The sequence below is a fragment of the Tenrec ecaudatus genome, chromosome 2 (genome assembly GCF_050624435.1).
Source record: "Tenrec ecaudatus isolate mTenEca1 chromosome 2, mTenEca1.hap1, whole genome shotgun sequence".
In the NCBI taxonomy this organism is placed as follows: domain Eukaryota; kingdom Metazoa; phylum Chordata; class Mammalia; order Afrosoricida; family Tenrecidae; genus Tenrec; species Tenrec ecaudatus.
Window position 1 is genome coordinate 228,148,352 of NC_134531.1, and position 122,966 is coordinate 228,271,317.

A 122,966-nucleotide genomic window follows, 5' to 3' on the forward strand; every position below is an offset into this window, starting at 1 on the left:
CGCAGGAAATGAAAATGGAAGAGGAACTGTATCACATTCATTGTCAAATGAACATTAAAGTCTATCCTGAAGTACACAGCTGTCAATGAGAGGATAATAAGCGCGTGTCTAGAAGGAAGGCTAGTTAGTACAATTATTTAAATCAAGGTGCCAATGGTGGGGAAATGAAGATTTGCACCAACTCCAGCTCTCTGAAATTGATCAAACATGCAATCAAGATGCATTGATTATATTTGTGGCTTTTCCCCAGGTTGTCCCCAAATGCATGCCAAACCTAGGACACTGCTTGCATCACATGGTAAATGACTATACAGGGAGGTCAACGCAAGCTGCTTAGAGTTTAATCTCCCTGAGGGTTATCAGCCATCTAGAGCAATCAGACTCTGTAATCTGTCCTACCCTATGCATGGCCCATGCCCTTCTGATAAGGATAGTGGATTGTTTCCCTGAAGGAGAGCCCAGAAACAGGACTGCGCCTACTCAAGGACGACCAAGGTTAGGCTGCCAACTTGAAACTAGGATCCACCCATGTGATCACATGTGTACCCCTAGTTCTTCCCCTTTCTATAGTGTACACCCCTAAGTCATCCCCTCTCCCTATTGCTTGTATTGCCTATGGTACAACCCCTTCTGTGACATATGTGGTTACCTGGAATCAGAGGGGCTTGCATGCCCTTAAGTATGCATAAGCCTTAGTTAGAATTATGTTCCTCTTGCTCTCCTCCTCTCGTCTTCCACCTCCACGTGGACCACCAAGAGGGGCTGAGGTAAGCATGCTATCATACAATGTGTCTGAATGTTTTATGTCCACTCTTACCTTTCCTATCTTCTATGACTTTATTATAATCTTTCTATATTATTGCCGTACAATTGCACCTGCAGACCCCATGATTGTTTGAGGCTGGTTTACTCTAACAGAAATTAGTGACTGGAATCTAAGAGTTGGAAAGAAGAACATCAGTAATTGGGAAATATGGCCTACGTGATAGAAACAATGCTGGAAACCGCATGATGCAATTTTTCAATACCAATGATGTGTCCATAGCAAATAACTTTTATCAACAACATACATGGTGATGATACCCGTGGACATGAGCCACTGGGATGTGGTTGTTAGGTGCCGTCCAGTTGGTTCCAATTCACAGCAACCTTATGAAGAACAAAAAAACACCTTGTTTTGCACTATCCCCACAATTGTCTCTGTTTTAGCATAGTGTTGCAGCCACTGAGTCAACCCATCTTGTTTGGGGGATTTTTTTAAAAATCATTTTGTTGGGGATCATACAACTCTTATTACAATCTATACATAAATCTATTTATTTTTTTCATACATCAATTTATAAAGCACATTTGTATATTCATTACCCTCATCATTTTCTTTTTTTAAAAAACACTATTAGAGGCTCATAAAACTCTTATCACAATCCATACATACATCAATTATAAAGCACATTTGTATATTCATTACCCTCATCATTTTCAAAATATTTGCTCTCCACTTAAGTCCCGGGCATCAGCTCCTCATTCCCCCCCACCTCCCTCCCCACTCTCCCATGAACCCTTGATAATTTATAAATTAATATGTTGTCATATCTTTTTAAAATTTTGTCATATGTATGTATATGTATGGATTGTGGTAAGAGTTGTATGAGTCCCTAATAAAATGTAAAAGAAGAAAAGAGAAAAAAATGATTAGGGCAAAGACTGTACAGGTGTGCTTTATACAATTGATGTATGTATATGTATGAACTGTGAAAAGAATTGTATGAGCCCCAATAAATTGTTAAAATAAAAAAATTTTTTTTTAATTTTGTCATATCTTACACTGTCTGACGGCTCCCTTCACCCACTTTTCTGTTGCCCATCCACCAGGAAGGAGGTTATATGTAGATCCCTGTAATCGGTTCCCTTTCTACCCCACCCTCCCTCTACCCTCCAGGTATGGCTACTCTAACCACTGGTCCTGAAGTGATCATCCATCCTGGATTCCCGGTGTTTCTAGTTCTTATCTGTACCAGTGTACATCCTCTGGTCTAGCCAGATTTGTAAGGTAGAATTGGGATCATGATAGTAGGGGGCAAGGGGAAAGCATTTAGGAACCAGAGGAAAGTTGTATGTTTCATCATTGCTACACTGCACCCAGATTGGCTTGTCTCCTCCCTGTGACCCTTCTGTAATGGGATGTCCAGTTGCCTATAGATGAGTTTTGGGTCCCCAATCTACACTTTCCCTCATTCATAATGATATTATTTTTTGTTCTTTGATGCCTGATACCTGATCTCTTCTACACCTCGTGATCGCTCAGGCTGGTGTGCTTCTTCCATGTGGGCTTTGCTTCTTCTGAACTTGTTTAATTCAAGCCTTTAAGACCTCAGATGCTATAGCTTTTGATATCTGGACAACATCAGCTTTCTTACCCACATTTGCTTATGTACCCATTTGTCTTCAGCGATCATATCAGGGAGGTGAGCACACAATGATATGATTTTTTGTTCTTTGATGCCAGATGACTGATCCCTTCAGCACCTGTCAATCCATCTTGTTTAAGGCTTTCCTCTCCTTTGCTGTTCCTCCATTTCACCAAGCATGGTGTCTTTCCCGACAATATGTTCAAAGCACATGAGACACAGTCTCACCGGTGATCCTTGCCTCTAAAGAGCATTCTAGCTTTACTTCCTCCAAGACAGAAAGAACTCTTTGTTCTTTTGGCAGTCCATATTTCCGGTATTCTTCAACAGCACCAAATTCAAATACTTTGATTCTTCTTCAGTCTTCCGTATTCAATGTCAACTTTCACATGCATATGAGGTGATCGAAAATACCGTGGTTTAGGTGAGGCATAAATAGTTATAAACCTTAGGTGAGTTCTCAGGAGTTTATAAGATCCCTATTGCTACTTACCAAAGTGGGATGCAGAACATTGTCTTTGTGAACTATATTGAGGCAATTGTCCTTGGTGTCTCCCACGACTATGGTCCTGAGCCCCTCGGCCCAGTGCCTCATTTTCTCAAGGTGTCTGGCTAGTGACAGTTTTCTTCCATCTCTAGGAACTATTTAGGTGACTGCATGACTTTGAATCCATATGGTCTAGCCAGATTTGTAAGGTAGAATTGGGATTATGATAGTGGGGAGAGGAAGCCTTTGGAACTAGAGGAAAGCTGTATGTTTCATCGTTGCTACCCTGCACCCTGACTGGCTCGTCTCCTCCCTGTGACCCTTCTGTAAGGGGGTGTCCGTTGCCTACAGATGAGCTTTGGTTCTCCACTCTGCACTCACCCTCATTTACAAGGATATGATTTTTTTTGTTCTTTAATGCCTGATACCTGATCCCTTTGACACCTTGTGGTCACACAGGTTGGTGTGCTTCTTCCATGTGGGCTTTGTTGCTTCAGAGCTAGATGGCCGCTTGTTTAATTCAAGGCTTTAAGACCCCAGACGCTATATCTTTTGATATCTGGGCACCATCAGCTTTCTTCACCACATTTGCTTATGCATACATTTTGTCTTCAGCAATCTTGTTGGGAAGGTGTGCATCATGGAATGCCAATTTAATAGAACAAAGTGGTTTGGCATTGAATAAGTACTTCAGTGGGGGTCCAATGTCCTTCTGCTGGCTTAATACTAAACATAAATGTATCCACATAGATCTATTTCCCCACCATCCTGTATAAATATATTTATATACATACATGGCTGTCTATTAGACGTCTGTAAATGCCCTTTGCCTCCTAGTTCTTTCCTCTATTTCCTTTTACTTTTCTCTTGTCCCACTATCATGCTCAGCCTTCATTTAGGTTTCAGTAATTTCTCTCAGTTACATTTTCCTTGCTGAATCCCTACCAGGCCTCTCACACCCTCCTTGCCACTAATTTTGGATCACTTGTTGCTCCCTTGTCACTGGATTGGTCAACACCACCTCCTTTCCCCCGCCTGGCCCTTTCCCATGTCCTCCTGGAACCATTGGTCCCATTGTTGTTTTCTCCTCCAGACTGTTCATCCAGCCTATCTTCTCTAGATAGATCAGCAGATATAATGATATGCACCAAAAATCAAGGCATAGCAAGATAAAGCAACAAGAAAGAACACAACGATATCAACAAAAAAGACATCCATGACCCTGAAGAGAATAAATTAATTAAAAGAGAAAAAAATTTTAAATTTTTAAAGAGAAAGAAAAACCTATAAATAGTATCAAGGTCTGATTTTTGAAGTGCAGGCGTGTCCTCCAGTCAGGTCTGATTGGGTGCCACACTGGCACCAGAGTCTATCCTTTGCACTCCCTCAGGAGCTCCCTGCTGTGCTTCCCCTGTTGCTTTGCCCCATGTCTTTAGTGATTTGCCTCAGTGTCGCGGGGTTCTTTATATATATATATATATATATATATATATATATATATATATATATATATATATATATATATAACAAATTTCTTTTATAAGCAAAACTTTAACTGAAAAGTCACAGTAGATGGGGGATAAGGAAGAAGGATATTGCTTGGTAAATTCCTTTGACATCTACAATAGTTGTTGTATTTTTTTCATGGTAGCATGCTCACCTCAGCCCCGCTTGGTGGTCTTCATGGGGAGAGCCCGGGAGCAAGAGTAGGAAAGAGCAACTTTATAGCTAACCAAGGGTTATAACTATTTAGGGCGTCATTCAACATCTACAGTAGTTTTACAGCACATTTAAACATTCTGGGGTTTTATATCCTTACCTGCCTTCCATTTCTACATTTCTATCACCTGCTTCCTACATTTCTTCTTATATAACTCCAATTAAAAAGGTAGGTTCAACCAAAAACCTAGTTCTGTATTTTTATGCCAGGGGGAAAATTTGTGTCTTAATACTTCATAACCTTAATTTTATAATGTTTTGCTTAAAACACAATGCCCATTTAAGTGGAAAAAAATGAAAACCAAGTCTCAATACATAATTATACTTCATAGTTATTCATTATAGGAAAAACATTTTTTAGGATGATATCTAGAATATACTTGTTCTTTGAGCCTCTTCAATGATGAAACTGACTTGGACCAATACTACCAAAAGTCTGAGTATTATATAAAAGGCACAAGATTACAATACTGGTAGCCTTTTAAAGCGGTAAAGCAAAAGAAAAGACATCAAATAGTACATGTATATCTGACAGAGCGTTCACTGACTACCAATGGCTTCCATGCAGTGTGCCTCTTTTCAATTAACTGTAGTAAGAACTACCAAGAAAGGAAAGATGAGACTAAAATGAATGGTACTTAACAGAATTGTTTGAAGCCAGTGCCCACATGTGGGGAAAGTGCATTTAGATCAGCAGCAATACAGCACAGTGGGAAGATATTGTGCTTAGAAGCAGATATTCCAAAATTGAAAGTTGTTCAAGGCAAGTCAAGATATAAAATCAGAGTACACTGTTAAATAACCTTGAAACATACATAAATTTCAGTGTTCAAAGAAAGACATTCATTTTATTGTGAAAGGCTAGGGAGAAATCCTTAAAAGTTACCTATGAGGGGGTATCCCAAAACCTTGGAACTTGTTTTCATAGATATATATTTAGGGTTTTTTGTTTTTGTTTTTACAAAACAACCCTTTAACCTTCAACATACTCTCCATTGCACGTTTTTTCCCCTCTCCATTACACTTAACACATTTGTCAAATCAGCAATTCCATTCTTGGAAACATTTTTCAAACCCATCTGTTTGGATGGCTGACAGCATCTCCCTTGCTTTTTCTCTTCACCTCTTCTATATCTTCAAATCGCTGTCTTTTTTTTTTACATTTTATTAGGGGCTCATACAAACATATACATACATCAATTGTATAAAGCAAATTGCTGTCTTTTCATGTCCCTCTGCATTCCTGGAACAAAGGAAGTCACAGGAGGCAAAGTCAACTGAGTAAGGTGCATGGGGCGAGACAGTCATGCTGACTGTTTTATTGCCAAAAACTGGTGCACCGAGATGGTTGTGTGAGCAGGAGCATTGTCATGTTGGCAAAACCAGTCCCTGTCTGTCACAAACTAGGCCTTTTTGGTCACATACTGTTATATAATCTGTTCAGAACCTCTAAATAGAAAACTTGATTAACAGTCTGATGTAGTGGAATGAAGTTCAAATGCACTCTCCCCCTCATATCAGAAAAAAAATGAGCATTGGTTTCAGTGGGATACTCTGCATATACAATGCTATATATGTATACATATATACACATGTATACATACACAGAGACATGCATACATATGTGTATACATGTGTGTAATTTCCCCCTCAAATTGTTAGTTTATGTGGATCTGCAACTTACAAAAATGAAAACTTTTCACTAGATGTTTTTGTTCCCCTAAACCGAAGAAAAATGTATTTATACTAGAAATGGTCTCAGTACCCATCCTTCCCTCCACCCACCCTGAAGACTCACTTCAAAGAATTTTGCTTCACAACTGATCAATGGAAGGAATTCTGGAATTGTTAATTACATCTTTTCACTTTGTGAGCTGTTTTCCCAAACAAATAACTTTTGATATTTAAATAAGCTGATTCAAATTCTTCAGCAGGATATAAGTTCTAAACTTGATTGATTGGAATGGAGCAAATCAAAACATAACAAAATAATAATAATCCAGTGATTTACTGTGACTGCAAACAATACATAAAATTTAATTCTCAAATCTCGAAATAAGTTAAAGAAAAATTCTACCTCTGGTCCTCTAATACTATAAAGATCGTGACAATTGGAAAGTGTAAATGAAAAGCTGCAACAAAATTACCCATCATTTTTCACAAGAGAAAGTATAGTTAGCTGTACTATCTCTGTTCCTTAAATTTAATAACTTCCTAAATTTGTTGGCAAATGTCTTAAGAAAACTGCCATATCGAAGCAACAAAGCCCACATGGAAGAAGCACACCAGCCTGTGCGATCACGAGGTGTCGAAGGATCAGGTATAAGGCATCATCAGAAAAAAAAAAATCTTACCATAGTGAATGAGTGGGGGAGTGCGGAGTGGAGACCCAAAGCCCATTTGTCGGCCACTGGAGATCCCCACACAGAGGGGTCTAGGGAAGGAGATAAGTCAGTCGTGTGATGTAGCACCTATGAAGAATACAGCTTTCCTCTAGTTCCAAAATGCTTCCTCCTCCCCCCCACCCCAACTACCATGATCCGAATTCTACCTTGCAAGTCTGGATAAAGCAGAGGTTGTACACTGGTGCAGATAAGAGCTGGAGGCACAGGGAATCCAGGGCGGATGATCCCTTCAGGACCAGGGGTGTGAGGGGTGATAGGTAGAAGGTAGAGGGTGAGTGGGTTAGAAAGAGGGAACCGATTACAAGGATCTACATGTGCCCTCCTCCCTGCGGGACAGACAACAGAAAAGGGGGTGAAGAGAGACGCCGGACAAGGCAAGATATGACAAATTAATAATTTCTAAATTATCAAGGGCTCATGAGGAGGGGGAGCGGGGAAGGAGGGGAAAAAGAGGACTTGATGCAAAGGGCTTAAGTGGAGAGCAAATGCTTTGAGAATTATGAGGGCAAGGAATGTACACATGTGCTTTATACAATTGATGTATGTATGGATTGTGATGGGAGTTGTATGAGTCCCTAATAAAATGTTTAAAAAATAAATAAAACTGCCATATTAGATTACACAAGAGATAAAAGAAATCCATCGAGCTTGGCAAAGACTTATATAAGCTTTGTACCAAATTTTTTAAAATCTACATAGCTATGATTCCTCTATTAGCATTAACATATAATGCAGTCTTTATAAATCTGCCATATGTATCAATAGCTACATAAACAGATTCAGATAAACATATAAAACATTAATGACAATCTTTTAAAAAATCATTTAAAAAAATCATTTTATTGGAGTTTACAGCTTCTTATATCATTCCATACATGAATTGTTTCAAGCATATTTGTACTTACATTGCCATCATCATTTTCTAAACATCTACTTTGTATTTTAACCTTTGGGATCAGTTCCTCTTTTTTTCGTCCCTCCCCACTCCCACCCTTGTAACCCCTTGATAAATGATAAATTATTGTTTTCATGTTTTACACGGACTGCTGGCTCCCTTCACCCACATTTTGTTGTTCATCCCCATGAGGAGGGGGTGAGATTATGCGTCAATCATTGTGATCAGTTCCCCCTTCCTCCCCAACCTTCTCCCTACCCTCGTGGTATGTGGTATAGCTACTCCCATTTCTGTTCCTGAGGGTTTATCTTTGTTGGGAGCCCTTATCTGGACCAGTGTACCTACTATGGCCTAGCCAGAACTGAAACATGGGGGGGCGGGGTCAGATGCTTGCTTACAGACATCCTCCCTGAGGGCAGTTAGTCACTGGACTACAGGGTAGGCCTAGCTCCCTGCTGTGGGGGACAATAAACTATTTCTCCCTGAGGCCTGTGACCAAGTGTTCACATCCTACCAATAATGGTCTCTATCAGTTGAGCCAGGGAACAGGCCAAACTGGCTCTGTGACATCCAAAGTTAAGTTACCATCCTAAATCTAGGATCCACCCATCTTGTCACATGTATGCCCCCATCCCTTCTCTTCCTATTGCATGTATGTACCTAGACCACCCCTTCTCATTACTGTATTACCGATAGCACAACCCTTTACTGTGTTGTATGTCCTCACCTGTAATTAGGGGGCTTGTATGTCCCCAGAAAATATAAAAAGCCTGGGCTAGCATTAAAGAGCTCTCTCTTCCTCCTCGTGGACCACCAAGTGGGGCTGAGGTGAGCATGCTACTATGAAATGTGTCTGACTCCATTTATTTCAATACTTCACTTCTATCTCTCATACTCTCTATAACTTTACTATGATGTTTACTTATTATCGCTGTACAATTGCGCCTACCGGACCTGTAATGATGTGTTAGGGGCTGGCTTCCCCTGACAGAAACGCAGGACTGGGGGGCGGCAGTCTACTTTGAACAGTGGGTGGGACCAGTTCTTGGCATGATATGGACCCTGAATCCTTAGGAATTGGATGATGAAAGAAATCCCCCTAGCAACAATCTGAGGTGGAAGGTGACTGAGTGGACAGTTCTCAATGCTCATGATGGAAAGTGTGCTGCAGAGAGCCAGCTCAAAGGGAAGGCTATGCAGGTTAGGGTTACCATTCAAATGCATTCTAGGTTCTCCTGTGTACCACTATTCCCAGGCAGATGAGTAAGTAGATTTTCTCGAGGCCCAGATGCCTACGTTTGGTAAAGTGACCAAAGCCCCTAGGAAGAGTAGTCAACTGGTTGTGTGTCAAGACTAATTTCTATAAATCCTTAAGATAAGCAATTTCATTGGGCAAGGATTCCAATTTGTTCTCCTCTAGATCCAACTTCCTTAACTTCCTGTGGCTTACAAGACCATTGGGGAGCTTCTGCAGAAGATCGTTAGATAATATTAGATAATATTCTCAAGAGAAATGAGATCAGATACATGCTCAGGTGGCTGAGGTGTTTACATAATCTGGTGTCAATTTGGGATTTAGGATTAAGAGTGGAGGGGTGTCAATCAGGTGATAGCTAATGAGGTTTCTGTGTGGGCATGGCCTTCTCCTGAGAATTCTGGGAAGTCCTGATTTTTCTCCTTGGAGGCAAAAGACACTTTCTCTATTCACTCCCTGGGAGACATTGCAGCTGACAAGACACAGGGAACTATGCTGGTGCCCTGAGCTGGAGAAACCCCTTGGACCCATCCTCATGCGACCAGACCTCTGAAGCTGGAGAAGCCACGTAGAGTCCCCGGCCATCACTGAGATGCTTACAATGCCACTGGATCCAAAGACTTCCTACCCACTGGCCTGCGATAATCCTGCATTTGGTATCACGACACATTGCATGTGCTTCATGAGTCTGAAGAGGAATTTATAGACTGGTATTGGACATATGAGCTAATATCGGACTTATGAACTTGATCTGGACTGGGCTGAGATGTTTTCTGGATATTCAATTGCTCTTGTATATAAAATCCCTTTTTTCTTTTTTTTACAACTCTCACCAAACTACATTTACATAATGTTGGATGTATCAGTTAAAATATAAGACACAATAATGTAAACATTGATGTGCATTAGCTAAGTAATTCAGATAGCTGAACTTTTCTATTTCAGTAAAATTCTGTCTTATACACATATTTGTGTTTATGAATTTGTTTCTCTAGTCTACCCGGACTAACACAGTGGCTAAATTCAATTCTACCATGCTGGTACAGGTTCCAAAATCCAAGGGAAGAGATCTTAATTGATTGTCCTTCATATGCAGCTTGCTTAATGCTTTTGCTCTAGAGAAAATTCCAAATGGGATTTTATAGATGCGATTGTGTTCCGTGTTGAGAGAAGAAATGGTGGAAATTGAGAGGGCCATCCGTTGGATACAACTGAAAGCAATTTCTGGCTAGGATCAAACTCTTCAGTTTCACAAAACTGATAAGAGCGTCTCTCGTAGGGTAGAAATGTTATTGTTCTCTGAACTTAACTCCTCAAAGGGACGACATTTTGCCCATGATCTGGGTATTGCTGACAGACCTTGACAACTCAGACTGGACAAGTTTTCTCTAGTATCTGGGAAGGGTAGCAGTTCTTTGTGCGGCAAATCACGTTGTTAATCTGCGTGCAGTTTCCAATTTCCTTTGGAAGGTGCTCGAGATGATTGTGAGCCATATCCAGCATAATGAGGTGTTCATCATTCACCAGTTTCAGCAGGTAGTTCTTTAACTTTCTTCTTGAATGCAAACCATAGTGAGTTTTAACAGGCCTTTGAGGCCTTTTCCCACAACAGTTATACAAGTAAAGCGCAGGAAACTGTGGTGAGAGAATCTAGCCTGTGCCGAATCTAGCCGAAGGAATTTCTCTCAGTTTGTTATGCCCTAAATCCAGCATTCGCAGCTTCAAGTTATCAAGAAATTCAGGCAAACTCGTAAGTGAATTTTCACTTAGAGCCAGTGGTCACAGAATGACTAGACAGCCCATCTCTTCAGGGAGACACTGCAATGTGTTACTGTGTGAATCAAGTTCTGCTAATTGAGTCAGCCCTTTGATTGCTAATAGCAATATGGGTGATGGTACTATGTGGATAAGTCCAAAGGCATTGAGTTCTCTTCCTGGCATGTGTTGAGCTCGGATCACCTCTGCATTGCTGGACTGGGCCATTTGATGGGATTGTCCTCCGAAAAAGCCGCCCCTGGTCGGGCAGCAGTGGAGTCCTTCTTTCCGCCTTCGGCATCTCTGCCTTTGGTCTCAGCCCTCTTTTCTCTTCCTGGCACTTTGGGACATTTCTCGTTAGTCTTTTTCTTTTCCTAAACCACTCATGGTGACTCAGGCTTCAGCCAGAACGACAGGACATCCTTTTACTGGATTTGCCAGTGGTAGTATTGAAATTCAACGTTGAAGACACAAAGACCTACAAAATCAAAGAGGCGTTGGCCTGAAGCACTGAGCTGCATGGAGTAGCAACCACCGGTTACATGTGGGCTCTGAGGGCTCTACGCCCATTTCTGAGAACTGGCAAAATGGCACTTACCAGTCAGTCATCTGCCAGGAGCCCGGCTCTGCCAATCTCCTCCTCCTCCACCTCTTCTTGTTCTCACAAGAGAATGCTGTTGTCTAGATGATGTTTCTGAGCCGCAACACTGTCCTCTTTTGGACCAGGTAATTCTTTGTCCAGTGCATTGCAGAATTGCTCAGAAGCCCTGAATCTTACTTTCTAGATGTCAGTAGCACCCCTACAGCTGTGACAACCTAAAGTCCCCAGCCGCCGTCAAACGTCCCCTGGCAAATTGTCCTCTTCTCCCTGGAGAATTACTACTATACTACAAATTTATGGTAAAATTCTACTAACTTTGCTCTGTGCTTGAAACTTTACTTCATAATAAGTTGGAGAAATTATTTAATGATATTAGAAAATGCTCACAAAATACCATGTACTAAAAACCAAACCCAAGCCCAAAAAAGCTGAAGACCTTTATGCTATGGTACAATTTTTATAAAGAAAAAATTGATGTTATCTGTACCGCATGATATGTTTAAGAATGATTATATTTCTAAACCCTACATGTAACGTTGTAAGGAATGTATTGCATAGATTCGAATTGAGAAGGAAACATTACTAATTACTATGTGTTGGCATCTATTTCCTTTTATTATCCTGGGTAAACTTCTGTGCACCCCATCATGGTTCCTGGACAAGACAGGCTAAGACCATGATAACCCACCCCGCCCCGACCGCCCCATCTATTAGTTCCTAATGTGTTGCTACTTAGTGTGTTTGAAAATCTACCAGCAAAAAGTGGGAGGCTATTACAAACTCCGAATCCAAAGCCCCACCTTGTCCTCCCCAACTGGATATGCACTTTCATAAAACTCAACCCCAAACCTTATACAATATAGATTTTCCCAGGCTGTAATCTTTATGGAAGCACACAGCATCTTTCTCCAGTGGGGGTTGAGTTGCTGACCTTGAGGGTGAAAAATGTTACTTAAAAATGGAATCTTCCAGAAAAAAGGCGATTGCCTTTCTCCCTCCTCGGGGCAACAGCTGGGAAACACGGTCAGGGCGAAATGGAGAGGAGTGAGGATGGACGCAGCGTAAACGCACTAGGTGGCGTGCGTCTCGGCAGGCAGGGTGGCCAGGTCGCCGCCCCCTACAATTCCTGGCCACTCTGGGCGCCCGGTCGGTGACCAAACGCGCAGGCGCAAGCACTGCGCAGACCCGCGTCGTTTCCGAGAGGCTGCTCCCGAGCAAGTTTGCGGGCTTCCGGCCGCTGTGTTGGAATTCTGAGATTTCTCCTGGAGAGCCCTTCTTGCAAGCCGGCAATCCGGAGAGACAGCGCCGAGACTGCCGTAGGTGTGTGCTTCCTCCCGCTGGGCCTGAGTGGAACGGCGTCCCGTCCCGCGCGGCCCACTCGCTCCCCCGGGGGAACTTGCGACCCCTCGGGCCAGACCCCCTCGCGCGCGGCCGCTCCATTGCTGCCCCGCGCACAGCTGGAGCCGTTGCTGGGGGCTAGGGGAAACCCCGCTGGAGAGTGTGGTCGCTACAGACTCAGCGACCATGTGAAACAGTGCAAGAAACACCGCCAGGTTCTGCGTCCCTTCTCACAATTGTTTATGTTTGAGCCCATTGTTGCAGCTGCCGTGGCAATCCATCTTGTCGATCCATCTTGTCGATCCATCTTGTCGATCCATCTTGTCGATCCATCTTGTCGATCCATCTTGTCGATCCATCTTGTCGATCCATCTTGTCGATCCATCTTGTCGATCCATCTTGTCGATCCATCTTGTCGATCCATCTTGTCGAGGGTCTTGATCTTTTTCTCCTTCCGTCTCCCAAGCAGGAGGTCCGTTCCCAGGAATCGGGCTCTCCTGACGTGTCCAAAGTATGTGAGACGAAGTCTTGCCGTCCTTGCCTCTCAGGAGCATTCTGGCAGTACTTCTTCCTAGAAGAGTTCTTTTTTGGTCAGTCCATGGCACTTTTGGGTCCCAATAAATGCAGATTCTTCTTCAGTCTTCCTTATTCACTGCCAACTTTCACATGCATATGAGGCAACTGAAAATACCAGGGGTTATGTGCTTGGGCCAGACGATTCTTAGTCCTCAAAGTAACTTCCTTGCTTTACATCATATGAAGGAGGTTATGCAGCCAGATTTGCCCTGTGCAGTGCATCATTTGATCATGATTACTTCCACGAACATTGATGATGGATCCAAGCAAAACAAAATCCTTGACTTCAATCTTTTCTCCATTTATCATAATGTTGCCGATTGGCCTAGATGTGAGATTGCTGTTTTCTTCACATTGAGTTGTACTCCATTGTTAGGCTGCAATCCTGGATCTTCATCAGCGAGTGCTCCGGCAAGCAAGCTTGTATTATCTGATTATCCAAGGTTGTTATAAGCCGACCGCCAATCCTGCTGCCACACTCTTTTTCATATAAGCCAGCTTCTCTGATGATTTGCTCAGCACACAGATTGAGGAAACATACAACCCTGATGCACACCTTTCCTGTTCTTAAACCAGGCAGTATTCTTTTGTTCTGTTTGCACACCTGCCTTTTGTTCCATGTACAAATTTCGCATAGAATCTTTAATATTGCAATTGAGACTTGAAGTTTTTCTTTAGTTCTTTCAGATTAAGATATGCTGAACATGTTCTTAAGTTTTATTATTTAACTCAAGGCATTTGCATATTTCATTACAATATTTTACTGTGTCTTCTCAGGTTGCTCTTTAAAATTTTCTGTTCAGCTTTTTAAAAAAAATCATTTTATTGGGGGCTCATACAACTCTTACCATAATCCATACATACATCAATTGTATAAAGCACATTTGTACATTCCTTACCCTCATCATTCTCAAAACATTTGCTCTCCACGTAAGCCCCTGGCATCAGCTCCTCATTTCCCCTCCCTCCCGGCACCCCCCCCCCCATGAGCCCTTGATAATTCATAAATTATTTTTGTGTGTATTCAGCTCTTTTATTTCACCATTTCTTCCATGTACTTTAGCTACTTTCTGATGAAAAACAAGTTTCAGAACCTCTTCTTTAAAATTAAAACAAAGTCATTGTTATATATCTTGTCAGATTTCCATTACTGATCTTCAAATTAAATAGACCGTTCTGTGAAGCCATGAAATATGAAGCGCTACATAAGTAGTTGTTCCATAATATCTGCCAAAATGAGGAAGAATACAATGAAGACACCACTGAGCAAATAACTGAAATAACAGTGTTTGCTTTCAGAGTAAATTCTCTTTGAGAAGGTAAGCCATGTTTTCCTTTGCAGTGGAGGGATTGAGCTCAATTTTTATTCATCAAATGTTAAACTAGTCTTTATATTTTTCTGCTGATTATAAAGGAGCCAAATGCTGACCATAAAACTTCAAGCAATCTCTAACTGTATGAATTAGAAAATCCTTCCCTTCTTGCATTTACACACATTTAGGCAACAGGTGAGTTCTCCTTATTTTTTCATGGATGTACCATCATATAGGAATGAATAATAAAAAAGAATAAGATCTTATTAAGAATGAATAATAAATGACAAGATAACAATCTGGATTATCAAGGGCTCATGAGGGAGGGGGGAGCGGGGAAGAAGGGGAAAAAAAAAGAGGACCTGATGCGGTGGGCTTAAGTGGAGAGCAAATGCTTTGAGAGTGATTAGGGCAAAGAATGTACGGATGTGCTTTATACAACTGATGTATGTATATGTGTGAATTGTGATAAGAGTTGTATGAGCCCCTAATAAAATGCAAAAAAAAGAAAAGAAAAAAAAAGAAAATGATTAGGGCAAAGAATGTACAGATGTGCTTTATACAATTCATGTATGTATATGTATGGATTGTGATAAGAGTTGTATGAGCCCCTAATAAAATGTTTTTTAAAAAAAGAATGAATAATAAAATTGCCTTATTTTTCAGGTAACAGATATCAATGCTAATGTGCTTATTTTAATAACCTTATAAAATTTCACTGATTAAGACCACATATATTGCAAAAGCCTCTTTAAAGTGCTCAAAAGCAAAGATTTCATGTTAAGGTAAGGTGTGTCTGAGTCAACATGATTTTTTTTCAGCTGTCTCATAGACATGTGAACACTGAACAATGAATAAAGAAAAATGAAGAATTGATATCTTTGCATTATGGCAAATAATACTTAATTTATGGCAGACTGCCATAATAGCAAACAAATCTGTCTTGGAGAAGATAATGGACATCCAGGATGATCCTTAGAAGGGAGATGCCAAGACTTCGTCTTGCTTACTTTGGGCACATCATCAGGAGGGGCCTGTCTCTAGAAAAGGAAATCATGCTTGATAGAGGCCAATGAAAGAGAGAAACCCCTCAGTGAAATAAACTAACACAGTGGCTACACAAGTGAACTCAAACATAGTTAGTAATTGTGAGGGTGGCACAGGGCTGGGCAGTGCTTCATTCCGTTGTCCATGGGGGCACAAGAGTCAGTAAGAGTAGGAAGCAAGCAGAGAGGGATCTCAGTGCCATCTTTTCCCTCTTCTCACTTCTCCCGAGAATGGAGTTGAGTCCCCTGCGCCCCCTTTTCTATTTTTTGGGTTTTGTTTGGTCTTCTTTAACTGTGCACATTGCTCCACAGGATTGTTCAGCTGTGGGGCTGAGCCCCACAACTTCTGGTTTACTAAAAAGATAGGAAGGAAAGGACAGACTGTGACACTTGCTCTTGAAGTTGAATACTAAAGTGAGAGGAAAGTATCATGAATTTCACCAGTATTTCAAATAGTGGCTCCAGAAGACAAAGTGTTAAAATGACATGTGCTAAGACCTGGAGTTAAAAATTCAAAAGGAAAGAACACACTTGGCATTTCTCAAGCTGAGAGAGCTGAAGGAAAAATTCAAACTTGGAAATGGAATATTAAAGGCCCCGATGAGCAAAGCAGTTGAGTTCTACAGTGGCTGCAACAATGGGCTCAAACAGCAACTAATAATCAAGAGCTTAACCACTCAAACTATTCAGGGATGTACAGAACCTATAGGAAGAAGGGGGAAATATCTAGATTAATTGAGAATGGATTAAAAAAATGATTTTATTAGGGGCTCATTCTATTCTTATCACTATCCATACATACATCATTTGTATAAAGCACATTTGTACATTCATTGCCCTCATCATTCTCAAAACATTTGCTCTCCACTTAAGCCCCTGGCTTCAGCTCCTTATTTTTCCCCCTCCTCGAGAATGGGTTTTTTTAAAAAAGGGATACATATACATAATTAATCCATGCAATTCAGCAAAGGGAGTGAAACACTGATACATAAAGGGAGTGAAACACTGATACATAAGTACCATGAAAGAACTTCAAATTGTTTTATAAGTATTAGAGGCCAGATGCAAATGATTAGACATGGCATTCTGTTTATATGAACTAGAAAAAACCAAAAATGTCTAGTTTTAAAAAAATAGTAAATTAATGGTTGTCTAGGGTGAGGGGTTGGGGACAGGGAGCAACTGCAGGAAGTCATAGGGCTTCTTCTGAGGGTGATGGAAATATCTAAAATTAGGTTATAGTGATGATTGCAAAACAAAGTCCACGTTAGGACAGCCCCATGTGTTACAGAGTGGAACGCCTCTCTCTCGGGGTTTCTTGGCTCCTGGGGGGGAGCAGATGAGCAGATATCCACCACCAATTCTGATGTTAGCAGTCAGTGCAAACCATGTGCGCCCGACAGGCACTGTGCTAGTGGCGGCACAGCTCTCCAGGTACACTATAGGTCACTGAATCGGACACTTTCAAGTGAATCCATTTTACGGTATATAAATTGTATTTCAATAAACCTATTTAATGAAGAGACACTTATATTCTATCCCTTTACACCACATTAATCTTTAGTTTTGATGCAACTCCCCAATTATTTTTCTGGAACTTGACTGGAAAATGATTCTAATCTTTACATGGAAAATTGAGCTTGTGAGAATAACCTGACTGAGCAAACTTCTGGAAGAGGACTGTCTGTAGAGAAAATGGAGTATAAGCGATTTACCAGCCCATCACCAAGCTCTAGTGACTTAGACAGCTGCGTATGGGAAAGTGGCATGACAGATCAATGAAACAGAATAGAAAATTCTGGGGGTGCATACAGGAATGTAACATATGTTGAAAGAGGTATTTTAAATGGATTATAAATATATATAGGTGTGAATGGTGAGCCAACTTAAAAAAAAGCAAATTGCACATGGATCAAATATTTGCATGTAAAAATTGAAAACATAAATGTTCCATGCATGATTTCAAAAAGCAATATTGCTATAGGCAGATCTTTTCTAAGAATGAAAACCCAAAGCCCATAAAAGAAAAAAAAAAGTAAACTCAAACTCACTGCCATCGAGTCAGTTCCGACACATAGTGACCCCAAAAGACAGGGTAGAACTGCCCCTGGGGGGTTCTGAGTGTGTAACTCTTTACAGGGGGTAGAAAGCTTCATCTTCCTTCCACAGAAGGACTGGTGGTTTGAACTGCCAGCCTTGCAGCTTGTAGCCCAACTCATAAAAGACTCTATGTCAGGGAGGGGGGAGCGGGGAGGGAGGGGAAAAAAAAGAGGACCTGATGCAAAGGGCTTAAGTGGAGAGCAAATGCTTTGAGAATGATTGGGGTGGGGAATGTATGGATGAGCTTTATACAATTGATGTATGTATATGTATGGATTGTGATAAGAGTTGTATGAGTCCCTAATAAAATGTAAAAAAAGAAAAGGGAAGAAAAAAAAAGAAAGAAAAGAAAATGATTAGGGCAAAGAATGTACAGATGTGCTTTATACAATTGATGTATGTATATGTATGGACTGTGATAAGAGTTGTATGAGCCCCTAATAAAACGTTAAAAAAAAAAGACTCTATGTCAGCACTTTTAATCAGCATCTCTTGCATTCTCTCAGGATTGTATATATAAGTTGTCTCTTGTATTTTTTCCTCCTTAAACACTTTTTCAGGTATCCCAAAATGAGCTCGATTGAGCAGGCAGAGGCCCAGCTCTCCGAGTTAGAGCTGCTGGCCAGTATGTTCCCCAGCGAGGAGGAGTTCATGGTGAATGACCAGCTGGCTTTAGCGGAACTGAAAGACTGTATTGCAAAGAAGACCATGCAAGGGCGGTCCTCGAAAGTTTACTTTACTCTCAATCTCAACCTGGATGTCTCTGAGGAAGCAACGGTAATCCACTTTTGCTTCTTTTAGAACAGAAACATGTCCCTGCTTAAAACAGCACTAAGGGCGCTTTACTTTCTCTCTTTTTAACCAGGTAATGTTCTCACTGGCCTGCGTCCTTCCTTTCAAATACCCTGCCGTTCTACCTGAAATTACTGTCAGGTGTGTTACAGACACTCTCGCTGAGTTTCGATCTGAAAAATCAATCTGAGACTAAAAGCGATTCTTGTGTGGCTTTTTGCTCCAAGAAAATTGATTTAATTCTTTTCCCCATGTCTTTTCCATCAGGTCAACCTTCTTAAATAGATCCCAGCAGACTCAGCTGAATACAGATCTGAATGCATACTTGCAAAAAAACTACTGCGGAGATGTGTGTATATTGAATGCCACAGAGTGGGTCAGAGAACATGCCTCTGGGTATATCAGCCGAGATGCCACATCTTCTGCCACCACAGGAAGTACAGCCCAGTCACTCGATCCTATTCTCACACGGCTCTGGATCTACAGCCATCACATCTACAACAAATACAAAAGGAAGGATATTCTAGAATGGGCCAAGGAACTTTCTCTGTCTGGGTTTAGCATGCCAGGGAAGCCTGGTGTGGTTTGTGTGGAAGGCCCACAAAGTGCCTGTGAAGAATTCTGGTCAAGGTTTGCATGCATATCTTTTATATACTGAGTCATTACTTTCAGTACTAAACAAGACAGTAGAAATATGAACCAGGTACATCCAGAGGGTTGCATTTTCATGGGGATTCAGTCTCAAAGTTAGTGGATAAAGTAGACATCTTAGATAGTATTCTTGCCTACAGTTGACATGGTATACATAGGAGACTCTCCATAAATGTACAGAATAAATTGAGCCTTAGAATAATAATGCTATCTATATTCCTATGTTTTCATGGGTCTGATCCGTCCTTTATCTTAGAAATGCTGTCAGCTGTGTAATTGTAAAATAGGGGCCTTTCTACAGACAATAGAATTTCTAGTAGTCTTCCTGTTTCCTTACTGATTAACAACCCTAAATGAATTTTTTTTAACAATTTATTGGGGCTCATACAATTCTTAACACAGTTCATACATATACATACATCAATTGTATAAAGCACATCTGTACATTCTTTGCCCTAATCATTTTCTTTTCTTTCTTTCTTTTTTTTTCTTCCCTTTTCTTTTTTTACATTTTATTAGGGACTCATACAACTCTTATCACAATCCATACATATACATACATCAATTGTATAAAAGCACATCCATACATTCCCTGCCCCAATCATTCTCAAAGCATTTGCTCTCCACTTAAGCCCCTTGCATCAGATCCTTTTTTTTTTTTTCCCCTCCCTCCCCTTTCCCCCCTCCCTCATGTGCCCTTGGTAGTTTATACATCATTATTTTGTCCTATCTTTCCCTATCCGGAGTCTCCCTTCCCCCTCTTCTCTGCTGTCCCTCTCCCAGGGAAGAGGTCACATGTGGAACCTTGTAATCAGTTCCCCCTTTCCAACCCAATCACCCTCCACTCTCCCAGCATCGTCCCTCACACCCTTGGTCCTGAAGGTATCATCCACCCTGGATTCCCTGTACCTCCAGCCCTCATGTGTACCAGTGTACAGCCTCTGTCCTATCCAGGCCTGCAAGGTAGAATTCGGATCATGGTAGTTGGGGGGAGGAAGCATCCAGGATCTGAGGGAAAGCTGTGTTCTTCATCGGTACTACCTCGCACCCTAATTAACCCATCTCTTCTCCTAAACCCCTCTATGAGGGGATCTCCATTGGCCGACACTTGGGCCTTGGGTCTCCACTCTGCACTTCCCCCTTCATTTAATATGGTATATATATACATATACACACATATACACATATATACACACACTTATATCTTTTTTTTTTGTTGCATGATGCCTTATACCTGGTCCCTTGGCACCTCGTGATCGCACTGGCCGGTGTGCTTCTTCCATGTGGGCTTTTTTGCTTCTGAGCTAGATGGCCGCTTGTTCACTTTCAAGCCTTTAAGACCCCAGACACTATCTCTTTTGATAGCCAGGCACCATCAGCTTTCTTCACCACATTTGCTTATGCACCCATTTGTCTTCAGCGATCCTATCATGGAGGTGTGCAGTCAATGATATGATTTTTTGTTCTTTGATGCCTGGTAACTGATCCCTTTGGGACCACTCGATCACACAGGCTGGTGTGTTCTTCCATGTGGACTTTGTTGCTTCTGAGCTAGATGGCCACTTGTTTATCTTCAAGCCTTTAAGACCCCAGTCACTATCTCTTTTGATAGCCGGGCACCATCAGCTTTCTTCGCCACATTTACTTGTTCACCCACTTTGGCTCCAGCCGTTGTTCGGGAGAGTGAGCATCATAGAGTTCCAATTTAATAAAAGAAGGTATTCATGCATTGAGGGAGTGTTTGAGTAGAGGCCCAAGGTCCTTCTGCCACCTTAATACTTAACCTATAAATATAGACACATAGATCTATTTCCCCATCTTCCTATATATATTTGCATGTACATGTCTTTGTCTAGACCTCCATGAATGCCCTTTGACTCCTAGCTCTTTCCTCCATCTCCCTTGACTTTCCTCCTGCCCTACTACCATGCTTCGTGGCCACCTGGGCTAGAGTATACCTCTTCTCTAAGCAACCTTACCCTTGATCATTTCCCACCAGGCCTGCCACTCCCCCCTCTCTACCATTTGGGGTCCCATGTTTTTCCCTTGTCCCTGTGTTTGTTAACACCACTTCCTTACCTCCCCTACCCCCCCCCCCCCAATCCCAAGTCCCCCGGAACTGTCGGTCCCGTTGTTTTTCCTCCAGATAGTTCATCCAGCCTGTCCTATTCAGACAGACCTGTGGAGACACTAACATGCACAAAAACAAGACAGAGGAAAACAAAGCAACAGTATACAACCAGACAACAAAACAACAAAAAGAAACCACTGACAAAGAACAGAACAAAACAGTTCACAAGAGAAAAGCTTGTAGTGAATTCAGGGATCGTTTGCTGGCCCTTAGGAGCATTTTCCAGTCCAGTCTGTTGGGGCACCACGCCCTGGCCCCAAAGTCCACTTTCAGCATTCCCTGGGGACCTTGTCACTCCATTCCCTTGCTGTTCTGCTGCACTCCCCCAGTGCTTTGCCTCGGTGTGGTGGGATCAGTTCAGGTGCAATTCCCACACTGTGTCTCCGGTGCAGTCCCCTGTATCGCCCTTAGTCACTGAGGGGCATCATTTCTCCCCTAAATGAATTTTTCTGAGAAGTCATGTCAATAGTTTCAGAACCAACAGTTTCTGCATTTCAAAGGTGGGGGTACAAGTCAGTAAGTTTTCCTTGGATCATGTCTTTTCAGACTCAAAAAATTAAACTGGAAACGCATTCTCATTCGCCATCGGGAAGACATTCCTTTTGATGGCACAAGTGACGAACTGGAAAGACAAAAAAAGTTCCCAAGTTTCGAAGAAAAAGTGTTCACTACTCATGGAGCCAGAGGCAATCACATGGACTTTGGCCAGCTGTATCAGTTTTTAAATGCCAGAGGATGTGGAGATGTTTTCCAGATGTTCTTTGGCGTGGAAGGACAATAACTGATAATGTTTTGTCACTGATCATCTTTTGATTTTCTCATTCTTTCTCAAAAGGTTAATCCTTTTATTTAGTCCCATCCTAGAGAGTTCTGGAGAAGAAAGTTTAAAAGCTAGAACAAAGAAGATCTGAAATATATCTGCTAGATAAAATGTGTGATAGTTACCATCTCTCGTGTAACATGTGTGATACGAGAAAGCCTAATAATGATGAGAAATAGAAATGAGTTTCAAATTATAATCCTGCAAGTGTTGAAGAAATGTCTTGACATATAAAGTCTCTGTTTTAAAAGAGAAATAACCGTCTCGGAGGACGGTATGGATGGTTTAACTCATCCCCTGACCCTACTCACAACCCCTATTTTCTTTCACCTCATCGCCAATAGAGAGTCAGGAAAAGTTCAAGACTCACTCTCCAGCCTCTGTGACCATACAGGCGACCTCACACACAGTTTTGGCTAGGGGACTTCTGGGAAAGCTTTTGCTTCCCTGGGTAACAGTGACCAGGGCAGCAAGGCCACCGCTTCCTCTCTTTCTGCTATAAACACCAACGTGATGGCTGGAGCTACAGTCTTTATTTTAGCACTCGGGAAGGCTGCTGAGATGCCAGTTCCTGAACTGCTGAACTTCTGATCCAATAGTGTAGCTTTGGCCCAGCTCCAGATATCTTAGCATAAAACAAATTTTGTTTAAATGGCTGTGCTCATTAAAATTAAACAAAAAATTCTCACGATCATCAAGTCAGGTCTTGCTGTCCAAATTGAAAGGCAGAATTAAAAAAAATTATTTTATTGAGATCTTATCACAATCCATACATATATCCATTGTTTCAAGACTATTTGTGCACGTGTATCTTCAAGCCTATAAGACCCCAGATGCTGTATCTTTTGATAGCTGAGCACCATCAGCATTCTTCACATTGCTATGCACCCATTTTGTCTTCAGCATTTGTGTTGGGAAGGTGAGCATCACAGAATGCCAGGTTAATAGAACAAAGTGGTATTGTGTTGAGGGAGCACTTGAGTAGAGGACCAATGTTCACCTGTCTAAAATTTTTAAGTTTCTTTTAAAAACTCTTCTGCCAGGGCCCAATTTTATGTTTGTTAATTTGTCTCCTCCCAGCAATTTAGTCTCACCTCCTGCATGCAGATTCACAAAGAGAATTCTAGCGAGTGACATTTAGTGAGGCAGTGTGTGAACTAAGACTTGAATTCGTACCTATTTTAGCTATAATGCTATTTACAGGCTCTAACTTCACAGAATATTATCAGTCCCTCTCCTGTCTTCCTGCTGACCAAGGGGCCTTCCCTGGAGTCAGCTGTATAAATATTCTTAAGGAGCACCAAGCAATTCTGTAGCCAGATTAGAAATCCACCTTTGCCTTTTCTGTTTCCTGAGTAATAAATCTTTTGACAAAAACACTGAATTGTTTCTCTAGAAAAATAAAGATTAAAAGTTTATTTTAATTCAAAATGGAGTATTTTTTATTTAGGTCACCCAATTCAGACATTCCAGTATCTAGATTTTTCAAAGATTTACCTTTCCACAGCAGTGTTATCTAAGTGAGGCATCATTAACAACTTGAAAGGGATGAAATAATGAGTTTTAAGAGACTAGGCAGAATAAGGAAGCAGTAAGCCACTAACGGTCAAGGTAATTACTGCTGCTCTTTTCCCGGAGGCAGTATTTCTCTGATCAGTCGATACTGAATCCTGCTCAATTCTTGGCTGTCCTTTCCACAGACCATGTCCATCTTTGCTGCCCTGTCACTGTCCCTTTTTAGCCCTTGACTGCTGTGTTCTTTTCATTTCTCCTCTAGCCGGTCCAAGCTTTGGGCTCAAGGCACTCATGAAACTTTTCTGATGTGAAACCCTCTTCTTGCAGCATTTTTGATAGGTGAGACCCAAATTATCAATGAATTCCATATTATTTAATTGTATTTCCTAATTCTTTTGTCTTCAGCTGCTTCCCAACTGCAGGGAATACCTTGAGAATAAGCTATAATTTATGTAACCAATGCTGTCAGATATTTCATAGAAACAAATGATTAGGTCTATCTAGATAAGATAGGCGGGATAAAAAATCTAGAGGAGAAAACAATGGGACCAACAGTTCTGGGGGGACATGGGAGAGGTGGAGGTGGGGGAAAGGAATTGGTGCTAACAAACCCAGGGACAAGGGAACAACAAGCAATCCAAAATCAGTGGCGAGGAGGGTATAAGAGGCCTGGTAGGGCTTGATTCAGGGCAATGTAACGGGAATTAGTGAAACCCAAACGAACGCTGAGCATGATAGTGGGACAAGAGGAAAGTAAAAGGAAATAAGAGGAAAGAACTAGGAGGCAAAAGGCATGTATAGAGGTCTAAATACAGGCATGTACATATGTAAATATATTTATATATGATGATGAGGAAATAGATCTATGTGCATATATGTATAGGTTTAGTATTAAGGTAGCAGATGGACATTGAGCCTCCATTCGAGTACTCCCTCAGTGCATGAACACTTTGTTCTATTAAACTGGCATTCCAGGATGCTCACATTCCCAACACAATCGCTAAAGACAAAGCAGGTATATAAGCGAGTGTGAAGAAAGCTGATGGTGTCCAGCTATAAAAAAATATAGCATCTGGGGTCTTAAAGGCTTGAAGATAAACAAGCGGCCATCTAGCTCAGAAGCAACAAAATCCACATGGAAGAATCACACCAGCATTTGTGATCATGAGGTATTGATCAGGTACCAGACATCAGAAGAACAAAAAATTATATCATTATTAATGAGGGTAAGAGTGGAGTGGGGACCTAAAGCCCATTTGTAGGCAACTGGACATACCCTTACAGAAGGGGATATCCTCTTACAGAAGGGTCGTGGGGAGATGAGCCAGTCAGGGTGCAGTGTAGCAATGATGAAACACAACTTTCCTCTAATTCTTTAATGCTTCATCCCCCCACTATTTTATCCCAATTCCACCTTACAAATCTGGCTAGACCAGAGGATGTACGCTGGTACAGATAGGAACTGGAAACACAGGGAATCCAGAACATATGGACCCTTCAGGACCAGTGGTGAGAGTGGTGACATCGGGAGGGCGGAGGGAAGGTGGGGTAGAAAGGGGGAACTGGGTACAAGGATCTACATATAACCCCCTCCCTTGGGGACAGAACAGAAAAGTAGGTGAAGGGAGACATCGGATAGTGTAAGACATGAAAAAATAATAATTTATAAATTATCAAGAGTTCATGAGGGAGGAGAGAGTGGGAAAACTAAGGAGCTGATATTAAGGGCTGAAGTAGAAGGCAAATGTTTTGAGAAAAATGATGGTAACAAATGTACTAATGTTCTTGACACATGGATGGATGCATGGATTGTGATAAGAGTTGTACGAGCCCCCAATAAAATGATTTAAAAAAGAACTCCATTACTTACTGATTTTATTTTTTATTTTAAAAATAATTTATAGGCATATAATCACCTATCATACAATTTAATAGTTCCATAATATTAAGAAGGGTTGTGTAATCATCACCACAATCAATTTCAGAACATTTTCTTCTACTTTTTGTTAGCTCCCTGTTTGCCCCAACCTTCCCCTTTATTTCCCTAGGTAATAATTAATCCTATTATTGTCACTATAGATTCACCTATCTGGAATTTCTCTAAAAAAGAAAACCATAGAAAACAAATAAACAACAATGACAAAGCTGAGAGAAACCTTAAATAAAAAGCGGAAAATAATAACAAATGAAACAACCTTAAAATGGGTCAAAGGGAGATCAATGATAATTGCTTCATTTTAACCTACGCATGTCCCAGTTGACTTTTTAAGGCTCTCTGACCACAAGGCTATGCACACCCCTGGACTAAGGTTGGAGGAATTCACTGGAGTCTTAATCCAGGTGCCAATTTATTCTGACAATTTATTCTGGGCTTCCACTTTCATCCATAGCCTTCTGCAAACTGGGTGTTAAGATTTTAAGCTCGGATACCATTCCTTCCTTTGGATTTTATTACCTACTACAATCTTTTGATTACAAAGGTTGGTGTGGTTCTTCCATGTGGATTTAGTTTGATAGCCTCACTTAGATGACTTTGATTTGCTTTAATTACACAATACATGAATATATTCCTCTTGTAAAAGTCTTACAGAGAAGGCTCCTTCCTTTTACTGTCCCTCCTGCCCACTATCTCTTTGTGCTCCCGATTTCCCCAAGATGTGATTGCAATGTTCAGCTTGGTATGTAATCTTGCCGATTTCACTTTCCTTGTAACTATATAATACACATCTACTCATATAAAATACCTAAGCGTTGTGAATTTTAAAAACATCAGAATCATACTGCGAATATTATTCTATTTTTTATTTAAGGATGTCTTTTTGTGTAGGTACAGATAAGCTTCACTCTTCTCAACTGCTGCCTAATAGCCTATTGAAAAGATACGATTTATGTAGCTGTTTCCAAATGGGCAAGCATTGGGTATTTTGGGCCCATCTTGCAGTTACAATGTTTTAGTAAACATCTTAGAATGTGTTTCTCTATTGGCATCTTTCAGTTAGAGTGCATGGGAGTGGGGGGAATCAGAAACATTTTAACAGAATTTATTATATGGAATTGTTTAACAGGGATGATAAAAATATAGTAACAATACTGAGGCAACAGAGTTAATGCTTCAGGTCACAGCTACAATCCCTGGGGATCTGGAAGGAAGTTGAGGTGAAAACCTTGAAGCTTAGAGAGGGCTCTGGAGAAAGCTAGAGCTTGGCTCACGTCTCTGAGGGGCATCTTGGTGTTGGGCTCAGACTTCTGAGGAGGACATCATTGGCTGTCTCAAGACTCGGGAACCGAGGGAGGGGCCACAAGTAGGACTTCTATCTCTGAAAAGAAGGGTGCTATCTGGCCTCTGCATACCCCTGAGGAGTAAAAGACTGATCTGTGAGGGCTGAAAAACAAGATGAAGACTGAACGCAGCTGTTGTCTACCATCAATTATTGCTGGGGGAAGTAAAAGGTTGCTGCTGGCACGGCACCAGCAGAATGGAGCAAGTCATGTTTCTTGTCTTTTAGTTTCCTGATAGTGCTCCACTGATGGATCCTAACAGGAAGCCTGCTGAATCAAGGAGAAATGGTGTCTGTGGTCATCAAAAGGCAACCAAACAAACCCCCACAAACCTCCTTCATGGCTCCGAAGAAAAAGGAACAGTATGAAATTACTAAAAACAGGAGACTTTTAAAGACAGCAGGTTGTAGTCTGAAATTGGTGTTGATATTTAATAAGAAGTGGTGTATATGGGGGGTGACAAGGATCAAGATTTTCTCACGCTAAGTTTATAGGTAGAATAGTGAGAGACTGGCAATCTGACTTTAAGAGCCAGGACAGCAAGGTGAGATCTGGTGATTATACAGAAGCATTACCGCGACTGTGATGGAAAAGAAAAGGAGAAAATATTTGCAGAGATCCAGCATCATGGAGTCGAGTGTAAAATGGTATATCTGGACAGGAGCCAATAGCTTAACAATAAGGCATATTTGTTTCTCTAGAGTGGATTCTGAGAACCCAAACCCCCAAATTATAGGGTCTGTGCACTTCAACTTTTCATATAGACTACCACGTTACTCTCTTTCATTAGAACTGGACATACCTTTGATGTTGGAAAAGGAACATCACCTAGATCCAAACTAACCCCAAACCACTGCCAGCAAATCAATGCTGACTCATGGCAGCCCACTGAGTTTGGAGGCTATGGGAGCCGAGTCTTATCTTTTTCTTTGAAGAAGCTAGTGGGTTCGAACCACTCGCCTTGTTGTGGGAAGCCCAACACCGCTAATGCCACTTTACCAGGGTTCCTTATCGCCTAAACAAGCACTTCTCAATTTTCATGAGACCTGTGGGTCCTGTTAAAATGCAGTCCCTGACTCCCTATTTCAGAATGAGCCTGAGATTTGCATTTCCAACAGGCTCCCAGGTAATGCTGCTGATGGCATCACTTGAAGAGGTTCAAGAAAGCCCTACTGCTTGTTGTGCCTTCAGGGCTCCTTATCTTGCACTGCATAACCAACATTTTGCTAGTTGAAAATTGGCAGTCATAGTTGGCACAAAGTCTATTTTTTGTACTTTTTAGAATTTGTTATAATGCACTTTTCAATTTTCTTTGATTATTGATGTTTTTATTATTTTCCCCTGGGGAAGTAACGAATATGGTATTTTAAATAATTATCTGATTATTTAATCAATGACATATTTGTATTAGCTATCTAATATTGCATGACAAATCACCTGGAAATTAGTGGCGAACACAGCCCAAAACATTTCTTATCTCTCACAATTTCTATCGGTAAGAAATTGTCGGGTGTCCCATGAGAGTAGCTCTGGCTGCTGTCACATCTTGGTTTGAGCTATAGTCATATGAAAGCTGATTGGGGCTGCAGGATCTAATTCCAAGGTGGCCCCTGCACATGGCTGAGAGGTTGGTGCTGGAAAGTTGAGTCCTCTAGGGCAGTGGTTCTCAACCTTCCTAATGCTGCAACCCTTTAATACAGTTCCTTGTGTTGTGCTTACCCTCCAACCATAAAATTATTTTGGTTGCTACTTCATGACTATATCTTTGCTACAGTTATGAATCGGGCAACGCCCAAAGGAGTCACAACCCACAGGTTGAGAATCGCTGGAGGGTTGAGTGTCCCCTGGCATGACAGCTGGCATCGTTCAGAGCAAGCAATCCCACAGACTGTTGGGAGCTACAGTGCCTTTATGACCTAGCCTTAGTAGTCAGATACCATCCCAGGCTCCTTGGTAGCCTGGTTGAAGATTGATTATGATAAAACTATAGCTGATGTGCATAGAAATAGCAATTTAATCTCTGAAGAAGGCTCGTTAATGAGACTATTTTGTGTTAGTTCAAAAAATTAATGATCAGGTTCTCCTTCAAAAATGAGCCTGAGGAGATTGAAATCTATTATTTAAATGAAGATCAATTAAGACCCATTCAACCCCAAACCAAACCCATTGCCACCTAGTCAATTAAGACCCTCGAGTGGGAGAAAGGCAAGGCTATTCACTATTCTACACCAGCCTATGTGTGACCCACAATGTAGCCCTTTAATACTGTTTTTCTTTGTCACACTTGGAATTTTACCTTTTTCTAAAATCAAACTATTTAATTATGTAAATTGCCCCAAGTTACTTTCGGAAACATAAATAGGTAAACGTTAGTATCTTCTTGTAGATGTTACAATCTCCAGAAGGCTTATCTAAGATTCTGACATTTGCTGATTGACTATCCAACCTAACCTCAGCAACAATTGGATGTCATGGTCCGACAATGAGAACTTAAGCGTGTCGAAGTGCAGGTCTTTGGTTGTGCAGCCGTCTTCCATGTCATGGGAGCATTTCCATAAGGGGAACTCCTTGTCCACTGGCCATAGTTCTGTTCACCTGTCTTGTTTGCCACACGAAGGTCAGCTACCTGCTTGCTCCTCGGCTTTGCACAGTACCCCAGTGATTTCCTAATCTGTAAATCTCTCACCCTGCCACATAGGATTTTAGCGTCACTTAAAGCCTTTCTAGAAGGCTTTGAAAGCCTGAAACCTTCAAGCTTTCCTGAGCTATTCCTGGTGCTTGTGGGGTCAGCGTCAGATGGTAGCCGCGAGGTTGACAGTTCTTTCCTTGGGGAAAAAAGCTAGGGTGGATAGCCTTGGAAACCCCAAGAGGGGTCACTATCAGTCGGACTCGCTTCCTGGAAGCGGGTCTGGTGTGCGCGCGTGCGTGTGTGCGTTTTCTCAGTGTAACTCGTCACGCTTTGAGTTAGCGGAGCTGTGGACTGCGTGCTCTAGTAAAGCACTGTGCAAACCCACCTCCGCACTCTCCTCTGTTGTGTGCACTCCTGTGCCTGCCCCTCGGCCGCCGAGCTCCTCTGGTGCAGGGCTCATGGCCGTCTCGTTCATCGCGGGATGCTCGGAACTTACACAGTGCCCAGCACACACGCACAGTATTCCTTTCTCCTGCCAGCAGTTAGCCACTGCGTGCCAACCCCGTGCCACTCATCTTTCGAGGAGCCGCGATGCGGCGGTGAATGAAAACAAGAGCTGGGGAAGTAGAGCTATAGATGCATACACGAATTTCAAGTGGGCGTCGGAGCTCCGGAGAAAGACGGGGCAAATTAGGGGCGAGGGAACGACAGGGTAAGCGAGTGCCACGTCCCGGGCGGAGCCCACGGCGCCACGCCCCACCTGCCCACGCCGACCACTCCGCAAGGTACACATGCTGTTTCCGGAAAGCGCAGCCGGCGGGCTTTGGCGTCATGACGTCACTCGGGGGCGTTGCTCTCACTGTGACGTCTTGGGAGGCGGAGGGCTGCGGACGCGGCGGAGGCGGGCACGGAAGTCGCGCTCCGGTGGGCGGGGTTGGGGAGTTGATTCCGGGGGGCCTGCTTCCGGCTCGCGCGAGGGCCCGGAAGTTAGCCCCGCCGCGTCAACCAGGGGGACTGCGGGGGTGGGAGCGGGCTGCGACCGAGACCGCAACCATGGGCGGGAAGAACAAACAGCGCACTAAGGGGAACCTGAGGGTGAGTGCGGGACGGCCCAGGCGACCGGGACGTCCTCCCCTGCAGCCAGCCTCTGGCCGTGCCCCGCGCGCCGCGGGGTGGTCCGTGGAGCCCGGCTGCGGGGAAGCGTGTGTGTGCGTTTCGGGTGTGACCTCTGTCTGCTGGGTGCGTCCTGGCGGCGAGTGTCATCTCTGAGCAGAATGGGAAGTGGCGAGAGAGAAGCTGTTGCACTTCATGCCTTGGTCCCACCCGATCAGTGTTCGTTAAGACGTAGTTCATGTGAGCTGTCAGCTCCAACTGCAGGTTACCTGGCCTAAGTGGAAGGAGGGGAATTGGGTGGGAGAGAGTTTAGGAGAGCACGGTGTGCAAGATAACTCGGATCCTGTCGCTCCTTTGTTTGGTAGCATGCAGTGGCTGTTCCTATTGCTCGGGGTAAAGGTCATAGACCTCCTGGTGGTATGCAAGGTGTACATTTATGTGGTCAACTCAGCGCCCGCTTCCAGCTTCAGCTCCCTCCTCAGTTTCCCCATCCAGACACATTGGCCGCCACAGCCAGCCTTGACCTTGCTTGGCGTGCTCCCTAACGTTTTTTTCTCTGATGCCTTCACGTCCCGTTCTAGACCCCTCACTGAGCCCCCCGTGATTGCCTAGGTTTAATTGCATACCTGCCTTCCTGCTGCCCCTCATGCTCGGTTGCATTTATGACGTCTAGCCTGCCATGTAATACACTGCCTTGCTTTCCACTAGGGTGAAAGCAGGTGTTTTCTTTCACTTGCTGCAGTGTCCTCAGAGCATATACTTTCCCCATATCTACCGTCACTGAGTGGATTCCAACTCTTAGCCGCTCTGTAGGTCAGAATAGAACTGCTTCCCTTGGGTTTCCAAGGCTGCAAGTCTTTAGGGGAGCAGGATGCTTCATCTCTCTCCCGAGGAGGAGCGGTAGCTGCCTGGAACTGACAACCTTGGGGCTAGCAGTTAAAAGTTTACCTGAATTCGCCACCTGGGCTCCTAAGATTCATTTGAACCCCTCATTTTGTATAGCATTTTCCCTCTCTGATGGAGACCATTTCCTAATATATATTTAGTATTCTGTAAACTAAGAAGTATTAAGCGTTTTGGACAGTTGTTTGGGTTAATTTACATTAGTTCAGGTTAAACATTTATTGACAGGAATGCCTCTCAGTGAATCACCAGGGGAGACATACTCAGTCCCTGTTTTTTTCCATTATTGGTGACATTTATTTAGTAATTATTTCATTCAGGTGAAATTCACTATAAATTTATGGTTTTTCGCTGGCTAGTCAACAAATTATATGTGGATAGTTTGAGGATATACATATCCTACTGTTCCACAAATTTGAGCACATTTGATGATTCTCAGTGATAGTAATTATTATGATGCTATTACAGCTTACATGCATTCCTGACAACAAGCCTAGTAATGAGCTTATTTACAGGCATCTCATTTTCATGGTGATGGAAATGAAGCTTGGAGAAATGAATTAACTTGCCTAAGCTCATCTCTAGAAACCTTTGTGGTGCAGTGGTTAGGTGCTGGGCTGTTAACCAAAAAGTTAGCACGTGGAGCCGCTAGCTGCTCTGCAGAAGTCTCTGCCTATGTGTAAAGACCCACTTACACGGTCGAGAGTCAGCACTCACTCCATGGCCGTGAGTTCTTTTTAAAATGTTCATTTGCCCCTGTGGGGTGGTTCTACTCCAGTGTTTCTCAAGGGAGTGATACCACCCCCTGGAGGGCGCTAGAATGATCCAGAAAGGCTGCAAACTCACATACCTACATTGGATACCTGGATTATGGGCTATCAGCACAAAAGTTTCAATTGCCAAGGGGCACTGAGCAGTCTTTTCTGAAAAGGGCAATTGGCCAAAGAAGTCTGGGAACCTATGTCCTAATCTGTTATATAGGTTGATGTGAGTTGTAATCAACTCCATGGCAGTGGGCTTTTTTAATTTTAAGAAATTGTAAACTTGGGATTTGAACTTCGGGGTATCAGTCATTCAGCAGACATCTTTGGATACTGGATCCATGTATTCAAAAATAATAGATCCATCCTGTTATTAAGGAAGCATTAATTTGATGATAGAGACAAATAGGAAGGAAATCAAGAATTGTGACTCAGGCTGTGGGAAAACAAACAAAAGGTTGTGGGAACTGACTAGGGAAAGGCGGGTTTGAAACATGAGTACATCTTGTAGGATGAGTAGGAGTGTGTCTGACACTGAAAAGGAAAAAATGGTTTTCAGGTGTAGAAAAAAATTCTTTCAAGGCCAGTTTGTGAAAAGTCATAGCATTTTCGGAGGAATGTGGATTCAGTTTGGGACTGGAATATGAATGGTAGCAGCAAAGGGAAGGGAAGAGTGAAAGGAGATAAGAATAGGGAGCTTGAGGCCATATTGTGAACAATATTGCCATTCCTCCTGAGTTTGATTTTTAAGCCATAGACTCTAGATTACCACCTCACATACCTCTGCAAGCCAGGTACAAATGAATGAATAAGGTGGAACATAAGAAAAATTAACTGCCAGCAATAAGTAGAAGCAACATTTTAACTTATATTCCACAGTGGGTATAAGTAACATACAAAATGATGACAATAACTATTATTTTTAACCGAAAGTTTGTCTTTGTACATGTTGTGAAGTTGATTGTGAGTCAGTGACCCTCAATGACTGAGTAGAACTGCCCTACGGGGCTTCCCACACTGTAATCTTTTGGGGAAGGAGACAAGCATTGGGCTGAGAACTGCAAGGTCAGTGACTCAAACCCACTAGCTGCCCTACTACAGGAAAAAGATGAGGTGGTTTTCTCCAGCTCCGGGGTTGTTATGCATTGGAATCAACTAAATAACAGTATATTTCTGGATTAGGACCACCATCCTCCCCAAGTGTAGCCCCACACTTAACCCATCATACCACTAAAAGTAACAACTGATGGAAACGTGTACTAATTCTCTCCTTTATTCAGCATCTACTTTGAATGTAAGGAGGCCTGTTTGTGCCACCATGGGGGGAAAGTGGTGATAGGCAGCAAACTCAAACCCAAGCCTTAGCTTCTGCCCAGCAGCTACTGGTTCAGATTTTTGATCAGCCCAACCACACCAGGGTTTCTAACTCCAGGTAGACATGAAAAGAAGATACAATTAGAACAACTTTTCATAAATTGTTACTTTTAAATTTGAAGCTGGCAATCTGATACTTTGTTTTACATATGTTTATCACTATTAACTCAGTTATTCTAGGTCAGTTAAAAATTCACTCATAACACCTTTAGCTTTTAGTAACAATGTTGAATCATGGTAATTCATATTAATAAACATTTAAAATAAAGAAAATTAAAAATTAGCCTTTATTGCTGCAAATTTGAGAAAACATAATTCAGGCCATCATTTTACTTTCTGGTCACTCATTTAAATTTGTAAACAAGGTCAGCTAATTCTTGCCAAATGAATTTTCTAAACACAATTTTGCTAGATAAGAGCAAATTGAGGCACATACTTGGGACATCCTTATAAGAAATAGGAAATAGATGAGTTTAGGTGGATTCCAAGGACCCCTGGTAATGCACACATTGAATGCTTGGCTGCTAACGGCAAGGTTGGTGTGTTAGTCTGGGTAGACTAGAGAAGCAAATTCATAAACAGTCTTATGGGTGTAAGAAAAAGCTTTATATACAAGAGCAATTGAATATTGAGAAAACATCCCAGCTCAGTCCAGATCAAGTCCATAAGTCCGATATGTCAATTAGCCCATGTGTCCGATACCAATCTATAAAGTCCTCTTTGGACTGACGAAATGCATGCAATGAGGTTGAATGCAGGAAGATCACACAGGCCAGTTGGTGGGAAGTCTTGTGGATCCAGTGGTGTTGTAAGCATCTCAGTGCTGGCAGGGGTCTCCACATGGTTTCTCCAGTTCCAGAGGTCTGGCTCCATCAGCCTTTCTCCATATGTCTTCTTCACAGGGATGTCTCGCAGGGAGTGAACAAAGAGGAATGTCTCACACCTCCACGGAGTTCCCAGAATCCTCAGGAGAAGGCCATGCCCACACAGAGGCCTCATTGGCTACATCCTGATTGACAGTCTAGATTCCACCTCTACACTCTTTTTTAAAAAAAAACATTTTATTAGGGGCTCATACAACTCTTATCACAATCCATACATATACATACATCAATTGTATAAAGCACATCCATACATTCTTTGCCTTAATCATTTTCAAAGCATTTGCTCTCCACTTAAACCCTTTGCATCAGGTCCTCTTTTTTTCCCCTCCCTCCCCGCTCCCCCCTCCCTCATGAGCCCTTGATAATTTATAGATTGTTATTTTGTCATATCTTGCCCTATCCGGAGTCTCCCTTCCCCCCTTTCTCTGCCATCCATCTTCCAGGGAGGAGGTAACATGTGGATCCTTGTAATCAGTTTCCCCTTTCCAACCCACTCACCCTCCACTCTCCCAGCATCGCCCCTCACACCCCTGGTCCTGAAGGTATCGTCCACCCTGGATTCCCTGTGCCTCCAGCTCCCATATGCACCAGTGTACAACCTTTGCCCTATCCAGTCCTGCAAGGTAGAATTCGGATCATGGTAGTTGGGGGGAGGAAGCATCCAGGATCTGGGGGAAAGCTGTGTTCTTCATCGGTACTACATTGCACCCTGACTGACCCATCTCCTCTCCTAAACCCCTCTATGAGGGGATCTCCAGTGGCCGACAAATGGGCCTTGGGTCTCCACTCTGAACTTCCCCCTTCATTCACTATGGTGTGTGTGTGTATATATATATATATATATATATATATATATATATATATATATATATATATATATATATATATATTTTGCATGATGCCTTATACCTGGTCCCTTTGGCATCTTGTGATCGCACAGGCTGGTGTGCTTCTTCCATGTGGGCTTTTTTGCTTCTGAGCTAGATGGCCGCTTGTTCACCTTCAAGCCTTTAAGACCCCAGACACTATCTCTTTTGATAGCCGGGCACCATCAGCTTTCTTCGCCACATTTGCTTATGCACTCGTTTGTCTTCAGCGATTGTATCATGGAGGTGTGTAGCCAGTGATATGGGTTTTTGTTCTTTGATGCCTGATAACTGATCCCTTCGGGACCATGTGATCACACAGGCTGGTGTGTTCTTCCATGTGGGCTTTGTTGCTTCTGAGCTAGATGCCCGCTTGTTTATCTTCAAGCCTTTAAGACCCCAGGCACTATCTCTTTTGATAGCCGGGCACCATCAGCTTTCTTCACCACATTTACTTGTTCACCCACGTTGGCTTCAGCAGTTGTGTCGGGTGAGTGAGCATCATAGAGTGCAAATTTAATAAAAGAAAGTACTCATGCATTGAGGGAGTGCTTGAGAGTAGAGGCCCAAGGTCCTTCCGCCACCTTAATACTTAACCTATATAGACACATAGATCTATTTCCCCATCCTCCTATATATATTTGCATGTACATGTCTTTGTCTAGACCTCCATGAATGCCCTTTGACTCCTAGCTCTTTCTTCCATCTCCCTTGACTTTCCTCCTGCCCTACTACCACGCTCCGTCCCCACCTGGGCTACAGCTCTACCTCTTCTCTACGCAACCTTACCCTTGATCATTCCCCACCAGGCCTGCCACTATCTCCCCACTACCATTTTGGGTCCCATGTTGTTCCCTTGTCTCTGTGTTTGTTGACACCACTTCCTTACCCCCCTAGCAATTGCCCCCCCCCCCAACTGTCGCTCCCATTGTTTTTCCTCCCATTGTTTTTCCAGCCATGTCCTATTCGGACAGACCTGTGGAGACACTAACATGCACGAAAACAAGACAGGAAAACAAAGCAACAGTATACAACCAGACAACGAAGCAACAAAAACAAACCACTGACAAAGAACAAAACAAAACACTTCACAAAAGAAAAGCTTGTAGTTTGATCAAGGATCGTTTGTTGGCCCTTAGGAGTGTTTTCTAGTCCAGTCTGTTGGGCACCATGCCCTGGCCCCAAAGTCCACTTTCAGCATTCCCTGGGGACCTTGCCACTCCATTCCCTTGCTGTTCCGCTACACTCCCCCAGTGCTTTGCCTCGGTGTGGTGGGATCAGGTCAGGTGCAATTCCCACACTGTGTCTCTAGTGCTGTCCCCTGTATCGCCCTTAGCCACTGAGGGGCATCATTTCTCATAGTGGGGCGAGCCATGTTGTTCTCTCTGTGGACTGGCTGCTCTACTCAGGAACATCATCCTCACGGCCTGGTGGGCCAGGCTGTGCTCCACTCTCTCCTCCTGCCCCTTCATCTGCTCCTGTGTGCTCTGATCAGATATGTCCATCTCCCGGAACTGCAGAATCAATGTCGTCCTTGAAACAAATTCCTTTGGGGGGAGGGGCAGGAATCCACTTAATTTTGGGTGCTGGGTCCAGCCTCCCAGACCTCTCCACTGGTTCCCTACTCCACGCCGGGATATTGCATTCATACCTTGCGGCACTGGGTTGAAGTCTGGTCCCACTTTCCCTGTGGAGATATAAACAATACCCTCCCCTTGGGTGGATTAGTGCCCCATGCCCGCACTCCCCTTTTCCATCATTGACTTTTATGTTGATAATTCCCCCCCCCACAATTAATTTTACTCTCTGTAGCTTACATAAGTTGAACTAGACTGTGGATATACAGAGAGCAGTAAGATGTGCCTGCTAACAAGGGGTTCCCTAGAGGCACCTGCCCATTGGACTTGCACCATGGTTATATAAGTGATGAACAGGAGCACCTGGGTGGTACAAACGGCTGGCTACCCAGTAGCTCCTTGGGACAGGCTTGGCAATCTGCTTCTGCAAAGTCATACCCTTGAAAACCCTTTGGAACAATTCTACATATGGGGTTGCTATGAGTGGCAATGAACCGGGTGGCAACGAACAACATGAATGAACAAAGGAAAACATGTGATCTATTTTTAAAGCTAATTTTATTTTTACATCATTACAGAGGACACATGTTTGTGTGTGTGTGTATAAAATCTAGTGGCATCTAATTGATTTCTACTTTGGGACCCTATATAAGATTCACAAAACTAAAATTTTATGAAATCATATCCCTCCTCTTTTTCTTGCAGAGTAGCTGGTGGATTCGAAGCACTGCCTTTGTTGGTAGCAGCTCCACACTCAACCCATAGCACTACCAGGGCTTCATGTGTGTATATGTCTCTGATGAGTGTCTGTGTTGTTGAGTGCCATCAAGTCGGTTCTGACCCATGGCGACGCTATTCACAGCAGAAGGCAGCACTGCCGGCCCTGAGCCGTCCTCATCACTGCTCACACCCCCGAGCCCACCTTTGTAGCCACGGTGTCAATCCATCTTCCTGAAGACCTTCCTCTTTTTCCGTGCCCCCCAGGCCTGGTCTCGCCTAACAGTGTGCCCAAAGTATGCGAGACAAAGTCTTGCCACCCTTGCTTCTGAGAAGCATCTGGCCAGACTTCGTCCAAGACAGGTTTGCTTGTGCTTTTAGCAGTCCAGGGTACTTCCAGTACTCTTCCCCAGCACCACCATTCAAATGCATCCTCTTCTTTGGTCTCCCATGTTCAATGTCCCGCTTTCACATGCATGTGAGGCAAGTGAAAAATATCCTGGCTTGGATCAGGTGAACATCTTCATTTTCAATACTCCAAAGAGGTCTTGGGCAGATCTATCTAATAGAGTATGTCCTTTGATCTCTTGAGTGCTGCTTCCATGAACATTGAAGTTGTGATGTCACCTATTTTTCCAGTTGTGAGGAGGATTTTGGTCTTTATATTGAGATGTAATCAATAGTGAAGGCCGCCATTCTTGATATTTGTCAGCAAGTGCCTCAAGGCGCCTCACTTTCAGCAAGCACACTGCAGGTTGTTAATAAGCAATCCCCCAAACCTGACGCCACATTCTTCTTGTAATCCAGCTTCACTGCTTATCTGCCCTGCATACAGACTGAATAAGCATGGTAAGAGGACACAGCCTGGTCGCACTGTCCCGCATTCTAAGCTATGCAGCACTCCCCTGTTCTGTTTGAACAACTGCAACTGCCTCACAGTCCATGCACAAGTTCCACAGGAGCTCAGTGAAGTGTTCTGAAGTCCCATTTTTCTCAAGGTTATCCATAGTTTGTTACGATCCCCACAGTTAAATGTTTTGTCATAGTTACTAAAACTTAAGTATTTATTGATTTATATGAAAAATAATCATAAGCAGTGCCTTTCTTAACAAAATTCATAAGCAGTACTTTTTCTTACCACCTGGGATGTGTTCTGATTTTAAACATTTTTATTCAATGAGTATTTCTTTTAAGATGATGACTCAAATCAGTATTGGTGAGGAATATTGCAATAGATGAACTCTTAGGCTAGGGGTAAAAGTATACTAATTAAAAATATGGGACTAGTGAAGGATTTACTTACAAGAGCTTACATTTCTAACTGTCCTGCACTGTCCGTTTGTCCCTCCCCACCAGCCTTCCAACAGCGGCCGAGCTGCAGAACTCCTTGCCAAAGAACAGGGCACAGTGCCTGGATTTATTGGTTTCGGAACATCCCAAAGTGACTTAGGCTACGTTCCTGCGGTCCAAGGAGCTGAAGAAACGGACAATCTCGTAGATTCTGATTTCCGAATGGTGCTGCGGAAACTTTCCAAGAAGGATGTCACAACAAAATTAAAAGCAAGTTTCCATAAAAGCGATCCCCCTCTTATTAAAATACGACCGGCATGTTTTATGTAAAGAACCATCAGCAATAATTGGTCACTGATAAGGATCTCTGCAATAGTGCTTGCTTCTGAGGAGCACACATAACGCTTAGTTGTCATGTACCTTCTGGGTTATAAGTTAGTTTGTTGCTCAGCCCTCTTAAATAATTATGAAGTTTTGATTGTACAGTCTGTACTTTTTGGGAATCTGCTTTTGATCCTGTAATATTTTACAACTTTTATATGAGTTTTATTTTTTAAAAAATCAAGGGGGGAGCGGGGAGGGAGGGGGAAAATGAAGAGCTGATGGAAGGGGCTTAGGTAGAGAGCAAATGTTTTAAGAATGATGAGGGCAATGAATGTACAAATATGCTTCACACAATTGATGTATGTATTGATTGTGATAAGAATTGTATGAGCCCCTAATAAAATGATTAAAAAAAATTCATCCAAATGGAACATTTTTACCAAAGTGACCTGTGAAGGAATTCTTTAATTTAGTTCCACAGAAAACATACAGAAATGATGTATATTCCCGTTGCTTAAAATAGTCTTGAGTCTCCCAAACAGATAAGTATAATTAATAACAAATACTGTGTTGACTTTTAATCCTAAAATGTTAATAATCTTCTCTTAGGCTATGCAGGAATTTGGAACAATGTGTTCAGAGCGGGACACAGAAATCGTAAAAGGAGTTCTCCCATACTGGCCAAGGATATTTTGTAAAATTTCACTTGTAAGTTTTAAAACTTTACTAGTTTTTTTGGGGGGTCATGTATTTTTTTTTCTTAAGTCAATGTGTGGTGGGCGGGGAGGGGTGGTCTCAGAATGATTTAACTCATTTTTGGTAAGTGTTTTGAAGAATGGATTATACAGAGCATATGTGAGGGTCTATATTTTTAGACATGAGCTGATTATTTGGGAATTATTATTTGAGTATATGGTTTTTAATCATGACACATTTCTAGAATTACCTTTATTTCCTCATACATGTGCTGCAGAAGAATGAGAACAAATTGTTTTTCTCAAAGCGCAGGCCTGAATCTGTTACAGTAAGATTTTGTATAGTTAGGAGGGGTTTGTCAAAAAAATAACAAGAGTAAGTCAGAAGTACTGCTGCTCCATTTCTGATTCATACATGCACAAGTTTATTCCCAAGAAACCTTGCTGAAACTTGTTTCTGCAATCAAGGGATAGCTGCAGACAAGAGAACTAGTCTTACCAAATACTTGGTGAAAAAAAAAAAAGGATTATTTTACTTTCTGTGCCATGGGGAAACAAGATTTTACATTCAGAACTAGGAGCCAATTTTTAGTAAAATCAAAGTGGACATATTAAACCACTAAAGTTTTGCAACAAATTTACAGAAGGGTTTCCCCACATAAAATAAATTTTTAGATGGTTCAAATATTTTAAAGGAAGGTTAGAAAGACCATAAGAATGAACCAAGAATGGGAAGATTATCACCTTCAACAAATAAAGAAACCATGGCTGAAGTTCGGAAACTAGGGCATGAAGATCACAAAATTACTATTGATGCAATTAGCTACTGAAGTTGGGATCTCATTTGGTGTAACATTTTTAATTTTAAGCAAGCATCTTGGCCTGAATAAGCTGTTGGCTGATAGATGCCAGAAGCATGGCGTGAAGTTCAGCTAGTTCAAAGAGCTAATCTTACCATTAGTCTTTTTTTTTTAACAATTTATTGGGGCTCATACAATTACCATTAGTCTTTTAAACAAGATTAAAGCAAATGAACATGATTTTGTGGAAAAAAATTTACTGGGAACAAGTTACAATTGGTTGGATTTACCAATACAACTCAGAGAACAAGGTGCTATTAAAACAGTGGCTTCCCATTGGAGATCCCCTTGCAGAGGGGTCTTGGGGAGGAGACGAGCCAGTGAGGGTGCAATGTAGCAACGATGAAACATACAACTTTCCTCTAGTTCCTAAATGCTTCCCACCACCACCCTGCCCCACTATCATGGTCCCAATTCTACCTTACAAATCTGGCTAGGCCAGAGGATGTGCACTGGTACATATAGGAACTGGAAACACAGGGAATCCAGGGAGGATGATCCCTTCAGGGCCAGTAGTGTGAGTGGTGATACTGGGAGGGTAGAGGGAGGGTGGGTTGTAAAGGGAGAACCGATTACAAGGATCTATGTTAGCGACCTCCTCCCTCGGGGATGGACAACAGAAAAGTGGGTGAAGGGAAACATCGGACTGGGCAAGATATGACAAAATAATAATTTATAAATTATTAAGGGTTCATGAAGGAGTGGGTAGTGGGGAGGGAGGAGGGAAAATGAGCTGATGCCAGGGGCTTAAGTGGAGAGCAAATGTTTTGAGAATGATGAGGGCGATGAATGTACAAATGTGCTTTAAACAATTGATGTATGTATGGATTGTGATAAGAATTGTATGAGCCCCTAATAAAACGATAAAAAAACCCCAAACAAAACGAAACAAAAGAAACCAATGGCTTCCACGGGAATTTGCTAGTACTGTACATTCAGGCAGGCCATGGTGACTGTTTCTTGGCATTTCTGACAGGTAATCTTTTGAGGGATGTGTGTTTTTTTGTGATCCTGGGTGCTTATTGTGCAGTTTTATAGAAGTTACAAGCTGCCTTGATGAGCAAAAGGCCAAGACTTTTTTTTTTTTCATCACAACCATGTAGCTGCTCATTCTTCAAAGAAAGCAGGGCTGTCCGGAGAGCATTTCATCTTGGCATATTACCCCATTCACCCTACAGCCCGTCTCTTGCCCCTGCGCAGTTCTTTTCATTTCCTCTAAATCAAAGAACATTTAGAAGAAATGTGTTTTGAGTCCCTCAAAGATGCCCAAACTGTCATTTTGATGTGGAGTAAACTGAATAGCGCAGGATTACCGAGGTGGAAAGCCTACCTTCAGGAGCATGTAGACCCTCGTGCAAGGACAGAGCGAACAACATAAACTGCACCCTTTGCTTGATAAGGTTTCAATGCTGTTGTAGCATGCTTTTAACTTGTAGTCATATAATCAACTGATAGAACTTCTGATCAGACAGACAAACAACTTTCTGATATTTTCAAACACTGAATTTAGTTTAGCTCTGTTCCTAGCTGAGTTCTTAGTATGGGTCATTATAACAGATCTGGAAATGCTTTTGTTTGTTTTTATGGGCTAATGTTATTTAAAAATCACGTTTATATTTTCAATAGGATCATGACCGCCGGGTTCGAGAAGCCACACAGCAAGCTTTTGAGAAACTCATTCTTAAAGTAAAGAAACAATTGGCTCCCTATTTAAAAAGTCTCATGGGCTATTGGCTGATGGCTCAGTGTGATACCTACACACCAGCTGCATGTGCAGCAAAAGATGCCTTTGAAGCTGCTTTTCCTCCAAGCAAGCAACCTGAAGCCATAGCATTTTGTAAGGATGAAATTGCCAGTGTAAGTTCTTGGAAGCAGTCTCTTCTCGCTCCCCTCTTTCTTAAGTGTATAAGTGATATTGTATATTATAATGACAACTCTTTTACTTGGCATTATGGGTGAATGAGTAAGTGAATTATTTTTAATAGTGAAAGGTTACCCTTTAAAAATGGTATTTACCCAAATTAATTATTTAGGGTTCTCTGCACAATTAATATGTTGAACTGAATCTTCTTTTCTGAAATTTTCCATCTTTAATTTATAAAGCTTCGTTTATCATGTTACCTTAAAAATTTAGGTATGCACTTTATAGTCTATATCCAAACATGCGTTTCAAATAGATGTAAATTAATATTCTCTTTGTCCATTTTGGTATATACATGCAGATCTCCTTTTTTTTCTTTTTTTACATTTTATTAGGGACTCATACAACTCTTATCACAATCCATACATATACATACATCAATTGTATAAAGCACATCCATACATTCCCTGCCCCAATCATTCTCAAGGCATTTGCTCTCCACTTAAGCCCCTTGCATCAGGTCCTCTTTGTATGCAGATCTCCTTCATTCTCTTTGTTGACTTTGGTTGGGTGTATTGTAGTTTACATGTTTTTTTTAAATTTTAGTTTATACCTTTTACAGTAAAATATACCTATTATTTTACTCCTAACTTTCACTCTAATAGACATTGCTTCTCTGAACATTCTTGAATTTTCTTTTCATATCCTTGTAAGAGAGCAATAATTATAAGTAGGTATTGTTGGGTCAGAGGATAAGAAACATTTAAAAATTGGTAAGTTTCCCTTCAAGAAGGTCTTGTAAATGTATACTCTTGTGAAGTATATTGAAAGTTATGCCACACTTGTGTTGCTTGGTGTGTCTGTAGCTAACGGTGTCCTTGCTCATTTTCCCCTCATTCTTTTCTCCCAATGTATGGATGGGAAAAGCCAAGGTAACTATAATTACGGGGGAAATTTAGAATCTTTGAAAAGATTATGCTTGCATTTCTCTGATTTGATAGTCTTCATAGTATCCCCTGTGCATCATCCTGTGTAATGCTCTCCTCCCTTTTCCCTTACTCTTTGCCGTTAGTCAGCTCTCTTTTGATTTCCCATTACATTTACAAATCCAGATTCCTTATCTTGGTCTCTATACCCACCTCTCTCATCCCAACCAGCACTTTCCTACCCCCTCACCTTCACCCATCTTTGTACTTTCTAGTTCTCCATTTAGATTCTTCTTTCTCCCAGTCTTCACTCCTCAGGTAGTTCAGCTTATTTTTCCCACCCTGGGGAGAGGGTAACTTTAATCATACACGCACTCCTCACTTAGCAACACACTTAGATCCCTAAGAGCAAGTCATTAAGCAAAAATGGAGGATGACTACATCATGATGTAATTCCAAATTACGTCATTACATAAATGCCAAATATTACTTAACCAGCCATGAACCAGCAAAATGATACATGGCTGTAGCCATCACGCTCAGTATTACTGTTGCCTTGCAATGTACATGTTTTTGTAGGTGTACATTGTGAATGTACAGAAGAGTCGGGTAGTAGATTTTTCTACTATTGTCCTAAATGCAGAATGCCCAATAATGAGACAATTGATAAGGGAGTAGTAGTCTTATTCTTAAAGGGAGTTTTCTGATCCTTCCACAAATTAGGGTTAATTGGTTTATTTAAAAATACCAAATGATGAAGTCTTGAGATTTAGTCACTTAAGGGTTTTAGAAAAGAGCTTGAGACAACTAATTTGACTGTTCACAGATGTTTGTTTTTGTTTCCTCTTGTGTTCTTGACTTTGTTCTAGATGGATGACTGATCATGTGGATTGCATATTTTCTCTTTAGTTGGTTATTTCACAGCTCATTACAACTATTGAGTTCAAACTCTTCCTTGTTCAAAACTAAATAGCAAGGAGCCAGGCAGATGAAGATCAAAATGTCAGAGCTGAAGACATACCATACAGTCTATAAGAACATATACTTTGGGTTATACTCTTGGGTTCCAGTCTCATTCTGCCATTAATTTGGTGTGTGACATGGGAAAATTGCTTAAACTTCTTGTGCCTCTATTTCCTCATCTATAAAGTGGAGGTTGACCTTTATAGTCAGAGTAAGCCAGCCTCTTAACAACCACAGGGTCAGTAGGCGCAATTGTACGGCGATAATATATAAAGATTATAGTAACATCACAGGGAAAGATAGGAGGGAAGGTAAAATAAAGGAGTCAGACACATTTTATGGTAGCATGTTCACTTTAGCCCGTCTTCGTGGTCCACATGGAGGTGGGAGAAGAGAGAGCGAGTTTTTACTGTCTTGGGACATTTATAGGTAGCCATAAGACGGGCATAGTTACATACGTCATAAGGTGGATGGTAATCACAGTAAAGTCCCTGAGCTCACAGGGGAGGAAACCCAATACCTTCATTGGGGGAAAACGTGAGGGGGGATGGGTGCCACAGCAGCAGGAGATAACAAGAATGTCTGCTTCTATAGGGAGACAATCAGACATGCTTGCTTTAAGGCAGAATCTGTGGGAATGATAATTAATGCAGGATAATGTACTTGGACTTTGGCTTTTCTACTGTGGAATACTAGCTTTCCAGATTCCCTCTGTTATAAGTTAGGGAATCTAGTCCTGGTCATATTTCTCTCAGTTAGTTTCCCACATATAGAGTTGTTGGGATTAATTGAGTTCATGCGTGAAATTCATACAGAAAAGTATAGTGAATGTAATATTAGTTATAGTTGTTACTGTATGATCAATACTGGGGAAGTCAGCCGACTTATTGGAAAGCCTGACCTTGTGCCGTGATGGAGGAAAGCACAGTGTATGTTGTTTCTGTGGGTAGGGAGACTATCAAGATGAATAAAGAAAATTATACCTGACTTCTCTCTCCAAGTCACTAACGGGGTGTTTTCTGCTTGGAAGAGACATGGGGGAGCAAGTTGCCAGGAGTGTTTAGGAGAAAATTCTTCTGGATGGATATTGGAATTGTGTGGGGGAAAGTACACTATCTTCTATACCCCAACAGCAGTCAACCCTGGGTATTGACTTTAAAACCAATCCTACCTCATTTCTTTCAGCTCAGTTGCAGTGCATAGCCACTGTGCAGAATGACGTAGAACTCCACCATAGGCTTTCTCAGACTGTACAAGGGGGTGCCCAAAAAACCCAGATTTTTTCCCCCAAAGCTATGTATTTAATTTTTTAAAAATAAACAACCTTATCACCTTCAAAGTACTTTCCATCACACGTAATACATTTGTCAAATCTGCGATTCCATTCTTGGAAACATTTTCTAAACTCATCTGTTTGGATGGCTGACAGCACTTCTCTCGTTTTTTTCTTCACTTCTTCTACGATGTCAAATTGCTGTCCTTTCATGTCCCTCTGCATTTGGGCAAACAAAAAGAAGTCACATCGAGTGAGGTCTGGTGAGTATGGTGCGTGGGGCAAGAGAGGCATGCTGGTTTTTTGCCAAAAAGTGGCACACTGAGATGGTTGGTGATCAGGTGCATTGTCATGGTGGCAAAACCAGTCCCCATCTGCTATAAATCAGGCCTCTTTTGTTTCACAGTTATGCATCTTTTCAAACCTTCTAAATAGAAAGCTTGATTAAGAGTATGGCTGAATGGAATGAACTCCAAAGGCACTATCCCCCTCAAATCAAAAGAACAAATGAGCATCATCTTGATCTTTGATTTCACTTGGCAACATTTTTTTTTTTTTTGGCCAGGTGACGATGGTGTCTTCCACTGGCTGATTGGGGGTCATTAGAATAGCACTATATATCATCACCAGTAATGACCTTGGGAAAAAAAGTCTGGGTCACTTCAGAGCTGTTCTTTCAAAGTATGGCATGTTTCCACTTGAAGCTCTTTTTCTTGGTCAGTCAGACTCCGAGGCACACATTTTGCAGCGGCCCTTCTCATTCCCAAGTCTTCCATTAAAATTCACTGAACCAGCCTCCAAGAGTCCAGATAACTTGCCCATGTCTTCAATTGTCTGTAGTCCAGAACGAGATTTGTAATTAATGGACATTTCACCTTATATGAAACAAGAAAACCACTCATATGTTAGAGTAAAACAGCCTCTAACAACCATGTGGGGGTCTGTAAGTGCAACTGTACGGCTTGTAATATATAAAGATCATAAGATCATAGTAAAGTCATAGATGATAGGAGAGAAAGGAGAGAAGATAGAGTCAGGCACATTTTATGGTAGCATGCTCACCTCCAGGACAGTTATGATCTCAGCAGCCAGGTCCATGCAGAGAGAATGGGGAGGAGGAGAGACCCGCTTTATTTCTGACCAAGGCCTATGTATATTTAGAGGCGTGCAAACCTCCCTGATTACAGATAACCACATATGTCACAGGAGGGGGCTGTACCGTAGGCATACGCGTCACAGGAAGGGGATCAGCTAGGGGCTTACACTTAATAGAAAGGGGAGGGAATAGGGGGTTCGCATGTGACAAGATGGGTGAACCCTAGACTCAAGGTGGCAGCCTAACCTTGGTCATCCTTGAGTGGATTCTACTTTGTCTCTGTGCTCTCCAGGGTAGCAATAACTGCCCCTATTAGTAGGATGGGAGCCCCGCCTATGGTGGGACAGACAATAGTCTGATTGCTCTGGATGGCTGATGCCTTCAGGGAGAAAACTAAGCAGCTGACTACACAATGAGCTAGCAAGCAGAAGACAACCCAGGGAAAATTTTTTTGTATCCCACACTCATACACTTGAGTTTTTCCCACAGCGCTGCCCTTGTAAGCTGTGGTCAACAGCACAACAGTTTCTGCAGCATTACCCAGCCCCCCAGCAGGAAGCAAAATTTCACAGCTGCATACTATTCTCTGGAGTGAAGTGGCTTTAATGAAAAATTCACTGTGACCAGAGTGAACCTTTCCAGGGGACGTCACTGGGTGCACTAACTGATAGCGAGTTGCTGGATGCTCGCCTAGAGGGAAAAACGCGTACCATGGAAGCTCTGCTCAGCATAATTCAATTCTGGGTTTTTTGGACTACCCCTTCGATATCGTTAAGGAAACAGGCAGCCTCATCTTTTCCTCATGGAGCAGCTGGTGGATTTAAACTGCTGACCTTATAGTTAGTAGTCCTATGCCTAACCCACAGCGTGTCTCAGGGGATTGATAGTGGAAGAAAAAAAACAGCTAAAAAGATTTTAGTTTTGTAACTTAGTAATTCTGAAGCTATTTTATTGGTAAGAAGGTAAAAGCTATTAGGTAAGATGAGGTGATCTGGGATTTTAAAATAGATTTAGCTTATTTATGCTGTATCTGTTCATCATTGTTGGTTCAATAAAATCTTCATGCCCTGGGATCTCTCTCCTCACAGGTGCTTCATGATCATCTTATAAAAGAAACACCTGATACACTCAGTGACCCACAGTAAGTTATCCTGACCCCTACGCCCACCCCGTAACACTGTACGGACTTATTTCACTCTTCATCATAATCAGATGATTAATTTCAGTATGATTTTTTAAAGGTGAGATTAAATTGTTTGACAAAATGCTACGGGCAGGTGCTGTTTTCAGGGCTTTTATTTGTAAGTTGTCCTACTACTTAACTTGAATTATCTGGGTGCTTCCCGTATGCGTTTGGTTCTTTTAGAAAGAGATCGTTAAAATTTTTTTTTCTATTTACCCCTTTTAATCATAGCAGGTACCATGATTAATCATAGCAGGTACTTTTAAGATTTAATGAAAAATCATTGAAGAGCCATGAATAGATCTAAGCAAAATTTTTTGTTTATTAATACTCAGGTTCTGATAGAATTGTTGGGGCCTCAAAGGGTCGATGATCCTACACCCTCTGCTGTTCTTTCTCTGGAACGACCTGGCTATGTGCTACCACTGAAGGCTGTACACTCAGGACTTTTTATCCATGTTATCATCTGTGTTAGCAGAAATTATGTGGTTAAAACTCTATGTATGTTTGTATTTTGAGGGAGCACTATGCAGTGAAACAGAAGGTAGAAATAAAAGTATTGTCCTAAAAAAGTATCTGTTTTGCTATTTGAAAGCAGCTATCATAGATATTTAATGATAAAATAGAAGTGTCAAATATGTAATTTGGCTTATTCTCATTCCTCCCTCCCTCCCCCCCCACCCCATCAAGAACTGTTCCAGAAGAAGAAAGACAAGCTAAATTCTATCGAGTTATAACTTGTTCATTATTGGCCTTAAAGAAAATGCTTTGCCTCTTGCCTGATAATGAGATTAATTCTCTGGAGGAGAAATTTAAATTTCTTTTATCACAAAATAAGTTTTGGAAGTATGGAAAACACAATATACCTCAGGTATTTCAATCTTTTATCTTAAGATCTTTCTTCCTTTGGCTGGAGAACTTTATATTTAACTAATATTTAAAAAAATCATTCTTAATTGGGAGTGAATACATATATCCGTTCATAGTTCAATCACGTCAAGCAGAATTGTGCAGTTTACCACAATCAGCTTTCAAGCATTCTTTTTCTTCCTGGGCTCCTTGACAGTGTCTCCCTTTTACACACCCCTCCCGACCACTGTGCCCCACCCCCACCCGGAAACCCTTATTCTCCTTGCTGTCCCTATAGGTTCACCAATTCTGGGCTTCATACACAAACGCAGAAACACATATAACACAACCTCACGAGGGTGATCTCCAATGACATAACACCTCTGAGATACACCCTAATAACAGATTTTATCTAGAGGATGTAAATAAACTTTGTTACCCCTCCTTAGCTCATTTGTCTTGTAAACAGTTAATACTGTGAATGTTATAAAGTACCGTAGATACGACTATCTTGAAGAATTGGAACCAACAATAATTGACAAACAAGGATTTTCTTCTAAGTCATGAAAAAAATGTTAAAAAGAAAAATGAAAACAAGACAGTGAGATCTGCCAGGTCATCAGTGAAATCAGACAACTGACTGATTCCATAGGTGACAGAGGGACTCATGGGCTCATTTGCTTTAAATGCGCTTAATACATTTTACTGGTGCCTTCCATGCGTTCACTGATAACAGATGCATAGTTGGCGTAACTTTTGCCTTCCGTACGCTTGATAGAATGTACTGACAAAATGCTGTAAAACTCAAAATCCTGTCAATGTCTTTCATTTCTTTAATTGTACTCCCACCTCCACTTTTGTTTGCCTCGAACAGCGGTTCTCAACCTGTGGGTCGCGACTCCTTTGGGGGCCGAAGGACCCTTTCACAGGGGTCGCCTAAGACCATCGGAAAACACGTATTTCTGATGGTCTTAGGAACTGAGACACTGCTCCTCTATCTGCCTCCAGGCGGGTCTGCCGACATGCAGATACGCCCACATGACTACCTGGTGTGAAGACTGTGACCCATGCTACACCATGCTTCAAGACACCATTTCATTTATTTGTCATTAGAAATAAATATTTCACAATACATAATTATATATTGTTTTTGTGATTAATCACTATGCTTTAACTATGTTCAATTTGTATCAATGAAAATACGTCCTGTACATCAGATATTTACATTACAATTCACAACAGTAGCAAAATTACTGTTATGAAGTAGCAATGAAAATAATATTATGGTTGGGGCATGAGGAACTTTATGAAAGGTTTGCGGCATTAGGAAGGTTGAGAACCACTGGCCTAGAACATGTTGGATCGTGCCATCAAGTCAGTTCTGCCCCATATTGATCTTAGGCACAGCGGAATGAAACACTGCCCGGACCTACACCATCCTCACAATTGTTCCTATGCCTGACCCCGTTGTTGTAGCCACAGGGCCAACCCTTTTTATCTGCCTCTCTGCTTTACCAAGCAGGGTGTCCTCTAGGGACTGGTTTCTCCGGACAGCATGTCCCAAATATGTAAGACAGAGTCTCACCATCTTTCCTCTAAAGGACTCTGGCACTCCTTCTAAGACTGAGGGGTCTGTCCTTTTAGCACTCCATAGCACTTCATTATTTTTCTCCAGCACCACAATGTAGTTGCATCCAGTCTCTGGTTTTCTTCTTTCAGCATCCAGCTTTCACATGGACAAGAGGCAATACCTTGGTTTGGGTATAGAACATAGACTCCAAAATTTATTTGCCCTGCCATACATACCCTTTTCAGAAAAAAAGAGAAAAAATTCAGTCCTGCTTTGGCAATTAAAAAAGTTTGTACTTTAGCACATTTTACAAGTTAAAAGTATAGGTATCTGATCTTTCAGCCTCCCTGGATACTTCCAGCAGTCCAGGATGGTATCTCCCACTTTGGGAAACACTGGTCCAGATTTATTTGCAACTCTGTAAGCGTATCTTTGTGAAGGAGCATCAAGAGTGAATTACCTCTCTTATTAGAGTATCTCATGACTTTTTCGTTTAGTTAGTTGGACCTGAGGTTCAGAGCTAAACACTCATGCTTCTCCCTTAATGGCACTCTAAAGTTACTGTTTTGTGTAGGACTCTTCTCGTGTACTACATTTTCCCCTGTTATCTCTGTTCCCTGTCTGTTCTGGGTCTATCCACCAGTCTGCCAGTATAGTTCTCTAATACTTTATTTTATTTACAGCTCTTATAACGATCCATACATTAATTGTATCAAGCACATTTGTACATATGTTGCCATCATCATTTTCAAAATATTTTCTTTCTGTTTGAGCCTTTGGTATTAGCTCCTCTTCCCCTCCGTCCCCTACCTCCTTCACCCTCTCTCCCTCATGGACCCCTGATAAATGATAAATTATTGTTAATTATTATTATTTTCATATCTTACGCTGTCCACTGTCTCCCTCCGCCCATATTACTGATGTTCATTCCCCTGGGAAGGGGTGGAGGGGAATTAGATGTTACTCATTGTAGTCAGTTCACGGTTTCTCCTTCTCTTCCCACCTTCCCCCTACCCTCATGGTATCACTACTCCCCTGCTATTCCTGAGGGGTTTGTCTGTCCTGGATTCTGTATCGAGAGCTCTCATCCGGACCAGTGTGCATGCTCTGGTCTAGCCAGATTTGTAAGGTAGAACTGGGGTCAGGGTACTGTTCTCCTTCCGTTCGGCCCCTGGTAGCCATCAAAGAATGCTTCTTTTAATATGAAAACCTTTGTGCGACTTCTCACAGTAGTGATCTCATACAGAATTTGTCCTTTGTGATTGACTGATTTCCCTCAGCTTAACAGCCTCCAGGTTCATCTGTTTTAGGAGGTGCTTTGCAGTGAGGAATGTTCTGTTGTGTTCGTGTATCAAACTTTGTTCATCTAGTCCTCCACTAATTATGCATCCACTCTGGACCAGCATTTGGATTTATGGTTTTTGCAGTTAGGAATAAATCTAGTATGAACATCTTTGTGCAGTCTCTTCCTAGATAGATGTGTTCCGTTTTCTTGGGTAAACCCCTAGGAAAGGAAGTGGAGGAGTTGCATGCTAAATGTCTATTTAGCTTTAGAACAAGCTGCCAGACTTTTCCAGAGATTTGGTGCTGCTTCACACTTGTACCAGCAACATGAGAGAGATTCACTTGCTATATAGCCTTACGTTTGGGCGTGTCTGTCATTTTAATTCAAGTCCTTCTCTTGGGGGAAGAGAGTAAACTGCAGTCCGTGGGTGAAGTCTGGCATTGTAAACAGTTGGTCTAATTTCCTGTGGCCGTTTTCGTGCTGTGAAGCAGGGTTGAGTGGGTATTGCCTACAAAGCAACAGACTGGAGGTGGCCTGTAAAGCTTAAGATACGTTTTGGAGCTTTATAGAAAGTATTTATTGGCCACTGGGATAGGGATTTCTTTGGTTTTAATTAACATTTCTCTGATTATAGCAATACTGAATTTTTTAATGTGCTATTGGCCATCTCTATCTTTCGTTCTGTGCGATGGTGTTCAAATATTCATTTCTATACATTTTCTGTCTCAAATTTTAAAGAATTGACATTATTTCTTATTTTTTTCATTCAGTAGTACCATGTTTTATTTCCGAGTATAATTTTAACCATTGCTGAAAACTCTATGTATGAAAAGGACATTTGGATCGTCTTGGGCTTGGCATCAAGTGATTTTCTGTCTCCTTGAGATGTGAATCACAGTTCCCTGCCTCTTCGTAAGGGGAGTGATTTTAGTTTGAATCCTGGACATTGTATATATTATGCTGTGGGTATTTCATCAGATAACAGTATCAGTAATATTTTCTTCCAGTTTGTAGCTTCCCTTTTTCTTAATGGTCTGGAAGAGCAGATGTTTTAAATGTGTGTAGTGTAGTATCACTTTTTCTTTTCTAGTGTTTGCTTTTGGATTCTGGCAGGTCTGTGATCCACTTAGCATAAAAGTGGAGGTCTGGTGTGACAGTCCTTCCCTCACCTTAGCTGTTGCTTCTGTTGAAACTCAGGTGACCATTATTGTTGTTGCTAGGTGCTGTCCAGTCTCGTGACTCAGCGCATCACTGGGCTTTTCTCTGGTGGAGCCCTAGGTAGGTTTGAACCACACCTCTCCTATATTTCAGGTAGCACCTGAGAGCTTAACTGTTGTACCACCAGGATTCCTTCAGTTGACAGTTCCCACTCATCAGGTGCTCCTCAGAAGTTTGAGGCTCTCTGCACCTGTAAAGATGTACAGTTGCAGAAACTCGTGCTATGAATTGGAATCTGCTCTATGGCAGTGGATTATTTTTTTAGTTTAGAAATCGTACTTGGCTTCTAAAGGCCAACGAACAGTCCTTGAACTACCTAAAAGCTTTTCTTTCATATAGTTGTGTCTTTTTTTTTGTCATTGGCTTGTTGTTGTGTTTTATTTTATTGCTTGGTTTTGTACTGTCTTGTTTTTGAGCATGTTATTATCTCTGTAGGTCTGTCTAATTAAGATCGGCTGGATGAACAATCTGGAGGTGAAAACAATGGGACTGACTGTTCTGGGGGGACATGGGAGGGGGAGAGGGGAGGAAGATAGTGGTGTTAACAAACCTAGAGACAAGGGAACAACAAATGATCCAAATCGGTGGTGAGGAGGGTGTAAGAGGCCTGGTAGGGCATGACCAAGGGTAATGTAACCAAGAGGAATTACTGAAACCCTAATGAAGGTGTAACACGATGGTGGGACAAGAGGAAAGTCAAAGGAAATAGAGGAAAGGGCATTTATAGAGGTCTAAATAAAGGCATATACATATGTAAATATATATGTACATGTATAAATAGATCTATGTGCATATATGTATAGATTTAGTATTAAAGTAGCAGGTGGACATTGGGCCTCCACTCAAGTACTCCTTCAATGCAAGAATACTTTGTTTATTAAACTGGCTTTCCATGATGCATAAGCAAATGTGGTGAAGAAAGCTGATGGTGCCCGGCTATCAAAAGATATAACATCTGGGATCTTAAAGGCTTGAAGGTAACAAGTGGCCATCTAGCTCAGAAGCAACGAAGTTCACAGGGAGTAGGCACACCAGCCTGTGTGCTCACGAGGTATTGAAGGGATCAGTTATCAGGCATCAAAGAACAAGAAATCATATAATTGTATGCTCACCTCCCAGATATGATCGCTCAAGACAAATGGGTGCATAAGCAAATGTGGCAAAGAAAGCTGATGGTGCCTGGCTATCAAATGATATAGTGTCTGGGGTCTTAAAGGCTTGAAGGTAAACAAGTAGCCATCTAGCACAGAAACAACAAAGCCCACATGGAAGAAACACACCAGCCTTTGTGTTCACGAGGTGTCAAAGGGATGAGGTATCAGGCATCATCAGAAGAAAAAAATCATATCATTATGAATGGGGAAGTGCGGAGCGGGACCCAAAGCCCATTCGTAGGCAACTGGACATTCCATTACGGAAGGGTCGTGGGGAGGAGACGAGCCAGTCAGGGTGCAGTGTAGCAATGATGAAACATACAACTTTCCTCTAGTTCCTAAATGCTTCTTTCCCCTCCACACCCGCCCCCCCTCCCCCACTATCGTGATCCCAACTCTACCTTACAAATCTGGCTAGACCAGAGGGTGTACACTGGTACATATAGGAACTGGAAACAGGGATCCAGGGAGGATGATCCCTTCAGGACCAGTGGTAAAAGTGGAGATACCAGGAGGGTGGAGGGAGGGTGAGATGGAAAGGGGGAACTGATTGCAAGGATCTATCTATAACCTCCTCCCTGGGGGACAGACAACAAAAAAGTGGGTGAAGGGAGACATCAGACAGTGCAAGATATGACAACATAATTTATAAATTATCAAGTGTTCATGAAGGAGGGGGAGGGGAGAGGGAAGGGAAAAAATGAGCTGATGCCAGGGGCTTAGGTAGATAGCAAATGCTTTGAGACTGATGAGGGTAATGAATGTACAAATGTGCTTTATACAATTGATGTATGTATGGATTGAGATAAGAGTTGTATGAGCCCTTAATAAATGATTTTTAAAAATGTGTTTGGTTCTTTTTCAGAGTTGATAAAATACTTTTCTAGTATCCTGTGCCCTGCAGATTTTTAAAAACTTTGTTTTCTTTAGGTATATAAGGTATGGATTTTATAATAGAGTTATATTCCTAAGTCTTAGCTCTCTGTGTTGTTTCTTGCTTTTGCTGGTGTTGTCGTTAGATTTGACCACTAACTACACTGCTGGTCACGGGACTGGTCAGAATAATGTGAGGTCCAAGGGACGTCTTCTGGTTCTAGACTGGATTTGTTTGTTTCAGCCAAACAAATGGAAATTTCACCTAATTCTTTCTGTTTTCACTTTTGGCCTGGTGATTCCTAATTTTGTTTGTAGGCACTGTGGGACTTCAGTGTATAACAGTAAAATGTTCCCAGGTCCTACATCATCCCCATGATCATTAGTACGGTTAAGTCTCGTTGTAATGACTGTGTCCTGCATCTAGGAGTTTACTTTTTAACATTGTATCAGATAGTATTCTGTTGTGATCCATAAGGTTTTTACTTTTGGATTTTCAGAAGGAGATCAACAGGCCTTTCTTCCTAGTCTGTTTTAGTCTTGAAGCTGCCATGAGTGCATCTGCTGGTGTGTCAGAGACTGGTGGATAGCTACCAGCATGAGCAGGACCCAGCTACCATAGTACAACAGGCTGCCATCAGGCTGTGATTAACTCAGTTTTCTATTTCTTCCTGCAGATCCGCTCAGCTTATTTTGAATTAGTTTCTGCTTTGTGCCAGCGCATTCCACAGCTAATGAAAGATGAAGCATCCAAAGTGAGCCCATCTGTTCTACTTAGCATTGATGATAGTGATCCTGTTGTGTGCCCGGCTCTCTGGGAAGCCGTACTGTATACACTTACAACTATTGAGGTATGTAAAGGGAGGTACATTTGTGAATACCGTACTTTATTGTTGTTACTTACTATTGTATTTTAGAAGCCATAGATATTATACATGAGAGTGAATACCTGATTATCTAATATTGGAAAAATGCTTTTTTGGCAATATATTATCTAATTTTTTAACTTGGTATAAATCTTAAACTGACCAAAAAAATGACACAAAGCTTTCATCTTATTTTTCTGTGGGTTGCGACCCCTTTGGGGGTCAAATGACTCTTTCACAGGCCTTGCTGGATTCATAACAGTAGCAAAATCACAGTTATGAGGTAGCAACGAAAATAATTTTATGGTTGGGGGGGGGTCACCACAACATGAGAAACTGTATTAAAGGGTCGCAGCATTAGGAAGGTTGAGAACCACTGCTTTAACCCTATGTGGCCCAGTATAATTAGCTATGTGAATCTTGTCGTTAAGATTACAGACTATTTTAGAAAGCACATTCCATATCAATCTTTTTTTTTGTATAGCAAAATGGCTTTATCCCTTAAAATAATGGACTGTAAACGTTCGATCACATCTCTAAATTTAACTTCTAATTATAGAACATTTAAGGTACAGGTGAATGTGTTGAAATATGCCAGGCAGATGAATTCAGTAAAATCTACCCCGTAAACAACTCTATAGGCCATATGACTCCGTGCGCTCCATCACCAAACTGCAGAGGAAGAAAGAGAATAGAGGTGGAATGTGTTCTTTTGAGAGATAAGTGAGACACCCAGCGATGATTGCAGCCTGTTGACTATGTTTAGAACTAATTTCAAACAAAAAAACTTAAGATACTATAAAAGTGATACTGAACAATTACAATTAGGAAAATCCTTAGATCATTTTTTGGCATGTACTAAAACACTCACAAAGGCCAATGTTACGTTGACTTTGCTTTGAGACAATGCGAGCAAAGGGAATGTGGGTGGGAACCTGATGAACTAAGGCTGGCCCATAATAATAATGGTTAAAGTTGAGGGGTGGGCCTGAGATTACATTATACCATTTTCTGTACTTTTACATCTGTATGAAAAATGGCGTTGCATTTTAAAAATAGTTTTATTAGCATATTATCCTCATATACAATTCAATAGTTCAAGCATATCAAGAAGAGTTTTACAGTTATCTAACATGATTAACTTTAGAACATTCTCTTCTTTTTTGTACTCATTATTATTCGCTCCCCACTTTCCCCAAGCTCCCCTGGCATAACCTCCAGAAACTAGGAATCCAGGTACTGTCGCTATAGATTTACCTATCCTGGATATCACACTCAGAAAACCATACAAAACACTACATAGATATTTTGTTTAATATAGAAATGGACGTAGGTTTCTTCCTTAAAATGAAAGAGGGAGAAACCATGAGCTCTGTAAAGAAGAGGAGGTGCTGGCAAACAGAGCCATTAAGACGGCCTTTTCATCGTTTAACCTGAAGCGGGTTCAAGTACCAGGGTTAACTCAGCACGTTCATCCTGCCCAACAAGGAAGTGGTGAGATCTAATCAAAACAAATCCATCAATTGCTAGGTATTCCTTGGAGCCAGTGGCTAAGTACACTCAACACATTATGATGGTGATGATTGTAATATGGCACCACTCTGTGTCACAAATGTCTCCATTGTTCATTATCTGTGCTGTAAACATGATGAGTCATGCAGAACCCCACCACTGCTGAGTCAGTAATCTGTACACAGTCAGGGGGAGGTGTTCCCATGTTTGTTTTTGTCTTATAAGTTAAACACTCAGTGAAAATGTCATAGCAGTCTTTTAAATCACATCATTTCTGATCAGTATTGCCCTACAAGCTGTGGAATGCATGAATACTGTAGTATAAATCTTATAATTTCAGTGTTTTAGATATAATGGTACTGAGAGAGATATTTTTAAGGTAAAATGAAGGATTTTTATATTTGAGAGCCCATATGTTTTTTCTTCCCGGTGACTGGGAAGAGAATGCTGTATGATTTCTAACTGTATACTCTTGGCTGTGGTCAGGACTGTTGGATGCATGTCAATGCAAAAAAAAGTGTGTTTCCCAAGCTGTCCGCTATAGTCCGGGAAGGTGGTCGGGGCCTGGCTACTGTGATATACCCGTATCTGTTGCCGTTCATCAGCAAGCTCCCGCAGTCCATTACAGATCCAAAGTTGGATTTCTTCAAAAATTTCCTCACCTCTATTGGAACAGGGTAAGGAAGTTAAATTCTTGATTTTTAAAGCAAAAGGGCTTTTCTTGTTGCCATAATATTAGGGTGACATACTAACCATCATCTCTTCTTTTAAATTTTCCTTGAATTGTTTTGCTATTTATTAAACACTTCAAAAATTGTTTAAGATTTTAATTCTGAACTTGAGTCAGTGCTGTAGTGTATGACCTGCAGAAAGTTTGCTCTGTGGTAAGACCTGTAGATAAAATAGGCCACTTTTCAAATGAGTCTTTTATTTTTCATATTTGATACATAGAATAGGAAATGTTCTTTTGCTTTGTCAAAACATTTTTGAAACTAAGCTTCTTACACAATTCTACAAATTATATGCCAGTCAGAATAGATTGTTTGCCATTAGTTTTTCATTGAAATTTTTTATTAGAGAACATATCCTCTTTTGGTCTAAGGACTTTTCAGTGATTTAAATTCTCATTTATCTATCTATCTATCTATTTATTTAAAACATCACTTTATTGGGGCTTGTACAATTCTTACCACAATCCATACATACCTCCACTGTGTCAAGAACATACGTACATTTGTTGCCATCATCATTCTCAAAACATTTGTCTTCTACTTGAGCCCTTAATATCTGCTGCTCATTTTCCCCCTCCCTCCCCACTTCCCCCTGCCTCATGAACCCTTCATCATTCATATATTATTATTGTTTTGTCACTCTCGGTTATTTTTTAATGTGAGAGTAAGCCATGGTTGTTTATCATTTCTTAGGCTGTCCACAGAGAGAATCAAAACTAGCTTTTCCGAGTGCTCAGCTGTAGCAGCTGCTTTTTTTGAATGCTTACGTTTTATAATGCAGCAAAACTTGGGTGAGGAAGATATGGAAAAGATGCTCGTCAATGATCAGGTATGTACAACAAACATCTCTGGTACCTTGACTATAAAGAACTAAGTTCATTGTTGTTGTTCTTGTCATTCACTAGCATTTTTAGTAACAATTTTGCATTTATAATACACAAATCGAGTAATATGTATTTCTGACCCAATAAGTTAAAAATTCTATACAGTCAATTATCAGTATTATAAAATAACTGAGGATTAATCAAACTTTGAGTGTAAAAACCTTGATTACGTTGGAAATTAGAAAGATCTCTTTTTTAAAAATCATTTTACTGGGGGCTCTTACAACTCTCTGTCACAATCCTTCCATCCATCCATTGTGTCAAGCACATTTGTGCACTGTTGCTCCTCATTTTTCCCTTCTCTCCCTGCTCTCCTCTCCCAATATTATCTTTTAAACTTTAATTATACAGTAAGCATCTTATCCTAAAATATTGCTAATCATTTTGGGTTTGATTTAGAACCAGCGATAATAGCAGGTTCTGGAATATGGTTTAGTATAGTAGGATTACTGAAGTTCAGATTCTCCTTGATGTCTCAGATGCCTAATTTGTCCTATATTTTATTTTAAGAAATAGGATTCTGAGTTCTGTGGGCCATAGGTATTATGAACAATGACTTAAGTCATAGCTCACACATCCCCTCGGTGGGACAAATAGAGATGTCTGCCACTAATCAAGAGGGAGGAGGCTTCCGTCCACCCAGTGGCACCTTATTTTAGGCCTCGTCATCTATTTCCAAAAAGTCCCCAGCTTTTGAAAACCTTACGGGGCGCAGTTCTGCTCTGATACCCCGGAGGTTGCCTTGCGGCATCATAGTCAGCTTGAACAGCCACTGATATAAGGCAAAAAAGTAAAGATCTTAGTAGATAAAATAAGCTCAGCCGATACAAAGAAAACTAGATTGTTTGTAATGTCCTTAAAAGAAGTAGTTGGGGTGGAGTGCAGTAAATCACTAAACTTGTTCTATGATAACGAGCTATATCATGAAAACGGTTTTCAGAGTTTTAGGGGGAAGGTCTATGTTTTTTCAGTTACTAAGTCATATGAAACCTTAGTGTTGTATAAAATAAACACTTTAAGTTTTACTTTTCTCAAAAGTGTATTTTATTGCATTTCTGTTTCAGTTGATCCCTTTTATTGATGCAGTCCTCAAAGAGCCCAGATTACAAAATGGACAAATGTTTAACCACTTAGGTGCTACTTTGACTTCCTGGGAAACCAAAGCAGACATGGAAAAAGATGATGTAGCAGCTCGTAATTTGGAGAAAGTACTGTTGAATTTCTGGGAAAAACTGTCAGAGATCTGTGTTGAGAAAATTAATGAGCCAGAAGCTGATGATAAGTCTGTTTTGGGAGTATCTAATCTATTACAGGTCCTTCATAAGCCAAAGAGTGCATTGAAATCAAACAAAAAAAAAGTCGGTAAGGTTCGATTTGCTGACGAAATGCCTGAAAGTCACAAAGAGAACGAGAAAAGCATGTCTTCAGAGGGCGAGAGCAGCGAGGGCTCCGACTTGGTGCCTGACCCTCTCTCTCAGCAGCCTTCAGACGCTGTGTCTCCCCTAAGGAAGAAATCGTTGGAAGACTTGGTCTGCAAATTAGCGGAAATGAGTATAAATTTTGTTAATGAGCAAATGTCAGAGCAGCATTTAAGGTTTCTTTCAGATCTGCTCAGCACCTTCTCTTCAAGCCAGGTCTTTAAAGTGTTACTAGGTGATGAAAAGCAGAGTATTGCCAAAGGCAAATCTCTTGAAATTAGTAAACTTGCACAAGAAAATCCTGCAGTGCAGTTTCTCTACCAGAAATTAATTGGTTGGCTAAATGAAGATCAAAGGAAGGATGCTGGTTTCCTGGTGGACATTTTATACAGTGCCCTCCGTTGCTGTGACAATAATACGGAAAGGAAAGATATCTTGGATGATTTAACACAGGTATTGCTTTTAGGCTGTTTTAATAATGGAGAGCTAGAAGGAGATTTTCAAGGGGATTTTTAGCTTGGGAGTTGGCCTCAACTGAGAATGTCAGTGTAAAGACAAGCAGTGTATTTTTGTGATTTTTCAGAGTGTCTGAGATTGCAGGCCCAGTGTGTTAGGATGACAAAAGATTGGTAAGAAAAGCATGTACGTATTTTCACTTTTTAAGTGGAAAAAGGGAGCCCTGGCAGTGCAGTGGTTACGCATTGGGCTGTTAACTGCAAGGCCAGCAGTTCTAAACCACCAGCCCCTCCATGGGAGAAAGATGAGGCTTTTTACTGCCGTACATAGTTACGGTCTCAGAAACTTGCATGGGCAGTTCTACACTGTCCTAAAAGGTTGCTAGGAGTCAGAATTGACTCAAGGGCATTAAGGTTTCTTTTTTTAGGTGACCTAGCTTAAAAAGTTTTTGTTTTAGTTTTGTAAAGGTTATATGGTCACTTCAGTTACTTTATTAAAGTTTTGCTATTCCTTTTAGTAGATTGTTTCTTACTGTTTTTCATCTTCCAGGTGGAGTTGAAATGGAGTTCTCTTCTTCATGTTATTGAAAAGGTATCTTAACATTTTTATTAGATGTAGAAGAATGAAAACCAGTCAGATTCACATGCTAATTTGCAGTTAGGACTTTATATTAGAGAACTTCTTTATTCTTCTAAGTTCTATAATTGGGGAAGACATTGGGCATTTGCCATTCTGGTGGTAGTATTTTTCTGATTAGAATTATTGGTGAAGAATAAAAAGGGTTTGGAAAACATAGTGTTCCGTTCCTAGCAGGTCCCAGGGCAAGTTTATCATCTTGTTGCCTTTTCAACGAAGGCCACAGCTTTCTACTTCTGGGTGGCTCTTTATCTGTAGAAAGTCACTGTTTCCAGCATTGACGAGAAAGTGTCAGGGAAATGAAATTCCTCCTACATTTGAATACTTTGTATATAGTCTTCCCATCTGTGTAATTGCCACTTGACCAAACATGAAAATTAGTGGTAAGAATAATGGACAGAGTCAAGGACCAAAAACAATTTAGAAATGATAAAATATGGCACATGCATTCTTTCCTAATAATGATTTAACTAAAATCAAACTTTTTTCACTTTCTTAACTATAGAAATGGCAAATAGTTATGCAAAATTCTTCCTGTTTACCTTAGTATTAAAACAATTATTTTTCCCTTTTGCATTGTGAGCTATGTTTTTTAATCGACAGGTTTATTTTTACAAAACAAATGAGCAGAAAACAAATTTGAAAATTTTCAGTGATCTCTAAGTTACACCGGTTGCTTTAATTTATCCTGTGCTTTCTCTACCTATGGGCGACCTACACGAAAGGCAAATCTTTAGGCTGCTGGATCAGTCTAGAATTAGAGCAAGGGCAATTGATTTTGTAGAAGTAACCTGATGCATCTATTTCCAAAGTAGGAGTCTGCCCACCAGGTGGTCCAGACACTTCCTGCAAGAATATTCTCTTCGTTTAGCATCTGGAAATTCTTGATCCATGTATTCCTCCTGTACTTCCGGCAGTAAGCAGCCTCCTTAGCCCATGGGCAGAAGTTAAACTTCATGACTGCTAACCTGAAAGACATTCTGAATCAAATGTCGTTTATTTTCTCTACCAGCATTCTGTGGAATGGATTCATTTTCATTTACTAAGCTATTCTAGAGATGCCACTATGAAAACTCGCTATACTCTGAAGTTGTTTATCTGGTATTTAAGTGAACTAATGATTTAAGAGCAGAGTTCTAACGTAAACATCTTTAAAAATTACAAAAACAAATAAATCTGAATCTTAGAACCAAAGAGGAGCTGGTAATTTTTCTAGGTTACCTTTTAATTCCTAGGTAGGTTAAGAAATAATGTACAAGATCACAAAGATCGTTTAGTAGTAAGCTTTGGCTAAGATATAAGGTCTGACGATCGACAGTTTTTTTAGAATAAAAAAAAATAAGTTTTTTGGTCACTACCCAATCCGCACTTGGATTTCTTTTTTTTCCAGATTGCTTTGAGATGAACCAAGTTGCACATCCCTTAAAGTAAAAGAAGCTCTGGGAACAAGGATCAGCATGCTTTTGGGGGTGGATTTCCAGCCTTCCCTACTGCCCTACCTATGAAAATAAACTAGTTGCAGTCAGATACCTGGCCCTAGTAACTTTATTTCACATAATTTGGGGAAATAATAAGCCCCATTAAAAAAAACCCCATTCATTGCTTATATTAGAGAATATTATTATAAGTTATTATAAATTCATCCTTTAATTTTAGTAAAAGTAACAAAAATTTAATGTTTATGGAGCATTAAGAAATCTTGTGAGAAATTCATCTATTCACTGTTCCTTGAACATATCTATTATGTTGTTAGCAGGTATCAGAAATTTTAAGGCAAATTCTGCTCTTAAAGAACTTATAATCTCATTGGAAAGACAAGCTATAGATGAAACAGATAATAATGCAGTCCAGTGAGTGCTTTAGACAGGCAGAGGAAAGCAGGGATCAGTCAGCATGGTTTTGAGAAGATGGGGAATACTTGGTGAAGCAGGTGGAATTTATACTGACTTTCAAAGTATGGATGGAGTGTTGATAAATAATACTTATGATAAATACTTATGATAGTGCAGGTAGCATGAGCAAAGCATGGAAGCAGCCATCAGTCAGGGTTCAGTCCCCCCCCCCACCCCCCCCATCCCCCACCGGCTCTGTAGGCCAAAGACTTGGCGATCTGCTTTTATCCAGGTTACAGCCTGTCACATGGGCTTCCTGTGAGTCAAATGGACTTGGGGATGCGTAACAACACATGGGGAGCAGGGAAGACGCCAGATTTCTATACTTGAGGAAAAGGAGGAAGAATCTGGCATAGTGTTGAGACCACTGTGTTGAAGAGAAGTCCTAATGGTAGTGTTTGGTGCAGGTAACTTTTTAAAATCTTGTTTCTAATTTTGCCTTAATTTCTATGGTTTTAGGCATGTTCTAGTTCAGAGAGACGTGCTTTAGTAACTCTCTGGCTAAAAGGCGATATCCTCGGAGAGAAATTGGTAAACTTGGCAGATCACTTATGTAATATGAACTTGGAATCCACAGTATCTCCAGAGCCCTACTTCTCAGAAAGATGGACCCTGCTAAGTGTGGTGTTATGCCAACCTTCTGAAAATGGTAGGCAAGAGCGTGGCTTTTTTTCCCGGTTTTCTAGTAGGGGAAATTGCTTAACTTGCAGATGATTGTTTGAGAAGGACAAGACATTTGTTTTGTTACCTGTATTTACCGTATTAAAAAAAAGGTGGGGAGTGGATGCAGTTAATATTAGAAATCTTTTGTCTGTTTGGACTTTTTCCCTTCTAGATTACTTGATTGGAGAAGTATATGTTGAAAGAATCATTAATAAGCTTCATGAAACTTTGTCCAAAACAAAGACATTGTCAGAAGCTGAAAATAGTGACTCATCCATATCTTATGTCTGTGATGTGGCCTATGATTATTTCCGCTCAGCAAAAGGATGTTTGCTTATGCCACCATCTGAAGATATGTTATTAACACTCTTTCAGTTATGTGCTCAGAGTAAAGAAGAAACACATTTGCCAGGTAATAGTCTATTGCTCATACGTTTTGTTGGGAATCTCTGGTATAACCATGTGACTCATAGCAACTCACAGTACAGGGTAGAACTGCCCCCTTTGGATTTCCAAGGCTGTAAAATTTTATAAGAGCAGAAAGCCTCATTTTCTTCCCAAGGCGTGGCTGGTGGTTTTGAACTGGTAGCCTTGATACCAGGGCTCCTCGTAAGGACATCAAGAAGAACAATCAAACCTCACTGCCCTCAAACCAATGCTGACTCGTAGTAACTCATAGTACAGAGTAGCACTGCCCCTTTGCATTTCCAAGGCTGTAAATTTTTATGAGTAGATGGTCTCATCTTTCTCTCATGGAACAGCTGGTGGATTTGAACTGCTGGCCTTCTGACTAGCAGCCCACGTCCCCATCAAGGCTTCTTGATGGTATAGTGCATTAAGTTTTGGGTAGCTGATGTCAGCAGTTCTGCTGGAGGAAAAGCAGGCATTCTGCTCCTGTAAACATGTGCGGCCTCAGAAACTCACAGGGGAAGTTCTACCTCTGTCCTACAGGGTTGCTATGAGTTGGAATTGACTTGATGCCAGGGAGTTTTTGTAAGTACCTAGGCTTTAATAAAAGGGAGCCCTGGGGTGTAGTGGTTACTCCTTGGGCTAATTACAAAGTCAGCAGTTTGAAACCACCAGCCACTACTCGGGAGAAAGATGGGCCTTTCTACTCTCATAAAGAGTGACAGTCTTGGAAACTCATAGGTGTAGTTCAACCTTGCCCTATTGGGGTGCTATGAGTCAGCATTAACTCAATGGCAGTAAGGTGTTTTTGTTTTTTTGGGGGTTTAAGGCATTAACAATTGAATCATTATTTGGAAATATAAAAAAGCATTTTCAATAAAGGGTTATAGATTCTATACATTTTCAGCCTCAGAAACCAAATTAAAGATGTATATAAATATTATTTATAAAATTATGAAAACGAATACTTTTGGAAGGAGCAATAGTTGTGGCAAGTTGCTTAATGCCTCAGTTTTTTCATTTAGAAAAGAGAAGTAATATCTCTTTCTCTGGTCTTATAGTTAAAAATGTTTAATCGTAATGTATCTCAAAACAAAATTGAGATTGCTTGCTTGAGAATGTATTCTTGTCCTTAAATGTGAATTCAGGTTTATTTATGAAAGAGATACAAAAACCAATAACTCTGCCTCTAGCCCCTCCTCTAATGTTAGTATCTCTTTGGGAAAGAGATAATCTTTCTCATTTCTAAAAGACACATTTTATAATAAGCTTAGCAGGAAAGAACTAACTTTTAAGGTTTAACTAACTTAAACCTCACAATGTTTACATTTATGAGGCATGAGCTAGCATGTATTATTACATGTTTATGGCATAGGCTATTGAGTATCAATTTTGTGTTTTCTTTGTTACATGAGATCTTAAAAATCTCTATGTGCAATGAGTTCTGCAGAATTTATTTTCTGCTGAGAGTGAATCCATTGGGGTTACAAATTCCTATTGACTTTTTTTTTTAGACTTTCTTATCAGTAAACTGAAAAAAACGTGGCTGTCTGGCTTAAATTTCCTGATCCATCAAACTGAGAGTGCCTACGAGAGGAGCACCTTCCTGCGTCTGTCTGCTCTTTGGCTCAGGAGTCAAGTTCAGTCTTCATCTTTGGATGTCAAAAGGTAATCTTTTAAAAAAATGATTATAGTGTCTTCAACTTTTTTTTTCCTTACAAGCTCTTATATGTAAGTACTGTTCTTAAATAAGTAGATCCTGTGTTGGGAGTGTCTGTGAAAAACATTTTGTTACAGAAAAAAACAAAAGAAGATCCATACAACCAAATTTATCTCCAAAGATTTATTTTAATGGTCATTCACATAACTGTCACTTAGTTCAAGAATGATTTCATAGAATATTCTTGGAAAGACTCCTACTTTATGGCCAGTCTGTGATGGGGTCCTAATCTGTGTTGTAGACAGGCATAAATTGTAACCAAAGCCTCTCACTGGCTACTAGATACTATGATTGTTCTTGGTTGTTTGTTTTGACTTTAGGTATCTATTATTGTGACATTGAGTTGCAATTACACTTCACTCCTTTAAAAAAAAAAAACCTTGACTACATTTAAAAGTAAAACCTAATAAAATGGTATCAGAACTTAAAATGTGAACAGCTGGTGTGCAGAAGGCTGTGGATGACTGGAAGCCCAAAATCCACTTGCAGGATCGACACCTAAATTCAGCCTCTGGTGAATCTTCTCTGACCATAGTTGAGGAATGTTAATAGCCTTGTTAACATACAGAGCATTGTGTAGAGTCAATGATGTTTCTGTTAAAATGTATTCTCTTTAAAAAAAAATCATTTTATTGGGGGAACATACAGCTTTTACATCCATCTATTGTGTCAAGCACATTTGTATATTTGTTGTCATCCTCTGGTCTAGCTGGATTTGTACGGTAGAATTGGGATCATGATTGTGAGGTGGGGGGCATGGGGGGATATTAAAGAACTAGAGGAAAGTTGTATGTTTCATCATTGCCATACTACACCCCTGACTGGTTTGTCTCTTCCTTGTGACCCTTCTGTAAGGGGATGTCCAATTGTCTACAGACAGGCTTTGGGTCTCCACTCTGGACTCCCCCTCATTCACATTGATATGAAAATGTACTATCTTATCATTTGATCCCCCTTTTGACCAATTTCAAAGTGGTTTCAGTTAAAAACAAAGAAAACAAATGAAAAAAACAAGTGGTATTTCACTCCTGGTGAATCCTCTCTGACCATCACCAGGGATGTAAATAGATCCGCTTTCTGGAAAGTGCATTATTGCTGATGCAACTAGGTTAACATTGAACATATTTTCTTTTGATTTCACTTTTGACCCAGTTTAAAGTTGTTCTAGTTTTTAATATTTTCTACTTTATTTCATTTTTTGAGTTTTATTAGCATATAATTCACATATGTAACTCAATAATTCAATCACATCAAGATGTACGGTCTCTTTCGACTGAGGTGTTCCTCTGTTTTACTTTGTTATTGTTGGTTTTGTTGTTTTGTATGGTTTTCTGTATAAGGAATCCAGGATACATAAATCTATAGAGATGGTAACTCAATGGTTTCTTGAGGTGCTGGCAGGAAATGGGGAGTTAATAACGGTGAGTACAAGAAAGACGAAAACGTTCTAAAGTTGATTGTGGTGGTGACCATACAACTCTGTTTACTAACGATTGACTGTGGTATCTGAATTATAGGGAGCCTAAGTGAATGCCTCCCAAAGTTACTGGAATCGGCCCAATCCTTTTTTGATCATCATGCTCTTAGGAGCATCAAATACTTGCTCTGAAACCAGTCCAGTCGTGTTCATTTTGAGATAGCAGTATCACCATGCAGTTTCCCCTCTCAAATGCTGGATAGTCCCTAGTTTGAGTGCGTGTGTCAGCATGGAGAGTCGCTTCTATGTATGCCTGTCTCCTTGTTCAGTGGGATCGTGAATGTACCAGGGTGTTCACATTAGCCCCAGCACAGCTACCGCAGTAAGTCCTTGTCCTTCCTGTCAGGCTTCAGGTCCTCTTGTCTACTGTGGATGATTTCCTGAAGAAACTTCTCGAGAGTGATGATACTGCTCTGCTGGGAGTTTATATTGCAAGTGTTATACCAAATGACAGCGAATGGGAACAGATGAGACAGTCTCTCCCTGTGCAGGTATGTTTGTGGTTGATGAGTGTCTCTCATTCTAAAGTTTAGATTTCAAGCAGACCCAAGTATTTTTAAAATTTTTTCCTGAGGAAGAATAAAGTACATGAAATGAATCTCATACTAGCCCAGTGGTTCTCAACTTGTGAATCACGACCCCTTTCACAGATGTTGCCCAGTTCATTACAGTAGCAAAATTACAGTTATGAAGTAGCAATGAAAATAGTTTTATGGTTGGGGGGGTCACCACAACATGAGGACCTGTATTATAATAAAGAGTCACAACATTAGGAACTGCTGCGCTAGACTTTGTGCCTCTGAACTGTCACATATTTGATGTTCGCTCTTCACAAGCAATCAGTAAATGTGGGCAGGGCCCATAGTACAAAGTTAAATAAGACTTTTTTTTTTTTAAAGAACCATAAGCAAACACACACATGTTGTTCCCAGTCTGAATAGCTTAGGTCGGAAATAATTAGAAAGTCTAATGATTTTGTATACAATTTAGTAGTATATTACTTTTTTTTCTCTACAGTGGCTTCACAGGCCTCTTTTAGAAGGAAAACTGAGTTTGAATCATGAATGTTTTGAAGTAGATTATGTGGTTCAAGATATCAATGCAGTTCCTAACCATTTATGTGCGTCAGCATTATTGAGCACAATGATCTTTGTTGGACTGAAAAAAGAAGGCATCCTAGAAAATAAAGAAATTGAGAAAATAAGTAAGTATATGTGAACATCTAGTTATTAAATAATGAATGGATATAATTTTGAAGCAGTTTAAAATCACATTACAAATTAAAATTTAGTGCTTGCTTTGGCGGCACCTAAACTAAAATTGGAACGCTACAGAGAAGATTAGCATGGCCCCTGCGCAAGGATGACATGCAAATTCGTGAGGTGTTCCATATTTAAAAATAAATAAATAAAATTTAAACAATTCAAGAATCTGTAGCTTCCTATTAAATGTCTTTGAGGTGGAGAATTTAAGGTCAATTAAGTGATATTAAATCAATTTTCTTACTATATGAAAATATATTGAAATTTTACTATAATCTTATTAGTCTTAGAGCATGATTTGACAGTCTAGCAGTTAATTAAATTGGAATGGTATTAATATATGCTGAGCCTATTGGACATACCCTAAAAGAAAGAAACTGGTATTTTATCAAAGATTATATATTTTCAGATTTTTTGTTTTTAACCACTAAATCTTTTTATCCAGAGGGCTATATTTGTTTTCCTGATAAATGTGAAGTTCAAATGTTGAAATTCTGGCTTTGGATATTGAAAACAATCAAGTACTTGGTTGCCAACCAAAAGATTGACAGGTTGAGTCCACCCAAAATGGACTCAATGGAAGACAGGCTCAAGGATCTACTTCTGAGGGGAAAAGTCATCGTAAATTTTAGTATAATTCTACTCTGACACACATGGGATCACCATGATACATTTATTTTAGGAAATGGCTTGGAATTGTAAATAGTAGTATAACTTTAAAAAATCATTTTATTACTACAGCTCTTTGAAACATTTTATTGGGGGCTCTTACAGTTTTAAAACATTTATTTTATATCATTTTACTGGGGGCTCATACAACTCTTATCACAATCCATACATACATACATTGTGCCAAGCCCATTTGTACATTTGTTGCCATCATCATTCTCAAAACATTTTTTATCTACTTGAGCCCTTGGTATCAGCTCCTCATTTTCCCCCTCCCTCCCTATTCCCCTCTCCCTCATGAACCCTTGATAATTTATAAATTATCTTTATTTTATCATCTTTTACAGTCCTTATAACCCTCCACCCATAGTGTCAAGCACATTTGTACATATGTCGTCATCATCCTTTTCAAAACAATTTTTTTTCTACTTGAGCCCTTGGTGTCCGCTCCCCTTTTTTCCCTCCCTTCACTCCTCCCATCCTTGTGACCCTTTGATAAATTATAAATTATTACTGTTTTCATATCTTATACCAACTGCTATCTCCCTTCACCCACATTTCTGTTGTTTATCCCCCTGTTGGGTGGGGGGGTTATGCATCAATCATTTCGAGCTGTTCCCCTTTCCTCACCTCCTCCTCCCACCTTCCCCCTACCCTCCTACCACTACTCCCATTTCTGTACTTCATGGGCTTATCTTACCTGCATTTTGTGTGCTGTGAGCTCTTATCTATACCAGTGTACATGCTCTGGTGTAGCCAGAACTGAAAGGCAGGACAGGGTTCATCATAGTGGGGGGTGAGGAAGCCTCAAAGAACCAGAGGAATATTGTGTGTTTCATCGGTGCTATACTGTGCCCTGGTTAACTCATCCCTTCCCTGTGACCCTTCTGTGAGGGATGTCCTATTGTCTACAGATGGTTTCTGGGTCTCTGCTCCAACTCTTGTTCTCAGCAATATGTTTTTGTTTCGTTTTGTGTCTTTTGGTGCCTGTTACCTGATTCTATTTATGCCTCATAATTTTACAGGCTAGTGTACTTCTTCCACGTGGGCTTGTTGCTTCTCTGCTACATGGCCACTTGCTGAATTTCAAGCCTTTAAGACCCCAGGCACTCTATCTTGTAATAGCTGGGCACCATCAGCTTTCTTCACCACATTTGCTTCTGCACCCATTTTGGCTTCAGTAATTGCATCGGAGGGGTGAGCATCACAGAATGCCAGGTTATTAGAACAAAGTGTTCTTGCATTGAGGAAAGGCTTGAGCAGAGGCCTAAAGTCTGTCTACTTCCTCAGTGTATTGCCATATAAATATATGTATATAGGTCAGTACCTCTACTTTTATGAATGAACATTTACATAAGTACACACCTATGTTTATATCTCTAGCCAAAGCTTTGCTTCCTAGATATTTCCTCTGTTTCCTTTTACTTTTCTCTTGCCCCACCATTATGCTCGCCCTTCTTCTGCCTCTTAGTAATTCCTCTTAGCTAGACTGCTTGCTAATGCTAAAGCACCCCCAGGATCTCCACATCCTCCTCACTGTTGCTTTTAGTTCCCTAGTTGTTCCCCTGTCTATGGCACTGTTTGCTCACCACTCCTCTTGTCTGCCCCTTCCTCCCCTCAAGGTCCCTCTGGACCTGTTGGTCCCATTGCTTTCTCCTTTCGCTTGCTTCCATACCTTTCTTATATTGGTAGGCAAAACAACAGAGACAAAACAAAAAGAAACCAAAAGATTGAATAAAAAGAGAGGAGAAAAAAAAGAAACCAGCAAAAACAGCAATGTGCAAGCATACATAATTCCAGGCCTGTCTGCTGACCTTTATGACTGTCTCCCCACCAGATTCTGGGACAGCAGTATGACTTTTATAAGATACAATTCAAAGTAGAGGAATTGCATAAACCTGTGTCAGTCTTGTTCCCACAGCTTTATTACCTGTGGGGAAAAAATGGAGGCTAAAAACTCTTTTGGTCATTCAGGTCCACATCCGAGGAGCTGTGCTCACAGAATGACTCCAAACACAAAGATGGGAGTTCGAGTCCTTATAATGCTTCATTTCTCTATTAATTGCTATGCAAATTATAAACTGATTATAATATTTAATCTTCTCATCGATCCTTTTAAGTCAGGTACTATTATTATCTTGACTTGGTCAGTTACTTGCCTTTTATGGACAAGGTTCACTCTTGAACTAGGTCTCGTGTCCAGTTCAAAACTCATTCATAACTTCATCAAGGGAGTGGAACTGCTTGTGAGTTAAAAGCGACCACCTGTAAGGTTTACTTCTTACTTCAGTCTTAGGAAGTGTTGATAACTATGCATATAGCTCATGGCCAAACAGACTTAAATTCAGGCAGTCTGGTCCGTCGGAGGCCGGTACCCTTTTACTGTATCATGCTGTCACCCATCTTCTGTCTTGACATGAGTTCTCATCTCAAGTCTCGTGTCCTTTGGAGCTTATCTTGTATGCGACCCCTCACTCATTGTGGCAGAAATAGTAGGAAAAATATTCTAGTAGTTCCAGTAATTTAGGTCCTGCTACATTCCTCCTAGTCAGAAGAGACCAAGTAAGATTTGGACCGTTGTTAGGCGCCACTGAGTTGGTGCGGACCCAAAGCAGCCCTGTGCACAACAGAACAGAACCTCGCCCAGGCCTGCGCCATCCTCACCAGTGTTCCTGTGCCCGAGCCCATTGGTGCAGCCAGTGTGCCAACCCATCTTGTTGAAGGCCTTCCTCTTTTCCTCTGCCCGTCCATTTTACCAAGCATGGTGCCTTTCTCCAGATGGGAGAATGTGCTATTTTATATCAGACAAATATTTGGGAGAATGTGATATTTTGTATTAGGCAGATATTCCTAGTTTTCATTGAAGGCTGATTTAAAAATTGAGTCCTTGATGTTTTGAAATAAGTGGGAAGTAGCAGCGTTAGAAAATGGGGCGGAGGAAGAAAAGTGCCCGCGGGGCTTGTGTACAAAGCCCGTCTGGAAACGTGGTGCCCCCTCTGTTAGTTGCAGAGCTCCTCTATTCCCTGCAGTGGTGTGAAGAGCTGTACAACCCGCCTGTCTTTGTAACTGGATTTTGTAACATGCTGCAAAGAATGAATATCACATATGATAACCTATGTGCACTTGGTGACACGTCTGGCCTTCTGCAGCTGATATTTGACAGGTAAGAATCCCTTTGAATTCCCATCGTTTGTGACCATTTTACTTGTGATGGCTTTGACTTGTATAAGATAAAAGCTATTCTTTGCTCAAAGGGTCTAATTTACAAGATAATATGTATTGCTTAGTAATGAATTCTCTATATGCACTGAGTACTTCATGAACTCAAGGGAAATGTTCGAACTTTGCCTTCCTTGATTGCTCTGTAAATACATTCAAGGGGAGCTAAAAGCGAAAGAAATAGATATTTATGAGGGCTGTGTTGTTGTATGTAACCCATCTTCTCTTTACTTTCAACTTCAACCTCAACCTATACATTGCTCTAGATGGGTCAATATTATAAGCACAAAACCCATTCCCCTGGATGAGGAAGAAGATGTGACAATGAAGTCCTTCGGTGGTTATAGCACTTCAGTGTCTTTTGTTTTTACCCTCAATTTGATTTACTTGTTATTGTTGGTGTTAGCTGCTACCATATCTGCCCACAACACACGGTGATCCCTGGACTAGAGTGTGGTTATCTATAGGGTTTTCATGGCTGATTTTCTGTAGATCACTGGGCCTTTCGTCCTAGAAGTTAGCATTTTGAAATTACTATGTTGAACTTCTCTCTCAATTAAAAAGTTTATCAGTTGCCTGTAGTGTTTTTACCTTACTTTGTCATATCAGAGGACACTCTGTGCACCCCGCACAGCTTTCTCAGTGCATATGAGTATCTGCTTGATTCTCCAGCTTCACCCAGCCCAGAGAGAGGTCCTTTCCCCACCGGTCTGGATTAAAATCAACTCCCGTACTGGGACTTGAAGGGTGTGGAATTGCTTTGGAGTGAGAGCTCAGTACCGCTCGAGAAAGAATAGCAAAAGCCAAAACTCCCAATCCTTTGGATAATGGGAGGTGTTTTAGTACAGATGTCTTGGATGAAGTGATGCTCTCACTTAGTGATTTAATGATTTCTATAAAAGGAATTTAGATATATCAGTGTTAAGAAATGACATTAAGTACACTTTTAAACAGAAAAACCATTTTTTCATTTTTAGATCCAAAGTATATGGCACCCTTTGGTCTCTTATTATTATCAAGTTGATCTCTGTTCGAAGGATTACACCTGAGGACGTAAAACACCAGTATAGGAGAGAAGAAAACAGGTATAGTTTTTCTTTTTATTGTGAATTAGGTGAGAGTTTACAGAGCTAATTACCAGTCTTAGTTTGACAGTTCGTACACATTTTGTTTCGACTCATCCGTCTCAGTCCCCTCAATGTGCCTGCCTTCACTGCCTTTCCCGTGTCTCCTGTTCCACTCCTCTTCCTTTCCTAACCTTGTGTGCGCCGTTGTTGGGGGAGTGCTGCCCTTTTGATCGTAAACGGCTGTGTGTTCCAGACCACAGGGGAGATAAGGCCATCGTCTCAGAGGTCGCACCTGCCGCCGTCCAACTAGAATGCTTGGTCTTCTTTATGATTTTGAGAAAACAGCTATTCTCATCTAAAATATTTTTACTCTGTAATGTAATAAATGCTCACCTCGATCACTCATGCCCCAAAACACTAATAAATCAATGTTCCAATCATAAAAACAAACAAAAACACATAAATAAAAAACACAAGGTTTTCAAGAGCATAGCTTTAGAAAATGTAGGGATGAAATGAAAGGGAATGAGAGAAAAAATGAAGAATTTTATATTTATTTTAGATATTTAGCATGATAGGAGAGACCCCTCCCATACATTATACACAAAAATAAAGTCTACATCAAAAGCTAAATTAAAAAAAAAGCTAAATGTAAAGAACAGTTCAATAAAAGTTTAAAGAGAAATAAAAAATGTATAATCTGGGCAAAAAGAAAATCATTTTAAGCAGAGCACAAAATCCAGAATCCATAAAGGAAAGAAAGATTCTTTACTTTATAAAAATATATGGTATCTCTTTATGAAAGAGATACAGTAAACAAAGATTAAGAAACAAATGACAACATGGAGGAAACATTTGCAAATTAGCAAATATATCTGGAATATGTAATTAAAAAATCTCTAAATTGAAAAATATGTCGAATTCTCGAATGCTGCTGTAACAGAAATACGAGTCACATTTGAACTTGAACACACAGAAATGTCTTGCCTTTTTCACAGTCCTCCCCCTGAGTCTCGGAGTTTCTCACTGCAGTGACCCCCGACCCCCAGCCCCGGGTCCAAAGGACGCACACTGCTCCCAGCTCTTCTTTCTTGGTGGTAGTAAATCCCTCTCCCCCTCTCTGCTGGCTTCTCTCACCTTATCTCTTATCTTGTAGGAGATAAAAGGTGTTGCAAGCCACACCCAAGTGTTGTGGGTTGATATCCCACCATAATTCTACCTCACCCCTATAACTTCATCTCATCCTTCAGGATGGGTTGCAACTCAATGTAAAGAAAACCCAAATCCTCACAACTGGACCAATAGATAACATTGTGGTTAAATAGGAAAATGACTGAAGTGGTCAAGAATTTAATTGTGCTTGCATTCATAATCAATGCTGTTGGAAGCAGCCATCAAAAAATTAAACTGACAAGTCTGATGCATAAGGCCTTTTTAAAGTGTTGAAGGGCAAGGTTATCACTTAGAGGATGAAGGTGTGCCTGCCCCAAGCCATGGAATTTTCAATCACGCATGTGCAAAGTTGGACATTAAGGAGGAGCAGAGAATTGGTGCATTTGAGCGATGGTACTGGTAAAGAATATTGAAAGTGCCGTGGGCTGTCAGAAAACAGACAAATCTGTGAGATGCACAGCCCGAATGCTCCATGGAGACCAGAATGAGAAGACGTTGCTTTGCATCCTTCGTACATGTTATCCGGACAGACCAGCCACCAGAGGGCCATCCACCTTGGAAAACTGGAGGGACAAAGAAGGAATGAAGGCGCTTGACGATGTGGATCAGCACAGTGGCTGCAGCAGTGGGCTCCAGTGTAACAGTGACTGTGAGGACGGCGCAGGACCTGGCAGCCTTCCCTCTCGTTGTGCATAGGGTTGCCGTGAGTCAGAACCTCACAGCAACAACAACAACCTTGCGTTATTCCTCCCAGGCAGGGATTAGAATGGCTGCAGCACATCACAAAATAGAGGAAAGCCGCACAATACTAGGACCATGGCCTAGCCCAACACACATACATTAGGGCGGGCGCGGTGTGTTCAACCCATGACAGATAGTACCTTATCGATGAAATCGTCAATGTATCGGCCGAGGTAATTCAATTAAGAAATGTGAAATACTTACTTACCAGTAACGACAGACATATACATTCAAATAAGCATGTTTGATTCTCCCTTCTATCCAGCAGTGAAGAAGATTGGCAGCTTTAGGTGAAGTGCACATTTGTTTAGCTTTTTCAGAAAACACTGACGTTACCAAAACACGTTGCTCCGTGCCACCGAGTTGGGTCTGACTCCCAGAGACTCCATGTGCGCAGAGTGGAGCTGCTCCGTAGGGTGTTCAAGATCTTTCGGAGTAGGATCACCTGCGTTTCTTCTTAGGCAACTCTTTCAGTTAATGGGCACTGAACCATTTGACCCACCACAAGACTCCTGCCAACTGTGTTATTAGGACGTTCAAATCCTATGCTTTTTAAATGAGATGTCTGAGAATCTAACCGTGAGGTATTTGCACACGTGCAGGATATCTGCTGAGGACAGTCATTGTAGCATTATTTAAAAGACCAAACATTTGGGAAAGAAACTAAAGGTTCATTAAAGAGAAAGAGTTGAATTGTGAGACAGTCAGAGTATGGGTTTCTGTTCAGGAGTTGTTCCCCTTGTCACTAGCTTTACAGGACACGTGTATGGAGGGAGTGATAGGCCTTGATGTGGAGTGATCTACAAAGTATATTTTTATTAAGTGGCACATAGCAGGAAAATGTTTAGTGTGATCTCATTTACTTAAATAAAACCCAACTACTTATATTCTTCTTGTGGCACCCGGGTTCAATACTCAGTTTCTAACTAAAAGATCGTGGTTCAAAGCCGCTCTGTTACCATTGTAGCTCTCAGCCCAGGAAACCCTGGAGAGCTGTTCTACTCCATCACATGGGGTCGCTGTGACTCAGAATCGGCTCAACTGCCATCTAACAGCAGCAACATGTATATACACAGAATATCAGTGAAGAGAAGATTCGGGGAAGAGAATATCTGTAGGGCAGAATATTAAAGAGCACAATCAAGTATTGCTTGTAAACTTTATTTTAACATTTTGTGCATTAGGTGAAGGTTTAGAGAGCAGATTGGCATTTTTGCATTCAACACTTCATCCACGTTTGTTTCAACTCATTCATTGCACTCCCTTCAATGCAGTGGTTCTCAACCTTCCTAATGGCACGACCCATTACTACAGTTCCTCATGTTGTGGTGACCCCCCAACCATAAAGTTATTTTTGTCGCTACTTCATAACTGTAATTTTGCTACTATTATGAATTAGACGATCCCTGTGACCAAAGGGGTCACGACCCACAGGTTGAGAACCACTACATTAATGTAATATCACTTATTCTACTTCCTTTCTGTGTTTCCTGTTTTCATTTCTCTTTCTTTCCTAAACCCTCTGCACCATGTCCTTGGGTAAATGCTGCCCTTTTGATCTTTAAGTAGTTGATTATTCTTACAAGGAGGTGAGTTCAGTTTGAAATAAAAAAGGAGGGTTGTTGTATCTTTTTTTTTAAGGCCCCCTGTTGTGTCTTAAAGATCCCACCAGTGTCCAACTGGTGAGCCTGGTATCTTTTAGGATTTTGAGTTTTGTTCACATTTTTCCCCCACTCTACCCAGGACCTTCTATTGTGGTCCCTTTCAGAGCAGTTGGAACCGGTAGCTGGGTACCATCCAGTTCTTCTGGCTTCAGGACTGTGGAAACTGATGTTTGTGTGGCTATTAGTCCATTGGACTAGTTGTTTCAACATCATCATTATTCTCTCTTCCTTAAATGGCTGTGCACAAGCATTTAGGATCCTAGTCATTGATCACCAAAGTAGAATATAGAACATTGTCTTTGCTTGTATAATTAAAAAGGAACTTTTATACCTGAGGAAAACTTAAATATACTTATTTTTAAAAACTACAAGCATACAGGAAAAGGAAAAAGAAACTCAGTTTCATTATTCAGGACCAGCCATTGTTAATTTACTGTCATAGTTCATTTCCCCCCTTTGTATAGAGGACTTATTAGTCTTTTTGAGCAGCCTGAATGTGATGAATTTTCTAAAAAATTGCATATTTAAATAATTATGTGTTTTCTCTAAATAGGTTTTTCCCACTAACAGAGGGTAATTTGCATACCATTCAAATTCTTGGTCCATTTTTGGTGAAAGAAGAAAAGAGAAAATTCATTGCTGACTGTATACCTGCGCTTTTGTCTTGGCCGAAGACTGATCTTTACTATATCGATGGTTAGTTGCTTGATAGTAATTTTTTCATGAATTTAATATTGTCTGAGATATAAGATATCATTCTTTCTCCCCCCCCAATTATATCCAGCTTTATTAAAGACACTTTTCATAAGCAGTCATGGTATTCAGGCAGGACATGGGCACATGATTGTTAACAGTGTGCAGCCACTATAAAACCATTGAAGTCTTCATCTGGTGCTCTGAACAGGAAAAGTTTAGAGTCAGAGTTGACATTACATATTTGGCATGTGGTTTTAGCAACATTTCATGCGTGGACCCTGACTTTCAGAAAACAAAATGTACACGGCAGAATTGCCCATCTGAAGATCCAGTCTGAACCAAGGAGCCGCTGCTCTTGTGAGGGGTGGGTGCCATTAGCACGGCGTCACTGGAAAGTCCAGATCGCCCGATATGCTAACCAGTATTTAGAGGTCAGGTCTCCACATGTCTCTGGGCTTATGGGAGTCAAGTCTGTGCTGAAGGCAGAGAGGGAGAAGAGTGTGTGGAGAATGGAAAAAGAAATGTGACTTTTTCCCTCTCCCAAGCGGTGTTTGTGCCAAGGTAGCTAATGTGTGCCCACATCAGGGAATCCCTCCTCCTGGGAACTCAGAGGGAGTCTCTCAAAACCAGCAGGGCAGGTGTCTTCACATCCATCCAGCTTTGGAGACATCCCATTAGTGACGTTTGCCCCTCCCCCAAAACAACAGTGACGTCTCCTGTGTGCTTGTGCTAGCAGCACCGCTTAAAAATAGAAAAAGTGGACCAAAACTCTGCATTTCTATGAAACTTGATAAACAATTAGTATTCCAAACTACTTTTTTTCTTTTAAAAATTTTTTTCTTTTTAATCATTTCATTAGGGGCTCATACAACTCTCATCACAATCCATACGTACATCATTTGTGTAAAGCGCATTTGGACATTCCTCATCATTCTCAAAGCATTTCCTCTCTACCTAAGCCCCTGGCATCAGCTCCTCATTTTTCCCCTCCCTCCCTGCTCCCCCCTCCCTCATGAACCCTTGATAATTTATAAATTATTATTTTGTCATATCTTGCCCTGTCCGACATCTCCCTTCCCCCACTTTTCTGTTGTCCCTCCCCCAGGGAGGAGGTCACATGTAGATCCTTGTAATTGGTTCCTCCTTTCCAACCCACCCTCCTTCCACCTTTCCAGTATCGCCACTCTCACCACTGGTCCTGAAGGGATCATCTGCCCTGAATTCCCTGTGTTTCCAGTTCCTATCTGTACCAGTGTACATCCTCTGGTCTAGCCAGATTTGTAAGGTAGAATAGGGATCTTGATAGTTGGGGAGAGGGAGAGGAAGCATTTAGAAACTAAAGGAAAGTTGTGTGTCATCATTGCTACATCGCACCCTGACTGGCTCATCTCCTCCCCGAGACTCTTTTGTAAGGGGATGTCCAGTGGTCTACAAATGGGCATTGGGTCTCCACTCCGCCCTCCCCCCCCCCATTCACAATGATATGATTTTTTGTTCTGATGATGCCTGATACCTGATCCCTTTTGACACTTTATGATCACACAGGCTGGTGTGCTTCTTCCATGTGGGCTTTGTTGCTTCTGAGCTAGATGGCCACTTGTTTGCCTTTAAGACCCCAGACACTATATCTTTTAAGAGCCGGGCACCATCAGCTTTCTTCGCCACATTTGCTTATGAACCCATTTGTCTTCAGTGATCATATCAGGGAAGTGAGTACGTACACAATGATAATGATTTTTTGTTCTTTGATGCCCGATAACTGATCCCTTCAGCACCTCGTGATCATGCAGGTTGGTGTTCATCTTCCATGTGGGCTTTGTTGTGTCTGAGCTAGATGGCCACTTGTTTACCTTCAAGCCTTTAAGACTCCAGGTGCTATATCTTTTGATAGCCGGGTACCATCAGCTTTTTTAACCACATTTGCTTATGCACCCGCTTTGTCTTCAGCGATTGTGTCGGGAAGGTGAGCATCATAGAATGCCAATTTAATAGAAGAAAGTATTCTTGAATTGAGGGAGTACTTGAGTGGAGGCCCAATGTCTTTTTGCTACCTTAATACTAAACCTATAAATATAATATATGCACATAGATCTATTTCCCCATCCTTATATATAAATATATTTACATATGTACATGCCTTTATTTAGACCTCTTTAAATGCCCTTTGCCTCCTAGCTCTTTCCTCTATTTCCTTTGACTTTCCTCTTGTTCCACTCTTGTGTTCAGTCTTCATTTGGGTTTCAGTAATTCCTCTTGGTTGTATTACTCTTGATCACACCCTACCAGGCCTCCTACACCCTCCTCACTAAAGATTTGGATCACTTGTTGTTCCCTTGTCCCTGGGTTTGTTAACACCACTACCTTTTCCCTCACCTTCCCTTCTCCCATGTCCTCCAGGAACTGTCAGTCCTGTTGTTTTCACCTCCAGATTGTTCATCCAACCTATCTTATTTAGACAGACCTGTAGAAATAATAACATGCACAAAAACAAGACAGAGCAAAACCAAGCAACAATATACAACAAAACAACAACAAACTAATGACAAAACAAAACACAAGAAGAAAGAAAAGCTTGTAGTTAGTTCAAGGACTGTTTGTTGGCCTTTAGTAGTTTTTCTAGTCCAGTCTGTTGGGGCACCACGCGCAGGCCCCAGAGTCCACTTTCAGCATTCCCTGGGGACCTCGCTGCCTGTTCCCTTGCTGTTCTGTTACCCACCCTTAGTGTGTTGCCTCAGTGTGGAGAGATCACATCCGGCGCAATTCCCACACTGTGTCTCCGGTGTTGTCCCCTGTAGGGCTACGGGTCAGTGAGGGGCGTCATCTCTCATAGTGGGTCCGGCTATGTGGTCCTCTCTGTGGACTGGCTGCTCTAATTGGGGACATCATCCTCAGGGCCTGGTGGGCCAGGATGTGCTCTACTCTCTCCTCCTCCCCCTTCATTTGTTCCCGTGTTCTCTGCCCAGATATGTCCCTCTCCTGGAGCTGCAGATTCAGTGCTGTCTTTTGAAATAAATTCTTCTGGGGGAAGGAGCAGGTGTCCACGTAGTAGTTGAGTTTGGGGCCAACCCCTTAGACCTCTCCATCAAACTATTTTTATAACTATTCTAATACTGTTTTATACTCTTTTAAACTAGCATTTTATAACTATACACAGTGATTAAAAAAATGCGCACACTTCACTTGGCATCTCCAGGACCTTCAGCTTTCTGTGCCTGGTCTGTGTTGGCGTCTCCATTTTCTGCAGGGTTGCTCCCGTCCTCGCCAGCATCAGCTTTCCCCTGTTGGGCACTTTCTGACCCATCTTTTCAGGGGTCTTCTTAGGCATAGGTTCTGGTTTTGAAGAGCCAGGGCTAGCAGATAACCTTGCTGATCTCTGAGGTTCATCCTTCCCCTTGGCTTTATCTCCCTTACCCCCCCCCGCCGTAGCCTTTCTGTTGGGCATGGTGGCGGTGGTGGCAGGGTGCCTGCTTTGCATCTAGGGATGTGACCAATGCAGTTATTAAAATGAGCAACATTGCTGGAGCGTGCCGGTCATCACTGTGGCATTACAGAAATGCTGCAGTCTTCTGGGATGATTCTTTTCTTCCTAGTCCAGGGAGCCTTGACCAAAATGAAGGCCAAAGAGTTAGCGGTTTTGTTGTATTTGGCATTTTTCTGAGCACTGTTCACTCTCTCTTAGTTTATTAGCTTCAACTGAACACTGTGAGCACCTGCTGTGCATCAGTTGCGGTCATAATCTGGTAGAGAAGACAGGTGTAAAGTTCCCATGTGATTACTCATGTAGCAAAAGGATGTGTTGGAAGCAGCCATAAGGAAGACGTTTTCCACTCTGCTTTGAGGTGTCAAGAGAGTTTCTCAAAGACTTACTTCAACTGAGTCTTGGAGAATAAGTTGTATTCTATGTGGATATAGTTGGGGACAGGCATGCCCGGCACTTAAAAACACATGAGGGGGCACCTGGTTCATTCTGGCTGGCATTTCAGGTGGAAAGTTGGGATCAGGAGATGCTTGGGTGTACAAATGGAATTCTGTGAAATGCTAGACATCTTGTTAGCCTACTTTTGCAGGTTAAGGATTTGGGACTTTCGGTAGAAAGGAGCCACTGAGTCCGCATACAGAGTTAAGGGGAACGCCATATGTTGAGAGGAAGATACAGCCGAGCAGGAAGGATGAAGATAGAACAGAGACACAGATAGTTCCCACTGAGTCGATGAGCGTGGAGGCAACGCGAAAGCACAGCTAGCCCTTCCCTTGCCTGAGAGGGAGGGGCTTTCCTCCGAGACGAGGCAAGGAAGGATGTGAGGATGGCTGCAGATGCCATATAGATGCCATTGGGAACCTCGTGTGTTCTCCACTAACATTTAATTTCCTATGTAAAATCGACTGGGCTATTTTAGGAGTAGAAATTGGACTGTAGATGTTCAGATGGGTGGTGAAAATTTGAAATAATAGACGAAGACCCTTCCTACCAGCATTAACAAAATGGTCCAATGACACGGTGGACCTCCACCGTGATACAGCTGGTGGCACTGACCTTTGGCATTGACTTCACTTAACCCAGTTAGCCTGATTTTAGGTTGGAATCTGCAATTTTGGGAGAGGGATTGAGTTGTAGTGACTATGCATAGAGAAGTACTTGATGGGAATGTTATTCACACAGACTTGACTGTGTCCAGCTGCAAAGGAAGAGGACCTGAACGGAGACAAAATGTTTTTGCAATTTGACAATCAATTTTTCCCAGTCAAAGGGATGAAACAGCTAAATGAATGTGTTCGGTTGACGACCAAAACTCAGTGCTTTCTGATTTTACTCGAGTCTCTACTTTCTTTGCCACCAGGATAATCTTGCAACAAAAAACAAAGCAAAGATCCCTTCTTATTTTGGGTCCCTTTTATACCCACAAGATAATATCTGGAAGTTTTAATTTGGCATATAAGATAATTTACGATTATATTACGATTTACCTTTTCGCTTTTATTTTCTACTGCTTCCACTTGTCTGAAGTGGTCGTGAATTTTGTTGCAGACACTTGCTGTTGATTCTGATGCGTGGCAGCTCCATGTGTACAGAGTGGAACCATTGCCCACAGGGTTTTCTCCACGGTGACTTTTCAGAACAGGTTGCCAGGCCTGCCTTCCCGGGCACCTCTGGTGGCAGTTGGGCCATTCACCCTTTGTGCCCCACAGGGCCTCTCCAAATTTGTACGAGTATGGCAATATAATGTACCTTTTTATGAATTTGTGCCTTGAGAGCCATATGTGATCAAAGTGGTGTGGCTGCCTGTCTTTTGACTCAGGCCAAGAGATTGTTTGCTATATGACTCACACATTGCCCTGTTTTTTTAAGAGGAAGATTAAGTTTCATAGTCTGGTTCACCCACATTTGAAAAATTCCATTTCAGTAAGATGTCATTTTGTCGACCCTGACTGACCTCAGTGAACTAGCAAGAAGGCTTGTTTCAGATATATGAGAGAATGTTGTAGAGAGGAGGCAGTTAAGTTGAGAATTAAGGGAGAAAAAGAACCAGGGCTTTTAAAGTATGGGGATACATAGTAGCTTTTAGACACCAAAAAACCCTACTGCCACTGGGTTGATTCGGATGCGTAATGGCCTATATACAATTCCCAAGGCTGTGAATCTTTCTAGGAGCAGCAAGCCTCACCTTTCCCCGGAAGAGCGGCTGGTGAGTCTGAAACCACTGAGCTGGTGGTTAGAAGTCCAGGCTTACCTGACAGCACCACCAGGGCTCTTTTATCAGGACACAGTAGATGCTTACTCAAGGAATCTATGGATTATAGAACAGTGTGTTTTATCTTTTATTAAGTTTGTATTCGATAGCTTTGGCTGTTGTTTTTTTTTGAGAGATGGGACTGCTAACTAAGTCCTATACTTAAACCAAGATAAAAACAACATGTGTAGTATAAAGTACAGTACCATATATTAAGAAGAAAAGCAGAGAGAGGAAATCCTGTACTGTGTGAGGTGCTGGGTATAGATAGGCACTCTGCCTCGTGGAGTTTACAAACTCATTTACTAATCTTTTGTGTAAGGCGTGTGTAGGTTCTCACCCTAAGCAGTTCTCAAAGTAGAAGAGGTTTTCTGTTCGTAGTAGCATTATGTATTTATAAGTTTTTCTTTGAATTTTACTTTAGGGGGTTTTGGATATTTTGCTATTTTCAATTCTTCTCTGCAAACCAGAAACCTAGAGGATGAAGAGCTGTTACATGGTATCTTAGAAGTCATAATGTACTGGAGGGAAAACTATGAAGATGTCTTTCTCTTCAGTTGGTAGGTCGTGCTGCATAATTTCCCTTTTCGTAAGCTCCCTTCTACATGGTAAACCAAATTGTGCATCTTAATGAACAACCTTATAGAATCAATAGCATGGTAGACATTTAAGTCACTCATTTATAAGTATACAAAATAAAATAGGATACTTTCTAATTGACTGTCAGTATAACTCTTTAACTCTGATTTGTTTTGTCTTGTTTTCTTTCTTTTTTTTTGTTTTTATGATAGTGATCTGTCAGAAGAAAATCCAGAGACACTGGGTATAAACATAGAAATGATCCGGTTTCTTTCCCTGTTCCTCAAATATTGGACCTCTCCTTTGGCAGAGAATGAGTGGGATTTCATCATGTGTTCCATGCTGGCTTGGTTGGAGGTAAATTAACCTGATGCAGCATCACTTTTGTCTTGTTTTGTGCAAATCTATGTATCAGGACAGTTTTTGTGATCTTATTCTTGAAGTGATGTTTCTTTTTTTAAATCATTTTATTAGGGGCTCATACAACTCTTATCACAATACATACGTACATCAATTGTGTAAAGCACATTTGTACATTCATCGCCCTCATGATTCTCAAAACATTTGCTCTCCACCCAAGCCCCTGGCATCAGGTCCTCATTTTCCCCCTCCCACCCTGCTCCCCACTCCCTCATGAACCTTTCGTAATTTATAAATTATTATTTTGTCAAAGTGATAATAGACCCTTTGAAAATATTTACAATTCTTTTTTTAATATTTAAAATTCTTAACACAATATTTTCCTCAGCTGATATTTGATAATCATAGATGATCATTAAAATGATATGGGTTTAATAAGTATTAACATGATTGATGACCAGATCTCCTAACTGCTATTAAAATACTTTCTTCATTAGCTTATATAATATAGTATTTGCAATACAGAACTCTAGGTTTTATCTTACTATTTCATGATAATTTTGCAAAACATTTTCTTACGAAGTGGGAGGCAAAAGCTATTTATAAAGGTAAAGCTATAGGCATGTATATAGGTAAATATATTACTTTATAATGAAAGGGATAGAGACCAATGTACATATATTTATATGTTAAGTATTAAGATAGACTTTGGGCCTCTACTCAAGACCTCCCTAAACCCAAGAACATTTTATTCTAATAACCTGGAGCTCTTTGATACTTGCCTTCCCAACATGATCGTTAAAGACAAAATGTGTGCATACACAAATGTGGTGAAGAAAGTGGATGGTGCCCAGCTATCAAAAAGTCTGGGGTCTTAAAGGCTTGAAGTTAAACAAGTGGCCATCTAGCAGGGAAGCAAATAAACCCACATGGAAGAAGCACACCAGCCTGTGTGATCATGAGGTGTTGACAGGATCAGGTATCAGGTATCAAAAAATCCAAAACAAATAACTATATTGATGTGAAAGAGGGGGAATGGATTAGAGACCCAAATCTTAGGAAGGGATGTTTCATCTAGGGTGCAGTACAGCACCAACAAAACACTCATCATTCCTCTAGTTCCTTAATGCTGCCCCCCACTACCAGGACCCAGTTCGACTGTACAAATCGTACTAGACTAGAGTACACACATTGGTACCGATAAGAGCTTTTGACACAGGGAATTCAGGACAGATAAAACCCTCAGGAGCAGTAGTGGGAGTAGTGTTATCATGAGGTTAGGAGGACGGCGGGGGCATGTAGGGGAGAGGGAGAAAGGGGGCATGTGATTGGACATATAGCCCACCCCCCATAGAGATGAATAACAGAAATGTGGTTGAAGGGAGACAACGGACACTGTAAGACATGAAATAACAACCGCAATATATATTCGATCAAGGATTCACCAGGGGGTGGAAAGATGGGGGAGGGAGGGGAAAAAAGAGGAGCTGATACCAAGGGTTCAAGTAGAAAGATAATGTTTTGGAAATGTTGATGGCAACAGATGTACAAGTGTGCTTAATACAACTGAGTGATAGATTGTTAAAAAATTTGTAAGCTTTCCCCAATTAAATGATTAATAATGAAAAATATTTTGATCCTAATTGTTACTCTTACAATGTTATCGTCCAAGTAATATGAGGATAGGGCCCTTTCTTAAACAAAGATATTAAAATGTGAAGTTACTGTTACTTGACATATTCTACAACTAGTTCTGTACATTTCTGAAAGCAGTGTTTCTCTAACCATTCCCCAATGAATTCTGTACTCTTCAATTTATACCACTTCAAAACAGGGTTTGGCATCCATGAGGGACTTTTCAGTGTTAGAGTTTTAGAAACACATGCCAGGGTGGAGGAGTAAGAGCAGGACTGTAGGGTGGATGGGGAAGGGTTCTAATAGAATTCTTCCAGGACAACGCTTGCTACTCTTGCAGAATGAGCAGGTGCGTTGTGATAATGGGGGAAAAATTGCTCAGAGACACTTTCTTGGCCTTTTCCTCAGAGTGCAGTTTTCAGGTGTTTGAAAACTTCGTAAGAAGTCCCCATAGTCATCTTGTGTTGTTCAGGACAATCTATCAGGATTAGCCCAATGGGATCCGTCCCCTAACAGTTACTGTAACCTTCTGAGCTGACTTCTCCTTCTTGAAATTAACTCCAGTGGACCCTGACCCCAAGCCCCCACCAAAAACACAGCTTTGACTGGATCTTTTGACCAAAAGTGCATACTGCCACAACCCACTGATCCCAAAGACTCGCTGAAGCACATTTTGTTGGGAATAAGCCGGTGTATATGAACAGCAACCCCAGTAGCAAAAAACTTTTGGACTTCGCCTCTTATATTAATGAGAAGCAAATTCGGAGGGGGTTAATTTTCTTTTTGTGGGTTCTGAGACAGCATATCAGCTAGGGTTTGAATTTGATTCTCTGTTTTACCTACTGTGAGCTTTGACAGCTAACGGTTTTAATTTTACTTCATTTGAGCCTCAAATTTGTTATTTTAATGTGATGAACATAGTACCTAGCATGGAGGATTACTGAGGGATTAAATATTTGATTTTAAAGTGTCTGATTTGGAAATGGTAGCTGATACTATTTTCTTTAGTAATTTTAGAAGTGAAAAAGCATTTGATTTAACACAAAATAATTCTCCTGAGATTATATTCCTTAATTGCTTTTAATTTTAAAATTTGGAAGAAAAGCCACTTCTTGTGTTGGTTTGTGTTCCAATGGAGTGCCTAATGGTTTGATTTTTTTATTGTTCTTTTAGACAGCAAGCAAGAATCGTGCCTTGTATTTTGACCCTCTTGTACAACTCTTTGCCTATGTCAGCTGTGGCTTGGCCTGTGACCTCAGTGTGTATTTTGATTCCAAAAATCTGGGTACCATTGGCAAGCTTCCTGCAAATCTGATCAATGAATGGAAAGAATTTTTTTCCCAAGGCATCCACAACATGCTGTTACCTCTTTTGATGACTCTTACAGGCAAGTGAAAGGAGGATTAATAGCGAGATGCAGGGAAAAGTCTTCTTGAAAATCTCAAACCTGAAACTGGACATTTCAGTCAAACAGCACTGAGCAGTAAAGAGCCAGAGAGGAAGCTGGGCTGCTCAGAATACCACATATGGTTTGGCTTTACAGAGAAGAATTGGAAGATGGCAAGATATTCAATGACTTGAACCCCTGGCTATGGGCAAAGAGACACCTGATTGGTGGTGGTGCTCTTATATCAGTCAGGGGCAGAGCAGACTGGCAGCCCTTTGTTCATCCTAGCTTGATGCCTAGACCGTGGCCAGAGCTGTTTCATGGATGAAAAAGAAGTCACGAAACAGTTAAGATTGCTTGAAATATAGATTGGCTTCAAGTATCTTTTAGGAGTGCTGTAATATGTATCTCATTTTTATGTAATTGTATTGATTATAAATCCAGCTATACACTAACTGTTTTTTCGGATGTGTTTCTTTCTGTCACGTAGAAAGCAAAGATTCATCTGAAACATCCTTTCAGAATGCAGTGCTGAGGCCCATGTGTGAAGCATTAACATATATCTCAAAGGATCAGCTGCTGAGTCACAAACTCCCAGAGAAATTTGTTACTGGCCAAGAAACAAACATACCGGAGCATCTTCAGACTTTGCTAAATACATTGACCCCATTACTCCTTCACAAAGCTAGACCAGTACAGATTGCTGCTTATCATATGCTCTACAAGTAAGAGTTTTTCACACTGAATTAATGCTATGTTGGTCTAAAAAGCTTAGAATGTATTTAGTCCTAACTTAATTATTGAAAAAAATCAGTGAAAAAGAAAAGCAAACTTGGCCATCAACCTCAAAAACAGAGAAGCCAAAATATTTGTTCTTTTAGGTCACTCTGGTCCTTTAAAATTTTACATCTAGGTTGGACTGGCCAGTTGGTTGCATCAGAAAAAAAATCATTATAAAATAAGAAACTCATTACAGAGTAAGCATTGATCATTCTGCTCATGCTTTAGCAATGGATAATTTACTCTAGTGTTCTAATTTTTAGATTGATGCCTGAATTACCACAGTATGATCAAGATAATTTAAAGTCATATGGAGATGAGGAAGAAGAGCCTGCCCTGTAAGCTTTTTCCCTTTAATAATTTGTTTTATTAAATTTGTATAATTCACCTCACCTTGAAGCCACGAGACTACACAGTAAGTCTAAATTTAGAATATTTATTAATTCAGCAGGTAAATTCTTTTAAAGATTATCTGTAAGATGTAAATCAAATCTCAAGTTGACATAAAAAGATTATTTATACCTCTTAATTGTTCCTAAATCATATTTATAGTTTGTTAATGTTTGTTAAAACTCTCTTTAGCTACATGGTCGCCTTGGAAAGCTTGTATCAACTTTTTTTTAATCAACTTTTAAAGAAAGACTTTTACGGTTAGGTAAGCATTCCTGTAAGAGAAGACAACTTAAGTAATGGAACCAGCATATTCAGAGACGCTGAGGCATGAATGTTCACGAAGTCACCTGGAAATGTTGAGTTTAACATTTAACATATTTGTTAATTGTCAGTATCTTCCTCCTGGAAAACGTTCACTCTTTTGAATGTAGAAATTCTTATTTTTAGTTCCAACTCTTATCCACAGCACCCAGAATAGTGCTGGACATTATTATAGTCATTTGGGTTACACATTGCGTTGCTAACTACAAGTTCAGTGGTTCAAACCCACAGGCATCTCTGTGGGAGAAAGATGAAGCTGCCTGCTCTTGTGAAGCATTAAATTCTCAGAAACCCTGAAGGACAGTTGTACTTCATCCTATAAGGTTGCTACAAGGTGGAATGGACTCGGCAGTGGTTTTTGGTTTGGGAGGGTATATTGAAAGACAAAGGTAGAGTGATAGTTAAGTACGGGGTAACACAGGGCCTTACAGTGTTTAGGTGTTGGGCATTATTTGGTAGGCGATTGTGCATTATCAGCTTATCTTGGCAATCATATGAAGCATTTACGGAGTATAAAAAGACAGAAGCAGAAGTGCACACCATTCCAGAGGTTATACACCAGCACATGGAGGGCAGTGTAGAGAGACTTCAAAGTTGATATTATTTTAGGATCTAGTGACCACTTGGTATAAATTAGAGAAGGGTTGATACATGAAATGGATTTGTTGAAAAGCTATGGTCAGGAATCTCACAAGGGAGACAAGCCGCTATAAGGGAAGGGAAAGGAAGGGAAAGAAGTGAGAGTCGCAGAGAAGAGTATTTGAAGGTAGTAATTAGTGAGCCAGCTGAGTCAGTGTTGTAGAGAGAGGCCCGTGAAGGTGATTGCATTTAATGATTAAGTAATTTTCAGCTGTCATTCAAGACAGTGTTTGTCTTAGGTTCAGGAATTCAGGGAGGATAGATGTCTGATTTCATTTACACATGCTCAGAGACAGGAGAGACTGGGTAGTAACTCTGAGGAATAAACCAGAATTTATTAGTAGTGATGGAATTGGATATGGTCCTGATGCTACAGGGAGTAAAATCCAAACAAGCATTTAGTACCTTCTCCCTGTTCTGGGCTGGGTGCTGATCTTCATGACAATTGTGCAGAGCTGATATTTCTTTCATTTAATAAGTGGGGAAAACAGGCTTGGAAGAGCAGAAATTGATAAATTTGAAGGGGCTTCAAAAAGTTCAATTTATTGGGGGCTTATACAACTCATCACAATCCATATATATATGTATATATATATATATCCATTGTGTCAAGGACGTTTGTACATTTGTTGCCATCATCATTCTCAAAACACTTTGTTTCTACTTGAGCCCTTGGTATCAGCTCCTCAGAATTTTCACTATTTAAAAGTTCTGTTTTTCCACAAACTTTGGAAGTCCTCCCGTTGTAGAATTGGGTTGTGGACTCCAGCTTCCCAAATTAGCAGAGCTCACGTTGTTCCCCTGCATCACAAAGGAAAAGGCAAGAGGAATTGAGGGGAGGTCAAAGACATCATCTGATAAACTGCTTGTGGCTTTCCTGATAGATGGTTAATCTAAGAGCCATCAGAGGACAGTATGGGTCTGGGGAACTTGGAATGGCAGGATAAAAGAGTTCAAGTTTTGTTTGTTTGCTTGAGCAAGAGTGACAGGATCTCAGTTATTACAAAACTTATTCCACCGGAAAGGTCTTTAAGGAGGGAGCAAGGAATAGAAAAAACTGGAAAAGAGAAGACGACCAGTGAGGAGACTTTATGTCAGTGGATCCCACAGGAAGTAATGCAGGTGGGATCCACAATAACCTAGCAATGGGAATGGTAAGAGTTATGCCTTCTAGTCAAGAATCGGCTCTAAACCCTTACAGTCGGGATTCAAACATGTGCATCATTCCACAAATTTCTTGTGCATTAACGTTTTTGCCAACTGTGCAAGTCCATCCCCACTCCCCCATTATTTTTCTATACGTACCAGGTGAGGATTTTTTATTTACTTGTTAATTTCTACTTGTTTCTGATCATATGGAAACCACTTAAGTTAGGTGTTTTCAGTAAATTAATAGGAACAAACATACTATTTTGATCGTTCATTTTCTGATTACTGAAAACTCATTGCCATCGAGTCATTGCTGACTATTAGCGACCCCCTGTGGGTTTTCTAGACTGTAATTGTTTTTTTTGGAGTAGAAAGCCCAATCTTTCTTCCCTCAGAGCTGCAATGGTTTTGAAATGCTGACCTTGTGGATCATAGCCCAACATGTAATTGTTATTACTTAATTTTGATTACTGAAGCAACACATTACCCATAACTTCACTATGACCCTAAGCCAAATGGACCTGCTGCATTGAATCCATGGTGACTCATAGTGACTCTACATAGGGTTTTTGAGACTGTAAATCTTTACAGAAGCAGATTGCCTCTTCTTCCTGTGGAAAAACGGATGGATTTAAACTAGCCACTTTCGGGTTAGTAGTCGAACGCTTACCCAGCAGACTCCTTTACCTTGATGATGACGCATCCCTTTATTAGGCAGTTCTGATTGAAAGTAATAGTTATGAACTATTTTTATACACATAAGCAGGAGATTACTTGTAATATGGGAGGAAGGATAAATAAGGTTAAAATCCACTCTAGAATCTCACAAGACATGCATGGGAATGCTATACCAAACTGTCCTTACTTAATTTCGGCATTTCCATACATTGTATGTGTGTGTTGGCCACATTATTTGCAACAACAACAAAAATATGGTAACTGCCCATCTTGATTTTTCGCTATCAACATCATTGTGAGGACCAATGAAATAGGACAATTACAGAAACAAAGTCGGTTACTAATAGACTGGAAGGGGATGTAGTGTGGCTGAGTACGTTTCCTGCGAAGTGGCTCTAGGCAGCATCCACAGAGGGTGGACAAAGAAACTGAGATGGACTACAGGTGGAGATGCTTGGTATTGGATTGAAGAAGTAGTTGCATTGATTTACTTTTGGATGTTAATGATCATTAAAGTGTTTTGGATGTTAATGATCATTAAAATTTAATGATCATTAAATGTTTTGGCTAGGAAGTTAAATTAATTTTTAATGATTGTTCTACATGAATCATAGTGTCAGTTTGCATTGAAAGGGCATATACAAAAGGTAAACCTTTTGAAATTTTCATAAAGTTAGTGAGTACACAGAAGCCCGAACTCATTGCCATTGAGTTGATTTTGATTACTAGTGACTATATAACACAGTGGAACAGCGCTTTAGTGTTTCTGAGAGTCGGTCTTTATGGTGGCAAGACAAGCTCAACTCTCGTCCAGGGAGGCAGGTGGATTTGAACGGCTGATGGCTTTGTGGTTTGCAGCCCAGTGGTTAGCCTATAATTAATATAGTAGTTTAATAAACAAAATTCACTTACATTATCTCAAATCAATGATTTTATAGTCTCTGATCAAAGCATGCAATGCTTTTCTGCGTATATTCATTCTGATTAATCATGAGGATTCTGACATCTGGTTACTGTATATTGCTAAGTAAGTAAATTATAAAATAACTTAGAAACTAGGATGATGTAACAGAATTTAGTCTTTTTTTCCCCTTTGTTTGCAAAATGATAAAGGATGTGGTAGAATTTAATATCCCTCTTTTTAAGTGTTTAGCCAAAAACCAAAAGTTAGGCAGCTGGAGCTTCCCAGCTTCTCCATGGGAGAAAGATGGGTCACTCTGCTTCTGTGAACATTGCAGCCTTGGAAACGCTGTGGGACACGTGTCCTCGGTCCTTCAGGGCCAGGCCTTTTCTTCCAGGGAAAAAGGTGCTGTCAGGGCTCCATTGTTGTGAGAATTACAGCCTAAGGAACCCGTGGGGCAGTTCTACTCTGCACTGTAGGGTCACTCTGAGTTGGAATTGATTTACCGACACAAAACAAGTAGTTCCCGCATGGAGCCCCGGAGTAGCTCAGACATTTTAGATCTCCACTACTAGCTCCACTACCAGCACATGTCTTGGAAGTTAGGCCTGGTGATCTGCTTCTGAAACGTCACGGCCGTGAAAACCCTGTGGCGCAGTTTGACCTTCACGTAGGGGGTTGCTGTTGGCCAGAGTCAACTCAATGACAATGAAAAACTACAGTAATTCCTCTGGCCAAACTGAGGGACCTAATTGGAGTTACCATTTTGCCTCTGATTGTATGATGTTTTTAAACTCTGAAATAGTATGCTTAAATAGATGTTTTCTAAAGGTATATTTCCTTCAAATGCTAACTTTGTAGCCACTATTTTAACTCATTTTATTGGGGGTGCATATAACTCTTATCATCATCCATCCATCCACCCATCCATCCAGTGTCAAGCACATTTGTACATCAGCTGCCATCATTTTCAAAGCATTTTCTTTCTACTTGAGCCCTTGGTATCAGCTCCTCATTTTTTCCCCTCTCCCCGTCCTCCCTCACAAACCCTTGATAATTTATTATATTTTCATGTCTTCCACTGACCATTGTCTCCCTTCACCTACTGTTCTGCTGTGTGTCCCCCACACACACCCCAGGAAGGGGTTATATTGTAGATCATTGTGATCGTCCTCCCTTTCTCCCCTCTATCTTCCCCCCACCTTCCTGGTATTGCCACTCTCATTATTGGTCCTGAGGGGTTTATCTGTCCTGGATTCCCTGTGTTTCCAGTTCTTATCTGTACCCATGTACATGCTACAGTCCAGCCGGATTTCCAAGGTAGAATTGGGGTCATTATTGTGGTGGGGAGGAAACATTTAAGAACTAGGGGAAAGTTGTATGTTTCATTGGTGCTATACGGCACCCTGACTGGTTCATCTCTTCCTTGTGGCCCTTCTGGAAGGGGATGTCCAATTGTCTACAGATGGGCTTTGGGTCTCCACTCCACACTCCCCCTCATTCACATTGATATGATTGTTTGTTCTGGATCTTTAATGCCTGATTCCTGATCCCATCAACACCTCATGATCACACAGGCTGGTGTACTTTGTTGCATCTCAGCTAGATGACTGCTTGTTTATCTTCAAGCCTTTAAGACCTCAGATGCTATATCTTTTGATAGCCAGAAACCATCAGCTTTCTTCACCACATTTGCACCCATTTGTCTTCAGCAATTGTGTTGGGAAGGTGAGTATCACAGAATGCCAGGTTATTAGAACAAAGTGTCCTGGCATTGAAGGAGCACTTGAGTAGAGGCCCAATGTCTTTTACATTAATACTTAACATATAAATATATGGACATAGATCTATTTCCCTATTGTTCTATATAAATATATTTACGTACCTGTATTTAGACCTCTATAAATGCCCGTTGCCTCCTAGTTCTTTCCTCTATTTCCTTTGACTTTCCTCTTGTCCCACTATCATGTTCAGCCTTCATTTGGGTTTCAGTATTTCCTCTAGGATACATTGCCCTTTATCAAGCCCTACCAGGCATTCTCTGCCCTCCTTGCCACACTTGTTCCCTTGCCCCTGGGTTTGTTAACACCCACTTCCTTTCCTCCACCTCCCCTTCTCCCAGGTATCCCTGGAACTGTTGGTCCCATCATTTTCTCCTCTGGATTGTTTATCCTGCCTATCTTATCTAGATAGACACACAGAGACAATAATAAGCACAAAAACAAGGCAGAGCAAAACCAAACACCAAAAGAAAACAAAACCAAGAAAAGAAAGCAACAACAACAACAACAAAAACTACAAGAAATGAAAAGCCTATAAATAGTTCCAGGTCTCTTTGTTGACCTTTAGGAGTGTTTTCTAGTCGAGTCTGATAGGGTGCCGTGCCCTGGCCCCAAAGTCCATTTTTGGTATTTCCCTGTGACTTTATGCTTTGATCCCCTTGTTGTGCTGCACGCCCTCAGTGTTTTGGCCCAGATTGGTGGGGTCACATCAAGCACAGTTCTTGTACTGTGCCTCTAGTGTTGTCCCTCATAGCAATATGGGTCAGTGAGGGATGTCTTGTCTCATGGTGGGGCCAGCCCTATGGTCCTCCCTATGCACTGGCTGCTCTGAGCAGGAATATCATCCTTGGGGCTTGGTGGCCAGGATATGTTCCACTCTTGCTCCTCCCCTCTTCATTTGCTTCTATTTGATCAAAGTGTCCCTCTCTCTAAACTGTAGCTTCAGTGTTGTCCTCTGAAGTGAATTCTTCTGCAGGGTGGGGGGATAGCTTCTATTTTTATAGTGTATCTTCAAATTCTATAATTGTCATTATGTGAGATTCGTAGTGAAAATCGGATCTATAAAGGAGGCTTTTTTAAACATGGAGATAGGTTTTACTAAAATGGCTTGAGTTTATAAATACTGTTTGTTTTTCGTCGATGAATTGTGAACAAGTTTTGTGGTGTTTTGATTTAACATTGCTTTTTTTTTTTTCAGGTCCCCTCCAGCAGTGCTGATGTCTCTTCTTAGCACTCAAGAGGACTTACTAGAAAATATTTTGGGATGTGTTTCTGTTGGACAGATAGTGACAATTAAGCCACTGAGTGAGGACTTCTGTTATGTTCTGGGATATCTCTTAACTTGGAAATTAATTCTGACTTTCTTCAAAGCTGCTTCATCTCAGGTAAATAATTATGTAATAACTTTAGTCTCATTTTTCCCTTCTCTTTTCATGGGGAAAGGAAAAAGAGGAGGAACTTTGTTATATTTTAATTTAGTCTCACCTGTCTAACTTTGATCTTTTGCTAAACTTATTCATATCATCACTTCCCTACTCCCTGTAGCCATACTTTGTTTGCTCACCCCCCTCTCTTGAACGTGCACGTTCTCTCTCCTCTCTCTCTCTCTCTCTCTCTCTCTCTCTCTCTCTCTCTCTCTCTCTCTCTCTCTCACACACACACACACAGTAAAAGTATTTATTCTCTGGAATGTGCTTGAATCGATTTTTTAAAAAAAATTCAATATAGTCCTTATACCCTTTAATTGTTAAACACAGTATTTATATCTTGAACCACAAAGTCAGTAGTTTAAAACCATCATTTGCTCTAGGGAGGAAGATGCGGCTATCTGTTCCTTTACAGATTAAATCTTGGGAAAACGCAAAGGGGAAGTTCTACTCTGTCCCATACGGTCAACTGTGAGTCAGATCAACTTGATGGCAGTGAGTTTGTGTTTGAGTGATTTTGTACTAATATTTTCAAAATATTAAGTTAATCTTGCAATTTTTTTCTTTAACTTCTAAGTCTCTTGTGGCAAATCTATTTGCAAATCAGTACTTAGAAAAAAGATGCTTTTACCTGTATAAAATTCTTCCTGTACATAAGGTGAAGAATTACATATAATTCAAACTATTCTGTCTAAATAGTAAAAATACATTTATAAATAATAGCTTATCCTAGCAACCTCTAGGTGTCTCTGTTGTCTCACATTTGAGAAGAAAGACCTCACCCCCCAGGAAGCGGCTGGAAAGACTTGTCCGGGGGTTTTTGTTTTCTCTGAAGACAGATTCCTACTTAAAGAGTTGTACTCAAATCTTGAGTAGTCTTCCTAATAGGTCATGAAATTTCTTTGTCAGGACAATGCAAAAAGACGTAGTTTATCATTTCTTGTTTAAAAGGTGATTAAACTTTGATGGCATTTTTTGTCTCGAGATTTTCAGAATTCTTAAATTCCAACTAATGTTGTTGGGGTCAATCCATTTCTTGGTACAGATATACCAGCCCATTGGCTGTTTACATTCGTAGCCCTAGATGTGAGTAATAGCCAACTACAGGGGCTATACGGATCTAGTTGTTAAAGAGATTCATTTTATTCCTTTTCTTGTCTGTCATTTATGTTTGGGATTTCAGCTCCCCTCCCACCCCACTGGATTATATATTCCATGAGCTTCAAGAACGTGTTGGGGTTTGACTTTTATTTTGTTTCTTTAAAATTGCTGATCTTTTAAAATTACAGTGGATTTAAGACTGTATATATAAGAATTTTGTTTTTTATCTACTAAAAACTTAGAGAAATGGCCATACATTATCTTTTTTTATTAAATGGAGGTAGAATTTGGGGGCAGGGCTGCAAAGTGTTTTATGGCACCATTTATTGAGCACGAAAATTTAGCTGAGCTCTTGATGGATAAACTAGAAAAACTGGTATAAAGAACATTTAAGAACTGAATTCTGAAACCAGGTGAAAAGAGATTTTAAGCTTGTTGTCAGGTGCTGTCAAGTCGGTTCCGGCTCTTGGCTGCCCTGCGTCCGACACGAGGAGACACTGCGCAGTCCTGCACCAGCCTCACCATTGTTAAGATGTGCCAGCCCACTGTGGCAACCACTGTGTCCGTCCATCTGGTTGCGGGCTGCCCTCTTTCTTGATGCCTCTCTACTTGACCAAGCATGATGCCCCTTTCCAAAGACTGGTCTCTCCTGATAACATGTCCAAAGTATGAGAGAGACACTTTCACCATTTTTGCCTCTAAGAGACTTCTGGTTGCACTTCTTCAAAGACATTTATTTGTTCTTTTGTTAGACCATGCTACTTTCAGTATTCTTCTCCAGCACCACAATTGAAAAGCGTTGATTCTTCTTTGGTCTTCCTTATTCAGTGTCCGACTTTCACATGCATAGGAGGCGATTGAAAATGCCATGGCTTGGGTCAGATGCACCCATCAAGATGTAACATCCTTGCATCTCATTCTTTCAAAGAGGTCTTGCACAGCAGATTTACCCAATACAATATGTCATTTGATGTTTTGATTGATGTTTCCGTGAGCATTAATTGTGGATCCAAGCAAGACAAAACCACTAACTTCAGTCTTCTCTCCACTTACCATGGTGTTACTTTTTGGTCCAGATGTGAGGATTTTGTCCTTGAAATTGAATTACAACCCATACTAAAAACTATAATCCATGATTCTCATCAGCACGTGCTTCAAGCCCACCTCACTTTCATCTATCAAAGTTGTGTCATCTGCACATGGTTAATAATAAGTCTTCCTCAATCCTTATTGCCACATTCTCCTTAATATAATTCAGCTTCTCTGGTTATTTGCTTCGCATACAAATTGAATAAGTTTGGTGAGAGGATACAACACTGATACACATCTTTCCTGATTTTAAATCATTAAAACTTTAATAGTTATGTTTTTTTAACACTTCTCCTAAACAGCCCCTAATAAGCCAATGAACAAAAGTGTGTGTTTTATAGCGTTCTTGAGATCTGTTTAATATACCTTGAAATTCACTCATGCAGAGTGTACAGTTTAGTGCTTTTAGCATATGCACAGAATTCTGCATCCATCATCACTGTCTAATTATAGAACATTGTTTTTGCCGTCACAATTTTTATTGAACATTTTAATGCAGTTTGACATATAATTCATAATATTGCAATTAAATTGTTCAATTATATTAAAATTATTGTTTAATCATCACCACAGTCAATTTTAGAACATTTTCTCATTCTTTTTATGTGTGTGTGTGTATGTGTATGTGTGTGATCCATGTGAGTTTATAGAGAATAGAAGCAATTTCAGGTTCTACAGTAAAGGGAACTCAAGCCAGAGTCTGCGGCACAGTTGTGGACTGCGGCCTGGCTGCTCCGGACCACAGTCCAGCTGTACTACATGGTATAGCAGCTGCTGGGAAAGAGCCCTTTTAAAAAAAAATATTTTATTGGGGGCACTTACAACTCTTTTATTTCAAAATGTTTTATTAGGGGCCCCTACAATTCTTATCACAATCCATGCATACATCAATTGTATGAAGCACATTTGTACATTCATTGCCCATCATTCTCAAAACATTTGTTCTCCACTTAAGCCCCTGGCATCAGGTCCTCATTTTTTCCCCTTCCTCATGAACACTTGATAATTTATAAATTATTTTGTCATATCTTGGCCTGTCCGACATCTCCCTTCCCCCACTTTTCTGTTGTCCATCCCCCAGGGAGGAGGTCACATGTAGATCCTTGTAATCGGGTCCCCCACTCCAACCCACCCTCCCTCCACCCTCCCAGTATCGCCACTCACGCACTTACAACTCTTGTTACAAGCCATACATCAGGTGTATCCGACATATTCGTACATATATCCCATTGTTCTTTTCTAGACATTTACTTTCCCTTGAGTCCTTGGGATCAGCTCACTCATTTTCCCTCCCTCCTCTTCCCACCCCCCAACCCTCGTGGCCCCTGGATAGATTGTACATTGTTATTTTCAAATCTCACTCCGACCGCTGTCCCCCTTTCCCTCTCGTTTCTGTTGTTCTTCCCCCTAACTGGGGGTGTATGGTTATGTGCCATTCATTGCAATTGGTGCCCTCCTCCCTCCCCACCTTTCTCCTTCTTTCTCCTACCCTTTTGGTATCTCTATTCCCATTCCTGTTCCTGGGTTCCATGTGTTGTGAGTTTTAGATTTTGCCCATACCTGTGTACATGCTCCCTTCTAGTCTAGATTGGGAAGCGGCACTGAGGTCATGATGGGGGGGGGTGTGTGAAGAGGCCTACAGGGAACAGAGGCGTATTGCGTGACCCATTAGTGCTCTACTGCACCATGATTGACTCACCCCCTCCCTGCCACCCCTCTGTAGGGGGATGCTCCATTGTCCATAGACGGGCTTTGGGTCTCTGCTCCAACCCCCCTCCGTTCTCACCAGTGCATTTTTGTTTGTTTGTTCACTGTTTATTGTGAATCTTCTGATGCCTGTTGCCCAGTCATAATGACACCTCACGATCACACAGGTTGGTGTGTTTCTTCCATGCGGGCATGTTACTTCACTGTTGGATGGCCGCTTGTTTAACTTTCAAGCCTTTAAGACCCCAGACACCATATCTTTTAATAGCCAGGCACCATCCTTTGTCTTCACCACATCTGCTTATACACCCATTTTGTCTTCAGTGATTGTGTGTGTGTGGGGGGGGGGGGGTGAGGGTGGGGGAGGGGTGGAGGAAATATAGCACATTTTAAACGTCTCAGAAAGAAACCACCTAACCTATTAAAAGTCACTTATCATTTTTCCCCAAACCACCAATCCCTGGCAGCCACTGTGTACTCTTCTAATATGGACATTTTACATGTATGACCTTTTTAAAAAAAATATGTGTGTCCTTTTGTGTGGGTGTTTTCACTGGCATATTTTCAAGGCTCATCCATATACTAGGGAGCCTTGATGGTGTAGTGGATTACACTTTGGGCTGCTAACTGCAAGGTCAGCAGTTCAAAACCACCAGCTGCTCCATGAGAGAAAGAAGAGGCTTTCTGTGCCCATAGAGAGTTATAGTCTCATTAATGCACAGGAGCAGTTCTACCCTGTCCTATAGGGTCACTGAGTTGGCATCAACTTGATGGCCTTGAGTTTGGCCTTTTATCTATATAGTAGCATGTATCCGTAGTTCATTCTTTCTTCTGGCTGATAATACTCTGTTGAACAGAGACACCACATTTTGTTGACCGGTGAAAGAGCCCTAGAGCTGCAGTGGGTTTATCCATTGGGCTGCTAACTAAAAGAGCTGTGCTTTGAACCCACCAGCCACTATGGTAGAAAGATGAGGTAGTTTGCTTCTGTGAAGATTTGCATCCTGAGATGCCCTAGATAGGGTGACTATGAGTTGGAAATGATATGATAACAGTGAGTTTGGGGGTTTGATATGTACAAATATGTGTGTGCCCGTGGAATTACTGGATCATAGATTTCTATTTTAAAATCCATTAATATGTGATGATGGGCTCTTGCCTTCAGCAGAAGACAGAACATTTCCCGTTGTGGTGAGACTGTCTTTTACTAAGAATGCTAATCTAATGCCCTGGAGAACTAGCATTCACCTAGAAGGTTTCTGAGGTTTATGCATGTTCTAACACCTACCAGCCATTCTGTCTATTCCTGAAACTGAATCTTGACAAATATTAAATCTGTGATAAAGAATCTACCCTTCTAAGTAAATAGAATCCATCAATAGGAACTAGTTATTTTAAAATTTTACCTTACCTCTAACTTCTATTTTTGATAATTCAAATTTATAAATAAGTTCAAAGAATAATTCAATATCCTTTCTTAGACTCACCAGCTGTTAGCATGTTGTTGAGATCGTTGGGTGCCATCAAGTCGGTTCTGGCCCATAGTATGCTGCTCCATTGCAAATACGTTCTCTGTATTTCCATTTTTTTCCTGCGAAATTTCAGACATTATGAAGTTTTTACCAAAGGTATTTTTATGTACATATTTTTTAAGAACAGGGACATGTTTCAACATAAGTGTAGTATAGCTATTATAATTAAATTGAATTTTGATGAAATAATACTACCTATTTTGCATTTCAATTTCAGTTACTTTAGCTGAACCAGTAATATTCTTTACAGTATACCCCTATCCCATTCCCTTATTTAGGATATATTCAAGGACCATGTTTGCATTTGCTAGTTGTATTTTAATTTTTCTAACCTAAAATTTTCCTAGCCAATTACTTTGTAGTCTGTCCTACAATTTGGATTTATTTGATTGCTTTTGCTTTTTGATGATTAGATTTTGAATAAATATTTTTGGCAAGAAGGACTGTCTGGACATCAGGTGGGGCCGTCAGGGTTTCCCTTTATGGATTTGTTTCCCTTTGGTTACTTGGAAAAGGCAGCAGCCACCAAATTTCCCTATTATAAATGTTCCTGGATTAGCACGTTAAATATCAGTTCTAAATGTTATGTGGTGACTCTTGTATTTGAGCATGTGTCTTATTCTTGGTTCCGGCACGTGGTGACCCTGTGGACAGTGGAAAGGAACAGTGCCCGATCCTTCCCATGCTCACAGTTGGGCTTGTGTTTGATCCCATCAATGCAGCCACTGTGTCAGTCCGTGTTGAGGGCCTGCCTCTGCTTTCGCCACCCTCCCAAAGCTGCTTTATGAAGCTTGATGACCTTTGATCTCTCCTGCTAACGTGCTCAGAGTCCCCGAGACAAAGTCTCGCCCACCCACTTCTAAGGATCATCGTGGCTGTACTTCTTCCCAGAGAGATGTTTGTTCTTGTGGCAGTCCGTGGTACTTGGGGTATTCTTCACCGGCACCATGCAGTGCAAATAGTGGCTTCTTCTTCAGTCTTTCTTTTTCAGTGACACTTGGAGGGCTCACACATGGCATCTTTCCATGACAATGAGATTAAAAAGAGCCTAACCCACAGGGGCTTTGTAGTATAGTGGAAGACATCATCTTGGAACAGTTACAAGGACCGAGTAACTGCAAAGTAAATTGGAACAATTGGAATTATTACTAGGCGGTACCAAAAAATAGCTTGTTCAAAGCTATGTATTTAAAGTTTATTTACAAAACAATCTTATTACCTTCGAAGTACTCGCCATTATACTTCAGACATTTGTCAAGTCTGCGATTCCATTCCTGGAAACATTTTTCAGACTCATCTGTTTGGATGGCAGACAGCACCTCCCTCGTTCCTTTCTCCATCTCGTCTACATCATGCAATCACTGTCCTTTCATGTCCCTTTGCATGGGTAGAAACAAATCACATGGAGCAAGGAAAGGTGAGTCAGGTACATGGAGTAAGAAAGGCATGCTGTGTTTTGCCCAAAACTGGCACACTGAGATGCTTGTGTGAGTAGGTTCATTGCCATGGTGACAAAACCAGTCTCCTGTCTCCAACAGATCAGGCCTTTTTTTGGTCGCACACTGTTAAGCAAGCTTTTTAGAACCTCTAAATAAAAAGTTTGATTAACAGTCCAAGTGCAGTACAAGTTGACATTTTTGTCCATTCAGTAAGTTGACGGACGTCCAGAATGAGGTTTGTCATTCATCAACCTTTTAACCTTTTTTGAAATGAGAAAACCACCTGTACACTTGAGTTTTTCCCATAGTGCTGTCCTTGTAAGTAGGGTTTGACTCACAGCGGTTCCTGCGGCATTTTTCCTCGAGCAGGAAACAAAATCTCAAAGCCATCTTCTGTTCTTAAATAGGCCAATCCCAAAAAAATGAAGTTAGAGTGAAACTGCTTTTAGGAAAAAAATCACTGACATAGTGAACACCGCTGGGTGCACTAATTCCGAGTGAGTTGTTTGATGCTCGCCTAGTGGGAAAATGTGCACTACCAAAGCTCTGCTTTGCCCAGAGCAATTCCGGTTTTAGATGGGGGGGTACCCCCTCGTATGTTATAGTCTCCCATTTTTTAAAAGAGAGAAGCCAGGAGTACATATCTATATTTTGTATGAAATATCTTGATTTATAAATTACTTTGAGAAGTCCCAAGGAACTCTGGTGCACAGTGGTTAAAAAATGCCTTACTTTTAACCTCAGGGTTGGCTTTGGGAATTTACACCTCACGATGCTGAAGGCAAAGGCGGCAGTCAGCTTTTGTAAAGATTACAGACTTGGGGACCTTGTGGAGCAGGTGGAACATACTTGGTGGCAGCTGACTTGGGTTTGGTAGATGAGAAGTCCCCAAGACATTTGGGACTACTGGTTTGTGTTCTGTGTCCTAAAGGGATGCTAGAGTTGACTAGCGGGTGGGGCCAGTCTCTATGGAAATAGGATTCGTTTTAAGCAGGAATGTGGAAGATTAAGGACAGCAGCATGACAGGAATGTGTGGAGGATGGAGGAGAGTGAGTAAGTCATCTCGGGGGAATGGTGAATTTTCTTGGCTTGAGCAGAGACTCCCGAGGAGGGGAGCTTATCAACAGGGAGACACTTTTAGAAAGATATTTGAAGCAAATGCCTAGAAATGAAGGGGTAGTGAAAACACCTGCTAGTGGCTGAGGTGAGGGAGCAGGGCCATGCAGGGGTGCCTTGGGGAAGTAAGAATGTGGACGGTAGAGGTGGCTTTTAGAAATTGCTTGTAGTCGTTCAGATTATGGCATTTGTGTATTAACGGCCCTTATACAATCCTCCCAGTGTTGGTTTGTTTTTATTTATTGCTCTTCTTGGCTTAATAGGGTTTGCTAACAAATCATTTGCTCTCCACCAGCTCCGGGCTCTCTATTCCATGTACCTTCGGAAAACAAAGAGTTTGAATAAGTTGCTGTATCACCTGTTCAAGCTTATGCCTGAAAACCCCACCTTTGGAGAGTCAGTTCTTGAGTTCCCAAATAAGGACCCTAAAACGTTCTTCACTGAGGAGCTCCGTTTGAGTATCAGAGGTCAGTACACTGTGTGTTTGGGTCTTTCTAGGCGACTGGGCTCAGACATGGCCCTGGAGGAGTGGCCAATACCCCCAAACGTGGGCCCTGGCTACAAGAAGCCCTGGGGTTGAAATGGAAGATATTTTTATTCTTCTTTAAATACAGCACATCATTAGGTCTTTGGATAAAGTTGTGAAGAATTCAGTTAGTTTTTGAAGCTTAATGTGTTGAAGCTGTTATCTTTAATAGTAACGCAATGTCATTTCGTTATTTAATAATTATTTAATAATGTGTTGTAGGCTTGGAAGTAAGTTGTCTTCAGCTGGGCAAACGCAGCTTGAAAGTGTGGGGAAGCTAGTACTCTAAGAGTCTTGTTTCTTTCGTGTGTTTGTGTCAGGAACGGTGCCTCTGCTAGTGAGTGATTGCAAATGATTTTCTAAGGAAAATACTAATACTGGTGTGTTACTCTATGTAAGAAATACATGTTACTAAGAATTTCTTTTTTCCTCAGAAACAGCAGCTCTTCGTTACCAAATTCCACACTTGGCGTGCTCAGTGTATCACATGACATTAAAGGACCTGCCCGCTATGGTTAGATTGTGGTGGAATAGCAGTGAGAAACGTATTTTTAATATTGTAGATAGATTTACAAGCAAGTATGTCAGCAATGTGCTTTCTTTTCAAGAAATAACTTCTGTACAAACAAGTCCACAACTCTTCAATGGCATGACGGTTAGTATTTGCTCAGTCTTCTCTAGAAAAGTTTTTTGAATATTGGTTATACCTTACATTGTAGGGAATATCATCACAAAGCTGTAGCTCCTGGTTTAGAATTTGTAGGAACCTTCTGTTCTATTTTCTATATTTTACATGTTAAATTCCTAAGACTACACCACCTTTTCAATCGAGGCTTTAAGTAATTTTGAGATTTAACATGCTCAACCAGATAGTTCATACATTTAGTGAAATACTTACCAGATGCCAGGCACTGTGTGCCAACTATCTGAAAATTGAACAGGTTACTAGGATTGGATTACTGTCCTATAGTGGCATCAAATCTAACCGGGCAGAGGCTGGTGTGGATGTTGTTTTACATTGAGAACTGGAAAGTCACGTTAAGAGACAGCATGCTCTGGGATCAGACTGAGAGAAGGTTATATCTAGCTGAATAGGTTAGTGAGACTTCCTGGAGGAATGTTTCATTGCGATGGACAGGATTTTGTTTGGTGAAAAATGAGGGGAAAGGTATTTAATACAGAGAAAATAGTGTGGCCAAAACAAACATGGGACCGAGAACAGAACTTTTATAACTGCTTGAAACATGATACATTAGTAAGTATTCACATTCCTTAGGATTCCTGAAGTAATAGTCAAGTCAGAAGACTGCTTGAGTGATGAGTTAGGGCCATATTAAGAAAGGCCTCTGATGATAGCCTAAGATAAACGATCCTGGGGCTGTTGGGAGAGAGACTGGACTCAGATGAAGAGGGAAGACCCCTTGTTCAGCTGCTGTGAGTCGGAGTGGGGTAGTGCCCGTGGGATTGTGAAAGGACAGAGATGAGTAAGATTTCTTGGTAGTTAGCTAAACTTGCAACTCGTTAATATCTGTGATAAAGGTGGAAGGAGGAATATGAGGGAACATTAATAGAATTAGGGTTTTAATTCATACATGCATAGTTGGGGTTTTTTTTTTTTTCAGTTTTTAAACAGAGCTCTGTGATCAGTGGATCAACTCAAACGGCTCAACTCGCTGCCATCAAGTCGATGCCGACTCATAATGACCCTACAAGACAGGGTAGAATTGCCCTGTGGGTTTCCGAGGCTGTAACTTTTATGGGAATAGAAAGCCTCATCTCTCTCAAAGAGCAGCTGGTAGTTTTGAATTGCTAACCTTTTGGTTAGTAGCCCAAGTGTAACCCCTATGCCACCAGGGCTGCAGATAAGTTCCCTCCATAATTCACTCGTTTTAGTCCTATCAGCCCCCCACCCCCGACACACACTCCCAAAAGATACTTTTTGTGCTATAGGAAAATATGAATTTGAGGACAAAGATATTAAATATCCAATTTTCAACAAAACTCAAATGGATTTGGGAAATGTCCCAAATCACTGGCTCTTTCTTTTCAAGTTTTTGAAAATACTGTTGCACATAAAACAATCCTTTTTAGATTGATCAAGCCTTTGAGGGAAGTTGGGAAAGACTAGAGAAATGGAAACACCACCTCCAGTCGTCTATAGACCTAGAAGGAAAACACACGAAGAAACAACGTAGCTTCACATTTTCCTATTTTTGTTTAATAAAAATTATTTCTATGAAATAATAATTATTTCAATACTGTGTGTCTTACTTTAAGGTGATGCTATATGGTTTTTACTCTGAAAGTGCGAAAATCTGAAGAATAAGTTTTTAAAGGATGATAACTTATGTCTTGAGTATGTTGCATTTGCAATGTCTCAAAGTCACTATAAAATATGCCAGGCATTTAAAGCTTTGTATTAGTAAGTCCCTCATATCAAATAAATAAGTTTGTCTCTGTATTTTCCTTGAGTGAAAACTTGGGTGGCTAATAGTCTGTCAAATTACTGTTTAATGGAAAAAGGAGGTCCGTTTCTGGGAGGGGAATGACTTTTCGTGTGTTGCAGGTGAAAGCTCGAGCTAGCACTCGAGAAGTAATGGCTACGTATACAATTGAGGACATCGTTATTGAGCTCATAATACAACTCCCTTCCAATTACCCCCTGGGCTCCATCACGGTGGAGAGCGGGAAAAGAGTGGGAGTCGCTGTGCAGCAGTGGCGGAACTGGATGCTGCAGCTGAGCACTTACCTCACCCATCAAGTAAGTGTCTGCGTACAAGTGTGCCTTTTCAAACCAGCGAACGCCTGATGGTCCCCGATTTGAACAGGCAGTAAAACCGCAAAGGTCTCTTCCTGCAGAAAACAGATGGCGTACAGATGGCTATTTCCTTAGATAATCACAGATGCATGCCTGCATGGCTTGGACCTGCCAGCTCAGCTTTGATTTCTAAACCTCATTCTCTGGTGCTGGAGAGGAATAGACTTGGCTTCACTGACCCTGAGGATGTAGGACAATCCATGTTGTGTGCTGTGAAGTCTACCTCCAACTCACAGTGATTCAGTGACAAAGTGAAACGCCCTTGAGGATTTCCTGGGCTGTAATGTTTACAAGAGCAGATCACTAGGCCTTTTCGGAACCTCTGGTGGGTTAGAACCACTGACCTTACCATTAGCAGGTGGGTGCTAAGCTGGTGTGCCTCCTAGGCTCCTTATTAAGGAAATTATCTGAGAGTGACCCTTTGTGTGGAGCACTGGACTAGAGAATGTCTTCTGAGCTACTTTCACTCTTACATTTCACCTCTCTCCTTTGGTGAGAGCCATCTCAGTACTACAAAGCATTTGACCATTAAAAAATTATAGATCATTTACAGTTATATACATATACCCACTGTACCATCTCACGAGTATTCAGAGGTCAAGAAGAATTCTATTAAAGCAAACGTATCCATCAATATTGTAAAGCTGGTATAAACCAGCAGTTGAGAAGGCGAGATAATTAGTTTCATCATTGTCACTTAAAACTCAGCAATGCTGATCTAAAAGATTTAATTATTAAAAAGAGATCATCAAACAAGATGAGACTTCCAAGTATTGGTGCAGAAGCCTTTCTTTTAAGTCTGTCTTAAATGGAGAAAAAGGAACCTTGGTGGCTTAGTGGGCTACACATTGGGCTGTTAACTGCAAGGTTAGCAGTTCAAACCCACCTGCCATTCTGTGGGAGGAAGACGAGGCTTTCTGCTCCTGTAAAGATTTAAAAAAACAGCCTAGAAAACAGTTCTCCTCTGTCCTAAAGGGTCACTATGAATTGAAATGGACATGGTGTCAGTGGGTTGCGTTCCAGTTTTGAGTTAATGGAAAAAATTACTTCTGGTTCCTAAAATTTGGGAGGTAATTTTAACAATCAATATTCAAAGCCTAGAAGATCATGAGCTTAGCCACGCACATTTCTTCTTAGAATTGTAACTCTGCTTTCAAAATGAGTCAGATGTAATGCAAATCATAATAGTGATGGTGTGTAGTGTATACTGATGGACATTTCTGTTTTCTTCTTGTTAACAGAACGGTAGTATTATGGAAGGCTTAGCATTATGGAAAAATAATGTCGATAAACGTTTTGAGGGTGTTGAAGATTGCATGATCTGTTTCTCAGTCATTCATGGTTTCAACTATTCTCTTCCAAAAAAAGCCTGTAGAACATGCAAGAAAAAGTTCCATTCAGCCTGTTTGGTAAGTCTGCAGAGAAACGAATATTCTAAATATTTTATGTATATTGCATGAGCAGTCCTCCAAGAACTCATGGAAAAATGGAGTTACAAGGTAATGGAATTTTCTCATGAACTTTTTGAAAGCCCCCTCATCTGTGTAAATGAGGACCTGTCCTGTGTGTTCTCATTTAATCTCAGGCCAGCCTTATGTGGTAGGAAAGAGTTTTAATTTCCATTCCTAGAAAAGGGACCCAGCCTTTCAAAGGTCAAGCAGGCTGCTGGGCATTTTCGACCTAGTAAGTGGTTGAGCCCTCTGGGATCCTAACCCTTTGCTCTTTTGATGCCATACTGGAAAGCAAGTTGCCCTGTGATGTGTAAGGACGTTGCTTCCTCACTTATCTTGATGGTGGGGGATAAGCGCCTAGATGGAAAGAATCACACTGTCACCTTTGGAAGCAATGCTCGCCGGTTCTGGCTTGAGAACTAAACAGAGAGGGCAGGTATTTTGTGTTCTTATTTTTTTTTTCACTTGATTGATTTAAAGTTATTTTAGATGTATGCCTTTAAGGTACCAGCTTTTAAAATCCTTTTAACGTGAAAACCTTTTTCTTTTTCAGTACAAATGGTTTACATCTAGCAACAAATCCACTTGTCCACTCTGTCGTGAGACCTTCTTCTGAAATAGTTGCCTTTCTCCCCACTGGAAGTGAACCACGAAGTAAATCAAGTAAAGATATTGGATTTGGATCCATCTTAAAAAAAAATGTTAATGTGAAGAAGCCAGTGAGCATTACTTTTAAGTAGGAGGTTCTCTGGAAAATTATTTTGGTTAATATAATGATTCTGAAATCAGACTTACTTATCTTTAGATTGCTTTGTAAGCAAAAGGTTTGGAAACCTTTTCTGTTACATAAGAATATTACGTATTTGAGAGAAAATAATATTTATATTAATAGTTTAATCTCTTTGTATATTTTAAAATAAATATGACAAAGCCCTGAATTACAGAATGAGAATTTGTTAAAGCATTATACCAACTATATTAGGCTGGTAAATCTGTTTAGTTTGTTGGTCTGTGTGGTAGAAAAGGCCAAGTGGAGCAGAATAAATTGAAAGGGGTAATGATTTATGTCTACAGATATTTTAAGACTTGTTATTTATTAGTTTGACAACAAAAATAATGAGGAATACTCTGATATTTGTAGATTTTTTTTAATTATAAAAAGGACTAAGCTACTTAGTATGATTTACCATGAGCTATTTAAAGCATGTCTGACCATCCTATGTAAGAAAGTGTAAACTGACTTTAAGATGCCTCCACTGATCAAGGGTTATGAAATTTAGAAAATGACATTCATGACACTGACATGTTGGCTTGTGAAAGAAGAATTCCCATGTACTAGTGAAGTGTGAATTGCAAACTGGTCAGTGAAATTATTTACTCAGTTTGAATGAGTCCCTAGGGGGTTAGAATTTGAGAGAAATAGAAATCAGATTATTTTAATTTCATGAAGGAGAGAGGTAGTCATCCCTTTAATGAGAACTAAATGAATATTTCTGAAACATAAGATGTAGTGGAAAAAACGCCAAATTTGTACCTGTTGTAGAAAGGCTTCAATTCTGTATGGAAGTTTTTTTCTATTAGTGGCCAAAGTTAACACTAACTAAAGGATTTATGGTAGCTAATTCAGCCTTCGGAAGTGAAAGTTAATGATTTTTTTAAGTTAATGATCTTAATAGTAAGTAAGATTCCATATACTGGGCTGAAGAAGTGTGGCCGCACACCTGTCATTTGCCACAGTCCTGTTGCCCTTAATATTTGTGCCCAAAGTGTAGACACGTAGACATTTGGAATGTGGAATACTTTCACGGTAGTCTTCAGTTTCATGGGAAGTATTAGCATCTGTCATAGCTAGGTTACTTGAGATCAACTGCTTATCTCTGTTGCAAATGTTTTATTGATAAAAAGCCACTCATGTTAAATAAAATTACTGCTTACCATCAACTGGGTAAAATGACTGTTATTGAAATATTACAAACAAGGTTAGAGGATTGCAGTCAAGGTGACTACTTACAGATCTGTAGTGTCCAACCCCTTTTGTCTCCTCATTTTTCTGTGTAGTATTTATTATCTCCTAGCTTTGAGGCTCAGAGCCCGTCAATGAAGAACAGATAGCAAAATTCTACTGCCTCTTCTTAGTACTCGCTCAGTGTCTCTGGCCAGTATAACAGCCCCGAAGGATGTTGTTACTCCCTCGGGGCAGCTTCCCCCACCCCCATCTTAAACATGGTTTTATAATAAGGCGTTGTTGATAACTTTTCCAATATTGGTACTTGGTGTCTGACCTAATCCCCAAGTAGAAAAGCAGGGGGAGAATGGGCATTGCGTTCCACATTGGTATTTAGGGCACGGGGTTCCTGAGGAGACCTTAGTATGAAGTGCTGTGCCTACTCTTCATTCTTCGAATTCTCTAAGATTTGCAAGTGTAAGTGTAAACCTTGTTACCGTCTGTATGGTAAAGAAAAGCTTTCCAAAGTGACTGAAATTCATATCACCACATTAAAGTGTTCCTTATGTAGTGTTGACAACATTAAAAAAAGGGTAGCATGCCTTGGAATTTTTACATAAGAACATTTCGGGATTGCATGAGATGAAAAGCCCATTGGCAAATTATTAATTTCGAACCCTAAATTAAATTCCAAATTTTAAATTTTGCTTTAGATTTCTCTTTATTCGCAAATGTATGTGTTCAAGTTTATGTGATTTAATGTTAGTACTTCATAAATGTTGTGGTGTGCCTATTTGTTTGATTGTTATGCCATATGTGCCCATTAAGAATTTTTTTAATTGCAAATATACTGAAAAATAAGAATAATATGAAATGTCCTTGTACTCATCACAAACTTCTTTGCCATATTTGCTTCTGGTTTTTAAAGAAATAAAATACTACTATTTTGTATTCTTCCCTGACCCCATTCTTTTCCATCCCCCTTTAAACAAAACTCATCCAGCACCGTCAAGATTCTGACTCAAAGGGACCCTAACTAAGTAGGGATCCCAAGACTGTAAATGTCTACAGGAGCATACTGCTTCATCCCTCTCCCGTGGAGGGACCCAAGTGTGAACCACCCACCTTCCAGTGAGCAGCCTGAGGCTGCACCTACAGAGCCGAGAGCCAGCAGGACTCCGTCCATCCTTCCCTGGAGCTTACCACGATTTCTTGGAAGTTCCTCAGAAAGGCTGCGTTCTTTACCACCTGTGTTTATATCCGTAAATGTGTGGGAAAGTATCTCAAAGTTTACAGGCATGTACGTATGTAATCACTTGTAATCTGCTGCGGCGCTTTCTCACTCTGTAAATCTGCTCCCCGTGAGCCATCAGAGAGACCCATTACAGTTCTCAGCTCTTCAGTTTAGCGAGGTTTCCAACCCCAGTCTTCTAGAGCAAGTTCCATGGCTCTCTGAGATGTGGTTTCCATGTTCAAAATACCACTTATAGTGACAGCATTAAGACTGCCACCACCACCAGTTCTGAGGCATTTCAGTTTGGGGTTTGTTTTTTTTTGCCAGTTGAAACAGTGCTGCAAGTAGACATTCTTGGTCATGTTTCCTTGTACGAATGTGCTAGATATGGTGGCTCCGTGCCTGAACAGGGAATTTCAGCGAGTGGAAAATGTGTACTCCATGATGTTAGATGCTTACACGGCTCTCCACAAGGATGCAACTTTGTACTCCCACAGCGTGTGAGAGAACCCCATCTTAACCTACCGTTGCACCAGCAGCTTATATTTTATCAGCTGTTTATAACATACCTAGCCTGAGAGCTATGGGGTGGTCTCTTAATTTACATTTCCTTGACTACCAAGAATCTTAGTTTTATTTCAGGCACTTAGTTGGCACCGGATTTTGAGTTTCGTGTCTAAAGGCCTGGGCTCGTGATTCTGTGGGTGTTCTGTCCTTATTCAGCATAATGCTTTATTGTTGCAGAGCCTCTTTTAGTATGCGCTTGTCCTTAGCAGGGTCTGTGAGTCTTTAACAGTATATTTCAGTTAAATTCAACCAGACAGGTTTATTCTTTTTCTTTCTGCTTGAGCTTTTTGTGTTTTGTTTTAAAATCTTGTCCCTTCCAAGGAGTTAAAAATATTATTCTTGTTCTAATTTTTAAAGAGTTTTACATTTGAACTTGAATTTCTGAATCTTAGTTCTGTACTGATAGCCCATTCTCACAGCCTCATTTCTTAAACGACCCATCCATTTCCCATTGACTTTGTGGTACCTTCTCTCTTATTTTGCTAAATCCCCTTGTGTATGTGGATTGCTTCTTGGGCTTTGTTTTAATCCCTGGTTTATCTATGCTAAGTGTTTATATCTGTGTGTGTGTGCGTGTGTATTCTATAGTTTTATAATCAAAGGGTAAGTAGGCTAATATTGTTCTTCAAACTTGTCTTCATTAGTCTGGACTTTTTCATATTAATGTAAGGATTAGCTTAAGTTTCACCCTCATTCTCCAAAGAAGATTGGGATTATAGTGGAAATTTCCCTATCTTTATAGTGTGAGAATTGCCATTTTTATACCGTTACATTTTTCCCAATTCCATTTATTCATTTTTATAATGTCTCTCACTGAAATTTATACCTTTCTCTATAACAATTTGCCTATTTTGAAAAAAAATGATTCCTGGGTATATTTACTACTAATTGTGGTGATTTTTTTAAATTACATTTTTTGCTTGTTCCTAATTTGGGGACTTAATTTGAAAGACCTTCTTAGTTCTAATATGTCGATGCTCTCAGATTGTCTAGACAAGTCATCTGGTGAGGCCAATTTCTCAGAAAACCATGTAGTCAAAACTCCGGCATAAATCTTGGGTACTTTACAGAACAATTTCCTTTGGTTTCTCTTTTGTGTCAGCTTGCCTGAAGCTTGGATTGGCCTTGTTTCTATGACTTCCTTGTATATTGATTATATATTTTCATAGATTTCCTTTTCCATCTCAGGTTTTACGTACATGCTCCGTTCAGCTTGCCTTCGCTGAGAGAGGTTTTTCTTTTGATTTCTTTTGCAGTCCAGCTCAAGCAGTGTTTTAACAACATAAGATTGATACGAATGTGGCAGTATTGCAAGCATTACCAGTAGCCTGGGCTGCTTTAGCTGCCTTTCTAAAACACCATATATTCCTTTGCACTGGCCATGCATCTAGCATTTTAATTTAATTTTTTTTCTAAATAGGCAGTAAACACCATGAAATTATTTTTTTCCCTTTTGGCTGTTAAAAAATGTTTTCCAGACTCAGCACAAAGCTGGCTCCTATAAGGTAGAGGTTAAAGATAACCCAAATGTTCAGCTTCTCCACAGAGCGGTAACACTCACTCCATCATCTGTTACCAACTACTGCTCCCCATCGGTGCTCTCCCTCCTGTCTCTGGGTTCTGTAAATTTGCTTCCTCCCACAGACTCACCAACATGCTAATGAAGGTAGGTAAGCCAAGCATGTGACTCCGAAGGTGCAGGAACACCTCTGAAGACACTTCTTCATCTGGATAGCTTCTTCTCACCTGTTGCTGGAAATTGTTCAGGTCCTTTTCAGGCTAGTGTTACAGCTCTTAGCTGAGTCAGCTAGCCCCACTACAGCCGCATGGCTCCAGTCTACTGGTTCCTGCCATCTCAGGGCTACTGTGTCTCATCTTCCCTGTTCCATAGCTCCTCCTCCCTCCAAGTCTCTCATTAAATGCCCTTGTTAGGGTTCCAAACAACTTGTTTTCTAGCCCCACCCCACCCAGGCCTTCATGTACCTTCGTTGCATTAGCAGCAAACGGTCTCATTGCTCAGTAAGCACCACAAGCAGCTCACATACGTTGTTCAACCCCTTCATTATTTGCTTGGCATACAGATAGAGTAAGTGTGGTGAGCGGGTTTAATCCTGATGCACACCTTTCCTGACTTTAAACCACACTGGTGTCTCCTTGTGCTGTTTGAACATCTTCCTCTATGTACAGGTTGTACATGTACACCATCAAGAAAGGTACAGGACAGATAGGAGCTCTCGACACACGGAATCCAGGACAGATAAAAACCCTCAGAACAGTAAGAGGAGTAGCGATACCATGAGGGTAGGGGAAAAAGGAGAAAAGGGAAACTTGATGGCAATGATCAACGTATAGTTCCCCCCCCCACCCCCCCGGAGGACAAACAACAGAAAAGTGGTGAAGGGAGGTAACAGACAGTGTAAGATATGAAAATAATTTATAGGGGAGCTGATAACGGGTTCAAGTGGGAAGAGAATGCTTTGAAAATTATTATGGTGGCATATGTGCAAATCACACTGGATGAAGGTATGGCTTGTGATAAGAGATGTAACAGCCCCAATAAAAGTATTTTAAAAATAAATTAATTTATAATTTATCAAGGACTCACAAGGGTTGGAATGTGGGGAAGAGTGGGAAAAAAGGAGCTGATACCAAGGGCTCAAGTAGAAAATGCTTTGAAAATGATGATAGCAACATATGCACAATTGATACATGGATTGTTATAAGATCTGTAAGACCTCCCCCCCAATAAAATGATAAAAGGTACAGGAATCTCCATTCTTTGTAATGACACCCATAGTTTGTTATGACCACAAATGCCTTTGCATGGTCAATAAAGCAAGGAGACATCTATCAGGTATTCCTGGTTTTCAGCCAAGATCCATCTGATGTCCACAATGGTGTCCCTCATTCCATATCCGATTTGGAAGCTGGTTTGGATTGCCAGCATGTACTGCTGAAACCACTTTTGCATGCTCTTCAGTGAAACTTTACTTCCAAGTGATATTAATGGTGGCATTCAGTAATTCTTGCATTTTGCTGAGTCACCTTTCTCTGAAATGGATGCATGTATGACTCTCCTTGGGTTTGTTTTTTTCGACAGTATCTTCATTGAAACAGACCTGCTCTTTCCGTCCCATGGGTTCTTGATGCTCTGCTCTCTGGATGCAGTTGAACTAATTTTTTTTTGTACTGTAACTCATAGTGTATAATTCGAGAATATTTGTCCTTTTGTGATTGACTCCTTTTAACAGCAGAACGTCTTCAAGCTTCATCCATACTGTAACTAATATGGATCAGGATTTAATTTCTCTTACTGGTTGTCTATTGTATGCATATTTCATCTTTTATTTACTTTTATGTTGATGAGTATTTTAAGTTTCTACACTCAGCTATTGTAATACTGCAGTGAAATTGGTGTACAAGTATCTGTTTGGGTCTCTGCTTTCTAGCCTTTGGGGACAACACCTAGCAGTGGAATTGCTGGATCGTATGATAGTTCTACCAAATGAGTGAGACATTGTCCCACTGGCTTTCACAAGGGCTTACCATTTTGCATTCCTCTCAGCAGTAGATATGGGTTCCAATTTCCCCACAGCCTTGCCAACATTCCTTATTAATCGTATTACCATTTTGTGTTTAAATATCTTGGGATTGAGATGGCATCTCTCCGATGACTAATTACATTAAGCATCTTTCTATTTGGTGGCCATTTAAATGTCCCCTTGGGTGAAATGACTGGGTTACTTGTCTTTTTGTTAAGTTGTCAAAGTTTTTGGTGTATTTTGGTTTGTAGGCTCTTACTAGATATGTGGTTTTCCAATATATTCTCTAAGTCCCTAGCTTGTCATTTATATGCATTGGGCTGCTAACTTTAAGGTCAGCAGTTCACAGTTGCCAGCAGCTCTTTGGGAGAAAGATGAGACTTTTTGCATCTGTAAAGATTTGCAGTCCCAGAAACTCACAGGGGCAGTTCTACCTTGTCCTATAGGGTTGCTATGAGTGGACATCAACTTGATGGCAGTGAGTCTGAGTCACACTAGGTTAGCATAAAGGCCAAGGTGCCCTTACTGTGATAGGCGGTTTCATGAAAGATTTTGGAAAGCCCATCTGGGATTTATCCAGTGCTGCCAGCTGGCTCTTTTGACTTTGCCAGATCTTATCCTCAAGGCCATACTTCCCAGTTACCGTCTGGGCTTGCTTCTTGGGTGGCTTGTTTTGAAAATTAGAAGCAAACATCTTGTGTATCTGTGGTGGAATCTTTGAAACCTCTCCATTGATTTGCGGTTCTATATTTTAAAAGTTCCTTGCAATAGTTCTTTAGTTAAAGTAGGGTGTTTAGCTTGAGATCTGTTATTTCCTATAGCGTTGAAAATATCTCTTTACAATGAATTTCTTTAAAAAAAACCATTTTATTAGGGACTATGACTTTCTTTTTAATAGTAACATTGGCACTTTTGTCATTACCTGTTATGTTATTCCTTGTTTGGGGGCGGGCCTATATCATCGCTTCTGCAATCCTAGGTTGTTTTTAGCAAATACTTCCATTTATGAAGGTAAACACATGAGTTAGGATGACAGTGAAAATTCTGCCAGAAGGAGATTGTGGTTGTGACATAGACAAACCCATCACAACAAGAAAGAGACCAATTGTTACAAGTGTGTTTATTAATGACGGTGAGAGTTCCCAGCCTAGCAGAGGCTGGAAGTGTGAGCAAGGATTCCCAGCAACTGATAATCAAGAAATTTAGATCAAATCTTTAACAAATGGAAAAGATCTTCAACAAATTGGCAGGCCTTGGGCAGTCCCCTTATGAAGATGTTATATAGAATCCACAGCAGAGTTTGTCCTTTTGGCAGCCAGTTTTTAATATCTTTAATAATGAACTATTAGTTTATAGGGGCCAACTTGTTTAGAGGCTTATCAGCTTATGCCTCCATCTCTTCTATGCAAAATACTGCCTTGTGCCTTCAACAAACACAAGGCAACAAAAGACAAAACACAGAGAACAAGAACTGGTACAAATGAACAGCAAAAAAGGTGAAAGCAAATCAAGCAATGGAAGAATAGAAGATACTAGCCAAAGAGGTCACCCCTTTAAGCCAGAAAGTCTAATTACCTAACATGTCATAAATAACCTTGTTAAAAGTTTAAAAGTTGAGGAGCTGATACTAAGGGCTCAAGTAGAAAGCAAGTGTTTTGAGAATGATGATGGCAACAAATGTACAAATGTGCTGGACACGATGGATGCATGGATTGTGATAAGAATTGTACGAGCCCCTAATAAAATGATTAAAAAAGCCAAAACCACATGGACTGTGCAACTACATAGAATATGTTTTCTTTGTGTGTATTGTAGTCCACAGAGAAATAATTTTTAAAAGTAAAATAAAGTTAAAATTAAAATAGAGAGGAAAAAAGTTTAAAAGTTTTAGACTTAACATTTTTTTTTTACTTGGATCCATAATCAACTCTTCTGGAAACAGCAGTCAAGAAATCAAATGATGTATTATTGCATTGGGCAAATCTGCTGCAAAAGAGCTTTTTAAAAGTGTTAAAAAGCAAAGATGTTACTTTGAGGGCTAGAATACCCCTGATATTTTCAATCCCCGCATGTGCACATTAAAACTGGACAAGGAGTAACAGAATAAGGAAGACCTGACAAGAATTGGTGCATTTAAATTATGGTGTGAGTGTAGCACACTGAATGTCCCATGGACTGCCAGAACGAACACGTCTGTCTTGAAAGGAGAGCCAGAATGTTCCTTAGAAGAGAAGCTGGTGAGAGTATCCCACACTTGGGCTTATGATCAGGAGAGGCCAGTCTTAGAAAAGGACATTGTGCTCGGTAAAGTGGAAAGGCAGCAGCAAGGAAGATGAAGGTTTTTGATGAGGTGGCTTGATAGTGGCTGCACCCAGCAGCGTAATCGCAACAATTGTGAGGATGATACAGGATAGTGGTTCATTCTCTGTACACTAGGATGCTGCGGTGTAAATTGGAAAAACCTTGATGGCACCTTCTAACAACTTGTAAGAGAAATTTAGCATTAAGAGTTCAGGGGAGCTATTCAAAGTTCAAATCATTTTTTGATAAAATCACCTGGCAACAGATCTAAGGGCTACTGAACTTTGGGTCTCAAGGGGCCCAGTGAGCTTTCCTGTTTGTTTGTCTGGGTAGACTAGAGAAACAAATTCATAAACACGCTTATGTGTAAAAGAATTTTGTATCAAAGAGCAATTGAACATTGAGAAAACATTGCAGTCCAGTCCAGGTAAATCCGTAAGTCCAATATGAACTCATATGTCCAATAGTAGTCCATAAATTCCTCTTCAGACCCACACAGCCATGCAATAATGCTGAATGAAGGACGATTACAGGCCAGTGGGTGGGAAATCGTGTGGATCCAGTGGAAGTGGAAACATCTTAGCACTGGCAGGGGTCGCCACGTGGCTCCTTCAGCTCTCAGGGCTCTCTGGCTGCATCAACGTCACTCCATCAGGCTTGTTGTCGTCAGTAATGCCCTGCAGGGAGTTCGAGTATGTGTCCCACCTCCAGCCAGCTATTTATCTCCTTAGGGCCTCCAAGTGAGGTCATTAAGCTGTGACCTGATTGACAGGCTAACCCATTCACTCTCAAGTCTCAAATGGACAGGTTATATAACTACCACACTGTTGGTCTACAGTGTGCTGGAATACTGTCAAGTGAAATGCCAAATAATCTTGCCAAGGGATCTCCAAAGAATAGATCAGTTCACTGTGTAATATCATTGAACTAATTTTTTAAAGACACAAATATTAATTTTATCCCAAAGAAAATTAAGCAGCTTAGTCATAGGCATTTTGAGTAAAACCCCGTGCCTATTTTACATAGCCACCTCCCATTTCTCTCATCTGTCTGTCTTACTGTGGTGGTTTGTGTGTTGCTATCATGTAAGCAACTATGCCCCCAGCATTTCAAATGCCAGCAGGTTAACTATCACAGACAGGATTAGTAGAGTTTCTAGATTAAGTCAGATGGAGGCATGGGGGTAGGGGGAAGTCCTGGCTAACTACTGCTGCAAACCAGTCAACTAACCTATGCATAATAGAACATTGCTTCATGTAATTAAGAAGGAGCCCTGGTAGTGTTGGGCTGCTACCCGCTAGGTGAGCAGTTTGAACTCACCAGCTACTCCTCAGGAGAAAGGTGAGGCTTTCTGCTCCTGTAAAGATTTACGTACGTCTTGCAAGCCCAAAGGGGCAGCTCTACTGTCTTATAGGGTCACTATGAGTTGGAAATGACTCGATGGCAGTGAGCTTGACTTGCTGGTATTTATGTCCTGGAAAATGAGTCCCCAAACACAGTGACTGAAACAGTGGACTCAACCATACCAGTGATCTTAAAGAGGGCACAGGACTGGGCAAACGTTTTGTTCAGTTATACCTAAGTCCACTGGTGAACCACTCAATGGCAACTACCAACGTCGTATATGGCTTTTCTGTTGGACTGTTGTTTCATTGGTTATAGAAGTCCAGCTACAAAAATGGGTATTTTGGCAAAATACATTGGCCAGCTGCTTTCTGAAGCAGGTTTACTGTTGGGTTTATTAGTGATTGATCTTGACAATAGAGGCTGTCTCTGAAGGGTTGGCTTTCTTTTTTTTTTTATCGTTTTTAGGGGCTCATACAACTCTTATCACAATCCTTACATACATCATGTAAAGCACATTTGTACATTCATTGCCCTCATCATTCTAAAAACATTTGCTCTCCACTAAGCCCCTGGCATCAGCTCCTCATTTTTGTCCCTCCCTTCCCATTCCCCTGAAGGGTTGGCTTTCAGAAGCAAGGTCATGAAATTAAGTTGTTAATTATGATTAAACTTTGCACCTTGGAATTTTTTTCCCATGATGCAGAAGGAGCCCTGGTGGTGTTGCACCTGTTCTTTCTTTAAAGGTAGCAAGTGCTGTCATAATTTTGTGGGAAAACTTAGCGCCATATATTGCATAGCCCTGATCTTCAGAGGGAGTTCCTAACACTCAAAGAATATTTAAAATACGGTTTGAGTCCTTTGAGGGTTTCCAATTGCCATTTGAAAGTGGTATAAATTCTGTCTTCAGAAGTGTATTGACCTAAATGGAGGATAGACTCACATTTTGTTATTTTTAATAAAGTTTAATTTTGAAGCAGTACTTTATGACTTACTCTGTGTATTAATTGTTGGGTTATTTACATCCTATGAGGGGGTGCCCCGACACCCTCCACAAAAAACAACCAGAAAAAAGCTCTGTTGGGCGGGAACTTCTGTAGTACACATTTTTCCCTGCTAGGTGAGCATTCAGCAACTCACTGAGTTAGTGCGCCCAGTGGCATTGCCTGGAAAGGTTCTTTGGTCAGTGAATTTTTTCGTAAAAACAATTTCACTCAAACCTCATTTTTTTTTGATGGCTGATTGAAGAGAACACTGGGAGGGTGTGTGATTTTGTTTCCTGCTTGGGAAAAATGCCTCAGACACTGTTGTGATGTTGAACACAGCTTACAAGGACAGTGCTATGAGAAAAACTCCAGTGCACAAGTGGTTTTCTTGTTCCCAAAAGCTTAAGTGTTGATTGATGCCAAACCTCAGTCTGGAGGTCAACTTCCTGAACAGATGAAAATGTCGACAAAATTCGTGCACTTGTGCTCAACTATCGACGACGGACCATTGAAGAGCTGGCGAAGATCTCTGGACTAGCTGGGAGCTCAGGTCAGTGGACTTTAACAGACTATTTGGGAATGAGAAGGGTCGCTGCCTTGGGTTCTGATTGACCAGTATAGAGTGTCGAGTGGAAACATGCTGTGCTTTGAAAGAACAGCTTTTGTCCAGGGTCATTACTGGTGAGGAGACATGGTGCTAGTAGGACCCCTAAAGCAAACATCAATCAAGCCCGTGGAAAATGCCATCATTACCTCGTCCATAAAAAGCTTGTCAAGTGAAATCAAAGATCAAGATGATGCTTATTTGTTTTTGATAAGGGGAATGGTGCATTTGGAGTTCGTTCCACCAGGGCTGACTGTTAGTCAAGCTTTCTATTTAGAAGTTCTGAAAAGATTGCATAACTGTGTGACAAAAAAGGCCTGATTTTTGGCAGATGGGACTAGTTTTGCCACCACAACAATGCACGTGTTCACGCAGCCATCACAGTGTACCATCAAAAACTCAGCATGGCCTCTCTTGCCCCTCCCCCCCACTACTCACCTGACTACACTCTGCGACTTCTTTGTTTCCATAAATGCAGAGGGACATGAAAGGGCAGTGATTTAACAATGTAGAAGTGAAGTGACAAGGGAAATGCTGTCAGCCATCCAAACAGATGAATCTGAAAAATGTTTCCAAGAACGGAATCGTAGATTTGACAAATGTATTAAGTGTAATGGAGAGTACTTTGAAGGTGATGATAAGGTTGTTTTGTAAAAAAATTTAAATGCATAGCTTTGAAAAAAATTCCATTTTTTGGAGGGTACCCTCTTGTATTTTTTATAATAGAATTAGTGGCATAGTTTTTATTTTTGAAAATGCATGTTAAAATAGACCACTGGTAATGATCTTACTTGCAACTTTTAACTTTTTGTTTCAAAGTTTTATTGGCATATAACCCACATAATGTACACAATTCGATAGTTCAATCATATCAAGAGCTGTAGAATTATTACCACTATCAGTACTCCCAGTTTCCCCAACCTACCCTGCGATCCCCCTAAGAAACCATTAATCTAGTTACTGTCTCTAGATTCACCCATCTTGGATTTCATATACTGATAAACATACAAAAACAAAAATAGCAAAAAAGCAGTAACAAAATAAAATATGGAAAACAATGAAAAGGAAAGCAGAAAATATTCTAAACTAGAGCAACTTAAAAATGTGTCAAAGGGATCAAGTGGAAAAGTGTAACTGTATTTGCTATCATCCACTCTTCAATCCACTTTGCATGATACAGCAAGGCTACTGACATCCCTGGTCTCGAGTCAGAGGGTATTCATTCACCAGAGGCTTAATCAGCATACTTTTAAAGAGGTCAAAGGGAGAGTAAGTATTACATTTTAACCTAACTATATTATAATCATTTCTACAATTCTGTGTGATTACAAGGCTATTCACGTCCCCAGACTACGGTGAGAGGGGATTCACCTGCAGCTTAATCTGTGAGGACCTTGCACACAGATACTGGGTTTCCACT

The 122,966-nt window shown here is 40.8% G+C and overlaps 2 protein-coding genes, 2 non-coding genes and 1 pseudogene across 5 annotated transcripts; 4 read left to right on the forward strand and 1 right to left on the reverse strand.

The window, feature by feature from the left end:
- Positions 1–9,273: 9,273 nt before the first annotated feature.
- On the reverse strand, positions 9,274–11,445 carry LOC142440543 (podocan-like protein 1; annotated as a pseudogene).
- Positions 11,446–12,683: 1,238 nt separating this feature from the next.
- Positions 12,684–26,589, forward strand: RWDD2B (RWD domain containing 2B). Of its 2 annotated transcripts, XM_075542386.1 has the most exons (8): positions 12,685–12,845; positions 14,580–14,758; positions 14,854–14,947; positions 15,419–15,537; positions 18,459–18,675; positions 18,764–18,831; positions 18,958–19,320; positions 22,019–26,588. In XM_075542386.1, the coding sequence occupies exons 4-8, from the start codon at positions 15,530–15,532 to the stop codon at positions 22,251–22,253; spliced, it is 891 nt and encodes a 296-aa protein (XP_075398501.1). In that variant the 5' UTR covers positions 12,685–12,845; positions 14,580–14,758; positions 14,854–14,947; positions 15,419–15,529; the 3' UTR covers positions 22,254–26,588. The 2 variants fall into 2 exon arrangements, with proteins under 2 accessions (XP_075398502.1, XP_075398501.1); XM_075542387.1 differs by lacking the exon at positions 15,419–15,537 and having other exon boundaries at positions 12,684–12,845; positions 22,019–26,589.
- A 4,088-nt stretch (positions 26,590–30,677) lies between these two features.
- LTN1 (listerin E3 ubiquitin protein ligase 1) lies at positions 30,678–111,863 on the forward strand. The gene is made up of 30 exons (XM_075542388.1): positions 30,678–30,810; positions 39,267–39,470; positions 40,134–40,232; positions 42,706–42,936; positions 48,287–48,339; positions 49,072–49,252; positions 56,008–56,181; positions 58,195–58,385; positions 59,133–59,268; positions 60,388–61,194; positions 61,747–61,788; positions 64,185–64,374; positions 64,561–64,800; positions 66,311–66,464; positions 68,340–68,484; positions 69,011–69,197; positions 72,928–73,087; positions 74,121–74,228; positions 78,342–78,484; positions 84,638–84,773; positions 85,005–85,149; positions 87,961–88,178; positions 88,669–88,899; positions 89,218–89,292; positions 96,015–96,201; positions 104,524–104,695; positions 105,189–105,409; positions 107,321–107,515; positions 108,814–108,981; positions 109,577–111,863. The coding sequence occupies exons 1-30, from the start codon at positions 30,769–30,771 to the stop codon at positions 109,637–109,639; spliced, it is 5,298 nt and encodes a 1,765-aa protein (XP_075398503.1). The 5' UTR covers positions 30,678–30,768; the 3' UTR covers positions 109,640–111,863.
- LOC142441944 (U6 spliceosomal RNA) lies at positions 69,284–69,390 on the forward strand. The gene has a single exon (XR_012783221.1). It is a non-coding gene; the product is annotated as a U6 spliceosomal RNA (small nuclear RNA).
- On the forward strand, positions 88,368–88,506 carry LOC142441645 (small nucleolar RNA SNORA48). The gene has a single exon (XR_012783006.1). It is a non-coding gene; the product is annotated as a small nucleolar RNA SNORA48 (small nucleolar RNA).
- Positions 111,864–122,966: the final 11,103 nt, after the last annotated feature.

Bases quoted from the DNA above. Each gene is read 5' to 3' on its own strand.
- LTN1 (XM_075542388.1), top strand. From the start codon at position 30,769: ATGGGCGGGAAGAACAAACAGCGCACTAAGGGGAACCTGAGG. The intron at 61,789-64,184 runs GTATCTTAACAT...CTATGGTTTTAG, and splicing joins TTCTTCATGTTATTGAAAAG to GCATGTTCTAGTTCAGAGAG. The intron at 84,774-85,004 runs GTAGGTCGTGCT...TTTTTATGATAG, and splicing joins GATGTCTTTCTCTTCAGTTG to TGATCTGTCAGAAGAAAATC.
- RWDD2B (XM_075542386.1), top strand. The intron at 18,676-18,763 runs GTAATCCACTTT...CTTTTTAACCAG, and splicing joins ATGTCTCTGAGGAAGCAACG to GTAATGTTCTCACTGGCCTG. The intron at 19,321-22,018 runs GTTTGCATGCAT...ATGTCTTTTCAG, and splicing joins TGTGAAGAATTCTGGTCAAG to ACTCAAAAAATTAAACTGGA.